This window comes from Marmota monax, unplaced genomic scaffold (genome assembly GCF_021218885.2).
Source record: "Marmota monax isolate L192 unplaced genomic scaffold, Marmota_monax_Labrador192_F-V1.1 WCK01_AAM20220418_F8-fsc00024, whole genome shotgun sequence".
NCBI classification, from domain to species: Eukaryota; Metazoa; Chordata; class Mammalia; order Rodentia; family Sciuridae; genus Marmota; species Marmota monax.
Genome location: NW_026695224.1, coordinates 22,532,144 through 22,676,322, shown reverse-complemented (window position 1 = coordinate 22,676,322; position 144,179 = coordinate 22,532,144). Strand labels below are relative to the sequence as shown.

Sequence of the window (144,179 nt, the reverse complement as noted above, 5' to 3'; positions counted from 1 at the left end):
TTTCCATGCGGGACAGCTGATCAATAAAGCCAAGTCCAGCCTGGCTTGCTACAGGTTTCACCAGTCAGTGCTTGCAAAACCTTTGTCATTTTCTAAAAATAAAAAAGCTAAAAGTTATTGTAGAAGAAGGGGATTTTTTTTTGTCCCCTGCACAATGTGTCTTTTGTGAGGTTAATGCCATTCTGGGCTCTCGATAGCCCTGGACAATGGGAACCCTCCAGGAGCTTGCAAAGACTCTGGCTTTTTTCTTTCTCGCCTTTTTTTTTTTTTTTAAGGGAAGGATGAAACATTCCTACAGTCCAAATACAGCCTCTACTTTGATTAAATAAATATTTATCTTTATTGTAGCCATTGTATATTTTTACCTACAGTTTGTCTGGTTTCTGATTATTATTTTATATTTTTCATTGGCAACAGTTAATCTTTTTTTTTTCCCTTTCAGTTCAAAGTACAGGTCAGTGTAAAATGTAGCTGACTGAAGAAAGACTGGTAAATTCTGAATTTTTCCATAATACATCAGGTAAGGAAAATTGTTCAGACCCTCAGGAGTGTATTTGTTCCTATTTATCTGTCTTCACAAATCTTCATAAATCTATTAGTTTATTTTTTAAAGATGCAGCAGAATTAAATTTCTCCTTGTAGATCTTAAAAAAATCACTTAAATATTATGTATTTATTCTCTTTTAAAATGCAAATAGTAGTAGAAGTGAACTTGTCGCTTATTTCTTCTATGAAACAGTGTGGAGGAAGTCAATATCTTCATGGTATAAGCTATTTGGGGGAAATTCTGGATATAAACGTATTTCATGTTGCAATATAAGAAAATGTCAGCTTAATCTGGTAAATACTTATGCTAATTTTACTGAGTGAATTTGTTGCAAGGAGGAGAGGTACCAAGCTTGTATGATTGAATAATGCTTAGACGATAATCCAGCATCTATATGGATTATTTTATGTACAAAATGAAAAAAAAAGAGCCAAGAAATTTAGAATCTAAATCCTTAACTTAGCTGGCAAGAGGGCAGAAATTTTAGACCAACCTGTTTTTAAGACATTTACAGTGGGGAGGGAAAATACAATGTAGGCTAAATACTGCATTGATGTATACATTTCTCTACCTCTCGCTCAAGTGAATGGATACATGCACACACACACACACACACACACACATATACATATATCCACACACAACGATTAATGCATAAAGGAGTTCATAAATATACATTTGAATGACTTTAGATGTCTTTGCATCTTGTGTGTGCGTGAAAATATATGTGCCCACAAATATACAAGGTGTACATAAATGCAGGTGCTGTATAGGGCTGTGTGTTTGCTCTCTCGCTGGAGGTTTGTGTTTTCAGATCTATTTGGGGCCACTTCTTTTGCAAACATAACATAGTGATATTGGTTTAATGATGAAGATGTAGATGATGAATTTGAGTAAAAATCTGCTCCCCTGCAATTTTCAGAATATGTGTTGTAATGTGAGTAGCTTTTTTTGGTCCAAGGACTAAAGATGCCATGGGCCAGTTTTAAGGGGGAAGGAAAGAGAAGGGGGTGTTAAGAGTTCACACTTTGGAAGAGTCTAGCTCTGGGCCCTAGGTTTTCTTCTACAGGGGGTTTGAGGACATAGAAACATAAAGGAGGGGGAAGAAAAAAGAAAATCCCGTGTGGAGGCAGGGGAGGTTGAAAGGACACCTCTGTACAACTCTAACGCTGGATCCAAGAGAGGGTTGGAGCGCGAAGAATGTGCGGGTCCTTTTTTTGAATGCGTATTGTTATTCTAAGTCTATTGTATGTACGTGTTGCTGTCCTTTCATTTGCCACGACAACATATGGATTCCATAAATGCAGACATGCCGAAGTGCATCTGTCTGGGTAGTTAACAGGATCCAAACATCCCTTCTCATTCCGCTAACTCGGGCTATTCTTGGGCTCCCCAGCATGCTCCGGCTGGCCGGCCCGTGCCCCCAGGCTCGCAGCACCCCACAGTCTCGCCCTTTTGTGGTCTCTGCATGGACTCCAAGGTGCTGCGCTGAGGAGGCTGGCTACTCGTATTGCCGCGGTCAGAGGCGCCGTTGCCGCTGGCCTCTGAGCGCGCGGGGAGGAAGGGGTTAAGCTGCCCGAGCCGGGCGAAGGGGCTGTGCTCATCCCAGAGCGAGGTGCAGCCACCGGCAGCTGTGATTTAGGGGTCAAGTCCGAGATCACCTTTCTCATGCCTCTGGAAATGGCAGAAGATGAGGTAGGGAGGGAGAAACAGGAGTGAGCAGCAGCCAGGCGCAGCACGTGGCGCTCCATCCATCCGACCCCCCCCTTGTCCCAGCCCACCCCTTGACCCCCAGACAAATCAGATAGTTCCCTTTGCTATTAGGGGTGTGGGGTGCGGTTCCTCTGAGTGTCGGCAATTACTCCATTTACGGCTCTGTTCTATGGTTAAACCGATGTGCCCCGACCCTCAACCATCAAATCAGAAAGTTTGCTCTCAGTGCGCTAGGGAGTGAGCAGCTGGGTGTGCATGAAAATTGTCCCCCATTTGCAAGAAACAGGAGTGCCTCTGTCAGGAGGAGGAAGTTTGGATGTTGGTGCTAGCCCCTCATCCTGGAGTCTTGCACCTCACAGTCCTGAGCGCGTGTACACAGTGGTGTTCATTACATGCAGCTTCTTGCTTTTTTTATGCTTATGTTCTCCTTCAAGAACTTTCTCTCCCCCAACTAAGGCAGTCTGGAAAATACTTTTGTCAAAATATTTTTCATGCCTGAAAGATAACCAAAAACCAAATTCAGATTTGTTTCTGAGTTGTTTCACTGAAAAAGAGCAAAGTGTCTGAAGTCCTTTTTTGTCTTGTGGCAGCATTGGGAGAGCTAGGTTTTGGGTCTCAGCACCCAGGTGATGTTCTGGGGGCCCTGGGGGCATGCAGATGTTCACAATAGGGGCTTTCAATGAGAATGAGCTTCCCAAATTCACCTCCAGGAGTCCCAGAGTTGAGGACAAGAGCAACTCTTTTGGAAAGTTACTCCAAAGGGGTGGGAGAGACATTTTTGGTGAAAAAAGAATTGGCTTGAAATGATAGAAAGGGGAAAATTAAATTCTTGGGGACAGGAGGCAGGTGTGGGGGGAATGCATAGAGAAGGCAAGGAGATGAGTGAAAAGGAAGTGTATGAGGCCGCCAGGGCAGCTCAGAGACCGGCACCCCTGATGCTCCCACCAGCTACTAGGGTGAGGGCAAATCATCCCATTTCAGCCTCTGCATCCAGAACCAAGAGTAGACCAGCTGGTCTAGAAGGCAGCTGAGGTCTGTCTTTCTATCCCAGCTGCCCCTAACCCTGCCAGAGCCTCCAACCTGCAGAAATCAAACCAAATTGGCCACTCCAATCCAGAGAGGTTTCATCCAGGGGGAAAGGGGGAGGGAACAATCCATTCTCTCTCCTTCTCCTCCTCCTCCTCTTCTTTTGAACTCCTGATTCAAAAGAGACCACAACCTATTCTTGAGTGTCATCCCCAGTACATGGATTGTGGGCATGTTTCATTCTTTCCTTTTTCCTATTTCTCAGAAGTAAACCCTTTAAAGAATTAGTCCCAAACTTGGAGCGACTGGTCCTTGAAAGAGTTCCAAATGATAAAGCCTGTCCTTCATTTCCAATACATAGCGCATTGTGAAAATGCAGGACAATTAGTTCCCAGGTTTGAGTTGGAGTCCCAGCTTCCTTGATTCCTTTGCAATGGAAATCTGAAATCCAACCTGGGGGCAGGAAGCACAGAGCCTATGACTCTCCCGGGTTCTGCACTGCCTGTGTCACACGCTAGCGCTGGCTTCCCTTTTGGTGACCCGGTACTAGAAGTTTGCACCACATCTCAAGCCTGGGGCGGGTGAAGAAGAGAAGTAACTAACCTTATCACAACGCAACAAAGTGAACAACTGGAGGGCAAGAGAGCCCCTCGGATGCTATATTCGCCTTAGGGATTTCCAAGAGCATAACTTGGGGGAAATGATCAAGGCTTCTTGCTTGCCAGCTGGAGGGAGGAAAAAAAGGGAGCCCCGTGAAGCCGTCTGGGGGAGCAGGGCTGTGAGCGGACAACAGAGAGACCTGGCTCCCATTTGCACATCGCCCACGAGCCTAGGGAGATGGAGCCCACCGGTGGCACGTGTATTGTTGACACGCAGACACGCAGGCGTGCGCTAATGGAGGGATGCGCGACTGAGCATACCGCCCCCCCCCATGCCTGCATTTCTTGCAGGCATGACTTGTTTAATGGCCAGAGAATTGAGTGCCTCATCCTCATCCCCCCTCTTTTTTTCCCTAAGAAATGTAAAAAAAAAAAAATAAAAAAAAAAAATAACATATACAGCCTACATATTCTGAAGAAACTTGAATTTTTTTTTCTTGAAAAATACCCAGTGCCATAATATTTCTGATTTAAGGGGCGAGAGAAATCTTTGAAGTGAAGGAAATCAGTGGGGGACGAACTAGCTTTTCCTGATTTTTTTGTGCTTCTCCTCAAAGCCAGTAATGGGATTTAAAATCAGAGATTCCCAGTCCTTGTACTCCCTCCCATTCTATTTGGCTCTCTTTGCCCCAGAAAATCTGGGAGGTAACTGACTGCACGTCTAACGGGACGGTTTAAACAGAATCAAGGTTTGGGGAGCGCATCAACTTTCTCTTTTACAAATAAAGTTGGAAAAAAAATTTTTCCGAGGACAATTTAAGCAACAAACGACATCGAACAGATATTTTTTCAAAGCAAAAAAATTCTGATTCGTTTGTTTCCCGTTCTTAGATATAGAGAAAAATGTGAATTCGATCTTCCCTCGCGCGGCTGGCCCGAAATTTGGGGCCGAGCTTGGTTGAAGCTGGTGGGTAAAGGGCAGGGCGCGACACGGCTATCCCGGAGGAGCCCAGGGCGTGACAGGCCCAGGGCACCCTGGCTGGGGCTCGGGTTAGTTGCACTTCCCGCCAAGAGGCCTTCTGGCCCAGCCAGGGTCAATGCAGCAGGCAGGGCACTGGCCCCCTGTGAGCTCGGGCGCGCCCTTGTAGCCACCACCCTGTTAAATTCCAGAGCTCAGCGGGGTAGGAGGGACATTTGACGCCAGTTTCCTGTGGCCTGGCATAGGACGCACCCTTTTCACGTCTTCTCTCCCACCGCCCTGAAGGCACCTTTCCACTTCTCCCCTCCTGGTCCCCAAGAACCACTGCCCGGAGAATCCCGGCAGTTTCCCAAGGTGCTGATCCAGTTCACAGAGCCAGCGCGCGCCTCCCGGATGTGTGGCGCACCCATCCCCATTTCGGGAACCTTTTTGTCCCCCAGCTTGGGCTCAGGGAACGAAGTCAGGGAGTTCTGGCCCCTGGAGACAGTGTCTGGGACGCTAAGACCATCACAGAGCCGCTACCCTGGGACCCTGGCGCCCCTTGCAGGTGCGCACAAGGCATGGCTCCGCAGCCCCTCGACTGGGCGGGGCAACACGCCCCAGCGGAACAATTCGGTCAACTCCATCACTCCGCAGCTGGGGGCCCCAGAAAAACCACTAGGCCAGGGACCAGGCCCCACCGGGAGACCTGGGAAGGAGAGGGCACAGCGGCGGACGCACCTCCTGCTCCAGCCTGCAGCGCCCAGGCGCAGCGCCTTACTCCGGTTCACCCCGACTCCCCACCCGGGGCCCTTCGGCATTCTACTGCTTTTCCAAGGCTCCGCTGCCGCCGCCCGGTTATTCCAGCCTCTTTCAGATCACAAGTGTCCATCCCTGCTCCATGGGGCGCTGATGTGGGGAAGCCAAGATGCGGGCCCAACCCCACTGCAGGAGGAACTGGGCAGGAGTCCCAGGCAGCCCCTCCCGGTTTGGGGAAAGAGGGAGATTCTGTACCCCTCCGTCCCAGGAGCAGAGCTGGGAGTGGAAAACCCCAGGGGCCCTGTACTCCACCGAGGCCGACCAGAAACCCGACTGGCCAAGGAGGTGGGAGTGGATGTTTAGGTTAGTGAAAGGCCAACTCGAGAGGTTCCCGTGTCTGCACATCTCCCTCCCTCTCATTTTGTCTGGTAAGAAAAGGAAAGCAGGCGGATTTTTGCCGACCCCTCTTTCCGCAGTCTGGGACCGCTGCTGCAGAAAGAATTGCTCCCAAGGACACTTAAGGCCCCCGACACTTGAATGCTAAAGGTTAAACTTACAGCCTTCAGGGAAGGGCTTCTTGCCAACTGGAACAGTGGGGTGAGCTGCCACAGGTCCTCTGCCACCTCACCCTGGCCCTCTGCAGGTACAGCCAATGTCAAGGCTTTTGGTGTTTGTGTACTTCAGAGACAAGAGCCCTGAGTCCTGTGGTGCTAGCTCTTCCCTGCCCCCCACCTCTGGGATTCTTTCTCGCCTGGTCTCCGTCATTATTTTGCCTTTGGCTGTTTGTACCTCGATTTACCCTTGGGATCCTTCCCTGCCTGGTGGGCTTCAACTTGTACCTGCTGAGGAGCTGGAGAGAATCCTTCTTTGCAACAGAGATGCAAGGTTCACACTGGGGCACATTCTAGGAAAAACCACATTCTTTTCCCTTTTGTTCTGGGGAATTAGTAGCCCCTGCAGCTAATGACAGGTAAGACCATAGCCATAACAATGAACTTACGGCTCAGTTTTGGAAGGGTCTGTAAAGAGATATTGGCTGAGAGGGGGGAGTAAGTGGGATAGTCTTTAGGGAAGCTTTTCCCAAATGAATAGCCATGGGGGTGTCTATCCCAGGTCCTGTGCTGGGACCTAGGACCAAGGGCACTTCTTTCTCTTCCCTCTGGATCCCCTATCCCCTATCCACCACACAATGATGGTGAGATTCAACTCAGCATCCTTAAAAAGGATATTCCCACAGGAGATTAGTAGAGCTGGGATTTTGTTCTCAGGAGCCAGGCAAGGTGCTCATAATCTCTTCCCCTCCCTGAAGACCCCACATTTGTTGAGCACCTACTATGTATTAACTCCCTGCTAGGCATCTTACATGAAATTATATTCAATTCTCCCAGTGGCAATGGGAAACTGATACTATTAGTCCCATCTCATAAAAGAGGAATATCATATCCAGAGAGGTTAAGTTGCTCACTTAAAGTCACACAGCTTTTCGGAGGCTCAGCTTGAATTGGAACCCAGATCTGTCAGGCTTTACAGCTACTTCTATTATACCCACTGACTGTTGTAAAGGTCAGAACCAGGGAACCAAAAGAAGAGAAGAGATAATGCAGATGGGCTGAGGGGAGGGAAAGAAAAAAAATTCTAGAGAGGGTTTTTGGAGTTTTATATGGTTTCAGGGCAACGTTCATGGCTAGGAGACAAGTCACTGACCATCATGAAGGATGGTCATTAAAAGAAAAAAGCAAGGGGTTGAGGTTGTGGCTCAGCGGTAGAGCGCTTGCCTAGCATGTGCGAGGCGCTGGGTTTGATCCTCAGCATTACATAAAAATAAATAAAATAAAGGTATTGTGTCCAACTACAACTAAATAAAGAAAAATAAATAAGGAAATATAACAACATGAACAAAACCCCAGGATGACAGCCACAGAGGTTAAGCCCTGAAACGATTGCCAGTGTCCCCTGGGTTTGGGATCAGGACTACTCAGAACCAGAGCCCTCTACTTGGCCTTCTTGTTTTCTTTGAAAATGTTCTTACTCTGTCTGAAGCTGAGACAAGTTCCTTACTTCTGTGAGTCAGCAGGGCTCACAGGAAGGAATGATCAGATGACCCACCAGTCATGAAAAAATATTAGGAAATTCAGTAAACTGGGAATTAGAGAGGGTAGTGACATCCAAATGGCAGGCCTCTTAGGCACACTAGTGCTTGATGGTGCAGGCCCTGAGATAGAGAAGGGCGAGTGTGGCAGCAGGCCCACAGCCCCGTGGAACAAAACACCTTCTTTGCCCAAATGGAGGTGTGCCCATCCGAGAGTCTTCTGCCAACTCGAGCCTCACATGTACCACCAGGCCTCACCAGCCCTCTGGGGGATTCTTCAGAATCCAGTGGTACAGGGTGGTCTCCCCTCACTGGGTTTAGCTGGTTTGACTCTGATTGATGTGTGTGTGTGTGTGTGTGTGTTACTGGGCAGGACTGGCCAGGCCCACATGGACGGGTTGCTGGAAGCCTTGTTAAGGAAGTACTTCTGACTAGGCAATCCAGTTACATAATGGTGCAAAAATAACTCTGGGCTGGGAGTTGTGTCAGAGTTATTGTTAACAGAGAGAAGTATCAAGTATCTATCGCTGAACCCAAGGGCTGAAAGTATACTTGTATACACTGATTAGACCCCAATCTTCTCCCCTTCCCCATAAAGGCAGTTAGTAGGGAGTGAGGTGGGGGCAGGACTAGTTGCAAGGATGTGCATCTTTCTCCTCCCCATTTTATTCCCCAGGGGCAACTAAAGCCAACTGTTCAATTTAGCTATATTCTGCCAGCTCCTAAGTCCATCTGTAGAGACGTGGATGCCAAAATTAGTCTTGCATTTTCCCCTGCTATCAACTGACCAGGGGAGGTTGAGGAAAAGAAATGAGGGGAGAGAATAAGACATGAGAGAAAAACAGAGTGAAAGGAGTTTTATGATTCGATTTTTGGTGAAAGGGAGGAGGGGGTGAATTAGCTCATTACATCTATCTAGCAAGGCTAGACCAGTTTACCTGGGACTGTCTCAGATTTGCAACTGCATCCAAGGAAACCTCACAGTTTTGTGGGGTTTGTTTTGTTTTTGTTTTTAACCAGGGATTGAACCCAAGAGTGCTTAACCACTAAGCCATGTCTTCAACTTGCTTTTATTTATTTGTTTTGAGACAAGGTCTGGCTAAGTTGTTTAGGGCCTCACTAAGTTGCTGAGGCTGGCTTTGAACTTGTGATCCTCCTGCCTTAGCCTCCTGAGCCACTGGGATTATAGGCATGTGCCACTGTACCTGGCATCTCTCACAAGTTTTTAGTTAAATTTCCACAGGGACAGAAAATTATGACCAAAACAGGATGTATCCTTTCAAGCCAAAATTATTCAAAGTGAGCTCTTTCATCATAGATGCAAAGGCCCTATTTCCTAGCAAGTTGAAGAAAGATCCATATATTCTTCCCCCACCCATCACCATTTTGAGCCCTAAAGTTTTCCAGGTGGAAAAATTACCTGCTCCAACAACTTTGCTTTTCAAATAAAGTTTCCAGATGTGCCTTTCCCATTTTAAAATGCCCCCAAACTCCTGCCATGTTTTGCTTGGGACACTTTCTGGTTTTTATTTATTTTTTAATTTGGGGTACTAAGGATTGAACCCAGGGGTACTCTACCACTGAGATACATCCCCAACCCATTTTTATTTTGAGACAGGGTCTCATCAGATAGCTGAGGCTGGCTTGGACCTTATGATCTTACTGCCTCAGCTTCCCCAGTAGCTGGGATTGCAGGTGTGCACCAACCACCATGCCCAACTGATCCTTTTCTATTTTTATAGAACTCTGCTTAAAAAACATTGAACTTGGGGTTGGAGTTATGGCTTAGTGTCAGAGCACTTGCCTCACACATGTGAGGCACTGGGTTAGATCCTCAGCACCACATAAAAATAAATAAAGAAATAATGATATTTTTTAAAAAGTCATTGTAATTTGTCTTTTTTCTTACTTCATGGGGCCTCCGTTCCTCCGTGAGACACCACACTGAACTATATCAAACTCCTTACTATGTTCTCCTAGAGGCAATGATCATTTTCTGTTTCCTGGTATTGATAATGACAGCATCTGATCCTTTCATTCTAAACTCGAGCCTTCCAGAACATGCTAAATCTAGATCCATCTGACCCCCTTACCAGGGAGGCTGTGGGATAAGTAATCCCAGGGCCAAGACCATGGCAGCCTCTGAACTTCTATCTCTATTCATTCTCCCCACCCCACCCCTTTCTTCCTCCTCTTCTTCTCCTCCTTCTTCCCTCCCCCCTTGGGTGCTGGGGATTGGATCCAGGGTCTTGCACATGCTGGGTGAGCCCTCTACCACTGAGCCTTATCTCCAGCCCCTCTATTCTTTTTTAAAGAAATCAAAATGTCTTTAAACTCCTTGAGCTAATTATAAAAGCAAACAGCTTTCCCTCACTGAGTTATATTCCTTGGCTTGTCAAAATGCAGTTCCACTCGGAGACCACCGTGTGCCAGGCGGGGGAAACCTGCTTGCTCAGGACACAGCAGAGAGGAAAGGGTGAAGCCATCGCCTCCTGCCTCCCCCCAGCAGGCAGGGCCTTTATGGAGTCTATTTCCAGTCTGTTTACCTGGCAAGGACCACGTGACAAACCCAGAAGGAAATGCTGACATCACTGTCTCTCACACACGTGTGCGGCCTCCTCCTGGCCAGCGGGGGCCTGCGACTGTCCGGGCCCCTCCCAGCCTGCCGCCCCTCCCCCCCACCCAGCAGCTTTCTGCAGCTTTCTGGGGCCGCACTTGCCTTTGTTTTCCTTTTGCCTCCCAGGCCGGCTGGAGAAACCATCCTGACACACACACACACACACACACACACACACACACACACACACGGGGGCGGGGGGGGGGGGGGGGAGTGGCTTTTTCCTTTCCTCTTTCCAACTCTCAGATCTGTGGCCATTGAGTGAGTCTTCCCTCTGTTTTTTTTTTAAAACGCACTTCCTCTTTCCTTTTTCTCTATAGATTTAAGATTTCTAAATTAAAAACAAAACAAAACAAAACAAAACACCTCTGGCTGGCCCAGTAAACATTTCAGACCTAGGGAAGGGGGCCAGGGCACAGCAAGGCTGCTGGGTCTGGCCACTCAATTTCCTGCTCCAGTGGCCTTGGAGATTTAGGGGTTGGGGGCTTGGTCATATGTGCCCTATTTATTTATTTATGTTCAGCCTTTCCTCTTCTAGACTGAGGACCCACATTTTCATCACCGCTGCTGACCAGGGGTGCCCTCCCTCCCCTGCAGCCAGACCATAGGTGCCAGACCCTCTTGGAGCACAGGTGATTGGTCCCTGGTCTTTTCTCTGCAGCTGTGGCTGCTAGTCCTTGTTCTTTGCGGGGCCAAGGAGGTTTCTCTGAGTCATCCCAGTGGGGCGGGGCCGAGGGAGGGGTGGGGGTTGGGGCCAGGGTACTGGGAACATCTTAGAGGCAGAGAGGAGCCGGTGGTCATGGTCAACACTGGTACCTTCTGCTTATTCAAAGGGGTGCTTCTAACAGGGCTCAGAAGTCCTGTTGCTCAAGAAATGAGAGCTTTCTAGGTACATGTGGGTACCAAACATCCCGTCTGAAGGAAATGTTTAATAAAGGCATGGGAGCCTCAGTCTGCTTATTTATTCTCACAGAGAGGTGCAGATGGGGGGTCCCTGGAAACTGCTTCGGAAGCAGACAGAAAGATGGTGGAACAATGGGTGATCACAGGGAACAGCTCTCCTAGATTAAGAGGCAGAATGCAGACAGTGACAAACCTTTTGGCTCCTTCTTCCTCCCCTATCATCTGGGTTCCTCCACCTTTTAGTTTGGGGAGGAGGAGGGAAGAAGTTGGAGGCATGGGGAGGTCACACAAGAGTGACACTATTAAGTAGTCATTACTTAGGTGTGAACTTATAATCTCTGCCTCCAAGATTTTCCTAGGACCTTGGGTCCCCAGGCTGGAAAGACTCGGTACCTGTAAAGATGGGACTGTACTAGGAGTGCATGCATACTTAAACAGGCATATTTATCACTGAGTTGTATAGAAAACTCTTAAATACAGCATCAGAAGATTCTTGTAAGATCTAGGGATGGGTCTCTTTGCTATGCTTTGCTTGGGTATATTTCTTCTTCTTCTTCTTCTTCTTTCTTCTTTCTTCTTCTTCTTTCTTCTTCTCTCTGCTGGAGTTCAAATCTAGGGCCACACACACACTAGGCAAGTGCTCTACCACTCAGCCCACATTTCTATTTCTTAAGAGAAACTTCCAGGACTGTGCCAGCTAAGTGGCCCTGGCAGTTAGTCAGGAGAGAATTCAAAAACTATGAGGTCACCCTGGGAGACCTGTGTACTTGGTAAGGCACAAAGCTGATGGGGGCGGGGAAGGGGGGGGTCTGGCCAAGGAGTCCAGTCATAAATATGTCTCCTCAAGCTTATTAGGATCTAAACCCTTTTTGGATATGCTAGGAATCTAGAAGTTTCTACAGGCTTTAAATGTTTTGTGTAAGTTCTAATTTTACCTTCCAAATGTTGTAGGCCAAGGACTTGCTCCCATGAGTCGTCCGTTAGACACGTAGCTGTGTTGGTCAATGAAATTTTTTTTTTTGTGTGTGTGTGTGTGATTTTGGGGCCCAAATAAAAGTAGCATTAAGAGTTTCAATGTCATTTTCATCATTGCCATCTCATCATTTCTGGATCCCCTGCTGGATTAGGATACAAATAAAAAGGTAGAATATAAGTTCCAAATCCCAGCTGTGTGTTCAAGTGGCCTCTGTCCGTGGCTCCCAAGCTGTCCTATCCCTGTCAGTTTTGGTCATAGAGGGTGGTGGGAATTGTTCAAAAAGAAGAAGGGGAAGGAAAAGAAAGGGAGGGAGGGAGGAGAAGGAGAAAGAGAAAGGGAAGGGAAGGGAAGAAGAAGGAGGGGGAGGAGGAGGAGGAAGGAGGGAGGGAGGGAGGAAGGTAAAGAAGAAGGGGGCAGGAGGAGGAAGAAGAGAAGAAGAAGGAGAAGGAAGAGAATCATTCTCATCTTTTACTGTAGTGCCTTTCAACTTTGGAGAGATCTGGGGAAGACGCTATAGGGAGTTATCTCCCCAGTCTGGAGTCTAACTCACTTCCTCTTGTGGGGACACTGTCCCCAGCCCAATGTTGGAGTTGACAGTACCCAATTTCTCCTATTTAGGTCTCCACAGTGCTTCCTGGATTCATTTAGAACTATATAGCACCAAAATAAGACCAACAATATTCATTCGTTTCACTACTCAGTAATGGTGGTGACATGGAAGGGCAGGTGCATTCATAAACAGATGTGTGTTCATGTTATGGGTCACACCACCTGCTTCCATGGGTGGGCCCATGTGGAGTGCCCACTGCACAATCTCCATGAACACCCTTAGTGCTCACTGGCACTCAACGATGTGCCCATGCTGAAGGAGAGGGTGATGATAATGACATGTGATCATGACAATGATGACAACCAATGAGATGATACCAAATTGCAAGTAATGATTCCAGGAGGAAGATGGTTCTGGGCATGAAGATACATTTAACAAAGTTGGAATGAATGAGTGAATGAATCCAGTTGAGGACCTCCCTTGAGATTATAATGAAATCTGGTTCTTCATTGTTTTTTTTTTAATTTTTATTGTTGGTTGTTCAAAACATTACATAGTTCTTGATATATCATATTTCACACTTTGATTCAAGTGGGTTATGAACTCCCATTTTTACCCCGTATACAGATTGCAGAATCACTTCGGTTACACATCCACTGATTTACATATTGCCATACTAGTGTCTGTTGTATTCTGCTGCCTTTCCTATCCTCTACTTCTTCATTGTTTTAAAAGCGTATTTTTATTAGTTATTGAAAAAATATAATCTCAACTGCTAAGGATCAGGCCTGAGCTAAAATGCACTAACGATGATACAAGGTGAATCAATAATCACTTTTCATCATCAGGTTTTTTTTTTTTTTAACAGTAGTAGGGATTAAACCCAGGGACCTAGGGCCTTAGAAATGTTAGGAAAGTACTAACACATTTTAAAATATATAGATTTCGGGCACAGTGGCACACACCTGTAATCCCAGTTGCTCAGGAGGCTGAGACAGGAGGATCACAGATTCAAAGCCAGCCTCAGCAAAAACATGAGGCGCTAAGCAACTTGGTGAGACCCTGTCTCTAAATAATTTACAAAATAGGGCTGGGGGTGTGGCTCAGTGTTCGAGTGCCCCTGAGTTCAATACCTCCATACCCCCCAAATAAATAAATAAAAATAAAAATGTATAGAAAAACAGATGAATAGAAAAATAAAGTAACTGGAATAATCAAGGTCTTTTCTTAGAAAAGTAAGATAAAATAAAACAAGACTTGGAGAGTGGGAAAATCATCAAAAACTTGAAGTCTCATCCCAACTCTGCCACTAAGAGCTGGATGGTCTCCAGCAAGTCACTCCATCCCTAGAGTGTGCTTCTCCTTGTAAAGTGGAGATAACAGTACAGAGCCACTGGGTTGTCTGAGGATTAAATAAGATAGCACATATACAGTGTCTAGCACAAAGCCTGGCATGCGGCAGGTGTTTGATGATGATTCGCAATACCATGATGGTCCTAATCTATTGGTGCTGCAGGGTTGGAATGTAAAGATCAAGTGATTTTGAAGGTGCTGTGAAATTAGAGGAGTCTAGACAAATATAAGATACTATTTTTTAGGTATCATTGGGCTCTGGGTTAAATCTGTTAGTATTTGGAAGTGGGGCAATGAGATACAGATATATTACGGAGGAAAAACTTTCTCCATATACAGGTACCTGATGTACCTAATTCCAGACATAAAGTTCCTGAAATATGAGGAATGCAAGTTGGTGTCCACCAGACGTCCTCAGGAGGGGCGTCGTGAAGATGAATAGTTTAAAATGACGAAATGGTTATGAAAGTGCTTGGGCTCTCTTGAGCAGAGGGGATATGTAAATCCAAGGCATAATCATAAAAGCAATATTATCTCCGTCACTAGCAACAGACTCCTTCTAAGCCAGAATAGAATTTCCAGAAATTATGGAGGATGACAGATTTATTTCCAGACATCTCACGCATCTCACTTGCTTTCAGACTTATTGTTTCCTCTTATTCCCCCCCCTCCCCCGTTTCTGTGGTGATAGAGAAGCCTGAGAACTGATCCTGTCAGGAAGTTCTTGGGGGAATTTCAGAAGGATGCACATGCAGGGTATGTGAATGACTGAGAGGCCAGAATATATATATATATACATACACATACACACACACACATATATACACACACATATACATATATATAATATTATATATATATTTATGCATAATGGATCTTCTGAGCATATCTGAATAATCAAAACCACAGATGACAGACATGTTGGATACATTCATCAGGACTCACAGGCTCCTCTAAGGGAACTTACTGGTATGTCTTCTTCTTAAATCAGGTCAGGTAACTTTCACCCTGCTGTTGAACCTCTCAAAAAAGTGTGCTATTAAATTCAGACCCCAGGATAGGAGCTCAGTTGCCCCCTGGACATCTCATATCGATCCCCAAATTTTCAGAATTTATCAATCAAAATGCTGGAGAAATAGCTTAAGCATCTTGCTAAATACATATAGATTCCATTTATCATTTCTCCTTAATCTACTAAAATCTTGTTCCTCTTTTACAGAAGTCTGACAGGACTTGTTTCGTCAAGTGATCTAAGTTCCCAATGCTATATTCACTAAAGATTATTCTAGAAATGATTTGGCTGTCTGTCATTTTTTTTTCCAGGTGAAGTTCCAGATTAGGACATTACCAACTTCCCTTTTTATTTTCAAAAATAGAGGCATGAATCCTGTTTTCCGGCACGCAGTCTTTCCAAGTTCTTAAAATTAAATGACTCTCCTATGATGTTAACCAATAAGAACAAATTCTCTTATAAGCAACCTTACCTCGCCAAAAAAAAAAAAAAAAAAAAAAGAAAGAAAGAAAATCTACTTCAAAAACGAAGGTGTTCCTACTGGTGTTTAAGGCATGTCTAAGACTCAGTCCTGCAAAAACAATGAGGAAACAAATGGCCAAGGCACACAACCTCTACTTTGACAAGCCTATTTCCAGATATCTGAAGAGGTTTAGGAATTGAAAGTGGTCAAGGCCAAAGACAGGTATGGTGGATTTTCAAACTGTGCCAATCTTGTACATCTCATGAGGGTCAACATCATTAATCTCCATAAACATCTTGAAACTCCTCCAGGAAGTAAAAATGAGAAAATTGATGAAAAAGCTCAGTTTATATTTCTTCCTATAAACTACAGTGGTACAGGGGCAACCCATTTTCTAAAATTACAGGGTTTTTATTATAAAAACCCAACATTTCTGGCTGAGGATATAGCTCAGTCAGTAGCGTACTTGTCTCACACGCACAAGGCCCTGGGTTCAATCCCCAGCAACACTTTTAAAAAAAAAAAACCCAACATTTCTAGAACATGCACTGCATGGAGACAACCTCAAAGTCATAAAAGCCCCAACTCTGTGAAAATCAAGATGACAGCACAAATTTTCCAGTGTCTTGGGTACCTCTGGGTACCAACCCTACTCTTTCTTCATGCTGAGCAGGAGATTTCAACCTCTTGTTTCTCTTTCTTTCATATATATATATTTATTTATTTTAGTTGTTGATGGACCTTTATTTTATTTGCTTACTTATATGTGGTGCTGGGAATCAAACCCAGTGCCTCACACATACGAGGCAAGCGCTCTACTGCTGAGCTCCAACTCCACTCCTCAACCCCTTGTTTCCTGAAAGCATAACTGGAATGAACTTCATCAACTTGCCTGGAGCACTGTATTAAAGGACCTTGTAATGGATCTTTCTGTCCTCGGTGAAATGTCTTCACATCCTTTCCCATTACCCCCTTTCTCCTTCTCTGCCCCCATTCCACTGCAAGTCTTTGCTGAGCTCTAGAATACAACCCCTCCAACCCCTGCTCCTCACTTCCCATCTCTCCCCATTCCGATTCCCTGGCACACCTGCCTGCAGCATCCTTACCTCACTCTCTACTTGGAAGCCTACACAGACTCTAGGCTCTGCTGCTAATCAGGAACAACAAGTCCCTTCATTCTGCCACCTCTTCAGTGTCCACCCTTTCATCCATTAGACAGCATATTGAAGAATCATTTCTTTGTATTTTCTTTTTGGTGCTGGGGACTGAATGAGGGCCTTGTGCAGGCTTTGGACACACTCTACCACTGAGCCACACCCCAGCCCGATGAAGACTCACTTAAACATGGTCTCCAGTCATGCTTGGACACCTCCATTGCTAGGGATGTCTCTGACTATTCAAGAAGGATGCTCAGTATTTTGAGCCCAAATTGAATCTTCTGGAGCTCCTGCCCACTGGTCCTAGTATCACCTTGGAGGCCACATAGAATAAGTTTAGCTCCCTGACAGAGATGACCTTTCTCCTTTCTTTCTTCTGTCATGTCTTCTTTCTGACCTTCCTTCCTTCCTTCCTTCCAAACCCAGGAGAGCTTAACCACTGAGCTATATCCCCTTATTTTGAGCCAGGGGTCTTACTAGTTGCTTAGGATTTTCTAAGTTGCTGAGACTGGCCTCAAATTTGTAATCCTCCTGCCTCAGTCTCCCAAGCCTTTGGGATTATAGGCATGCACCACTGCACCCGGCTCTTTCTGATATTTCTAAATGAGGAACTGCCATTTAATTCAACAGTTCTTCACATGACCTGGTTCTGAGTTCCTTTGCCTTCCTGTTTCCAGTTTGCCTGTCTTTTCAGAGTCATGCCCAGAATTAAATACAAATCATCCACATCTGCTCTATTTACCCCCATGGGCCAGGAGTCTCACATCTCTTGTTCTTCTCATCAAACTTTGCTTAATGCAATTCTGGAATCCTCTTATTAACTTAAACCTTTATGACAGCAGTTTATAAAGTGGGGCCCATGGAATTTATACTTCAGAATGACCCAGGAAGCTTCAGATTATGGACGGAATATTCATACTCCCCTAAAAATGGTCCCACCAGGAACCAACTCTGCAGACACTTTGACTTTGGACCTCCCAGACTCCAGAACTATGGAAAAGAGATGTCGTTTTGTTGTAGCAGCCCAAGCTAAGATACCTTAATATCTTAGACCCCACCTCAGACTTTGTGAATCTCACAACCAGGGTAGAACCTGGGAATTCTTTTTTGAAACAAGTATGCCAGGTGATTCTTTCTTGGATATCAGGGATTGAACTCAGGGGCACTTGACCACTGAGTCACATCTCCAGCCCTATTTTTTTTTTTTGTATTTTATTTAGAGATAGGGTCTCAGTTGTTTAATGCCTCACTTTTTGCTGAGGCTGGCTTTGAACTCGCGATCCTCCTGTCTCAGACTCCTGAGCCGTTGGGATTACAGGCATGCGCCACTGTACCCGGCTCCCAGGTGATTCTTAAATGCACATAAAAATCTGAAAATAGAAATGCTCTGAGACTTTCCCAATACCTGTTGCCAAGTCTGGCTCCCCCTGTCTGTGTTTATGCCTGTGTTTTTAGATCCAAGAGAGAAAGCTCCCTTGCTCTGGTACTAGGGATTGAACTCAGGGGTACACTACCCCTCAGCTACCTCCCCAGAACATTTTACTTTTAAATTTTTTTGTTGTTGTTGTAGATGGACACAATACCTTTATTATTTATTTATTTTTAATGTGGTGATGAGGTTCAAACCCAGTGCCTCACACATGCAAGGCAAGCGCTCTACCATGAGCTACAACTCCAGCCCCAATTTTACCTTTTATTTTGAGGCAGGGTCTTGCTAAGCTGCCCAGGCTGGTCTTGAACTTGTTATCCTCCTGCTTTAGACTTTCCAGTACCTGGGATTGCAAGTGTGTGCCACCATGCCTGCCTTCCATTTCGTGTGTGTATCCCATTTCATCTGGTTAAATATGGTATATAGCCTTGGTCTGTCAAAAATATTTTAATGGGCCAAGGGTGTAGCTCAGTGGTAAAGTGCTTGCTTAGCACATACAACACACTCAAACAAAAAAACATTTTGTGTTCTTTTCTCTGCAACATATGATTTTATAATACTACACATGGATTAAGACCAAAATCATAGTATCACAGCACTAGGAACCTCCTCCACATTGATACTAATTACAATCAACCAATTACTAACAAACCCACGCTTCGTCTTATGGACAAATTTTCATTTACCATATTTTCAAATGCCTTGCTAAAACCCTGCTATTCTTTGTCTTCTATATTTCTGTAATTCATTTTGTATGAAGCCTATCAAAGAAGGAAAAGAAGTGTTCTTGCAGGCCATTTACTTATGCATTCTAGAATTTGTGGTCAGGTAAGGGACTGTAGAATACAGAATCCACCTTTTTCAGTGACCATGTTCTGAATGCCCAAGACACATAGCTTATAAGACCCTCACTTGTTATTCTAGGTGTTCTTGTTCATATATTGACTGTACCTGTAGACAGAGAGTTCTTGAACTCCCAGGTTGTGCCTTAGATGCCTCTAAACATCTCACGGTAACTAGCACAATATCCTACCCAGCAACTTTTCTTTGAATGCATGAATGAATTTTGCCTTTTACTCCCACTAACTTACTTTTTTTTTTAATGAAAAAAGATTCTGAATTCCAGTGAGTTCTGGAAGGCTGTGCTTCTTAGGCATGAGGGAAGTGGTGGGCATGGACAGATCTCCACAGTTCCAGTAATTTATCTTAGTCACTGCTCATATAAATGAGCTTATTAAGATAAAGGCATTCTTTGCAATTCTGTGTGATGCAAACACTGAGAAACAATGACATAGTTCTTGAAACATGACAACTTTACCAGAATCTATGGTAATGGCCAAATTAGATGCAGGAAAAAAATTTCAAAACAAACACCAAAAACCTTGCCTTTAGTGGAGCCACTTAAGTTAGCATAATATATATGCAATAATGTTTTTTTTTTTTTGTGAGCTTAATACTAATGCCCACTGAGATGACATAGAGGAGTTGTATTCAAAGTATAAAAGAGAGCCAGACAAGGAAATCTGGCTTCTCTCTACATTATTGCTCCCTCCACAACACAAGCAGTCATATATCTGAAAATTCTCTAATATAAGATAGAAAAGGTGAGCAACTATAGAGAAATGGTGGAAAGGCCTGTGGTTGCCATGGGTCAAATGACTTTCTTGTTTTCCCTCTTTCTTACAGGAAGAGAAGATTCCACAAATACTCCAGAACATTCTACAACTAGAAAAACCATACCAACCCAGGTTTACAACTGGTATCTAATTGGTAGAAGCTGGGAATGCTTATCAATATCCTGTAATACACAATACATACTCCTTCTGCCAACAAAGAACCAGCTGACACAAAATGCCAATAGTGTTATCTCAGTCAAAAATTTCAGTTACAAAGTATCAGTAGTACTGCTATGGGGGCTGAGGTTGGAGCTCAGTGGTTGAGCATTTGCCTAGCATGTGTGAGGCACTGGGTTTGATCCTCAGGACCACACAAAAGAAAATAATAAAATAAAGGTATTGTATCCATCTACAACTAAAGAAATTATTATTATTATTTTTTAAAAAGAGTATTGCTATGGAAAATCCCAGATCAAGGGTTATGGTTCTAACCTCAATCTAGAAATTCTGCTTCATTATGAAACCACCTGCTGTGAATCTGGAATGTAACTCAAGGTGACGAGCACTACAAGATGCTTTTCAGTTCTATAGTGAGGTGAGAATACCAAGCCCAAAAGCCCAAACTAGAGAACTGTTTTGGATGGCAATGTGAATGCAGGTAGAAAGTTCTGGAATGCTCATGACAGTTCCTCAGAGGAGCTGACTAGAAGGGCACTTGGGGAATTCTAGTCAGAGGGTAGCTCCCTCCTGCACATATAGAGGAATCCAGAAGCATCAGTGAGCCATGCTCATGGTCATCAACGGGCCCTGAATGACAGCTTGTAAAGATGTAACTGCAGACTGAGGGTCCAGGAATGTGAGATGGATATGAAACAAATGTACTGACTGGAGAGGGTGCTGCTTTCCATGCTGACTCCAGCAGTCTTCGTCATATAGGAGTAAAGGGGGAGCTAACTTCACTTGGAGCCCTTCCATAGCGAACCTTTTCTCCCAATGCTTATCAGTTTTGATATGGCTAAGATTTTAATCATCACCAGTTTTATACACATGGAAAAGCTGGTAGATTTAATGAAGCTTCCAGATACCCCCTGAGAGATGATTATAACTCTAATTAAAAATGGGAGATGACAAAGGAGAATCCCGTGAGACTCTGTAAGCAAGTGGCATTCATAAGTTGTCTTTCATGGAGAAGATTACTTTGTTCATGTCACTTTGGGCTCTTTCCAGGAGTAAAGGATGGTGTCTCTAAATTTTATTACATTATGAAATTTAATGTAGTTTGAAGATAAGAAAATGTATTAAATTGTAAGGGGCAAAAGTGTTTCTAAGTCAAGCCAGATTCTCATTTCATTTCATATACCTATACTTTACCATCTCCGTGATTACATATAGCACAGGATATCAAAGGTATCATCTAAATAAATTCCTTCTTGGTGTCAACTCCAGGTATGAAGAAGAACAAGGGAGGAATGAGTGGGGCAGAATGAGCATTGGGAATCCATACTCAGACAAGACTTGGGGACCAGGTAGGTATGGCCAGTCAGAGTAGGTAATTGGGGCATGGATCCAGGTAACTAAATGATAATGATGGGCCCCAGACAATTATCAGGTAGGTCTTGAAGTTCAAGGCAGTCACCTGTACTGAGACACATGTATCAGAAGACAGAACCACTAATAGAAGCTCATTTTATCACAAGAAGGCCAGTTTTCAGACTTTAGGGAGTCATTGGAGAGGCTTGGCCGTACTTGGGTCCTGAAAGGGAAATCCCATTACTTAGTATCCATCATGGGGGTACGGGGGGGGCAGAGTGTAGCCAGAAAAAGCCAGAAGCAGAAGGGCACAGCTCATTGAGAGGTCTTAGGCTTAGATGGGTTGTGCATTTGGACAAAACACAGCCCTGGATAGAGATTTCAGTAGGCTACCCAGACATACATCCACTTCCCCCCCAAAAGATAATACTACATCTTTATACATCAGACTTACATTTTCTAATCCATACATATATTTTACCAAAGAGAAATAAAATGAGAGAGAGCTAGGCCAACATGAAGTCTGTTGTGGCATTAACAAAAGGTGTGTTATGGGCCACCTCTATATTAAGTCATGGATGTGGTGACTGTTCTATCCATTGAACTTCCACTGATTGGCATGATTTGGGACAGTTCTCTGAAAAAGAAGCCCCGGGATTCAAGATTCTTTCCTGGATAAGGTCACTGTATCCTTGCAGACTCACATCCTGAGACACCAAGTTGCTCTGGGAGACTGAGCTGCAGACAATGATCACTGAGAGTTTTCTTAATGATTGGCAAGATCTGGAGATGTCCCACCAGTGCCCAGGTCTGGGGAACTGTCTTCAGGATGAATAAATACACCTGAACCCAAGCTGCTTGCTTTGAGATTGGTGGTCCCCAAATTCATCTCCAGCCTTGATTCCTCCCCCAATCCTACATGTAATTCACAAAATATCTACCTGTGATTTCCAAATAGTGTGCATCTTCTCTGCTGGGAATGCCTTGCCTCTTCTCCATCGATGCCATCCTGAACCTTCTCCCTGGAAAACCTCCTAGGTCAGCTACTTTCTTCATATTTCATACTCTCCAAGTTCATTACAACAACTCTATTTAAATAATGTCTGTGATTGACTACTTGGTTATTTTTCTTATGAAGCAGAAAGGACTTTGAACTCAGGGACCATTGGTTTAAGTACACAAGAACTGTGTGCCTAGCTCAGTGCCTGCCACACAGTATAGGCTCAATAAATACTTGTGGAAGGAGCAACAGAGAGAGGAAGGTAGAAAGGAAGGTTAAAGAAGGAATAAATACCACTAACAAGGCAAATAGCCGATTCAGGCTCTTCAAAAAGGACCAGCCTGCTTGGGAGAGCCCATTTCATAGAGATCTACAAATGAATTGGCAAAGGCCTTCAGTGACTTCAGGACTGATTCTTACTGTACTTACTGGCAGAACCCCAGGGAATCCTTCTTCATGAACTGGTAGTGGCATACCTTCCTGGAAAGCCAGCACACAGAGCCATCCAGCACCAGTTACTGGAGGCCATGCCAGAGGGCTCCTGGCATCTCAGATGCTGGGCCTTGCTAAGTCCTGCCACTACCTACTAATTACCTTTGAGACCCTGAAATGTGATATTATGGCATTTGATAATTATCAGTAATGACCCAAACTACTCAACCTTAGTTTTGGTGAATTGCTTTAATCTATTTGATGATCCTCATCAGATGGAGCCTCATTCAGAAATTCTGATAGGTAGCTTTAGAAAGTGCTGCTTTTTTTTTCTTCCCCAAAATAGTATCCAATGGTGACAAAGATTACTGCAGCTAAAAACCCTGAGGAATATCTATGAGGATTTTTCGAGATGCTAGAACTTGACAATACAGAACGCTTCTACTTTCCACAGTCCTCAGCAAACCAATAAATTCATTATTCAAGATATTCAATAGAACATTCAGCACATATCCTTAGCTGCTCTCAGAAACCAGTGCCGTTGATATATAAGCTGCGCAAAGAAAGTGCTTTTAAGCTCATTGTTGAACATGGTAATGTACTATCTCCCAATCAAAGAATCAAAGAATGAGCCAGAAGGTATCTTATAGATAGACTCATCTGAAATAAGGACCCTAGGGCTCAGATGGGAAAGGTAAGTCACTTAGTAACCTGTCCAGGGACACACAGTCAGTGAGTGGCCCAACTTGGGTTAAAACCAAACATGATGACCTTCTAGTACCTTTCTGCTGCTCTGTACTGATGGCAAACTCCATCCTACACTCATAGGAAAAAGACCAGCATCACATAGGCCCAAGTTTCTGAAGAAACCATCGTCCCTACTAAAACAATAGCCCATTTAAATTTAGTGCAGGCTGGTCAGGCCCAGAGCTTTACCAACCCCCAGAAAACAGAGTATTGTTTCCATCCAAACCTTGTACTGAAAGGAAGCCTGCCATCTGGCAATGACCTCGTGAGACAACTTTGGGGAGAGCAAAGGGCTGAGAAGAGAAAGGCCTTATTCTCACTGCAAACAGGAAAAGGAAAGAGAAAAAGCCAGCTCTGTCTCCACACCAGGTTTGCTGGGCTGGCTATGAACTGTTCCAGGACGTTCCATCAAATAGACGCCTTCATAGAGTCAAGCCAAGCGCGAACACTGTGTCTGGGACTCCCACTCCTGGGACACACACGTGGGCCTGCTCACACTCACTCCTGCTCTTGCGCACCCTGGGAGAGCGCTTATATGGGCTTCATGAGGCTAAGTAATAAACACTTTGTCTTCACCCTGCTATTTATGGGTTGCTTGGGGCATCCTGTTCTCTCTGCTGCCCTTACCTGAACAGACGGCTCTTGCAGACCCGCAGTTTAATGGGGACGACAGTAAATCTGAAAGGCTCTGTGTGCCGGGCACGCTCCTGCTCTCCTGCCCACCCTGCTGTTTCCATAGACAGGCCATCCGTGCATCTATTCTGTATCCATGCATCTATTCTCGGGGCTCCCCATCTCCAGGAGGAAGCCCTCCTTTCTCCTTGGGCCTTGGTCTTTTTTCCTTCCTTTCAGCCACGGCTCTAAGAAATCCTTTTCTGTGTTACCTCTCCCAGGGATCTCCCTTCACCCGTCAGCCGTGGAGCAAACAGTTGTGCAAACAAGAGCAACTCCAAGAGCTGCAAAGCAACAGCAGTGGCCTCCAGAGGAGGTTCCTGGGCAAACTGGACGCACGCACATGCAGAGCGAAGGAGATGACCCGTCCTACCTGGCGCTGACTTCCAGGTTCACTTAGAGGCCGAGTGCTTCCTCTGGCCCATTGTGTTTGGATGGCCAAGGGGGAAAGATGCACATTGGGAAGCAGGAAGTGCGCCCCACCAGCAGGCGTCTGGTAGCTGCAGAGGAAATGCTGGGAAGGTCCAGTGGATGGGAAGCCCCAGCTGATCACCTTGGTGAGTTTAGGGGGGCTCTTTTTTACTCTCTTCTTTGGGGTTTCCAGGACTCTCGGGGCTGACAAGTCCTAGGAGAAGAGATGGAGTCACGGCCGCTCCCTGTCCACTCGCAGGCCATCATACCAGCCTGGAGCCCTGCCATCTCTCGGTCTCGTGTTCATCTCGGGCCCAGCGGTGGACTTCTGAAAACAGACAAGACAGAGAAGGATGCGTTAACTCGGCCTCTCCCCACAGAACGCAGCTCGCCATTGCAGCGCTGATTAAATACGGGACATTATCTCACCATAATGCCCTCCTGGCGGCGTTCCCAGGAAAATTCTAACTAATCATAAAAATAGAAAGAAAAACGCAACCTAAATTCCATTCCTCGTCTTAAATGAGTGATGTGTTCACTTTTATTTATTTTTCTGGAAGCGAGGCGGGAAAAGAAAATGAATTTTAGGGCTTAGAAAAACAAGCTACTAATAGTACTAAGTAGGGCTGGGCGGTGGTGCGGACAGCTCAGCTCTAGCAGATGGAGCCGGCATGGCATGGCCTGGCATGGGTGGGACCCGGTGCTTCCCCTGGCTGTAAACTTTGAGTTTAAAACTGGAGCACCTGGCAGGGCAATGCTAGGATTGGGGGAAGGACTGGGATGGTTGTGGGGTTGAGAGTGTATACATGCACACACGTGAGTTTAAACACACACACACACACATGCACACCCCACCCGAGCTCAGTGCTCAATAATTTCCTTATGTCCCTGGCAGGCAAGTCCTCATCCAATACTCTTTCAAGCAATGCCTGATCTTTCTCTAGCAACATTCTTTCTGTAGACACAGTCTGGTTTTGGAATTCTATCCCTGGAGGATCCTTTCCTTGAGATTCAGCGATTCACACTGTAGACACTGGAATAAATGGGAACCTGCTCCAAGAACCTTGACTCTGATCCAGGTGTTGGCATTCTAAATCCTCCCTTCATGGCAGTCATCTGACTGTAATGAATGCAATGATCCCATGGTTGGTTAACTTGGTTGTCATTCATTCTCTTGGATCAAAAAAAAAAAAGTGTATGTCTTGTTGCCTAGTGCTGGGTACATAGTAGCTGTTCAACAAATAGCTCTGTTGGAGGGGTGCTCATGGTCCATCCAAACCTGTCCATGATTACCTTAGGGCTTAGGCTTAGCAGCAACCAGCAGATGTGGTTGCTCCAGATGGGTCCACAACACTGAGTACCAAGCTCCCCCCCAAAAAAAAAACAGTTTTTGCTCTTTCCTTCTGGAAAGTGTTCACAGATAAACCCCAGGAACGTTCAGAATCCTGAAAAAAACAGCTTCTGAGATGCTTCTCATAATGTTATGCCAGATGAAAAGAAAGTAGAAGACACGCCCACATGCCTCCTACCTCTACCTGGACCCGCTCTGGCATTAGAACCCCAGTGATGCCATCCCCCATCGTAGCTACTGCTGAAGTAATGGGCACAGTTGCTTGATGGCAAAGTTCTAGCTGGGCTAATTAAGCATACTGAGCTAATAACCTTCCATTTTGGGACCGGTATTATTCATAATTTAATGTATTGCTGCTGAAACATTAACCTTTCGACAACTGGCACGTTGCCCGTGGCAGCACAAGTGCTGACCATCTTTCAGTAGAATGAGTATTATTGTTAAAACAGGTATAAATCATTCATGGCTGCAGCTTTTGTGTCAGAACCTACGTGAAAATAAGCAGTAAGCTGGGTAATTTATTTACCTTTTGGTGATTATTTTTTATGATTTTATGTTCATATTCAGTGATTCATAAACATTGGCTGGGTGCCATTTTGTAATCATTTTACCTTTTAAATATTAGTGCGGCGGTTCTGCTTTTCATCTTTGAAATTTTCAGGATTGATACCGGGCAACTTAATCCGGGCACAAATGCAAAAATTCATTTGAAAGAAGTGGGGGGAAAAAGAAAAGTGTCAGAAAAGTGTCCCGGCCTCTTCGTTTTAACAAACCATTTTCAACAGAACCATTTACAGCTTCCACTTGTTACAGCATTGCACTTATGGCAGCAAACTTTCTTTGAAGTTTAACACACAGAGGGTGCCTTGAAATCTGAATAAAAGCACAGGAAAACAGTTAACAAGCTTCTGGTTGGAAAGATGATGGGAAGGAGCTGAGGGGTGGAGGGAGGCCTGGAAACACTGGCTCCAGGCCAAGAAGGTTGGACGTGGCCAGCCCTAACCCAGCACCTGGTTAGGGAATGTGATTACAATCCCCTGGGGTCCTGGAAGTTCTACTGCCCGCCTGCCTGCTCCTGCTGCTTGTGCTAGCTTTGGGGCCCCCCACCCCAAACAGTTCCAGAAGGTAGCTCTATCTCCTATGACAACAAGCAGGAGCTGGAGAGGCTGAGAGGCAGTCGGGTTCTTCCCGGCCTGCAGGTTCAGGAGAGCTCCCAGCATCCTGCGGGCTGTCCTCCAGGACTCCTTCACATTTCTTAAAACAATGAAAACGTGGGATTCCTAATATGTAGTGACTGTCGCTAAAGTCCTGATGCTGGGAGGCAAGGAAGTCAGGAGAAAGCAGAAAATGTGACATCATGCTAAAACTCTTAAGGCAGAAGGAGGCTCGGGAACAAGAAGCTTCTGGAAGCTCATCTCACATCAAGTGTGTTGGCATGGAGGGGCACCTGGCCCAAGAAGACTGGTAACTTTGCCCCAGGCATAGATGAGGTCTTGAAACACAGCCATAAGCACAAACAAACTACCACATCCAGCAGGCTTCTCTGAGAGCACAGGAATGGGTATACTTCTTTCTGGGGTGGTTTCAACAGACTGGCTCTGGGACAGCTGCTGGCCATCTTATCCACCTTCCGTTTGTTTAGTTTCCCATTTGTAGCTTTCACGATTCTTTTCAATTGGATTATCTGATTTTAGGTTTTACACACATATTTTACATCCCTGATCATTCACGGTGGGAAAATATATACAACACACCATTAACCATTTTAACCATTTTTAAGTGTGCAATTCAGTGGCATTAATCACATCCAAGATGTTGTGCAAATATAACCACTATCTATCTCTGAAACTTTCTATCACCCTAAAGAGGAACTCTTTACCCATTAGGCAAAAAGATCCTCCACCCTCCTCCCCTGCTTCCCTGCCCCCGGCCCCTGGGAACCTCTAATCTACTTTCTGTCTCTATGGATTTGCTCTTCTGGACATTTCATGTAAATGGCATCATACAATATGTGTCCCTTTGTGTCTGACTTATTGCACTTAGCATAATGTTTCCAAGGTTCATCCATGCAGCAGCATGTGCAAGAACTTAATTTTTTAATGCTTAAAAATATTCCTTTGTATGCATATATCACATTTTGTTCGTCCATTCATTTACTGATGGGCATTTGGGTTGTTTCTCTGTTTTTGCTATTGAAATAATGCTGCTGTGCACATAGATGTATAGGTATCAGAGTCCCTATTATATTTTGACTATTATACTTTTTTTTTCAAAAAAAGTTCATTGCACATTATATTCTCTGATCTACCTTCATCTTGAATGCTCTGCTTGCTAGCTTGGCAGAGTTGGCCTGGACACAAGTGGTAAAGCCATTCCTGCCTGGGAACTCCTTTCCAGCCATCCTGTCCATACCATAGCTTCAGCGGGATTCTGGTAGTGGCCCTGTGGCATTGCCAAGCCTAGTGCTGGTTGTGAATTCTGCGCCAGTAACCCTCACTCCCTACGGTGGACTTGATAAAACAGGCTGCTTCTCAGGTATGCTAAAGAACAAATTAAGAAACAGAATAACCTGGGATGAGTGAAATTCCCTTTCAATCATGTCAGCCAGAGCAGATGTTGTCATGAAATTTGATGTTATGGATTTATTTCCTCATACAAAGTCTAAAAGGGAAAACAGCGTAAGAGCTGAAATGTGAATTGGACATGTCTATAGAGTGTGAATTGGATTCAAGACAAAATATTGTGAATGGTTAATAGGGTCAGTCTAAGTATACTTGCTGAAATAATCTCTTGGATATGCAAATATTCTGAGAACTACACTGTCAAATATCTATTGTATCCTCTTATCTATGTGTTCACAGAACTGCTACATGTTATAACAAATGAAAAATGTGAATTTAAAAAATAATGTCACCCTAAAATAATACTTTGCTTTGAATAGTAATTTTTGTTGTTGGAGTTTTTTTTTTCTTTTTCATTTTTGTCACATACCAGAAAGCCAGGTTCTTAACACAGCAGTTTTTAGAAATATTAAGACGTGAACTTTGTGCTCCCTGTTCTCAGTAGTAACAGACATGGAGTAGGAGTAGGGAGAGAGCAGGGACAGGTCACATGTCCAGCTTGATCTGGGTCAATAACATACCTAGCTATTACCCCAGTGGAGTTTCTGCTTCTCAGTGGCCTTCCCTTTCTTGGGGACTCTGAGTTGAGGACCTGAGATGTGTCTCAACATGGTAATCGCACACTACAGTGAGGACGAGGCCAGGGAAATTCAGACAAAGAGGCTTGGGGAGATGCTGTAGCCTTAACTATGGACAATTTCTAGGGCTCCACCACTGGCAAGTAGCCGAGTGGATCGAGTTGTTCAGTCTCTTTTCCTCTCCTTTGCCTCATTTTTGAGACTTGGGCTAGTTGAGCAGAGAAGGAAGGAAAGAGCAGAGAGTCGGGAACAATAATGCCTGGCCTGGCACACCCTTCACATCCTAGAACTGTCCCACGGTAGGTACTCAAAAAAATATGGAGTGAATCAACACCTGCACTAGATACCCGAGAGCTGGCGTGACCTGACCAATGGGTGTGCCTCTCTCTCTCTGGTCTGGCCTAAGTTTGCTGGGTTTGATCAACTTTGGCCGAATTTGGCTCTTAGAACTATCAGGAGGTGGGAGAATGAAAGACAGCCCTTTCATTCCATTTAAATGGGAATATCTCCAACGTTTCCAGTTTACAGGTTAAAATCCAAGTCTCAGGATTCTCTAAAGAAAGGATGCTGAAGGCCAAATATGGGGGGACAACTGGCCCCAGCACCTGCCTTCTGCTCTTCGCCCATTCCTAGGAGGCACCCCATCCTTCCTCTGGTTTTTGAGACCTTTCTTATCCCCACATTCCTTCCCTGATACCTGTTCTGAACCCCACCTGCTCCAAGCCCTGCCTGCTTTTTCCTGGCCAAGGTGACACAACCTCCTGGTTTCACCTCCCCTCCCTCCTCTACCCAGTGTGCACCATCAGAGAAAGTGTCCCTCAGTGTGTCCATGGCCCCCTCCCTTTACCCGCCAAATCAGAATTTCTGAAAGAATTTTTTAAAAGTACTAATGTATAGGACTCATCCAAGATCTACAGAATCAGAATTTCTCAGGTGGATTTTGGACTTTCCAGAATCACTCACAAAGTTGAGAACATCATCTTTTGGCAGGAATGATACAATTATCCCATTGGTAAGATACTGCTCTATTATGCAGCTATGCTGAGTGGAATTCTGTAGGACTTCTCCTTTCCTGCAGGTGTATGGCAGGAGGGTGTAGGAATGGAGGAATCTGAAGGTGACAACTCCATCCCCCATGTGTTGACAGGAGGAAGAAAGAATCCAGGCAGAGTGGTATTAGCTCTTTGGGGGCCTACAATGTAGTCATTGTAGGTGAGCATTCTGGAATCCTTTAACAGCTCTGTTACCTTTTCTAAGGATTTTTAAAAATCACTAGAAATGTGTCCTTTGAAAAGCAATACATTTGCTAATGGCCTCTGAATGGTCCTTGTTTCTCCACTTTCTTAAGGGATATTTAGATCATACTTTGGGACATGCTGTTGGCTGGGGTCCCTCCACCTTGGCTCTACTGACATGTTGGCCAGATATTCCTTTATTGTAGGGACTTTCCCAGGCACTGTAGGGCCATTACCCACTAGATACTAGTAGCCCTTTGTGGCAACCAAAAACAGTGTCCAGAAATTGCCCACGTGTCCCTTAAGGAGTAAAATCTTCCCTGACTGAAAACTACCCTTCCAAAAAAAAAAAAAAAAAAAAAATCCATCTCTGTGCTACATAGACGTCTAGCATCTCTTCTAAGTTCAATTTCAATTTCAGGTTGGTTTTTTTCTGAATTCCTTATTTTTGTTAATGACACTGCTGCTCTGTAGCCCCAAGACTTCAAACCTCAACCCTCCAGTCTCCTCACACCTCATGACATGCGCCTTGCAAGTTGGGGGCTGCCTCCCCAGTAATCCTCCTTCCATCCCTACTTGGCTTGGAATTCCTAGATTACAAACTTGAAGCTGTTCATATGATCTCACCACAGGATGCATCTTAAACTTGGCGTTTTCTGGCCTCTAACTCCAGCATTCATGCTGCCCCACTTCTCCAGAATTTATTTTCTGGACTAAATTAAGCATGATTATCTATTTCTTCCACTGCACTTGAACCTCCTGGAAGTTAATTTCTTTGTTTAAAGTCACCTTTGATTTTCTCTAGCATAGGACCTTGCATAATGTTCCTGCTTCAAAGAAATATTTATTGACTTGAACAGATAAATTTATGAATCACACGCTGACCCTGACACACGGCAATGTTTGTATACATTTTTCAGTCTTCCAAAGATTTTCACAATCATGAGGATAGCTAGGTTTTCTTTCTTTGGTATTTTTGCCTTTCAATTTGTCTGCATTTGTCAAGTCGGAAATAAATGAAACAAAAGAACCCCTCAAAACAAAACAAAACCAAACCCAACAACAAGAACCATAACAACACTGAGCTTTTGGGATTCTGAGGTCAGAACCCAAGCTCTACCACTTCTTGGGGGAAACTTGGGCAAGTTCCTGACCTGCCTAAGCCTCACATTCATCTTCTGTAAAAGGAGAGTAATAATAGGCTCTCTCTCTCTCTCATAGGTTGTTGTAAATAAAGGTCAAGAGCAAAAACACATGTTAAGTATTTAATATGGTACCTGGCACATGTTAGGTGCTCATGAGTGGTAGCCATTGGGCCTTGGTGTTCTCACATTTACATCTTTGTAAAGATCTCCACTGTCTCCCGGTTCTCCCAGGCCAAGAGTGTCTCAGATCCCCAGCACCATCCCCCTTCATTACCCACTTGAACACTGTAAACCAGACTCTCCCTCCTTCCTCTAGGCCTGTCCCTCAGTGGCTTCCTGCCCCTGGCTTGTCTCCTCCCCTGGCAGCCCATGAGAATTAATCACTTCCTCACCCATGTTTCCACGGCTCTTTGAACACTCTGTTATAGCACTTTTCATATTGTATTACAGTTAATTTGTTTTTGTATTTGAACTCCTCTGTGAGTCCATGATCTCCTTGGGGTGGGGATTATGCCTCATTCCTCTTTCTGTCCCAGTTACAATGCCTGGAAAATTCTAAGAGTTCAATGAATGTTTTCTGGGTTTTATAAAATAACAATAACTTTTGTGGGTAGACTTCTTTACAGAGATCATCTTTATGAATCTTCAGCTCAACCAGGGTTGTTCTGGCAGATACTACGAGAAAAACAGAAACCACGGCCAGGAGTTTAGTGATCTGGCCAAAGTCCCAAGCTAACTGAAATATCCTGACCCTTCTTGTCAATCTTCTTGTTTCGTGGCTCATGGCCCCCATGGAACACTGATGACAATGGCCTTACAGGAAGAGCTGGCTAAGACGCTTTGGGGCAAAGCAAATCCATATCTTAGGTTATGAAATGCCCCTGTCTCCACTTGGAGTGTTAGGAGGTCTCCAGAAGGACAGGCACAGAGGCCATTGCCACAATAATTGGGAAATGTGATATGTTTGATATCCACATTCAGAATTAGGTGCTGCATCCAAATTGCTCCAGGAGGGAGAACTTCTCTTTGAGAGAGCTAGAGGGACTCTAATGAAGGCTGGCTGTCTCCTAGTTCACAGGCTTGGCTATATAAAAGCAATGGGAATAATAAGGGTTTCCGGAGAAAAACACCTTCTGGGTCTCAGTTGACTTCAGGTGTGGACCCGACTCTGTATCCTCTTTACCTGGCTAACTTTCAATGTGCAGCTCAAATGTCACTCATGTCAGAAAGTCTTCCTTGACCACCCTTCAGCCTTTGCACGCACTCCCATGGCATTTTACATTTGCTTCCATCATCATATGGTTGAGTGATCAAATACAAGTCTGTCCCTCACTTGACCGTGAACTCCCTGAAGGCAGGGACCTGTCAAACTATATGTCACTGGACCATTCCGGGAGCACATGAGATAATGCAAATGTTCTTGGAAGGAACAGGGCTATGAAACATCTGGTCACTATTCCCAGCCATCCATTGTGCTCCATGACATAAACTCTCACTCAAATATATCCTTGGGCCCTTTATGAAAGAAAGCCATATTTTGTTAATTAAAAAAAAAATGATACTTTCATGGCTTTCCAGATTTAAAAAAAAGTGTTTTTTTTGGCCATTTCCTTGAAGATCTTTATGATAGAGGCTTCTTTGGATCCAGCCTTCTGCCTCCTCATCCCTCCCCTTTCCCAGCGTACACCCCAATTTTCTATCTACCACCTTTTGCATTTGTAATATCCTCTGCCTGGACCAGCAGCCTGAGAGCTAGGAAATTTCCATCATGTGAAACCCAGTTCTAGTGCTGTTCTGAAGCCTTCCTAAGACCTGTCATCTCCATGATGTGTTAAGGGCTTCACCTCCAAGCTCCTGAACTTTTCTGCTCCTGCCTGACCTTTTTCCTTAGTGTTCCAATGATTTCTGCCCATTTCCCTCAGTAAGAGTGCAAGCTCCTCAGGGGCAAGAATCTTGTCTTGCTCTGTTTTCCCACACCCTGGTACCAGGTGTGAGGTGACTGAATTGGCTATAAAAGGATTGGTGGAATTTAACATTTAAAAAAAATTAATAAACTTGAAACTCTTTACCAGCTCTTGAGAAGACTTAAAGTGCATACTAGTTTTTGTATGGTGTCACTTTTTGGTTTCCAGGACTTTTGTTCTAGAAGGATGAGAAACCAGGGTTAAGCAAGTTGGAAATGTCCAAATTCTTAAGGACAAATGCTCTTCAAAGGACATAAAAGGTTGAGCCGTGAGATGGCTGTCATGTTACCATCCAGTTTCACTATTTTTATTGTGCTCTTGGGTCTGGTCAAATCAGCCAACCCGGGTGACATGACATTTGCAGCTAGTTTTATGCAAGATGCAAAATCTTGCGTAAAAATAACAAGAGGAGATGTTGTAACTCTGTGCAAGTTGGAAAAAAGTGGGGGCAAATTTGGCTTGGGTAGATGTGACTTTGTCTCCTAGTCCCCATCATTCATCACAAGGGTCCTGCCTTAGAAAGTTTAAGTCATCAAAACATTTACCGACCATCCATCCACAGCCAAGATGTGCCTGTGTAGCGAGTGGGTCCAGGTCCAAGGGTACTTTCATGTAATAATTATGTAACCATGCACTGGTGGCCATGCTTATCTTATCGGGCATTATTAAGTTTTGCTAATGGATGGGACTAACTTTCTAACCAATTGGTTGGTAGGTGAGTGAGTCACTTGCAATTGCGAAATATTCTTTTAAAAATTTAGTTATTCAATTTGTATTTGTATACAGCCTTTTAAAAAAATATATTTTTTAAATATTATTTTTTAGCTGTAGTTGGGACACAATACCTTTATTTTTTTCATTTTTATGTGGTGCTAAGGATCAAACCCAGGACCTCACACGTGCTAGGAGAGCGTTCTACCACTGAGCGAGCCACAATCTTGGTCCTGTATACAGCCTTATTTAAAAAGGAAAAGGACATAAGGTAGCTTTAAAGGCAAAAGGAGATACATGTTAGAAAAAATGGGCATTTATGCCCCTGTCTGCATACTCCAGGTCACTACTCTTTTGGTGGGTTTCCCTTCCCAGATTCACCCAACAAGGTTGACCACACTATCCTCTGTGGGGCCCTGTGCCCTGAACAAACCTGTTCTGTAGCATAGTGCCTGTTGCATTGTGAGTCTACTCCCATGCCATAAGCACCTTGAGGGTAGGGCCATGGCTTATTTTTGAACCTTGTGTTCTAGCATGAGGAGGAGGAGGAGGAGGAGGAGGAGGAGGAACAGGAGGAGGAGGAGGAGGAGGCATATTATTGGGTAAACTGAATTTTGCCCCCACCCCCCTGCCACCCTACAGATTCCCCTCGCAGCCATTCCTTGAGCACACCCCCCCAAGTCCTCTCTGGCTGTCCCTGTCCCATCAGGCCTTGTGTATTGCAGGGCACAGGCTGCTGCAATCTGGCTTTCTCTGCTGCGGTTATAACAGGGTTAAAGTTGAGGTTTCTAATTGCTCCCAGGAGGTCTTATTACCTGTTGATTAGGTCCTTTTGGGATCAGCATCAAACCGACAACAATAATAAACACTCCCTTCATTGGAACTCACTAATGACCCTGCCTGCCCTGCAGACCTGGTGGCCATGGGGAGGGGCATCATGGGGCTGGAAACAGCCAGCTGTGGGAGGGGGGCATTTCTCAGAGATGTGGTGGTGCAAGCCCAGAAGTGCAGCTAACAAGCTGATGGGCACCGGTTTGGGACTTTTGGGTGGCCAGAGGCACTTCTGTTGTTACAGCACAAGGCGCCTCAGAGAGGACCCTCCGCAGCCAGCCTGAGGACTCGAGAGGTGGAGCTGGGTGGTCTTTCCATAGGATTCCAGGAATTTGGGGAGAACATTCTGCTGCTTTGTGTGTATTTTTCCAATCTTTTCCCTCTGCCACATACAAATGTGAGTGAACGAATGTGTGAACCTGTGTGTATGTCTGTGTGCGTGTGTGCAGTTTTAGTATTTTTATCACAAAAAATGCAATCTTACTACAGATGCTGATGCTCCTCAACTTACAGCGAGGCCACGGCCCATAAATCCATTGTAAAATGAAGATGCTGTAGGTAAAAAGTGCATTTAGTCCACCTGCACTGTAAACATCACAGCTTAGCCCAGCCTACCTGGAATGCGCTCAACACCCACATTGGCCTCCAGTTGGGCAAAATCATCTCACACAGCATGTTTTTTTCTTTTCATATTTATTTTTTAGTTGTAGTTGGATGCAGTATCTTTATTTATTTATTTATTTTTATGTGGTGCTGAGGATGGAACCCAGGGCCTCACCTGTGCTAGGCAAGCACTCCACCACTGAGCCACAACCCCAGACCCTAACACAAGCATATTTTATAATCAAGTGTTGAGTAAAAATCTCATGTAAATTACTGAACAGTGCACCAAACATGAAGGACACGATGGCCATTGGGGTACATTTTTACGCCACTGTGAAGTAAAAACATCTTTGCTGCACCACTGAAAATCAGGAAGTATCTGCAAACATTTTGTTTTTCAAACTGTTCTTTTTCTTTCTCCTGACAATCTCACCTGGATGTCTTTCTATGCCAGTGCGTATTTACCGCAATCCATGGAAGAGCTTTATGGTAACCCAGAAAAGGACAAAGCAAAAAGCATTTAACTGTTCTTTTGTTGTTGAACATTTTTGTTATCTCCAATTTCTTGGTATTACAAATAAAACTGCATTATATCTTTTCTCATTTACTTTTGGAAGTATTTCTGTAGGTAGGATATATTCAAAGAGGTTGTGCCTATTTGCACACTCAAGAGTAACATGTGAGGGTGCCCTTTCCTTGGTCCTTGGATAATATATTTTATTTTTATTTTTTGTGGTGCTGGGGATCAAACCTAGGGTCTAGTGCACACAAGACAAATGCTTTACTACTGAGCTATATCTCTACCCCATTATAATTTTATTTATTTCTGATAATTTAATTGTAAAGAAGGTATATCAATAATACTTTAATTTGAATTTCCCCATCACAATATTACATTTATTTTATAATTTAAATATATATGTGCATATATATATTTAATTCAAACTTAAAACTATAAGAATAACCCAAAGACTTTCCATATATATATATATATATATATATATATATATATATATATATATATATATTTTTTTTTTTTTTTTGGTTGTGGGGATCGAACCCAGCTGTGCTGTATATGAAGCTACCTTCCCAGCCCTTTTATTCTTTGGAATAGATTGCTTCATTGCTTAGGGTTCCACTAGGTTGCTGAGGCTGGCCTCAAACTTGCAATCCTCTTGCTTCTGCCTCCTGAATTCTTGGGATTACAGGCATGTACCACCATGCCAGGCGCGACAATTTCTATATATTCTTTATACAAGTTCATTAATTCTTTATGTTTTGTCCCATTTGTTAATTATTCTTTCCCTCTTTGTATGTTTATATCTGTGAGATTCAATGTGGTAGTCACTAGCCACATGTGGCTATTAAATTTTATCTATCGATCTATCTATCTATCTATCTATCTATCTATCTATCTATCTATCTTTTGGTCCTGGGGATTGAAGTCAGGGGTACTCAACCACTGAGCCACATCACAGCCGTTTTTATTTTTTAAAAAACATATTTTCCTTTTTAGTTGTAGATGGACAAATATCTTTATTTATTTTAATGTGGTGCTGAGGATTGAATCTAGTGCCTCACATGTGCGAGGCAAGTGCACTCTACCACTGACTACAGCCCCCTTTTTTATTTTTCACTTAGAGACAGGGTCTCACTCAGTTGCTCAGGGTCTCACTAAGTTGCTGAGTCTGGCTTTGAACTTGCCATCTTCCTGCCTCAGCCTCTTGAGCTGCTGGGACTGCAGGTGTGCACCACCATGCCTCACTGGCTGTTAAATTTAAATGGAATAAAATGAACAACTCAGCTCCTCAGTCACATCTGCCATATTTAAAGTTCTTGGAAGTCACATGTGGCAAATGGCCACTGTGTCACAGCGGGAACCGAACACTTCTGTCATTGCAGGGAGTTCCATTGGGCAGCTTTGAGTCATATGGATGTATGTTTTTTGAACCACTTTAAAAGTCAGAAGACTTTTAAAAGGGTCCTTTGGCCCCTAAACACTTCAGTGTGTACTTCCTATGAACAAGAATGTTACGGGCATGGTAGTGCATGCCTCTAATTCCAGCTAATCAGGAGGCTGGGGCAGGAGGATAGCAAATTCAAGGCTAGCTTGAGCAACTTAGTAAAATCATCTTAAAATAAAATAAAAAAAAAGGGCTGGGAGTGTAGCTTAGTAGTAAAGTGTCCTTGGGTTCAATCCCTAATCCCCAGTACTGAAAGGAAAAAAAAGACAAAAATATTCTCTTACATAAACATAGCACAATAATCTAAATCAGGGATCTAAATCAGGAAATTTAACATCAACATATTATCTAAGATGCTGACCACGTATCAACTCCATCAAATATCTCAAAATTTTTCTCCACAGCTATACTTTTTCCTAGTCCAGGATCAAATCCAGGATGATACCTTGCATTTAGTTGTCATGTCTCTTTATGATATTGCATTTTAAGAATTTAAGTATTAAGTCTAGACTATGAAATCCTCCAGGGTGTACCTCAGGTGTCATTGTCTTTATGTGCTTAGCATTTAGACCAAAGCCTAGGATGGAATCAGAGACTGAACAAAATGAATGAATGAATGAGCAAATTTCTGCACGTCCCCTTACTTGTAATTACCAGCTTTCCTTCTCTTTCCCTGAAATAAAAACAAAACAAAACAAAAAGGACTTCACATGATTATTTTGGAAACATATTGTCAAAAAGACATCTAAGGAAAGCTATTATTAATAAGATCATAGGCTGGCACCAAAGTCTTTGGAAGATATTTTGGTAATGTTGATGATTATTTAGGAAAAGAAGTCATCTTTGCTCTGTCAATTCCATTTTTCCGAACTTTCACTAGAGAAATACACTTATGTGTGCACAACCAGGGATGCTGACTAAAGGGTGATCTGTAGTGGGTGGAGGGGAAGAAATAACCTAACTCTCCATCAGTAGGGGAATAGTTAAAAATGCACACAGAATATTCATACTTAACATTTAAGGGGTATTTATAATTGTTAACTCAGTAATGAAACACCTACCACGTGATAGGTAGTATTTGACATTCAAGGGATAAATAAGTAAAAAAGACAAAACATTTCTTTATGGAGTTTACAGTTTGATGGGAGGATTATGGAATAAACTGCAGTAAATAGAAAAATGATATGGAGCTTGATAATAACAAGAAAAGACCATCAGAGCATTTTATACTACTAAGGAAACATGGCTGGGTGTCAACACAGCAACAGCAGAAGAGCCATCTATGTTTAAATTCACAAAAGTAATCTATCCATTCATATGCATGTGAATGAAAGTGTGAAGGGAACCCACCAAATTGGGGGTGGTCAAGGAGCATTTTTGTTTTATGGTATCTCGTTTGACTTCGCTTTATTCCCATGAGAACACTTTCATGCATTGCTAGTGAAATTAAAAATAAATAAATAAGCACACTAATGGGAGGTCTAACAATCATGCCAGCTAAGAGAAAGCAGGCACTATTTAAACATTAAAGAATCAAATGCAGTTTCTACAGCATAATCAGAATGAAAATTGACCTGGAGGCTCTTGCCAACCACAGCACCTACTCATATAGAAACCAATCCATGAAATATTGGGCTCTCATAAGTTTCACCTGCCAAGCTTGGTTATTTATCCTAAATCTTCACAGATTTTCTGGGAGGAAGAAAGGAAATTAATATTCACTGTGTGTCTAGCACATTCCAAACATTTGCCATATTTGCTATTTCACTGAGTTCCAAAGTCTCCAAGAAGTATCACTGTATTTTGTGTTCATACAACAAAATACCTAAAGCTGGGTAATTTATAAAGAAAAGAGGTTTTTAGCTCAGTTTTAAAATTTGTTTATTTTTATTTTTGCAGTGCTGTGGATTGAGCCCAGGGCCTTGCAAATGCTTTGCAGGTGTTCTACCACTGAGGTATACCCCCAGACCTTGCTCCTAGTTTTGAAGGTTCAAAAGCAAGATGCCAGCATCTGCTCAGCTGTGGTGAGGGCCTCATGGTGGATGGCATCGCAATGGCAGGAGTGCATGTGTAAGAGATGACATGATGAGACAGGAAGGCAAGAAAGTGAGCTGAGACAGCTGAATTTACTCTATAGCAACTCATTCTCAAGGGAATAAATCCACTTCTTGAGATCAGTGTTGATCACTTTTGAGGGGAGAGCACCCATGACCACCTTCTTCTAGGCCCCTCCTCTTAAAGGGTCCACCAATTCCATACTGCCACAATGGAGTCTGAGCCTCTAGGACATGAAACTTCAGGGTGTGAACTCAAACCATGTCCAAACTGTAGAAATCACCAACCCCCATTTTGCATGTGGGAAAACCAACGTTCAGAAGGTTTGGCACATTTGTGCAAGGTCTCAAGCTGCCTAGATTCAGACTTGGTCTTTCCTGACTCCAAAGCCCACTGACTCTCCTGTACCAAGGACTCACTTTAGAGGGGCTTAAGAACAGGTTTGCAGTTGCAGAAGCTAGAACTTGTGGATCTAGGGGTCTCGTTGTCCTTTCCCTCTATTCTTAGAGGCTTTCTAGAAAAAGCTGGGAAAATGCCCTGGGCATGTTTGACAGACTTCTCCCCAGTGTGCTCCATTTTTCTCTTCTGTCTGTTGCTGGCACCTTAGCTCAAGAGAGATAAGAGGGAGGGACACGAGGAACAGTGCCAGCAGAGAAGAGAGGTGAGGTGGCAAGAGAAAGAGAAGCAGGAGACTCCTGAGGATTCCATAAAATAGGGAGAGAGAGAGCTGTGGGCCGAAGGGCAGGGGAAGACCCGTGACACAGTGAGCTGTGGGAGCCCAGGTCTCAGGAATTGAAACAACGACAACAGAGCCATGCAGGAAGGATTGCCAACAAGTAGGCAAACAAACCAACCAATACAAATAAGTGAATAAAGCAAATAAATATGGTGGGAAAGGGGGAAGTTAGGTAATGGCAGAGAAGGAAGAAGCACCCAGACACCATCTTCTTTCCTTCTGCACTGGGCTGCTGGTGCAGGGATTCCACTGGCCAAGGGCCTGGCTGGGCAGGTGAGGGGTCTCAGCCCCTGTTGAGCTCATTCTGTATACTTGAGACCCAGGCATCCACAGTGATCCCACACCTTGACTCTCATATCCTTGGAGGTTTTCAAAGTGTCTTTTTGGGAAAAAAAAAAAAGACAACCTTGAAAAATCCCTTAAGACAGTGACGCCAAGGAAAGGGGACAGGAAAAAGATGAGAGAAGGAAAAAGCCAGGAGGCAGATGGGAAGAAGGGAGGAAGAAAGGCTGTTTATATTCCTAGGAAGGGAGAAGGTAAGATCTTTCACCATATCCTGAAGGTCAATAAACCGGGCTGGGAAATTAAGAACAAGTTCTAATTGAGGGTTAGCCAAAGGCCCGAGGAAGTACAAAATCTTGTGCCAGCTTCCACTGAGTTGCCTCCCAGAAATTAAAAATCACGGGCCCTGATATCCATGGTGCACATCTCTCCACACCCATGTCCACATTACAGCCTCGAGAATGAGGCATCATCATCTAAGGCATTGCTTTCATGTGAGTAATTATAATTAAGCAAGAACCTTCACAAGCTATAATCACGTACACCCACCAGGTGAACTACTGGGAAGAGGCAAGGAGGTGAGTGCTGCCACAAATACGCTGGAAGGAATGTTCTAGAAGAGGTGGCAGGAAGTGGAACAAATACAGATGGGAAGTCTTGGTTCCTCCCGGTGGGGTAGACTGTCTTCATTTCTGTGTTTCAAGAGTAGACGGGTTCGATCAAATCATCTCTGTGTCCAAGACTGTTTTAGGTACTTTTAGGGGAATGGGTTTTGCATGTATGTTACTCATTTTCTGAGGCTATTTGGGGGGTGGTTTCATATTGTGATTGAAGGAAAGTTGGAATTTTGTTAGCTGAAGTTGCATTTTTAATATTCTTCATTAATCATCCCTTAAGTTGGTATAAAAAGAATCAGGCAGATGCATTTGGTAATTTTCTTTAAGGATTTAAGCTTTGCCACCTCACATGGTGGATGGCTGGCCTGTCTGATGGGGCAGCTCACAGGTAAAGGGTGACCACAGTTCCTGCCCTGGGATCCTAGGCCCTGCTGTGACTACAATAGAAAAGTCCTAATTCACAGAAGGAGCTGCTTTTAGCAGTTCTAGATCTCTCTATGTTTTCTTGGCTCATGCTTTTCCTTGTAGGAGACAATACTGGAGAGGGTCAAGAGCAACTGCTGAAGAAACCAGACCCTAACCCTACCTGTCCCTCATCCCCAAGTTCCAGCAGACCCTTGAGTTTGTGCCTTGAGGGAGGCCATTGGATCTGACCCAGGAATTCAAGGTGCACCCCTGCCCCAAGGTTATGGAGTCCTGGAGCCCATTATCTATACTTAGCTTCCTTTAGAATTTCTGACTCTCTGGCATCTCTTTGCTTCTAGAATGGGATGCCTGAATTTGGGGGTTATCTACTCTGTGGTAGATATAGTGCTAGAGACTTACATCATTAATTTAGCCCTCACCATCATAGGAGGCATTTTTACTTAGAATTTTACAAATAAGGAGTCTTAGAGAAATAACTTACTTAAGTTCACATGGTTTGTAAAGAAGCCAGTACTCAAATCCAGGGGCACCAGGCTCCCAAAGACTTATTTTTGCCACCCCACCATCACCCTGCCTGATGCTCGTGGAGTCTTGGAGATTGATTTTGTTTTCAAGGTTCTCCCTGTGAATTCCAGGTTCTCTAGAGAGAGGAGAGGGGTCCCTTGAAAATGTTGACTAACCCATTAACAGGGATTTGCTGACAGTTACTCTCACTCAGGCATTTTCCTTGGGACAAAGAAAGCTCAGAGAAGTGAGGCTAATTTTCAGAATGAGGACTAAGAATTTGTACCAGAAAGTGTTTTAAGAAATACTCCCTTAAAAAAAATTAAAAAAAGAGAAAGCAATACTCCCTAAACTGTGGCATTGCAAGGAGGAGGCCGGACATGGCCAATGGAGCTGCCAGAACTGGGCTGGGAATGTGCTGGTCTTCATTATGAGCAGAGTGAGACTCATTTTTATGTACCTAGGGATGCACCTGCGTGCCCATCAAAGCTTAGTTTGGAAGAAAGAGTTCAGGATGTTGAAGGGGGTTGGCTGCTTCTGGCAGCCTTTAGTGAAGTACTATATGAGGCAGGCTGATGGTGGCCTGTTTTCCAGCAGGAAGGGAAAGAAGGGACCAGGGAGCAGTCCTAAGGGAGGTCCTTTTCCACCTGTGGTCTGCAACTCAGGACAACTGAAAGTCCTGCAGGCCTAGAAAAAACACATTTTCTTTTTCAAACCAGGGTTAATACACAGAGACACAGGGAGGTTCTCTGAAACACAGAAGAAACCAGATGCACTTCCTCCTGGGCTCTCCTGTTCTGTAAGAAGAAGTTATCAAGGAATCTCTACCCAGGGTTAGTGTCTTTATTTCCTTCCAAGCAGAGGCCAAAGCAAGGGAGAGGCCTGAATGAAGGAGAGTGCTTCCAAACTCTGGGTGTGACCCATTAGTGGGTTGCAGATCCACTGGAGGATTGTGACTAACTTTACTCTTTCTTTAGTTTTTTTTCTTTCATTCTTTTTTTTTTGGGGGGGGGGAGGGGCTTGTGAATGCAAGGCAAATACTCTACCAACTGAGCTGTATCCCCAGCCTCATTCTTCTTCTTCTCCTTTTAAAAAATATTCTTTTTAGTTGTAGATGTATTCAATACCTTTATTTCGTTTATTTATTTTATGTGGTGCTGAGGATTGAATCCAGTGCCTCAAATGCGCAAAGCTCACAGCGCTCTGCTGCTGAGCCACAATCCCAGCCCCTCTTTCATTCTTTTTTTTTTTAGAGAGAGAGAGAGAGAGAGAATTTTTTAATATCTATTTTTTAGTTATCGGTGGACACAACATCTTTGTTTGTATGTGGTGCTGAGGATCGAACCTGGGCCGCACGCATGCCAGGCGAGCGCGCTACCGCTTGAGCCACATCCCCAGCCCTCTTTCAGTCTTTTTAAAAGATAGAACAGAATACAAATATCAGCATACAACATATGCATTGAGGGTAAGTACTGTGGTGTGAAATTTGTGATATGATAATGCATATATACATATTAATATATACTCATGTATACTTATAGACTAGGTTGTAAGTCAAATTCATTTTTCATTATGGGTCATGGCCCCAAAGTTTGAGAACTAGTTAGGAGCTTGGGGCTAGAAAAATAGAAATTTCCAGTTTTAAAATGCATAACCAAGTAAAATATCTGGTTTGAATTAGTACTCAATAGAGTTGTCTAGAAATAAACAGATGAAAAACCTATTAATTTTTTTGTGAGATGTGCATTGCCAAAGAAATTCCAAGAGAGAGTGGGAATAGTTTGCAATTGCTCACATTTCAGAGTAAACTTGAAGACAGTCTCTAGCTCCTTGCTACAGACTGGATATGTCCCTCTAAAATTCATAGGTTGAGATCCTAACCTCTAAGGTGATGATATTAGAAGGTAGAGACTGTGGCAGGTGATTAGGTCATGACAGGAGAGCCTCTATGAGTGGCATTATGAAATAGTCTACAAGACTTCCTTTTCTCCCGTCCACATCCCGTGCAGGTGGTGGAAATGGGGTTTCCCTTGGTGGAATGGGCTGACTGCAAAATAAAAGCTAAGAAAAATAGGATGATGAAAAAAACCACAGGACAGAGAAAATATTTTCAAACAGTGAGGGTGGGAAGGGCTAGCCATATGGATCAAGCTTCTATACTAAAAAGGCAAAATGGAGCCCACACTTGCTTTATTTATATTGGGGATCATCAAAGGCCTTCCATAGACTGTTCTTCACCAAAAAAGGTAGAAGGTGGTCTGTCCAGTTCCCAATGGGTTATGCCCATCTCTGGAGCTCCTGTGAGGGACCTTCCTAGTAGATCGCAGATAAAGGTCACGTGCCTTGGGCAATCTATTGTGTGGGAGAGTTACGGATAGTTCCCAAGGTTAAACCTAAAATCTCTGTGGCTTCCCCCTTACAGAGAGAAGACCCTCAAGTAATTCACAGGTGGCTTCTGGCACTTTGCCTCTGAAAAGATTGTCATCTATGAACAAGGAAACAGTCCCCTGCCAGACACCAAATCTTCTGGCACCTTGGTCCTATACTTCCCAAACTCCAAAAGGATGAACTAGGTTTCTATTGCTGTAAGCTACCCAATCTATGGTAGTTTATTTATAGTAGCCTAAACAGACAAAGATATCCCAAACCTGCACCAAACATAGCTCTTGTGACATTGTTCCTAGAAAGCACAACCTCCCAATGCCTCTCTCAAATACTCCCATGGAGGACAAGTGGAGAAGGACGATCTTTCCTGGTCTATGTTGGATGCCAAGAATTCTTTCTACTGCCAGGATTCTTAATTATTCCCATTCCATTTTCCCCAACTTTTTTTTTTGTATGCATCTTGTTCTTTCTTTGTGGTATTGGGTGAAATGGGGATAGAGGACACCATCTAATTTCAAGGAGAGGGATTTCATAGGATGTGGTCATTGTGGAAACTTCAGGTTCTTTCCATTTGAGTTGCATGCATTTTTACGTGGTCTTGGGCCTTTGTGAAAGTGTTTCTATGGAAGATAGGAATGAGCAGATGTTGAGTAGCCACAGGGTGAACTGTAGTTGACATGAGTTGGTTGCTATTCAGTGCCAATATCTTAGCATGTCCAGATTTTCTGTCAAGCTCCCACGGTCTATCTATGCAACCCATGGGCTTTGTGGGCCACTGCAGTTGCGAACCCAGTATGACTTGAGCCAGGGTGCACATTTTATTTCCTTGGTGATAGTCACTCTTTCAGGGGTGGTCATTGTGTCCTGGGATGGTCCCATCAGGAAAATTTCAGGAATGTGACTCAGAATGATGGTACAGAAGCAGTCTCAACCACTTAACACAAACAAGGAAATACAGGGCTCTAGACTCAGCTGGCAGCTGTCTTATAATTCCAAGTGAAGCAAGCCTTTGGAAGAGGTCACCCTTGTGGATGCAAGGGCAGAGAGGAAGGAAGGAAAGCTCTGCGCCTTCGTTACACTCTTGAGCATCTGGATGGACCAGCCACATGGCCTGCCTCACTACTAGAATGTCCCCTATGAGTAGTCAGTGTCCTTACTAAATAAGACCTGTTAGAGTTGATCTCGTTACTAATATTCTGAGAACACACACTCTCCATCTACTCTATGCTCCTTTGCTTAAGGCCAAGTTTCCTCATCCTAGTTGAGGACTTGCTGAGCCTCTGTCCTAGGGTGGATTCATTCCCAGTAGGTTTCAATGGCTCCAGCAGAACCTACTCCACAGGGTTCCTTTGCTCTCAATTTCCCCCATATTAAGTGAACACTCATGAAATATAGGATTCTAGATTCTTTTGGAGAACTCCAGGGCCTTTATGACTATCCCACCTTGGGCTCACTTCCTGTCTTGCCCACTCTGTCACAGAAATATTAAACTGTTTAGAATTCTATACCCTATATTATTTTATATGCCTTTGTTCATACTGTTTTTTTTTTGTTGTTGTTTGTTTGCCCTGTCCTCTTGTTTTACTCAGCTTTTTTGCTATGCAACTAAAAGACCTGACCAGCACAACTATAGAGGAGGAAAGTTCAAGGGCTCACAGTTTCAGAAGCCTTAGTCCATAGAAGGCCGGCTCCATTCCTTGGGCCTTGAGGTAAGGCTGAACATCATGGTGGAGTGTGTGGCAGATGGAAACAGCTTACATGAGATCAGGAAGCAGAGAGAGACTCCACTTGCCAGATGCAAATATATAACCCAAAGCCACGCTCCAATTCCCACCTCTTCCAGCCACACTCTGCCCCTCCAGTTACCATTCATTTGATCCCTATTAGGGAATTAATTCACTGATTGGGTTAAGATTCTCACAACCCAATCATTTCTCCTCTGAACCTTCTTGCATCGTCTTACACGTGAGCTTTTGGGGGACACCTCACATACAAACCATAATGCCCCTCCTCTTTCTTTGCTTCCCATATATTTATCCTTTTAGACTTCTGCTCTTCAATATGGTAGCCAGTAGCCACACATGGATATTGAGCACTTGAAATGTGACTAGTGCCAGGGAAGAACTGAATTTCCTACTTTATTTCATTTCAATTACAATTTTTAAACTGAAGCAACATAAAATATGTTTCTGTTAAACATAACTTAATTGCTTTGAGAGGACTACATTTTACTTTAACTGTTGAAAATTTGGCATACAAATTGAGATGGGCTATAAGTATAAAATACGTACTGGGTTTCAAAGACTTAGTACAATAAAAAGAATGTAAAAGATCTCATTAATAATTTTTATATTGATTGCATAGTGAAGTGGTAATACCTTGGATATATTGGATTGAATGAAATATATTATCAAGATTATTATTACCTGTTTGTTTTTACTTTTTTAATGTGGCTACTAGAAGACTTAAAATTTCAGACATGGGTCACGATTGTATTTCTACTGGGCAGCTCCAGGCTTGATTATATCAGACAGTCTCTCCTTGAGAAAGTCTTTCTCCATCACCTAGGTGAAGTACAGTGCCTCCTAACATCTTTGCATGGTACTCCCTTCCATACTTTCTTAACAGACATACTTTACTTGACATTCTCTTCATGTGTCTCTCTCTCTCCCACAGGTTTCATAAAGTCAGGGACAGTGTTTTATAGTCCTCTGACCTGGCACGTAGTTAAGTACTCCGTAAATACTTGTGAAATGAATTAATGAATGTCTAGTCATGTCAAGTTCACATGTGTCTTTAAATATAATTTCACATACAACTACTTTTTAGATTAATTTTCTGTCCTGGGGATTCTTGGAGGTCCACTCTATTAGCTATGTCTCTGGGCCATGGTGTGTAGTCTCCAACCTGGGGTCTGTAATAAGGTGGCCCTAGAGGAAAGCTTTTCAGGTCTTCTGTTCCTGGGAGGGCATCAGAGGGGTACAGAGCATGAGCAAGAAGACAAGAGTGAGCTCCATGAGGGAAGAAGCGAGGAGAAGGAAAGCAAGACTCTCCCTCCTCTTTCTGTGGCAATGTGAGCCGAGCATGGCTGCCAAGCACACAGTGTGTGGAAGGGTAGGAAGGAGAAGCTGGCTGGCTGTGGTGTGCCACTGGGTGGAGTTAAAATTTATAACAAGGGAGAGGCAACTGAAGAAAAGAAAGATTCTTTTTAAAATTCTCCTGAAGGCTAATTAAAAAAAAATTCCACTCCCTCATGAAAAGTTTTAAGAGACTACCCTTTCAGGATTATTTTCAGTCTCGTGGTAACAGGCAGGAAGAGTGTCAGAGGTTCGGCAAACTAGAAAGAAGACACTCTCCACCTCCTAAAACACAGGGGTGGCCCACATTGCTTTTCTGACTTGGGTTATGAGGACATGGGATATGAAGTCATCAAGGCTTAGATCTTTCCAGAAAGGTGTGCACCTTGGGGTAGATTTAAATATATGTATATTTTCTAGTGAGTCTGAGGCCTTGGGTTCAATCCCTGGTTTGGGGGGATTTAAGGGTGATGGCTGCCATCTTTTGCAGCTCCTCCCACCAAGAAGTGGGTCAATTTGGGCAGCCTTGGAATTGGGTTGTACCTGTGGGACATTAGAAACCCTGATGCAACCAGAGGCTTGAAAGATACTTACACATTGGGTTTTGCTTTCATCATTTTGGGAATCCAATTACCATATGAAAATGTCTAAGCTAGCCTATGAGACACTGGAGACATATGAGTCAGTCACCCTTGTGGATCCCTTTCAGTTGCTAGACATATAAGGGACATCATCTGGGACCACCAGGATTTAGATAACCCTCTAGGTGGACTGCAGCTGTATAAGCAAGCTTAGGAGAACCCAACAGAAGAACTTCCCAGCTGAGCCCAGCCCATACCGCCAACCCCTAGAATGGTAAGCCAATGCATACTTACTGTATTAAGGCTCTAAGCTTTGGAATGTTTTCTTAATGTGGTGCTGTGATCTGGGAATGTTTGTGCCCCCCACAAAATTCACATGTCAAAAGCTAATCCCCAATGTGGTAGTATTAAGAGGTAGGGCCTTGAAGGGCAGTTTGATCATGAGAGCCTTATACTCATACATGGGATTAGTGCTTAGGTAAATGAGGCTTGCAGGAACTTGTTCACCCCTTGCCCATGTGAAGACATAGTCAGAAGATGCTGTGTGTGAGCAATGAACCCTCACCATACACTGAATTTGTCAGTGTCTTGATATTGAATTTCCTAGCCTTCAGAAAAGTGAGAAACACAATTCTGTTGCTTAGAAGGCACCAAGTTGGTGGTATTTTTGTTGTAGCAGCCCAAATGTACTAAGACAAGGCAAAACCTTCCAATTAATAAATTCTGATGTAGAAATAGCCACCTTACAACTTACTATAGGACAGCTACTGTGATCATTTTGGTCTGCTTGGACTCTGGCAAATTCCATGTCTGGTGAGGGTCTGCTTTCTCACCAGAAATGGATGGTGCCTCCATGCTTTGTCCTTATGTACCTCTGAAAGTCTTGACCTAATGTCATTCCATTGAGGATTAAGTTTCAACATTCAAACCCTAGCATACAGCCCTCCTCAGAATGGGCTGGGGAACAGGCAGAGGTGGGCTTACTACCTGCTTGCTGTGATCTTGGTGTCTTTGGTAACATGACACTACACACCCGGTAGGGCTATATGGAGAAGTGCATAGTCAGGGCAGCACACCTGAGTTAGCATACTCTAAGGAGAGTTAATCTAGGGACTATTATTGTATTTGCAAAGGTGTGGCTAGGGTTCAGGGAACCACAGTATGAGTATAGTGCCCTGGGGCCATGTTACCACCCAGAAGTGAAGAGGCTAGGAGAGGGCACAAAGCCAGAAGCTAAGGACAAAGAGAGTGCCATCAAAATGCTGTCCAACAAGAACCATGAATTTGCATTGGGAAATGAAAACATTCTGCAGAATATTCACAGAAAAGGTTTGCCTTGAATTGTGGCTTAGAGGAATGGGGAAAATAATAAGAGCAAACACTTAACACGAATTTACCACATGCAGGTGCCATTCTGAATACCACACATGTTAATTTAATTCTCTTATCTACCATATGGAGTAGGTACTATTATTATCCCCATTTCACAGATGAAGAATTGAAGCAGAGAGAAGTCAGATAACTCAAATGAAGTCAAGCAGCTAATTAGTATGGCCAGGATTTGGGCTAATTTTAAAAGGGGCCTGAGGGCCTGGCATTTGTTTCTTAGGTGCAGAGCTGGGACACATTCTATAGGCAGAGGAAGTACTAAATAATCTAGATGGACTAGGGTGAGGGATTTGTGCTGGAGAATGGTGGGAGACAGATTGGAGAGAGAGCTAAGGACAAAATCTTTGAAGGCCGGAATGACAGGCTGAGGAATTTGGTCTCCATTCTGACACACGATGGGGAGCCACTGAAGATTTCAAAGAAGAGAAAGGCCATCACAGCAGAGTGACAGGAAATTAATATGTGTGCAGGGTGAAACTAATAAAGCAAGCTGAGCATGGTGGCACACACTTGTAATCCCAGCGCTCAGGAGCCTGAGGCAGGAGGATCACATATTTGAAGCCAGCCTGGGAAACTCAGTGAGACCCTCAGCAACTTAGTGAGACCCTGTCTCAAAATAAAAAGTAAAAAGGACTAAGGATGTAGCTTAGTGGTAAAGAACCCTGGGTTCAATCTCCAGTGGCAATAAATAAATAAATAAAAATTAAAACTAACAAAGCAGAGAGAACTAACTACAGAGAGAACTAAGAGGCAAGCAGTCAGCCCGAGGGTACTGCTGTGGTCCAAGCACCAGGCACTAGGACTTGAATGAGGATGACAGCACCTGAGATGCAGGGAAGGGGCACTGGAATTGCACTGCAAGGGGACGCTCACCAGGACTTGGGGACTGATGAGGTGAGCATGTCAAGGGTGGCTGTAGAAAGATGAAACGGGACAGGTAGTTTGGGACCCAGGTGACAGGTGAATGATGGCATTAGATGTACCATTCAGCTACCCTTAGTGTGTGTGTTGGAAAAAAAGAAAGGTGTGTGTTTTTCAGTGACAATGGAAATGTTGTGAAGTCACATCACCTCCATGCACCACGATCGTTGCAAAATAGCAACCCATTTCACCATCTCTGCTCTGGGCAAATACACTGTGAGCCTGGAACATGATGGAGGTGGATTCGAGGACCTCCCGTGCCCACCCCACTGAGGTGGTGAGAGAACCAGGGTGGCAGGATAGTTCTGGGGAAACTGGACGGATGCTTGGATGCCCGGCGATAATGCTGCCTCTCCAGCAGTCCCCAGTTTCCTGCAATCCCGGATGCATCTCATTAAAAAGAAAGAGGGAGGGATGGCTGAGACATTTTCTGAAGTGGCATTTTCAATGTCCCAAATCCTGGTATCTTGTTTATAAGTGGCACTTACAAAATACAAGGGAAGGGGAGAAACAGCAGGGAGAGGAAGAAAGGTCTCCTAGGATCTTGAGCACGGGAGGAGTTGATCTTGACGCTGGGATTTCAGCTTGTCTAAGAGATGGGGTGCAGAGCCTCCTTGAAATCCACCTGAAATGAATTAGCCTGAAGTAAAAGTAGGTGTTTATCTCAAGTCATTGCCTCAAATAGCTGACTACCTGTTGGAAGAAGGGTCTGATCGATGCAAACCAGAGCAGCCGTGCGTGAGCTGTTACACAGCGGTTAGTATTGATCAGAGCCAAAGGCTGCCGATAGGAATGTGGCACGGACTGACAGGCAGAGCAGAGGGAAGAAGGAAACAGCCTTGGCTGGTGGCACCTGTACAGAGGCAAGCCGATAAAAAGTCAATTCCACTTAACTGAGTGGCTGCTAACTAAATATTTTTGGGGCCGGAGCCTTCCCAGGTAGCAACTGGTGCATCTCTGTTCTGGAACTGAGACATCCAGTGAATCCAGGGCGCGGACAGGTGAGATCGCAGGGACCTGGTGATGGATGTGGGAAGAGGAGAGCCCTGGCTGGAGGGAGGGGCAGCTCTGGTTTCAGCTGCACTAACTGAAGCAATGAAGGACCACCTTGGACCACGGAGTACTGCTGATGGGCAGGACAACAACGAGGTCCAGGCTGGGACATGCAACACAATTGATTAGTTTGTTCAAAACTCTGATGCTTTTCTTCCAATTTAACTAAGGACTGTTGACACTAACTGCTACCTGAGCAATGGAGGGTACTATAATTTGAATCTTTCTGCCTCTTTCTTTCTGTGGTAGTAGGCATTGAACTCAGGGTTGCTCTACCACTGATCCTTAACTTTTTTTTTTTTTGCTAAGTTGCCCAGGCTGACCTTGAACTTGCAACCTCTTGCCTCAGCCTCCTGAGTAGCGGGAATTACAGGTGTGTGAATGTCTCCCAAAGGCCCATGGTTGATGGTTTGGTTGCCAGCCTGTGGGTACTTTGGAGAAGTCGTAGAAGCTTTAGGATGTGGGGTCAGGTGGAAGGGATCTGGGTTGCTGGGATATTGTGACACTGGTCTTTCCTTCCTCCCTCTCTCTCTCTCTCTCTCTGCTTCTCAGCCATCACAAAGTGAGCAGCTTCCTCTGCCAGGGGTTCCCCTCCATGATGTTCTGACAGGCCCCAGAGCAAAGGGGCCAACCAACCAAGGACTGACTCTTTTAAAACTGTGAGCCAAAATAAGCCTATCTATCCCTTCTTTAGTTTCTTTATCTCAGGTATCTGTTACAGTAATGGAAATCTGACGAACACAATTGGTCCTGTCAGAGAGGTGCTGAATAGTACCAGGTCATTAAAAGACCGGCTTTGTGGTTATTGCACTCTCTGATAACTTGTTTTCCTGAACGTCTACGTACTTGGCAGGACTGTAATTCTCTTTCTTAAATTAGGTGTGACTATGTAACTTGTAACTTGTGCTGGCCAATAAAATGTAAGGATAAGTGACGTGAGTCCCCTTCCGGGTAGAGGCATTTAAATGCTAGTGTACAACTGTCCTGGTCTTGACTTGCCACTGCAGTCCCAGTGCTCACGCTGAGGCGGATGGTGAAATCATCTGGAATGTTCAGCAAACACATGAACAGATGTCCAGGACTGCAGTGGATTTTATGTGAGTGAAGAATAAACACCTATTGTGTTATATTGTGCTATATTGTGCATCTGGGGGCTTGTTACCCAGCATTAATGAATCTTTTCTAATACAGGGGGACTGTCTCTACCAGTTGCTAGCAGTTGGGTGATTTGGCCCACTGCTTTATCCATCCATATTTTGCTTTATCTATATAAAAACTGCAAAGACAATAAAAATTACCCTGTATGGAAAGCTTACAAGGCACAGGCATGGCAACGGCTCTGCACAGATTAATTTGTATAACTCTGAACGCAACCCTGTGAAGAATCTATCACCTCATTTTATAAATGTGGAAATTGAGGTGCAAAGGGGTTGAAAGAATTTTCCTTGGTCATAAGGCTTATAAATGACAGGCAGGAATGAAGACCCAGGTAGACCAAGTCCCGAGCACTTTTTCTTAGGCATTCTCCTATACTGGCTCTCAGTTTAGATGCTTCATAAATCACCGTTCTCCTAGTATAGGCTTGAGAATAAATTCTCTGACTTATATTCAAGCACTTTATGTGGGAGGGAAGGGAAAAATATAGCTAGAATTTATTTTGACCTTTACTATGTTACATATCCCCCAACAAGCCTCTGTCAAGTTTAAATGTATCTGGAATGTTCTTCTCCATTTTTTCCCTCCCAATTCTGATTATTTCTAAAGTTTCAAATCCATTTTCTACTCATTTGTGATACAGACAAGGAATTCCTTATCATTGGAAGAGAATGTCAGAGAAATTTTTCTGAGGAGTCTCTCAATTACACAACGGGTATAATAACACCAACCTGGCTGGTTTGTTATAGTAATAGTTTTCATTTTTTTAAAGTCTCTAGACACAGTGCTATGTGATTACAATGTAAACTTCATAGTGATCTCAGGCAGGAGATATTACATTGATGTCCATCATACAGATGAATAAACTGAGGGCCAGAGAATTTAAACTCTTTCCCAGAGGTCACCAAGCTAGAGTGAAGGATGGAGGCTAGTTCAAATTATGACTCCAAAGCCAATTTTCTTATCTGTTAAAATATAGTGCCTTTTTTCCCATTTGTGGAATTAAAATGGATAACAAAATTAAGATTTTTCTTGGGATACAACCTGGCTCATAACAGTTGCTCATTAAATGGTAGCACTTATTTTCATTCATTCATGACATGTTTGAACTTCTACAATGCACTTGGTAGTGTTCTCTAAGAAATTCCTAAAGGCATTCTTCAGGGAACCTTGGAAACAAATGTAAGGGAATCGCTTCTTGTTCGTGCTGCTTTTAAAGACACTTGTGGACTGCTGGCTGTGTCGAATCCTTAGAAAGCACTGAGCAGAGCGGATCCCAAGCCAAATGGAGGTGGGACATGCTGGTGGGATTCCCAGAGAGACTTGGTCCTCTTGATGGGCACCTTTGGTCTCACTTTAACCACTTGGGATCTGGGCAGCTGGAAAGTGTCCTTGGTGTGACAGGAGCCCCTGAAGAGTGGAGATGGTTCATGATCACATCATTCCTCCCAAGGACTCTCAGGTGGGTGACCCAATGAGTTGCCACATGTCCAAAACTGGTATAGGCACCAAGGGCTTTTAACACCTACACCATGCATCCCTTTCCTTGTGACCGCAGGTATGGGAGAGAAGCCAGATAACTAGTATTCCTTTACCATGGCTGGGATTTGCCTGAACTAATCTGCAGGTTCCATCTAGTCCTGAGGGGTGGAGAGAGAATGCTCATCTCACCGGAGCCACCTCCATGAGAGTTGTTAGGAACAGGGTCCTTTTTTTGACCAAGCATCTGTTTCTCTGCTAGGTTTCTCTTTCCTCCTTTCCCTCATCCTTCCAAAGTGGCTACCCCAACTGAGCCCCAGAGGGGTTAAATGACATCTAGTGTTGGTCCATGTTTCCTCTGAGCGCTTATGAGACCACTTCACAATTTTGCTGAGAAACAGCTTTCTAAGTGCCTTCATTAGGGGGTCATCTATGCTTTCTTCTTGTCAAATGCTAGTTACTTGAGAAATGTATTCAATTTATTGATATGTCAATGTATTGATGTGTGAGCTAGTGTGTGTGTGTGTGTGTTTGTGCACACACACTCGCCCATCTCTCTGCTCAGGCTCCTCTCAACCAATATTCTGGGTATGTGCCGAGGGAACTGTGCTCAGACTATTTTGAGTTTCCGAACTTAATGCTTAGCAACTTTAATAAACTTCATTCCTTTAGGTAGTAGGCTTAATATTTTAAGTATGGTTTTAATTACCATCCTCCTCATGTTTAAGGCAAAACCAGAAAAAGAGGGAAAACATCTAACCCATGAGCCCTTCCAGCTATTCCACTCTCTCTGAGGACCAAGGCCAGAATTCCAGCACGTAGAAGAAGAGAGGGCTCTCCCAATTCCTTTCTCAGGGCATGGACACAGGGCTTAAGTCACTCTGAATTTCACTGGGTTTTCTTATTCCGCACAGGCCATACACATTTATCTGTGGGCTTTCCCAGAAATGTCTTCTGGAAGGGATTAGCTGGGAGTGCATTGAAAGTTCCCAAGGTGAGCGCCTTGACCCAGCCCACATAATGGAAGTGGGAAATTCCTGGTGGAAGAGAAAAACACTACAGGGAAAACACCATGTTTGGGAGGAGAGGTGTGCTCCTGCAGCCTCCAGAGACAGCCCTGCCTTCTTGGCTACTTAATTATATCCCATGTTGCTGTGGCTCCGATTCTTTCATCTTTTCAAGCTTAAGACAATAAGCAAATTGAGAACAGGGGTCGTGACACCAGAGTAAAGCAAGTGGTTGGTTTCATAGTATCATTTTTTTAAAATGTATTTTTTAGTTGTAGATGGGCATAATACCTTTATTTATTTTTTAAAATAATTTTTATTTATTTTTATTGTTTAATTTTCGGTGGACACAACATCTTTGTGTGTATGTGGTGCTGAGGATCGAACCCGGGCCGCACACATGCCAGGCGAGCGCGCTACCGCTTGAGCCACATCCCTAGCCCCTTATTTATTTATTTTTATGTGGTGCTGAGGATCAAACCCAGTGCCCCACATGAGTGAGGCAAGTGCTCTACCACTGAGCTACAGCCCCAGCCCTGCAGTATCATTTTTAAAACATGATATTCATTGTTTTTTAAAAAATGCAAAGTAAGGAAGGAAGAAGAAGAATGAGTAAAATAAAATAAGAGTTGTTTCATTTATGTGGAATCCTGTTGGTATAAAACCAAACCAGTCTGTAATATCAGGATTTGTTGTTTTTTTTTTTTTTTTTTTGTGATACTGGGGTAGCATCCAGGGATACTTTACCACAGAGCCACATCCCCAGCTCTTTATTTATTTTGGTTATTTTTGAGACAGTGTCTTGCTAAGTTTCCAGGCTGGTCTGGAACTTGTGACCCTCCAGCTTCAGCCTCCCAAGTTGCTGGGATTACAGATGCATCCCCCTGTGCTCAGGTGAATAGCCGAGTTTCAAAAATGCATTGCAGAAGTTCCCTCTGATTCAGGTGGGAACATACATTCTAAGATCCCCATGGATGCCTAGAACTTGGATAGCACACTTATGTATATGCTATGGGCTTTTCTGTATGTGTATAACTTATGTTACTTATGATAAAGTTTAATTTATAAATGAAGGACAGTATGAGATTGATAACAGTAACTAATAAAAGAACAATTAAAACAATATGCTGTAACAAAAGTTACATATATGTGGTCTCTTACTGACTCTTGGAAGAGTTGAGACAAATTTGATATCTTCAATTTTATTCAAGGATATTCTAATTTAAAAATTCAAATGGCAAATCTCTCCTCTAACGGAAGCTCTATGCCAGAGCTAGAAGTCCTGGTTCTGGAGTTAGACCACGTAAGCTCCAAGCCGCATTGTATACTTTGCTGTCTCTAATTAACCACTCTGTCTTCGATTTCTCTATCTGTAAAGTGAGATAATAATAGTACTCACTTCTCAGGGTTGTCCTGAGAATTCAATGAAAGAATACATGACAAGTACTGAGAAGGCAACATGTGGCATTACATAGTGGGTCTTGAAGACGTGAGCTGTTACTCCTACCCTACATCATTAATAACTACACATAAATGGTTTTTAAAATAATGGCTTTTTTGAGGGCCTAATAAATGTTAGATATGGCCTGAGTGCTTCATGTACATGGCTCCTACAATATTCCATACAGCCCTAAGAAGCAGGTTTTAGTAAACAAACAAACAAACAAACAAACCATCCATTTTATGGAGGAGGAAACTCAAAAGCCTGTCACTAGTTCAAGGACAAGCAACTAGGTCTCATGACCTTGGGCTTTGAGGGAATGTGTGTATGGTATTTTTTGCCAGGGCCAGTTAAGACAGGGCAGTTTCAAGAGCAGAGCCACAGAGAGAGACTTCCGGACCCGCAGATGTGGACGGACAAGCTCAGCCAGCCCAGGGTGGGAGGAGAGCCTGGAGGACAGGGGAAGAGGAAAAGCATCACAGAGCTCTGCCATAATGCGATTTTGCCTCAGGCCAGCACAAGATCTGATTTCCTTTGTGGCTTCCCAGTTGCCTGGGGCAGGGAGTCGCTGGAAGCCACAAGATCTTAGTCTTAAAACCAGGTATTCCAGTTCTACCAGGAATTCCATGAGTTGGCAACGCATTACTTCCTCAGCAAGTTTCTCCTTCTGTAAAATGGGGGTCATAAACCCTGATTCCTGGCCTCATTGGGCAGTTGGGAGGCTCAAATGGGTCAGTGTGGGGCTGTTGACATGCTTGGTTTACTAGAAAGCATCACACTGAGATGCTGGATATTGCTATTGGCTTGGAATTCAGAAGGGGGCGTGCACTGTAAATTTAGGGACAACCCCAACAAGTGCCTCCCTGGGGAAGAATTTTTGCCAGGAATCTTGGAATTGTGTGTAATCAATTCAAGAACAGGTAAGGAGTCTGGGAGCCTTTGGGAGGAGCGGTATTATTATTACATAGGTTCATGATAGCAGGTTTGAGGAACACACAGTAATCAGCCCTCTCTTCTCTGTACTTGCATTCCTAGCAATTTGGGGCAAGTTGGGGGCTGGCTGATATCCTCTCTGATGTGTTGGTATTTGTCTTACTTTACAGTCCGGTCTGCTGTAGGACCACATATCATGCTGACACACAAAACAATCGACGGCATCCCGGCTATTTCTTATGGATCCAATATTCTGCATCTAGGTTGTATTTCAGGCCAACTTTTAGTGAAGTGGATCAATGCTTGAAGCACATAATGTAACATGATTCTTCAAGAGTTTGATTAATTGTGTCACAGTCACAGCCTCAGTTCAGGTTCAACCTTTTAAAAGTTTTATTATTGTATAAAGTGATCAATCAGGAGGAGAGGAAAGACAAATGTTGGACATTCCCAAATCTCCCCCTCTTCTTGGTCAGCCAGGGTGTCTTTTCTTGTCAGTGCAGCTGGACCACTATGGACAGACCAGGGTTCACTTGGGTCCATAGTAGAATAAAATTTGGACCGATAGAGAGACTCGACCGTACTTTGAGTGACAGGTAGGCGGTTCCAGGGTTGATCAACCTTGGTTGCACCTGGGAAGCCCCTGAGAGGCTTTAAGAAGTTCCTAGTCCTGGGTCCCACTCACAAAGACTTGGATGTCACAGATTATGGCAAGGTCTGGACATTTCCTGGATATTTTAGTGTGGAGCCAAATATTTGGGGCTGAATTGGGTCCATCCCAAATTTGCATGTTGAAGTCCTCATCCTCAGTACCTCAGAAGTGACTGATTTGGAGATAGGAAATTTGAAGAGGTATTTAAACTAAAGTGAGGTCATGTGGGTGGGCCCTAATCCAATATGACTGGGTTCCCTATGCAGAGAGGAAATCCTCACACCTAAAGACCATATGAACCGGGTCCAGTGGTACATGCCTGTAATCCAAGCTACTGCAGAGGTTGAGGCAGGAGAATCACCAAGTTTGATCAACTTTAGTTGGGCAACTTAGTGAGACCCTGTCCCAAAAAGTAAAAAAGGGCTGGGGATGTAGCTCAGGGGCAGACTTCCCCTGAGTCCAATGCCCAGTATCACAAAAGAAACAAACAAAACCATATTAAGACACTGGAGGAAGACAGCCATCCAGAAGCCCAGGAGAGAGGCCTTCCTTAGAAGAAACCAACCCTGCCAATGCCTTCATCTTGGACTTCCAGTCTCCAGAACTATAAAATAAATGTCTGTTGTTTGAGCTCCCCAGCCACCCAGCCTGTGGTGCTCTGCTGTGGCAGCCTGGGCCACTGAACACACTCATGAAGAAAGTCACAGGAGGTCATGGTAGCCACTGGCAAAATCTTTGGGTGTGAGAAGTTTATTTTGGGGGTTACTGTCCCCTAACTTCTGTTCCTCTCTTTTCACAACCCTCATCTGGATCCCTTTCTGCTGGGACTTGCTCTGAAAAGTAATCCCCAACTCATATTAGTTAAAAAGGACTTAAGGGTTTAGCCTCCCCAGAAATATCTGTGTTTTCATATGGGATTCTTACAGCTAGAAATTACTTCAGGTAATAACAGAGCTGTTTGGGCCCTCCTGAGAAGGTGGTCGAAGTGCATTTGGGCCAGTGGCTTTCCAATCATCATCACTATAGTAACTGTCCCTGTTTACTATGTGCCAAACACTGGTCTGTCTCTGTTCCTGTGTGTCTTCATTCACAGAATACTCCCACCATCCCTGTGAGGCAGGTATGCCTACATGAGGAAACTGAGGCTCAAGAGGGTTGAGTACCATCTCCAAAATCTGACAGCTAGTCAATGGCAGAGCCAGGATGTGAACCCATGAAGCCTGACTCCAGATACCACCCCTCAAATGACCTCAATGGTCCCTACCAACGATGGAACCGAGCCTGAGAGCGTCCTTTGTTTTACCGGCAGTAGCTGTGGGAGATCTTCCCTCTAACTTTTTCCTTTCAAAGTCCTTGAGGCAGTGCCCTCTGTGGAGATTTTATTGCTACTAAATATAGGCATCGCTTGGTATGCTGAAGTCTCATATAAAATAGTGTAGTATTTGCATATAACCTAGGCACATCTTCATACATACATATATATGTATATGTGTGTATATATGTATATATAAATGTATATGTGTGTATATATATACCCAATACTAAATACTAAATATATATAAATTGGGGATTGAACCCAGGGGCACTTAACTACTGAAACTCATCCCCAGCCCTTTTTAAATTATTTTTAAATTTTAAGACAGGGTCTCACTAAGTTGCTGAGGCTGGCCTCAAACTTGTGATCCTCCTGAGCCACTGGAATTACAGCTGTGTGCCACCATGCCTGGCCCCATGTATTTTAAATCATCTGTAGATTACTTAGGATATTGAATACAACATGAATGCTCAGTAAATAGTTGTTATACTGTGTTGTTTAGGGGACGATGACGAGGAAGAATTCTGTACATGTTTAGATGCAATTTTTTTCCCCAAATATTTTTTAATCTGCAGCTGGTTGACTGTGAAGATGTGGAGCCCATGAATGTGGAGGGCTGACTATTCTGCTGAGTATGAGAAGGTTATACTTCTGCCTCATCAACATCAGACTTGGCCATGCTACTAGTTCTGGTTGCCAATAAAATGTGAGAGGAAGTGATGTACGCTACTTCTAAACAAGAGCTTAAAAAGCCATTCTGTGGTTTCTCTTCTCCCTTGTAGCATGAAGATGTTTTGAAGCCAAGGGCTGCTCCCTCAGCCCAGTCTCAGAACATTATAAAGATAAAATGAAGGAGAGATGTAACCAACATGTGAGTGAAAAATTTATCTTTGTTGAAAGCCACTGAGATGAAAGGGTTGCTTGTTATTGCATCATTACTTAGTAAAAACTGACTGATACGCTCTCTGAATATCAATAGATTTAACATGAAATGCCAGGAATACTGTAAGGATAGTAGCCTTAAATAATTAATAAGCATGTCCTTAAGTAACCAATAAACTGTATTATAGTTTATCCAAGCAATCTTTCAAAACAGCTTTCCATCGTCCACAAATACTCTCTATGCATCTATCCATTCCATCTCAAAAGGCTGAGAAATCATAAGCCCTTGCCAACTCAGTACATCCAGAATTCATTCAGTCCGATACTTGCAAAGAGAATAAAAAAAAAAAAAAGGCTGGAGAAGTCTAAAAGCTATTCTAGGTTCCAGGCCATTGGATAGAATGGGAGAGAAAAAGCATGTATTATAGACAGGAATTAGAATGAAAGAACTCCCCCCTGTAGAATCTGTACTATGTTTTAGGTCCCAGCTGCCGGTTTTTCTCTCCTAGAGACTGTAAATTTATGGCCTGTGAGCTGAACATGGCCTGTAGAAGACTTTTATTTTATCCATGCCAAATAAAACACAATTCTCAGTACAGGTGTTTGGATCAAGTTGATTGTGAAAATGCAAGCATTTAAGATTTTACATTAAACAAAAAATCAGTATTTGCACCTTTTCTTGAAAAATTGAAAAGGTTACACTGGACTTGGGAATCAGCGAATTTCCTTTTCCCTCCCTCCCTCCTTTCCCTCTTCCTCATTTCAATAGTAAGAAAGGAGCTTTCTGGAACATCACTCTCAGCCTTATTTTCAGAATTTGGAGTGACCCAAACATGACTATCTAGTTCTTTGGGTCCCAAAGAGGGTTCCTCTGAGACTCTCAGCAATGAAGACAGTCCCCAGAGTGTGTGTGTGTGTGTGTGCTGGGGTGGGGGTAGTGATGCTTCCCTCTGGGAATCCTGCCTATGTTTGTCCAGTGGCTTCTACGGGACAGATTTGTATGCTTGTGTAGCTAGAAGGTCTTGGAACAGCATAAGCCTCCTTCCCACTAGATAATTCTGTGGCTTAACAAACCACAACATCTTTGATTACATGGAGAATACTAAGCAGTCAATGATTTGAAAATGATTTTACTGTTTTCTGTTATGGAAGCTCACATGGAGGGGACATTATGGAACTGTTTTGAAATGTCCTTAGCCTTCTAAATGTAAAAAATTACTAGATATTTCAGCAATTCTGCATTTTACAATAACGAGCTAATGAGACCCACCGATGCATTACTGACACCTACCCTGGAGAGAGCCACTCAAAGCCTTCTGGGTAGACAGGACAGTAGGCATGCCCTTTCAAGGCTCCAGCATGCCTCTGTCTTTTTCTCCACTGAATTCGTTGCCACACTGACCTATTTATTGACTAAAACTTCCTACCAAGGCTCATGGACTATGAACCCAGGAGGAGGGGTATGCAGATGGTAATACCGAGCCAGGACACGGAGACATACGCTGCAATTCCTGAACTGGGTAATGAAATCCTCCCCAAGGTTCTCATGCCAACATCCAGTCAACGGCAGCTTTCTCCTGCTTGCCTTCTAAGGAGATTAAGAACAGACATTTTATTTTGTTTCCGTTTTCGTTTATTTGAAGGTTTTATGATGTCTTGGTTGAGTGGCTCTTGGGACTTCCAAATAAACATGCTGCTTTTAAAAATGGCAAGTTGTTTTTATTTATTTCTTTTAGGTGCCCAAATGACCTCTGGGTATATTAGGCAGCTTTAAATTATAATTAAAATAATAACCATGGTCCTAAAACAATAATAGATGTTGAATTATATGAACACCAAATTAGGATATACAGAAAATCTGATTCGAGGAGGCCAGAGTAAGCATGGAATTTAAAAAGTTATCTTTGTGGCAGTGGGACCAAAGGAAACGTCTCTCAAACAAGGCTTGTTATTATTATTATTTTGTGTTGTTTTGCCTTCCTGTAAGGCTTTCAAATTTGTGGTGTGTGTATGTGTGTGTGTGTGTGTTTTCTGGGCTTGGGGTGTGTGGGAAGTATCCAGGCCTTTAGTTGACCTTGCTATGATTTTACAAACAGGAGAAAATAATGAGACCCCTTGGTGGCCTAAATATATCTTTATATTTCAATGATTTCTTGACAATGTCTCACGTCCATGGACACAAGCAGTGGAGCTCACATGGTGCTTTGCTGGATGCCAAATCCTCAGAGTGCTTCCACGTCCCTCTAAGACGTGCATCTGGATTCCTCCATCTGTCATCTTAGCTCATCTTCGTCTCCCAACTGTTCTTAAATTAAATGACTACATCTAATGGGAGATTTTCTCGTGAAAGCTTATGAGAATTTGCCCAAAGGCAAATTAAAACATTGCAATGTAATCACCAAACTCAACTCGCTGCTCAGGCTGCCCCAGTGCCTGCTTTCGCCCTGAAGGAGTTCATCAACCTGCGCCTGGATGGAGGAAAGCCGCCAGGAAGCACACCCATTGGAGACGAGACGGAGTCCACCTGCTGATGGTCGGAGGCGATGAAGTGTGCCTTCTTCAGGGGCAGGGAGGGATGTCTGTTGTGCAAGGGCTCCAAAGAGCAGGCAAAGGGAAGAGGAGGCGGGAAATGAAAGAACATAACCATCCAGCTCTGGGACATCATGGCAGGGGGCTGGGTCTCAGGCTGTGGCTCACTCTTCACTCCTCATGGAAGAATGGATATGGGCTTCTGCGATTGTCCCAGGTCACTGGGGTTGATGGCACTCTTCAGCTTGGCTGCTCATTGCCTCCCTCCTTTTTGAAAAATATATTTTTGGTTGTAGATGGACCCCATACCTTTAATTAATTGATTTGTTGGTTTATTTTATTTTTGTTTATTTGTTTTGTGTGGTGCTGAGGATCGAACCTAGTACCTCACATGTGCTAGGCAAGTGCTCTACCACTGAGCTACGACCCCAGTCCTGGTCATTGCCCTTTTGTTCCTTCTGTGCTCCACTGTTTGAAGCAATTTTTTAGCAATTCTAACATATAGGAGTTTATCCTAAGGAGGAACTGGATAGACTCCCTGAGCACAAGGATGTTCACTAAAGCATTGCTTACAATATTACTGTCCACCAACAGGAGGTTAAATAAACGATGGTACATCCGACACTGGAAGGGAAGGCCATTATTGAAAAGGAGCATGTAAGTCCACAATTCACTGATGATATAAATTGTTGTGGGTAGTGTGTATAATATACCAATGACATAAAAGAAGACCCTTAGACACATATGTATGTATCCAAGACATGTGATAGGTTGAAGTCCAGGTTAACAGTGTTGACTTGTGGGTGGTGGAATTTGGGATGATTATAATTTTCTTTATGCTTTCATAAACTGCTTGCATAAAGATATACACTTCTTTATAATTAGAAAAAGGAAAGCTGAAAGCTAGATCCTCATTTGAAAGAGACAGAGAACAGTTTTGGGTAATGGCGTTTGAGATGATGTGCTTTTCCCCCCACCATTTCCATCTCCCACCCTCTAAATGTCCCAAGGTACTGAGTTCTGGAAAGAAGTTTGGCTGGGTCACCATGGGAATAGGGAGTTAAATGCCTTGGTGACAGCTCTTTGTCCCCAGGCTAGGAAAGTCTCATTTGATCATCATTCCCATTGGAACACTCAAAGTGCTTCTTCAGTTCAATACGTTCAGTTCAGCCATGTATCACCTTCATGAGGCACAGGTGGGCAGGGAATACGAAGCAGTTTCCTAACCTTGGAACCTGAGACATCAGAGGCTACTGGACTTGAGGGAGACCATGGTACTGGTGGGACCAGCGTGCTGGTCTTCAATCCCTGTTGAATGCTTCTATAACTAACACACAGTGCTTCATTTTGAGAAACGAGATAGAAAAGGTTTAACATATTAACATAATCTTTTTAATCCCTGAAGAAATGGATATGAAACCTGTTGCACCTTTGTGCCTTGGGATGTTCAAGAGCTGGATTCTAATCTGGTTCTGATGAAAGTGTTTCTAAGAGGAAATTTTTTTTTTTAAACTTGTGTCCTACATCTCCATGTTCCTGCTTCCCTAGCAAGCCTGTGAAGAACCAAATCAAGAACAATTCTGATTCAGTACGATGCCATGTGCAGGACCTACTACAGTGGTTTTCAATAAATGTTTGTTGACTGGGTAAATGGTTCAAAAGTTTGAACCATAGCTGGGCTTGGTGATGCATGCCTATAATCTCAGTGACTCAGGAGGCCGAGGCAGGAGGATGGCAAGTTCAGAGTCAACTTGGGCAATTTAGCAAGACCCTGTCTCAAAGTAAAAGAAATAAAATGAAATACAACAAAAAGGGTCTAGGCATATGACCCAGTGGTGGAGCACCCCTGGGTTCAATCCTCAGGAACACCACACACACACACAAGTTTGAATCATTCCACCAATGGGAAACATTCAAGATTGGCACTGTGAAATCTCACACAAAGTGAACTGTGTTCTTAATCTACAATACACAATTTATTATCTATTTAAAAACCAATTCATGCTTTCTAGGATTATCACTGTGTGGAATAACAATAATAATTGCCGACACTTGTACAATCATTTTGTGCCAAGAACTGTGCTGACTCCTTTAAATAAAATTTCTCCTTTATCCTACAAACCTCTTTGGAGGTAAATATCGCAGTCATTCCAGTTCTCTGGATGATAACCCATGGCTCAGGAGGAAGTTACCCAAGCACAGGGAGCATCAGTCTGGAATCCACTTCCACGCCTGCGCTTTTGACCTCAGTCCTGGCTGAGAGTCTGGAGCAGATTTGAACTAAGAAGCAGGGTGGTTGGTTCTGGACCTGCTTATTTTCATTTTAACTTGAATTTATACTGAGTTAGCTTCTTGCAAGTGCTCTTTCTACCAGCCCCTGTCCAGCAGGTGAACTTAAATGAGTCCACAGTGAAGGTTCAGGCTGTGAAGTATTACCCCACTTTCTGACAGTACCAATTCACCATCCGAGTATTAGCTTCAACACAGTCCTTCCCTTTGTTTCTTAAATGTTCTTGTTTTTTTAAAAAAGACCTGCCTCTTCGTTTCCTCTTAACCAGCTGAGTGACAGAAACTCAATGCTGACCACTTCATTAGTCGATGACCTTGTCCCTCTGGCCTTCTGCCTGCTTGCTCTCCTGGGCAGGTTGCCTTACGTCATAAGTCTTGGTTAAAGGTCAGGACCTTTGAGCCATTGGCAGTGGGCATGTTGTTTTAATATATATCTAGAGAAATCAGGCCTGTCGGATCACATTAGGTCCTATTTATGGATCGCACGCCAATACTGCAGTGGAGACGAACTGCTACCTTTGAAATACAATCACGACTAGTTCCCAATGAGTACAGAGGGGATTGTATTCCATCAGTGAGCCCTTGTGATCTGTCTCTCCTCTCATTGGCAGGGCCAACCTTCTTCTTATACAAATAAAATCCTTATACATAATAGTCTCATAAAGGAGTAAAGCTGAGTTACAGTTGATTCCAAAACCAGATGGGTTAATGAGAACATAGGGGGGTCTGTATGTGGCACGTCACATATAGCACCTTTCTCCAACTAGTTGTTGCATGGTGATAAATGACAAAGTTAACAGCTCCTGTCTATTGAGAGATGATTCTGTGGCAGTCACAAGACTGAGCTTTTAGCATGCATTGTCCTATTTCTTATTCGCAATATCCCTGTAAGGGTAGATACTATTCTCATCACCATTTTATGGATGGAGAAACTGAGGTTGAGAAAGGCCCAACTGAGTAGGGTTGGAATAGATCCCAAAGTTGCTCCTGACTATTAGGTGGCCCTGATCCTGTCTCACGCTATCTGTTTTCTTCTTTGAGGTGGAGTTTTAGGAGGTGTTTAAGGAGAACCGTATTGTCATTCCCTTCGCAGGGAGAAGCCCCCAAATATCTCACTTGACCCAGTAGATGGTTTGTTTAAAAACGGAGTCTGGGAATAGGCCAACCCTCTGCCACCCCCTTTCTTTCCTTTCTTCTCCAGGATTGATTTTAAGTTCATTCCCACATCCCGTGGGAGTCTGGTTGGACAGATCCCTTGACGGAGATTAGAAATAGCTCTCAACAGCCTATTTTTAAGGAAAATGTGATGTCAGAAAATGAGGCAGGAATGGACACCAAGAAATGAGAACACACACCAGGAAGCGCTCGGAGATGGGAGTGGGAACAGTTGGCCAGGACGGTGGCCGGTGGGTGGGGCTGCCTTCTCACCTGGACAGAGTATTCCTCTCACATTCACCGTGTTTTGCCCATAGGAAGCTCAGCCACGGAAGGCAAATGGCACAGTCCTGCACCAAACTCGCTTTTCTAACTAGAGAAAGACGGCCTGATACCTGCCCAGAGATGGCTGCTGGGCTCTTCCCAGGAACCTCAGGAATAATGTGGAGGTGTTTGGTGACGCTGAAATTTCATTTGAAGGTTTTGATTTTGTTTGGTGTCCTTGTCTGCCAGGTTGGTCTCTTCGACTGCGTTAACTCACCTACTATAGCATTTTCTTTCACGAAAAACAAGAGATCTGAAACTCACCTCTCTGACTCCAGCCAAGCTGGACACCATCCAATCACTTGAGGCTAGACTCCAGGAGGCTGGAAATTATATCTTCCGAGCTAAGGAAGAGAAGAAAGGAAAAAAACTACTGTTTTCAACGTTCGGTGAACCTTTGTAGGCCGAGCAGCTAATGAGTGAGGTGACCCTCCCATCTCCTCCTTGCTTATTTTTCTTGGATGAGATTTGTATCTGGGGCAAGGGTTTATTAAAGCCATCCCCCAGGTTGGCCAGTGTCACAAGCTGAACGACAGCTACCTGAAATTCACTCTTGTGGCTAGTGCTGTAGAAGAACCCATTCTTTCACTGGAAATGGAGTCTTTAAGAATGCAGCTCAGGGCAACCAATCCCAAGATGGCATCTGATATTGATTATAAATTATAAAACCCTCTAAGTTGAGCTGAGGAAATATGGGTGGAGGAATCAGGACAACCAGGAGGAAAACTGAAAGCGAAATCTAGGCTGATTTAAAGTGACTGCAGCCTCCCACCTCTCCAGAGCCTGTCCATCCCAGGGAAGGGATTCAAGCGGTGTTAACTACTGAGCCCTCGCCTACACTCTCCAGTCCCCTTTCCCTGGGTAGCTGCGGTGAGTTGGCTGCCGAGATGTAGCCCTGAACCTATCCATCAAGTCGAAGGAAGAGAGAGTTAGAAAGGCAAACATTATCTGGAATCAATATCTTTACAAATCCAAAGGAAACCCCAGCTCCCGAAGGGTTAAGCCAGGGAAGGAAAAGCCATCAGGCTGTTTAGTGAGCTAATGTTTTTATTGATGGGGGAGGCCTTTAAGGCCCTAACAGGGAAAGTGGGGAATGGCAGATTGTTTGGCTGGGAAGAAAGAAGGGGAAAAACATTAGGCTCCGTGTTCTTTCCTGCTCCCTCCATTCAAACCTCTGCCCTCCACCTGATGCAGAAGACATCCGGTAACCTGAACGGTACGCAGCTCAAGGTGATTTTCCTCTCTCCTATCCCCTACTCCCAAAGTGGAACCCACATCTTCCCCTAACAACTTTGCTATAATGCATGTCCCGGGCCAACGCCTGCACTGCAGAGCACATCTTAATTTAACAACTGTGTTATAGAGCACATCTCAAGCTAACTTCCTAGGATGATCCATATTTCACCCTAACTACCCGGCATAACACTTCAATCTAATTCCCCCACTGTAAAGTACACTGCAATCTAACACCCTCATATAATGTACATCTCAGTCCATTATTTTGTATTTTGTAAGCCATATTTTGATATGTCTTTTCCATTAAGTCACAGAACTGTCTGGAGACAAGGGCTATCCCTGTGCTGAAAGCTTCCATGGTTTTTAACCTCGTCCTTGGGTGACAGGCTGCTGATGGATATGCGTCTGAACTTTCACCTTTGCCATCTTGGGTTCAACTCTGGCTTGTTTCTGTACTCTGAGCCTTTAGCATCCTGTTGGGAGCAGGGGTGACCAGAGAGCATGCACAGTCCTGACGGGGCCTTCTCTTGTGCTAACCAGCAGGGCGGGCCACCTCAAAAGATCAGAGTCTACCTCAGGAGAGGGCTGTGGCAGGTCAATGTCAGGGTCAGGGGTCAGGGTGTAGCTGCTGGCTAATAGAGTGTAAGCTAACACTGTTGTCAAATTGCTGGGCTAAAAGACAATGGCGGCCTCCCGCTGAGGACCTTACCCTGGGGGAGGGGGCTATTGGCTTTATTGGAAACCTGCCAGTCTCTGAGGTGATGGAAGTGGCTGATCATAGCTAAAGACTGTTTGATTGTTGATGGAGAGCCAATTCTGTGGTTGGTCCCCAACTGGAAGGCCTGCAGAGCGGCTTATTGATGGCTGAGTTTTCCCACATATGATGGATTTCTCCTCTGTTTCACACGCAGCTGGATTACCATTCTGTTGTGGAGGTGGACAGCTGTGGCTCTTGGACATAGATTTTTTTCTGGAACCAAGAGCCACTATAGGCCGTATTGTCACTGACTTTTGGACTGGCACCAACCTCCTGAGGCCAGTCCAATGGGGCTGATTGGTTCTTGAAAGGAAACGAATCCAGAGTGAATTCATAAGAGGTCCTTCAGGTCCAAGGGATTTGGGGGGAACCTCAAAGAAGGCAATGATTATATTCTGGAAGAGACTGAGTATTCCATCAATATCCCAGCCTCAAAATTTCAAAATATGCCAAGGTGGAGTAAAAAATTGGATTTCTAACCAGGCTAGTGGTGCCAATAAATATTAGAAGAAAAGAAGGTTACCCAAGACTTTGTATTCCAAAATTTCCCAGTATAGTATGAATTCAAGACTGATGAAAACAGGAGATAGAAAATGAAGTATGGAGATTGTTAATAGTTTGGATGTGAGGCGTCCCCCAAAAGCTCACGTGTGGGACAAAGCAAGAAGGTTCAGGGAAGAAATGATTGGGTTACAAGAGCCTCAACCCCATCAGTGAATTAATGCCTTATGGGATTAACTGAGTGGTAACTGAAGGCAGGTGGGGTGTGGATGGAGGAGGTGGGGCTTTAAGGCTGTGCTTTGGGGTACATATTTGTATCTGGCAAGTGGAGATCTCCCTCTGCTTCCTGATCATAATGTGAGTTGCTTCCCTCTGCCACATTCTTCTGCCGTGATAATCAGCCTCACCTCGAACCCAGACCAATGAAGCTGGCCTTCTCTGGACTAACACTCCTGAAACCATGAGCCCTCATATAAACTTCTCCTCCTATATAGTCGCTCTGGTTGGGTCTTTAAGTCACAGCAGAAAAATAGTGACTAAAACAGAGATGGAAACCAATTTTTATAAAAGACAGATGGATCATGAGGAGTATCAGCAAGTAACTGCAAACTCCCAATGCAGCCTGTTAAGACAGAGAGTAAATGCCCAGAAACCACAAATGAAAGAATAGTATAGAAATTGCAAGGTTGTTCCTGTCTTGTGAGGTGGCGTGGGAAATCTCAGATAAACCAGGAATACTGGTACTTCAATCTCTGTGAGAGAATTAGTGAAGCATCTTGGGTAACAAAGGGAGGCCCTGAAGTGAAGTTGGTTTCTCCTGGCAAAGGGTAGACTGAGGCTGGCATCCATGACCCTCCACTGCTTTAGGTGACAGGACAAGTGTGGCTTTGGCTGTGTTGGTATGGTGAGACGGCAGGTGGTGGGACATTGGCTTGACTCTGGATTCCATTTTCACACCTTCAATCCTCGGTTCTTTCTTTGTCTTGGGAGGTCATGACATCCACCCAGCGACAATGGAGATTAAGTTAGATGTAGAACTGTTGGTGGGGTGCCTGGCACCAAAGTCCACATTCAAAATACACATTTGTTCCTTTCCTTCTTAAACGGTGGCATCAGTTTTCTGATGATGGGCTTTAATCAATACAGGGTCTTGGATGATGTAGCTTCTCTCTTTGTGAGCAACAAAGATAATCATCTATTTAGGAGGTTTAGGCAAACTCCACTTAGACAAAGACATGACTGAGATCAGAGTTAGTGCACTATGGCCTGCAGATTGAGTCTGGCTTACTTTCTACTTTTGCAAATAAAGTTTTATTGGAACACAGACATGCTCATTCATTAACCTACGTCCATGGCTCCTTTTGTACCACAACAGCAAATTGAACTGTTGTAACGGAGATGGTATGGCCCACAAGGCTAAAATATTTACTTCCTGGCCCTGTATAGAATACAGGTGCCAGCTCCTGACTTACACCAATGGAACACTCTTTCTCTCTTTTGTTTAAAGGTAAAAATCTTGTGAGCAAATACAACATATGAAGCAGCTACGGGCAACAGAGATCTCCCAAACTTTTCCTTGTTTGACACAAACACTTATTGGTAGGACTTCTGAAGCAACTCTCATGATTCCACGGAGCTATTTGAAAACTATGAATTGGGTCATCTCTGGATACTTCCTTGAAGTCCTAGAAACTCAGTGATCCCTTAAGAGATTATATAAATGGCATAGCAAGTCTGCATATGCCTGACAAATCCCTTTCTAAAAAATTACTACTAAGTGTGGGATGTTGGGCAAGTGACTTAATTTCTATATGATTTCCTAAAAATGAGGGTAAGTTAGGTGTGATGGTACAAACCCATAATCCCAGCTACTCTGGAGGCTGAGACAGGAGGATCACAAGTTCAAGATCAGCCTGGACCACTTAGCAAGACCTTGTCTCAAAATAAAATAAAATATTTTAAAAAAGGGGTGGGAATGTAGTTTAGTAATAGAGCACCCCTGGGTTCAATCCTCACTTTTGCAAAAACCTCAAACCCCAAAATAAAGAGGGTCATTGTATTTGCTTCACATTTTGCTATAAGGATTATACAGTTTCTATTTACAGATATATACACATTTCACTTGATATAAGACCTGGCTCATAAATAGTGCTGAGGAAATGTTAATAATTATTGATATTTTATTAGTAGTATTTTATTTTAATTATGTATTTAATTTTAATGATATGAATCAGCACAGATATTAATGGTTATTATTAACTATGTGAACATTAATATTAACATTATTTCCTACCAATTACCTTAATATAACATTGATATTAATACAGATATTAATAATCTTATAATTATTTTTCTTAATATTTTGGGCCTTCATTTGTGCTCTAAAGATCATCTGCACATTGTTCTAAATGTCTCTGGACATTTCTGTTTCTGAGTTAAATAATTCTGTCGGTCCCTCGTTTGACATGTATGTTGTGTGCCAAGGTGATTGCTAAGGGAATGGAAGTCATTCAGTGCCAGCCGCGTGGCTGGCCTTCTCTTTTCTGGCCCTTTCGGGCAGTTTCTGTTGGTGTTTAGTTTCCTGCATCTTAGATGGAGTTCAGAGTGATACTCCTGTTCAAAACAATTTCCTACTCCTCCATCTCCATCAGCTCCACAATTAATTTTTCAACCAGCAGTTTGGTTTCAATGCCTACAAAGCAATTGGACCTTAAAGGCTCTTTACCAGGATTTTATCCCATCAACGAATGTGAAAGGAACAATAATTATTACTTAATATTAACTGAATGTCTTCCTTGTGATAGGTAGATTCACAGATGTAACCTGCTTTACTGTTGAAGATGACCGAGGATAAGGTCAAGTTTGTCTTTGGAAAGTGGTTGGACAGTTCTAGAGGCCCAAGTTTTCAATGGCTGCCATCAAACATATTACTGCCAAATGGCACAGGCTGGGTCAAGTGGTCCCTAAGTTGTTCTAAGTGCTTTTTCTATAGCTTGATTCTAAAATGGTTAGCTTCCAAAGATGACACTTTTACATGGTTTCTGGTTCCAAGCAGAGGGAACTCTTTGGGGAGTCACATTTTCTACCGCTGTCAATACAATATCAGAATGAACATAACTACAGATGCCACTGGATGAAGGCTTAGGGCCTCTTTGACTTTGTCTTTCCACCTCATTAACTGGTTCAAGTTTTCCAGACCGAGATGCAGAGCTTCTGGCTGGAGTGACAGGCAGAAAATATCATATCCCAGCAGTTTAGTTGGTCCTCCATATAGTTGGGGGCTACTTGGCTAGTGGCCAAGTATATGAGCTTTGAAGTAAGATAGCCCTGGGATCAATCCTGCCCCTGCCCCTCACCAGCAAGTCTCCTTATCACTCTGAGCCTCAGTTTCCTCATCAATGAATGAAAATAACAATACCTATGTAATATGCTGTTTTGCATATCAAGTAAAACAAATACAAGTAAATGGTAGTTGCTATAATTTTCAGTATGTTATTAAAATAGAAAACAGTCAAAACATACAGTTTCTGTTTTGGGGCAGCTTAAAGAATAGCATGATCTAAATATATATAAAAATGCATGAAGCAAACTTGAAAAACATGCATGTATCTACATCCAAATAATATGTTAAAAGATAATTAAAAGCTAAGCATATCATAGTAACACATGGATGATTTTCTCTCTTGAGTTCATGTAAATAGACCATAAACGCCTGGATGACAGAGGCCATTCACCTTTGTATCTCCAGCCCTTTCTAGCAAAGAACCTTGCACATTTCAATACTCAGTACGCATCTATTGAACTGAACTGAACTGGATTTCTTCATAGATTCAGTACATTTCTATGAAAAAATATCCCTGGCACAACTAAAGTATGCACAGATGGGAGATGTGAACACCACCCAAATCAGTAAAATATTGAAATAAACACACAGAAAACGAAGAGAAAACAGAAACTCTTACACAGAAAGAGCAACTGCAATGAAATATTATTTGGCAATAAAAAAGAATTTTAAAAAATGCTATAATGAGGATGCCCCTTGAAAACATCAGGTTAAGTCACAAAAGACCACATATCCAATTATTCCATTTTATATGAAATCCCCACAACGCAAAATTCATAGACAAAAAGATTAGTGGTTGGCTAGGGCTGAGAGGTTTTGGAGAGGGCAAGAGTAGGATTTCTCTTTGGGGTTATGAAAATGTTGGAAAATTAAATAGGGCAGTGGTTATATAACCCTGTGAACATAATAAAAACCATGGAATTGTACACTTTAAGTGGGTGAATTGGTTGGTATACAAATTATTTTTCAATAAATCTGTTAATATTTTAAAGAAGAACAGGTGAACATACTGAGATGCTTTGCAATACTGGAAATATAGAAATATATAATATCTATATTAGTTTATCTATATTATTTGGCATACATATATACATTTATATCAAGGTTTATGTATATCTAAGGTTGTCAACTAACTACATGCTTTAGTATCTAAGACTTTACTGATTACAAAGTTTACAGACTTTTAATAGAATGCATAAAATATAAAACTTATTTTTGTTTAAAAATGCATGTAAAATTGAGATGCACCCTCTGTATACTCTTTCCTGTGTGTAATCTATAAATGATCACTTTATTGAGGTGGTGTTGTTTACATACAAACTATGAAATTCACCCATTGTAAGGGTACTTCTATTTTTTTTATGATAAAAACCCAGAAATATCTCACAGAAGGAATTGGAAGTCTATACATCAATATGTATCTCCTAAGGGAATTAATAAGTGATTTAAATTTTCTACTTTTATGAATACATATATTTTATAAAATATATGTATGATATGTATTTTATAATACACACACACACACACACACACACTATGATGAGTTTGCATTCCTTTGGAGAGGGGTAAGTGGAATTAAAATGGATAACAGGGCTGGGGATGTGGCTCAAGCTGTAGCGCGCTTGCCTGGCATGCACCGGGCACTAGGTTCGATCCTCAACACCACATAAAAATAAAATAAAGATGTATGTCCGCCTGGGGCTAAAATAAATAAATAAATAAATATATATAAAATGGATAACAAACAGAAAGTGGTGGGCACACAGAGGGAAGTGAGAGCTGGTTAACTGGGACAGGTGTCTCAGAGGGGAAATGGAGGTGTTAATGACTGGAGGAGCCTCCCTGATGGCAAAGAAATCCCATGTGTAGAGAATGTCCAGGAGTCCAAGTAACAGTGAGAACATGTGGGGCCTTTGGACAGATGCAGGAGGTGAGCCAGTTAGGGGCAAGTTGGAGGAAGGCCTTGAGGAAAGGTGTGGCTGGTTGAGTCTGAGGTCAGCATCCAGAGGTACCTCCTGCTCAGTGGGGAAGAATGTTGAAGTCCATTAGTGATGTCTGCCATGGGTAGAAGAATGGAGAGTAATGTCATCTGCCACGCCTGGAGGGGCACTACTTCAATGTAATCTAGTTTTATTCTGAGTCCCTTAAAAATCAAAACACGGGCTGGGGCTCAACCATAGTGCTTGCCTGGCATGGGTGAGGCATTGGATTCGATTCTCCGCACTGCGTATAAATAAATAAAATAAAAGTCTATCAATAACTAAAAAAGTGTTTTAAAAAAATCAAAACACATGTAGGTCTCACAATGTAACTTGGAGGTATAATCGGAATTCCTGTAAATTCCCATGAACATATTTCAGTCTCATAGAATCAGTTCACTTGATAACACTGGCCTTGTGGGGGTGGGGGAGAGGCCTGCCCCAAGCAATGTGGACTTTCTATTCTAACATTATACCAGTTGAGAGACTGAAGAATGTAAAAAGGGGAGAGGGGTGGAGTGGAGAGATGGAAGGGGGTGGGAACCTCAGCCTCCTGCAGTCCTATTAGTTACTGGAAAGCCCTTCTGTGGGAAGGGTGCTGGCTCCCCTCTGCCTCCTCCCCCCCTCCCCGCCCCCAGACAGCCTTTCCTCATCCCAGTACAAGGTATTTTTAGTACATCATGGGCACCAAATAACTTTTCGGATGTCCTGAACGATGATGAATTTATTCAAACAACAAGTCAAGACTCTGGATATCACTCAACTCCAGCTGACAAATATGAAATATAACATATACCCCGCTAGTCTTTGCTTTTCATTTTCTTCAATATGCATATTCAAGAATCTCATTCCATTCCTAGCTGTCAGAGATGGTGACAGTCGTGGGGGGTTTGCTAGCTTTATCAAGGGAGATTATTTTTTCAACTCAAATTATTTTCCATTGTAAATGTTTAAATCCATATTAAGTCCAGATTAATGCAGGAAGCAGCTTCAAAGGATATCGACTGGGGAAGAGAAATAATAATAAATGAAATGGTTAAGGACGGGTCCCATCCCAAGGAATATTTTCAGACTAGAAAAGAAAGTTGTTTGGATTTAAAAGATATCGAAAGAAAATATGTTTCTCAGGAATTGCTGGATCTTTTCACAGACACCCAAACTTTGTACACAAACTAGGGCCTGTAGTACTTTTTTTTTGTTCCTTCCCGTGATCGGAATTAATAATGCAGATAAACCCTAAACAAATCAGGATTAGTGTTAACCGCATCTTGGGGTTTAGGATGCTATACGAAAATGAAAAGAGAGAAAAAAATGGGTTGCTTGGGGAAAAAAAAGAAAGAAATCTGCCTGGGCTGAGGTAGAGGAGGCACGTGAAGGGGCTGGGGGAGGGGAGAAGAGTAATAGAGAGAAGGGGGACCAGCTGAGCTGGGTAATCAAAGCCCTTCTAATGGCTGCAGCTCTGGAGATGGGTTCAAAGGCTCTTTCCTGACCACAGGCTGAGCAAGGTCGCAAGGGAAATGCAGTTGCCGGGAGGGGGGAGGGGTGTCTGGGATCTCTGGATGGCTTTGCTATCAGGCTTTGTTAGGGGAGGTCAGCTGGATGGTCAGGTTTTAGCATCTCCTCAGGAAGCAGGTTCAACTTTCTGGTTGTTAGGGAGCGAGTCCACCCCCTCCCCCACTTGCCAAACCAGCCATGGGAAGAAAATTCCAGGCCTGGATGTCTGTTCCCACCAGGAAAGTTTCTCCCAGAGCTTGGAACTCAGACGTCAGAATAATTTTTATTTTTTTTTAAACAAATTATTGCACCTTGGGGTGAATTTTAAAGATGCTGTTTAGATTCTTTGATGTATCTGCATTGGGGTCGTTGAAAAATGGCCCTAACCTATTGAACCCAGATTGGGCTCCCTTTCTAAAGGCTGCAGAGGAGGGAAACTGAGTCCTTTTCCTTTGGCCATCATTGTGGACTTAATTCTTAGTAAATAAAGACCTCTGAGGACCTTTTAATTCTTAGTGAAGCAAGAAGTGTTCTCCACCCAAACTCATATGACTAGTTATTTCGGCTGTCACTGGTGCTAGGGTTGAGACAACCACTGTTTGGATGTCACCACCACCACCACCGCTCCCTCCTCCCCCCATTTTGGCCCCAACTGACACAGTGATTGTCTTGATTTCTCACTTCCCTTCCCCGTGGCTGAGCTACAGCCCACACTGGGATTTGGAGCCCATGTGACATGTGACGGGGACCCCCTGCTGCGCCTACTCTGCTGTTCTCTCTTTGGTGAACACACAGATATGTTTTGTCCTAATCTTCCTGCAAACAGGCTGGTCTGAGGTTTTTCAGAATTTTTGGAGTTTTGAGAGATCATGTCTCCCATCTGTTTCCTGTTCCGTTTTTCAGCACTTCCTGTCCTGTGCCCTGCACCACTGACCAGGCACACAGGGCCACTGGAGAGTCACTCCCTGTCTGTGAAGTGACGGGAGTCTGTGCCTACAATTTTATTGTCCTTGTAGGTTTGCTCTTCAGTCTCTCCCAAGATGTACTAGAACAGAAAGAAATGAGTGGCTCTGGGCTGGGCGGCTCTCAGGATGTCATTCTTGCGTAACCTCTGTGGCCATTTGTGGTGACTGTGCAGTAGACTGTGGGCAGCAAAAGCAACCTACATTTTAGGAACTCTTGATAGTTGTCATGGTAATTCTAGATTTGGGTAAATAGAAGTCTTTTTCTGGGGGGAAAAAAGTATAAATTGGACACAAAATGTTCAGCCTTCAGAAAACCTCATAATACTAATGATGGGTGAAGAATGGGGGAGAGGGGTGTCATGGTAACTTAAAAAAAAAGAACAAAAGCTGAGATTGTGGATGTGAAGAAGCATGAATTGAATTCCAGCATAAAAACAAAGATGGATTTTTTTTTTCAGTTGGCACACAGACCTTAACAACAATCCCATGCCATCCACAAACCCAAAACAGCATGCTGCTAAAGGTAAACAATTTTTAGGGCTTTAGGTGTTAGTGGTCAACATAAAGAATGTTGTCCTACATGAAACTGGGGGTACCTCCCAGACACCGGTTTCATGTAGGACAACATTCTTTGTTGCCAAAGAGGAAGCTGGGTGGACATAGAACCCTCCCCAATATTCCCAGTGTGCACCTAAGCGCAGCTGCCTATGGTGAAGAGGTGGAGCTCATTCGAAATGATGCTAGGGATATAATGAGATATGCATCATTATTCACACTCATATTTTAGATGATGTCACTTTATAGAGTACATATACTATACACATGTGTGTAGATAATATACACAAAAATATATAGTTGGCTCTCTCTGTTTGTGGGTTCCTCATCTTTAGATTCAACCAAATGCAGATTAAAAATATTTTAAAACAAACTGCATCTATACTGAACAAATACAGTCACTTTCCTTGTCATTATTCCCTACCAATATAGCATAGCAACTATTTACATAGCATTTACATTATATTGGATAATATAAGTAAATTCAGATGATTTAAAGTAGACAGGTGGATGTATCTAGGTTATATGTAAATACTATGCTTGCTTATTTATTTATTTATTTATTTATTTATTTATTTATTTATTTATTACTAGGGAGTGAACCCAGGGGCCCTTAACCACTGAGCTACATCCCCAGCCCTTTATATTTTCTATTTTGAGACAGGTTTTCCCTAAGTTGCTTAGGGTCTTACTAGTTTGCTGAGATTGACCTCAACCTTGCTATCCCCCTGACTCAGCCTCCTAAGTCATGTGTCATAGTGCCCAGCTACGAAGACATTTTAAATGAGGGACTTGAGTATCCACAGCTTTTGGTATCTGAAGGGGGTTCCTGGAATCAATCCCTCTCTGATACCAAGGACTCTATGTGTGCACATAGATGTTGAATATTTCCAATCTCCAAATCTGAAATCCAAAGTGCTCCAAAGTTCAACTTTTTTGTGGGGAGGTGGGGTGGGGTGGGTACTCAGGATTGAACCCAGGGTCTCACCCATGCTAGGTGAACACCTACCACTGAACTATATCCCAGCCCCAAAGTGACCCCACTCAGGACTTCTCCTGCCCCGTATGGAAGGCTTTAGGGATGTTTGGTCACTTTTTTGAGCACTAACACGATGCCATGGGTGGAAAATTCCACATCCGCTCCTACATGACAAGTTGTAGTCAGAGTGCAGGTACACTAAAAATATTGTATAGAATTACCTTCAGGCTACGTGTATGAGATATGTATGAACTATAAATGAATTTCATGATTAGGCTTGGGTCCCATCCCTAAGATATGTCATTATGCAAATAATCCAAAATTGGAAAAATTCTGAAATCTGGAATACTTCTGGTGGTAAGCATTTTGGTTAAGGGATGCTCAACTTCACTTCACTTCTCTCTCTCTCTCTCTCTCTCTCTCTCTCTCTCTCTTTCTTTCTGTGGGGGTGGTGGTGGTGGAGGTGGTGACAAGCTCTCTTTCCTGCTAACACAAAAATCAGGCTTACTATAAGAACTACCTAAGATGTAGGTGGGTAGTTCCCGTTTAACACAATGATTTGGGGCACTAAAAGAAAACTACATTTGTTTTTGTTTTTAAAGATAATCATTAAAGACAATAGACCAGATGGCGAGGCACCTGAAATGGATTTTCAGAGAACCACTACCATGAACCCATTAAGGATTTCAGGAGACATCTCCCTAACAGGTAGGGCTCTTTTGAAGGAAGGTTTTGCTCCCAGCAGCCAGTTCCTGTCCCTGCAGGCTAGCCTTCCATACGGGGCAGGAGAAGTCCTGGGTGGTGTCACTTGAAAGTCCCAAAGGTGCTGGCCCTTGCAATTCCCTCTCCTCATTCAACAGATGGTGCAGATCAGCTCCAAGTTTGTTTGGGTGGATGGCGATTGTGAAGCCCTGGGTTTTCCATGACAGTGGCTCTCTCCAGTGCTCTCTGCCATGGTCACAGCTTGCATCTACCTAGTTATCAGGCCGGAACCACGTTCTGTGAGGCTCACTCAGATCTCAGGGCCAATCACAGGTTAGCTTCATTCTTAGTGATGATACACACGGAAAAAAAACTGTCCTGGGTGATTTAGGGTGATTTAGGGCTGTTTGGTCAAGACATGGCCAGTCCACAATAGAGATTTTTATCAGGAAGAGACAGTAATTATGCCACTTTCCTGCTCCCCCTTAAAAAAAAAAAGTCAACTCACCATCGCTGAGCAGCAGTTCATTGTTTCCCATTTTACATAATTGAAACGAGAAAGTTCTTAAAGTTTGAACAGTGGTAATTAAATTCTGAATTGGATGGGGTATTTGTAATTTTGAATGCTTGAATTCCGAAAGGAAAAAACTGTGTAATGTTGTTGGCCAAATGACCCTAGTCATTAAGATTCCTACAGCATTATTTAGTTAGTTGGCTTTTTATAACACCATGAGGTTGGCTGGGAAGAAGGAAGCGATTGGCCTCACAAGGAGAAGAAGCCACCGCTGAAGGGGTGCGGGGAGAAGCAGACGCAGTCTCTTAAATTTTCTACCAACAACCATCTGCATTAGTTTTCCTGGGCTCATTGAGATCCAGGAACGGAGACCAGTTGAGGAAAAATGAGCAGAAACGACTGTTTTTGTGAGGCCAGTGGAAACCACGTCCAGATCCAGGAAAAGAAAAGTGAGACAGGAAAGGGAGGGTCACATTTTTGAAGGAAATCATGCGGTATTTTGGTAATCCTTTGTTGATGAAAAAAAAATTAACAGCACATTAATTATGTCCTAAGCATGGGGCGTCGCTGGGTCGTCATCTTGCGTCTTTCCAAGGCTGGGCCAGCCGTCCAAGCATTGACTACTCTGTGGATTGGAAACTTGGGATCCCAGACATACACTGGGCACTTCTACTCTGTGGAAGTCTGTCCCGGGCCCCAGTCCAGGAGATAGGACACCATTTTACAAGATGACCAGATAGTTTAGGGGCTTTGTACAACTGGTAGTGATCGATCCCTGCAAAGTAATGACACTGGATATGCTCAGAAGATCTTCTTCCTCTCTCTTTCCCTTCTTTCTCTGCTTTATTCTGCCTCTTTCCTCCTTTTAAAAACTTGCTGTTAGTTATATACATTGGTGAGTTGTTTTCACAATAGCACAAATGTTCATAATCAGGCACAAACAGCATAAACCTAACGTTGACCCTTCTTTTAGATCCTTTAAGCAGAATTGATTAGATGGTTGCTATTCCCTCTGGAGGTACATGCTGGGTTAGACATGCATTGCTGTGGGAGGAAAAATGAGTTTTTCCTGTGGGCCATGTCTTCTCGTGGACTCTGGTGTGGCCAGGGGATTTTCTTTGGCCAACAGGACAACAGCAAATGCAACATAAGCCAAAACTGAGGAGGTGCTCAGTCACTGTGGTTTGTTCTCCTGCTGTGCTTTGGGACCCTGAGACCAAGTGAAGGATAGGAGAACCACCTCAGTGGACATTGAGCCGACTGCTAGCCATGACAGTGAGGCTGTTCTTGTTTAACTAGCTCAGTCAAGCTGATGGAACAGAACAACCCCACTTCCCCACAAAACTGTGAGAAGTGATGTAGTGTTTTAGGTGACCATGTTTCGGGGTGATTTGTAATGCAGCAAAAGTTGCCTAACAAACCTTAGTTAAAACCTTAGTTAAAACTTGTTCTTTTTCTAATTTAGATTTTGGGATAGTTTTCCCTAAATAGAAGGCGCTGTTCACGTATCTGACTGGTAACTGTTACATAATGACAATGGTCCCTTTCCAGTTGAGAATCTTAGCAAGTATTCCTGAGTAGCCAGGGCGGTCATTTGCTGAGGTTGCTCTTGATGGGCTTGTGGCCCTATTTCATGGAAAGGGGTGTATCTCATTCTAGCTGTGGTGAGCAAAGTCCTACGGATAAGACTCCAAACAGGGCTGGGTGTTGTGGTTCTCATCTCCTTACCTTCCCCACCCCATAGTCACTTTTTTCTTATCTCTGAGCCTGGGTAAAATCTTCTGTCTGTATGTCCCTGATTACTCCTATCACCATCTCCCTCCTTAGTGGCTTCTTTCAAGTTAGCATCTCTGATCATGAATGTAAAAAAGAAAGAATATTACTACTGTTGCGTCCTTTTAAGTAAAATAGAGGTTTTGTCATGGCCTGCTTATTCTTTGGGGGAAAGGCTGTTGTGGGGAAACTCTCCCAAACCCTTCTTATTTCTTCTTCTGTTGTGCTCTGTCTCCATTATATATTTTTTTTGCCATTCCATTCCAAAAATACTCACTGTGATTAATTATCAAAATAGTTCTTTAATAATTCTGACCGCAGCCTACTATGCTCCTATTTAACAGTTCCCAGTGGACCCCCCACACTCTATGAAGTCCCGTTCTCTTGGCCAGCCACTGGGGGCCTTCCACAATTTGGCCTGACTCTGCTTGACCAAACAGGCCTCTTTCATTTTATTTATTTTTTGATACCGGGAATTGAACTCAGGGGCACTCAACCACTGAGCCACATCCCCAGCCCTGCTTTGTATTTTATTTAGAGACAGGGTCTCATTGAGTTGCTTAGTGACTCACTGTTGCTGAGGCTGGCTTTGAACTCGCGATCCTCCTATCTCAGCCTCCCAAGCCACTGGGATGACAGGTGTGCGTCACTGCGCCCAGCCCAAACGGGCCTCTTTTTATTCCACCTGTAAACACACTGTGGCCAACTGCTCTGAGATAAGTCTCCTTTGCTCTCCGCTCCAGATTCTTCCATTTTTCTATTTACAATAACAGGTATCGTTTGAGGTTAGGCCTAAGTGACTCCACTCCCCCATAAAGTCGTCTACAATCACTTCTCATGTAGCTGTTTTGCTTTTCTGAACTTACAGCCCTTAGGGTCTTAGGATCTTGGGCACTAATTTTTATTGATTTTATTCTGCATGTATAGTCAGTTACCACTCTTATGTTTTTTAAGTCTTTCAGACTTAATTATGTGCTCCCTGGAGGAAGGGACTTACCACATCCCCTGAAGTGCCAGAGTATTGTGTATTGGGTTAGTGTTCAATAAATGTAGGGCACTGCATTGATCTCCAACCTTTGAGAGTGGTATTTCTCAAGGTGTGCTTCATGAATTCCTGTGTCAGTATGACTTGGGATGCATGTTAGACACCATCTCCTGGATTCTTCCTTGGACCTACTGAATTTGCCTTTCTGTTGGGAAGGCCTGGGACTGCATGGTAGACAAACTTCCTGGGTGACTCTTAGGTTCATAACAATTTGAGAATCCCTCTTTTACTGCAGGTTCCCAAGTGGCCAAGTCGACCTCTTACTTCTTTGTGCAAAACCCAGGGATTCCAGGAACTTCTAGAATCCAGAGTGATAATTTTCAACTGGGAATAAGGTGGTGTGTTCCTGGGGAGAAGGGTTTGAAAAGGCAGATTTAAAATAATAACATGATTTATATCTGGAAACAGTCCCATGTTGTTTTTATGGAACTGTTCCCCAATATAAACCAAACTACAATATACAAATTGACAATATGCAAACTAAAATATACAAACTACAGAAGAGGAGAGCATGACAAAATCTCAGATGATACCATGTCAAAGATCTGCTGAAAGATAGACTTCCCGACTGGAAGATCATCATCTTTCCTGGATACCTCATGTCCAAGGTAATGTGCAGCACACACTAGGTCCTCAATACATGTTTTTTAAACTTGGAGTAATTCTTACAATTAACTGGAGTTTATAAAAGAAGGCTATGTATGCATATTCCAATACATTTAAATATTATGCATTTATGAACTTAACTGATAATGAATCTGCTTTTAAAAGGCACATGTACATAGCATATTGTGTGTGTGTGTGTGTGTGTATGTGTAATTCTTAAACTATAACCTTCTAGCTCATATAAAGGATAAAATGCATAATATTATAGGTTAAGTTTTGATGGCGATGGCAGAGTTAATTTGCTTTTTTAAAAGGAAATGCCTGTTTTTTTAAATAGCAGCTTTATTACCATAAAATTTATCCTTTTAAAGTATACAATTCAGTGGATTTTAATATTTCATGGAGTTGTGCAACCATTATCTACTTTTAGAACATTTTCATCATTCCCAAAAGAAACTCTATACCTATTAACAGTAACTCCTTGTTCCTTCCTACCCTCTTTCAGCCTCTGGCAACCACTAATCTACTTTCTGACTCTATTTATTTGTCTATTCTGGACATTTCATATAAATGAACTCATGCAGCAAGGTCTTTGGTATGCTGACTTCTTTCACTTAGCACAATGAAATAAGGTTCATCCATGTTGTACATGTACCAATGCTTTGTTGCTTTTTGTGGCTGAATAATATTCCCTTATACATATTACAATATTTTGTTTATCCATTTGTCTTTTATTGGATATTTGGTTTGTTTCCACCTTGGGGATATTATGAATAACCAAAAAAATGCTATGAATATTTGTGTACAAATTTCTATGTGGACATTGGTTTTCATTTCTCTTTATACCCAGGAGTGGAATTCTGGGTCATATGGGAGCTCTATGATCAACTAAAGAAATACCTTTCACTTCTGTGATTTTGCTACTTCTGCTATTACCACAGGTTAATAATTATGGAGCATTTCGTCTAAGCCTATATTAAAGTTCTTCACATGTATGTTCTCTTTTTTTAAAAAAAAATTTTTGTAGTTGTAGATAGAATACTTTTATTTTATTTTTTTTTTGCTCTTTATATGGTGCTGAGGATTGAACCCAATGCCTCACACATGCTAGGCAAGTGCTCTGCCACTGAGCCCCAGCACCAGCCCCAGCCTGACAAGTCTGGTCTCTTTTAACCTTCACAAAATTTGCATTTCACAGATGGGAAGCTTGAGGCTGAGAGAGGTTAAATAACTTGCAAAAGGCTCACAGATTGGAATTTAGGTCTCACCCCAGTCTCTGCGGCTCATATTCTACCATTATTTCTGCTCCTAGAGCATCTCATTTCCACAAATAAACCTATTTATTTTTAGATGAACTTAACTGGGAAATAATAAATAAATTCTTTTAAACTCAGAAATGATGAAAGAGTTGCTTCTGGATGAGTGATGGTCATCTGTGAATTCAGTTATAACTGTGTCCTTAGGAAAGAGAGAGGCTACCCATGTTCCTGGTCTTAGATCTCACAACTCAAGCATGGAGCTCAGATTCCAGGAACATGTGGTCTTCAGGTGTTTTCCATAGCTTTTCCCTCGGGATTTGGCGGTGATTGGTGGGCAGTGTTCTCCTGCACTCATGTCTTTGACACATAGATGGCTGTCTCTCATTCAGTGGGGACAACACAATTCTTCTTCCTGATTTAACTCTTTGGGACACCCTGCCTGGCTTAATTGAGTTCAATTATTCACGATAAATATGCATTCTTCCCAGGAGACAGTTTAATCCTACAAGCATGAACTGATCCAGAGAAGGGATCCAGAGAAATGATGGCTAGGGCATTCTAGCACCTCACAATGGCCTTGTCCTTGAGATCCTGACAATCTAATTTGGTAGAGAAAAATTAAGAGAGAGAGAGAGAGAGAGAGAGAGAGAGAGAGAGAGAGAGAGAGAGAGAGAGAGAGAGAGAGAGACAGAGAGAGAGAGAGAGAGAGAGAGAGAGAGAGAGAAAGAGAGACAGAGACAGAGACAGAGACAGACAGACACACCAGTAAAGTGGCTCAATGACAAAACAAGACTATAAATTAGATGTAAACTATGGTCTAAGGCCAGATCCGGCCCTCTATCTGTTTTTGTAAATAAAGTTTTATTGGAACACAGCCTGTTCCTTGACATTGTTTATGGTGTTTCTGTGCTACAATAATGGAGCTGAGTTGTGACACAGACAATATGGTCTGGAGAGGCTTAAATATTTAGGACCTTTACAGAGAAAGTCTGCTGACTTCTGGAGAGAGATAATTAAGTGCCAAAGCAAATGGAAAGGACAGCAGGCACTGGACTAACAATTCAGAAGGGTTGACATTCACTATAGTGTTTGTGTTTGTAAAGTGCAGGGGTGGCTTGTTAGAGAGAGTGAGGCTTAATTATGGTACTAGAAAGGGGTACAACTTGGATATGGAGATGAGAGAGATGGAGGACTTCAAGGGTATTTAGCAATATCCTGTATCAATGTAAAGTATTATCATTCATTTCAAGACGGATTATGTAATAGAAGTTGTATGTTATAGTAACAATGATTATCTTTCCAAACACTTTTCTTTCTTGCCATAGTCTCGTGAGGTAGGCATGGTGGTGAATTACTCCAATCTGACAATGAAGGTCAGAGGGGTTGGTTGACGGTCTTGCTGGAGGTCGTTGAGCAGGAGAGCAACTCCAGCAAAGTCCTGGCTTTTAAAGGGAGCTCACGTGAGAACTCTGCAAATTTGTGTCTGTGCGCAGCAGAGGAAACAATGAAAAAAATTAAATCTAAATCCTTTTATTAATTTTTATCCCAATATTTCCATTTCCTGATTCTTCCTGTCCTTAAGCAATGCCAGGCTTGAGTTGACTGCTAGTTTTGCTGTAAGGTTTTGTTTAAATCCTGGCAAGTCAACTGCAACTTAAAGACATGGATGTGCTTCATAAGCACCCTTTAGAGCCTAGGCGAGATATATCTTTGAAGGACCAGCTTGTTTCAAACCAAAAACAATGTGGCGGATGCTCCTTAGAAAAGGTTAGAATCTAAACCCTCTAGTTGCTTATAGCCAACATTTATTGGAGCCTTGCCAGGGGCCAAGAATCTCATTAACCATTTACATGTTTAATCTGTACTATGACCCAGGAGGTAGGTACTATTGTATTTCTGTTATAGAGATAGAGCAAATGAGTCCTTGGGGGTGAAGACAACATGCTTGAAGTCAGATGGCTATTAGCTCCATGAGTCTGGATTTGAACAGTGGTGTGGGGCTTCAGAGCTTGCATTCCTAGCCACAACACCGTTGCATACCACCACTCGTCGACAAGCATGGGGTTATGCAATTTCGAACCACACTCCAAAAGACTGGAACCAAAGAATGCTATGTATAAACTGCAGAAAAAACAACCATCCTGTCAATAACCAGGCTACTGTCAGTTTTAGAAGGCGGTGAGCACAGCCCCCACCCCACCTCTGCCAAATCTTCACAGGTGCTCAGTCTTGCAGATATCTTGGAGGCAAGACAGGAAGTGCAGGAGGAATGCAAGGTCCAAGATGGAATTACACCAGCCTGGAGGCAAAACATGACAACATCAGAGCAGAAAAGTGGATCTAAGTTCACATTGGGGGACAAAGGTAGGAATGGCTCAATTGCAGAATGTTTCAACGATCCTCCAAGATGGGCTGCACACAGCTGCCCAAGCCGCTGGATTCTTAACTGACCTCACTTTTCCCCACATAGGCAACATGCAGCTGGGTCACACCTTGCTTGGCACCTAGCCTGGAGTGATGTGTGTCTTTACTTTAGCATCTGCTTCTTTTTAGAGTTGTTGTGGAGGGATTGGACATTGACAGAATAAAATGCAGATGTAGGTCTATGAAAAATGCAACCGGACACAACTGGATTGTGAAATGACTCCTACCTCTCTCACAGTGGCCTAGATTGGCTCTCTTATTTTTAAGTCACAGGACTAGACTCAGAGAATAGCAAACCACTTAATTCTTTCTCCCTAGCATCCGTGACCAAAGCAAGAACCCAGCTCTAGGGTAAGGATATACATTTCATTACTTTCTTTGGACAAATTTTATAAAGTGGCCCCTCTGAAGAATAAGTTTTGAGATGAAAAGAAAACAAACAGAAAAACCCCCAACTACCTGAGATATCAAAGAAAATGAACCTGTGGGTAAGTGAAAGCCATTCAAGGGAAGCAGACAATTCCCAACAATAACATGGATAGTAAATTGAAGGTAATTATATTTTGTACTAAATTGGGGAATAATATAGAAGAGTACAGGACAATTCAGAATGCCTGGAATACATTAAGGCTGTGTGCCCAATAACAGGCTTATGTAATTTAATGAACAAAAATGTAAGTTATAAAACCAGGAAGATAAACTAAGAAATAAGAGTATTCCTGGCGGCTTGGGATGGGCTTTTGTAAGCGGAGACTGATAATCCCTCCCCCCCAAATTATGGGGAACAGAGAGAATCACATTGAGCCTAATGCATTATTCTCACTCCTGTGTAGCAAATCTTAAGGTTTTATCTCAACCTTGCGCTCTGTTTGAGCCTCCTGTTATAAAATGAAAATGGACATGCTGCAATGGCCAGAAGCCCACATCTGGCGTCCCTGTGATCTGGACATGCATGGGGCTTCCTAGGCCCACGTTATGAACTGCCCCGTCTAGGGCACCCCCCAAGAGGAAAAGGTCCACAGTTAGTTCAGAGAAACAGAGACAAATCAGAAGCTGGTGCAGGAGAACTGTAAGGAGATTTTTTTCAGAATGAACTCAAGGGCCGGCAGGCATTCGGGTAACTTTTCTTAAGGATGGAAGGAAGTTATGGCAGAATAAAGCCACTGAGAGGGCAGTCGACCCAGTTAACCCAGTGAAGAGAAGCGCCCCAAAGAACTGGGACTGAACCAAAGCATTGGAACAAGCTCAACCGGGCCTGGGGGGCAGGGGGGGCAGGGAGGTGACATGTGGGGGGTGGGAGAGGCAGGGAGGTGACCTGCTGCCTAACTTCCTTTATAGGGTTAATTTCCTGAGCACTCCTCTGTCTGGGGGCAAAGTCAAGGAGGATGTTTTCTCTCTGAAACATTTGAAAAAGCTATTTTCAGCTGTTTTTAGGAAGGGAGGAGCAAGAGCATTCCTCTTTCAAACCACAAGAAACCTTCATGAATGTGCCCAGGAATTGAAAGGAAATTTGTTATTATGCTGCTTAAGGGACTCGGGCCTTTTCGGCATCACCTGAGGATCCTACGGACAGGGAAGGCTTGATGAGATCAAAGTGCCACACATCCGATCGCAGGGCACCAGAAGGCTGTGTATCGGAATGAAATTGACACAACAGCAGCACACACAGTTACCCTCATCACGGTTTCCACATTGAAAAAATTAGATCAGCTTAATAAATAAGCCCCAAACTGTAACCATGATCATCTGCCCATCAGAGGAACTTCAAATAGATGTTTTGTTCTCTGCCTTTTAAAAATCGTAATAGGAGGGTCCTGGGCCATTGTATGGTTAATGTTTTGTTGTTTTTCTTAATGCTAAATTGGAGGCAAGAATAGCTGGTTTTGTAACTATATTGGCCTTGAGACTCACCTGATAAACAACACTGAGTAATAAGATTGGAAATTCTCTTAAAATTTTTTTGCACATTATTTGGTTACAGTCTCCATATGGCAAGAAATCGAGGGCAGAAAAACCTTCCATTCTGCAACCCCCCCCCACCCCTCTCCCTCCCACCACATATTTAATCCATGCGCTTATGTCAAACTTAATTACGGGACTTTTGGCATAAAATAACAGTCCACATCCTCAGAGAGAAGAACTTAAGCAGTTAATATGTGCGATTGAGTGAAATTGCTTTGCCGAATGTTTATGAGTAACCCAAGACCAGTGAAATGTGCTGATATTTTAACCATTTCAGGGCTGAACTTGTGCCAAGAAGTGGCAAAATATGAGGAAGAAAGAAAGAAAGAAAAAAAAATTTTCCCCGATCTGCTGTGTATCATATTTCCTGAAACTGAGAGCGTTGAGTAAGACAATTTTATGGCACTTTCACAAATAGGTTTGTGGAGAAAAACAATAAAGCCAGAACAATTATGGAACTTGTCACCATCTCAGGGAACTATGGGGATGCAGCCAAGGAGTCGCGACGACATTGAACCCAGGTCTGTTTCTGTAGAATTCTCTTGGATATCAGTCCTTCCTACCAGGAGCAAGCATTTTAGCTTTTGGAATTTGTTCCTACTCCCTGAAACCTTTCCAGATGTATTCCTTTTCCATTCATCCTCAGTCCAAAGTGAAGGGTTTTAAAATGTAGAGATTTCCAACCCTTCACATGTGTCCTGCTTCCCGCAGCCATCTTTCATGAATCAACTCCCACCTGTGCCCAAACTTACTTTTCTCCAAATTGTTCACAGTAAGTCTTGCTTCGTTCAGACCAGAGGAACCTCTTAAAAGTCACCTTCTAGTTTTCTTCCTTATCTCATGTTCTTTCTGAAGCCAGTGAGCTCTAGACCTACTTTTGAATTCATACTTTTTTTTTTCATTACTTTTGTTTCAGAAAAACCTCCCTGTCGCCACCTGCCCCATAAATGCCAGTCCTTGAACATTGCCATTTCGGAAGCTGCTTCACACTTTAATGTCTCACTGAGCTCAATTTCTCTTCTCTCCACTTTTTTTTTTCAATCCCTCTAAGGCTTTAAGGGTGTATCCAGCACTTGCCCCGAGGATGACACAATCCTGTTGCATCGTCTCCATCCACAGAACGTTCTGTGGACCGTTTCAGGATCTCCAGTTGCTCCCTGGGCTTTGGTGATCTATCTCACTTCACCCCTCTTTTCCTTTAAAAGTCTCTTTCTTATGCTACTTCTTTTTTTTTCTAAACTTTTTTTAGTTATAGTTTGGCACAATACCTTTATTTTATTTGTTTATTTTCATGTGGTGCTGAGGAGTGAACCCAGCGCCTCGCATGTGCTAGGTGAGTGCTCTACCGCTGAGCCACAACCCCAGCCCCCCCCTTGTGCTACTTCTTGACCCTGTGGACTGCTTGTGCCCTCTTATTTTGCCAACTGCCTCTTCCCTTGCTATTTCAAAATGCTCCCGAAAATTCATTTCTCTCCCATGTCTGCTATCCGAAACTTCATTCATCATTATTTTCAAAACTAATGTTTAGTTCAGCACATTAGAGTCCCATCCTTGAGAAAGGTGCAATAATGTTATGTATGGTATTGACGATGAAGGATATTTGTGAACACACCTGGCATAGAAGACATCCTATAAAAGTACATTCATTTGTTCACAGTCGCTTCACTTATTCAATTTTTATGTATTCAGTACACACTGAATACATAAAACTCTGATGATAAAATACTTTGAATGATGTTAGGTGCTGGAGATTCAGATATAAGAGACCTACATTTGCTAAAGTAGTTCCAGAGAAGTGAATGGTGTACTCTGACCCTCCCCTTATCCAAGCATGGCATCCAGAGCGTCACACACAATGAATTCATGATCTAGAAGTGAGGTATCATTGCTCATTGGACTATTCTTGATGAAGATTACAAATATGTAGGTTTGAAAGTCATATCTTGCCCCTCCCAAATGCTTGTGGCCTTAAGATGAAATATTTCAGTAAAGTGTAAAGGTTATACTGAATACGGTGGAAACTCGGTGTACTCTCGACATCCATGTACAATAGATATTCTTTGCCTATCAATGTACAATAGATATTACTGCACTAGAAAAGGTCAAGTCTCAGGTTCTACTTCAGGTTGTAGATTAAAATGTTTCTTTTTTTTTTAGAGGGGGCTTTTGCTGACCCATCCCAATTTAAATGAGGTCCCCCTTGTACATTCTCTTATATTTTGTGCTTTTCCTTTATAGTGCTTATTAAAATTGACAGTTATGGATTTACTGTGAGATTATCCCTTAAATGTCTTTCTCCCTCCTGGGATACAGTAAACTCCATGAAGATAGGGACTGTGTCTATTTCATTCAATGCTTGCTCTATGTCCACACATTTAGCAAGCACAGTACTTGCTAAATAGTTGGTGCCCACTGACATCCTTACATGATTATTAATGTCGTGATATTTGCAAAAGTACAGACTGTTCACTAATTATTTATTTTTAATTTGGAATCAGCTGTACGACTTTTTAAAAAACAATTTCAAAATGCCTATATTTTTATTTACTTATTTACTTTTATTTTTTAGTTATAATTGGACACAATACCTCTATTTATTTATTTTTATGTGGTGCTGAGGATTGAACCCTGGGCCTCGCATGTGCTAGGCGAGCGCTCTACCACTGAGCCACAACCCCAGCCCCTGCTGTATGACTTTTTGAAGTCTCTTTTCCCTTATTAGTTACTTCCATATAGGTTATGACTGAAATATTTTGGGGGTTCCACTAGTCTGCTAGAGAGAAGGGGACAGAAATATCTGGTTGCTTTTGCCCCTAGGATGGCTTTCCTGGTGGGAATGGGGGAAGAAACATTGCACTAGAAAAGGTCAAGTCTCAGATGAATCTGGGAGGCTGGAAAAGCTGGACATGGGACGAGAACTGACCTCGGTGTCTTCCTGTCTTTACTTCCTGTCTCCCCAGGAAGTGTCAGTCAGAGATGTTCAGGAAAGGGTGTTGTCATAGTAACCTGAGTTGGCTCTTCCCCTCCAGGCTGTATTGGGACAAGTGCCCTCATGTGCCCTCGCTGGTGGGAGAGGGCAGTCAGTCTGAGGTTTCAGATGCATCATGGAAAATCCAGAACAGACGATCTGTGAGGACAGGAGTGCAACAAGGATTCGAGCCCAGAATGCAGTGAAGCCTGTTCCTGAGCTAATTGAAATTTAATCTGCTACAGCCATTTTCTTGATCATTTGGGAACCCTCTCGACTTCAGCAAGTTACAAAGAGCGTCTAAAATAGAGGATGCTATATTTTTGCACTTTTATCTCTGTGTATTAGATTTTATACCAAAAAAAGAGAACTTTTAAAAAAAGGGAGTCTAGATAGAGTAGCCATATAATTTATCATCCAAACTGGGACACTTTTGAGAGTGAAAAGAAAAGCTATTAATAATTACATGGGGACAACAGATGTAGATTGGGCTGTTCCCAGCGAACTGGGATGCATAGTTAGGGAAGCTGTAGGGTCAGGGACAGATCAAATGCACCCACTGGGCCACAAGTCCCTGAAGGCCAGAGCTGTATCTGTGTGACCCTTGTGGCTAGGACAGTGTTTAGTATGTAGTAGATGCTCAAATTTAATAACTGAGCAAATCCATGGTTGTCCCGGGGATCCTTTCTGAACAGGGAAGACAGGGAGGGCCCTGGCATCTTTTGTGACCTCCCAGTTGGCAGGGAAAATGTGAAGGGGAATCTGTGTTCATAAGTAGGCAGGTACCCAACGCCTAAGTGTGTGTGTAATCTGTGTTTACTCATCCTAACTGTTGGCAGTTAATTGCCATCTGTTGACAAACCCTGAGGGGAAATGTTAAGCAGTTCTTGACATTTGCATATGCATGTTCTGCTTACACATTTTACCAACTCCCATTTACGGGTCCCCATTTCCTGAAACCCATACTACAGTGCCCCGCATTTCACAACATATACGTACAGGGTGGCACTCTCTAGAATCGGATGGGCAAAAGTGGCCTGCTCAAGATTCCATTTGGGGTCAGTCAGACATGCTGGCTGCAGACAGGGGCCTGCCCAGACTCTCCAGGCCACTCTGTTTCCCACCCCTCCTCCTCTCGCCTAGCTGGGTCCTTCAGGAAGAGTGAAATGGTCCATTGACCCCTGAGGAGCAAAAGGGCATGTCCAGCTTTTTTTTTTTTTTTTTTTTTTTTTTTTAGAGGTTGTGGACTCTCTGAGTGACACTAGAGTCCAAGTCTCCAACAACAAGGCCAGCTGCCTGGGAGCAGAGGGGTGAGTCCTGGCCACACCTTCTTGCCCACCTTCCACCTAGCCCAGGAACTGACTGGACTCCCTGCTCTCCTTCCTCCTGCCCGCTGAGGGCTTAGTCCTCTTCCCATGTCTTGGGAGAGATCCGTCTCCTTTTGACAGACTCAAGATTCCAAGCCGAACTTTCCCATGCCACCGTCCCTCAAAATAGCCCGCGCCGAGCTGTATTTATAGCCGTGTGAGACTCTAATGGGCCAATTTGTTTGAATTTCCACTGCTTTTGTGTTGAACTTACCCCTCACCCGTGGGCAGTCTCTTCAGGCCCTTATTGATGGGGTGTGTTAGGGTGGCGGGGGCCATGTTCAAGATGGTAGCTGTATAGAGAACGGGGGCTGTTTTGCATATTTACTGTTCTTTAAAGCCTTTTTTTTTTTTTGAGAGAGAGAGAGAGAAAGAGACAGAGAAAGAGGTTTCTGTAAGTAGCCCGGACAATGAGAACAAGACCGGCTGTATGCCGAGCTCGGGATCCCGGCCAAAACACATATCATTAGCTTGGACCAGCTATAAGCAAGGAAATGAGAAACATATGTTGGAGAGCAAGGTTAGGAGTGAAGGACTATGGGTCAATGACAGTCGCCCTAAAACTTTTCCCTTGTTCTTCAGCTGTGGCCTGCTGGTGTCAAATGTCATTTCGACTGCCTTGATTTCTCATGGTGGGGCTGCCTGTGTCCCCCCCCCCCTTTTCTCCTCCTGCTGTTTTCTGATGGGACTTTTTATGGGGGGTGGGTAGGCCAAAAGACAACGGGCGGAGAAGGGTTTGCGTGATAGTTTTTCTCAGTTCTGGGAAGATGACAACCTTGTTTCCTGTGATGCTCTCTCCAGTTCCTCACTTTCTCTGAAATAACGGTGTATGTCTCTTGGTTTGGGATTTGGATTCCTTTTTTTTTTTTTTTTTGAGGGAAGAAAGAGGGGAAAGGCATTTAGAGTAGTTCTCGCTGTTTCTCTCTTAAATATAATTAGATGCGCCTCATTACCTCACACTGAAAGACTTTTGTACTTCTCGAGCCTGGTCTCCTGAGATCTTGGATGGGCCACGGCTTGTCGTATCCACTTGCATTTGATCATATTAGCAGTTGTTTTTCCCCCTCGACACGTTTGTCCTCTCTGCTTGCTCTCCCCCGAAATATCTGGAGTTGATTTTTGCAAGTCTGAAGGCCACACCCAGGAGTGTGTTTGGGCCTCGATGTGATAAAGGGCCTTTCCCAGTCTCCCTCTTTTCCACCGTGTTCGTTTTCTTTAAGGTTTTTCCTGGACAGTTTGCTAACAAGGCTCTGCTCTCTTTCACGGCAGGGTCAAGACCCCTGTTCTCTATAAAACCCAGATGAACAACTGTATCACATGAAACTCCAAGGCGGTCCCTGGAGAGCAAGCTGTGGCTACTGTTCTGAAACTAACCACAGTAGCCCAGAAAATCCACCAGACCCAGATGCCCAGGCTTGGCCAAAGTCATAAAATGGCACAGATATACCCACCCGTGCCCAGGAAGGAGATGGCTTGGAAGTGGGAGCATGGGACTGTGGTAAGCCTGGTAGCAGAAGGGGAAGGAAAACTCTCTCACATAAATCCTCCCTGACCTTCGTTCCTCTAAGATTTGGGAATGGTGTCAGGGTGGAAACCATTTCGAATTATTAAAACATTCGGGCCCTGTTTATTTTTTACTTCCTTCTTTGGGCCTTGTTTGGAAAATAAACATTGCTTTTAGTTTCCGGGATCCTAAAATTCTCAAGTGTGAGAGTCCTTCTGGAGGCCTTGGGTGGAGTTAATGATTGACTGGAGGTGAGGTGGCCCTGTCTCCCCTAGGTGAGCGGGCTTTACACATTTCTTTCTTCTAACTGCAGTCCCTGGGTAGCAGGTTTCTCTTCTCTGCACATAGACTAGCTTCACTTACTGATTCTGTCTAACTGCTTGGCAGATCAGAAGGTGTGTATGTGCCCATTTAGAAAAAAAAAATCAAAATGGGGGGAATAAGTGGAGCCAGGCTAGAACATAGAGGCACTGGGCCATTAAGTCTTACATTGTCAGTGAGGCGTGATCTTGGGTAGGTGCCTAAAGGTCTTCTGATTTTAAGGAGTCTATTTTCCAACCCTCTCCCCCACCCCTCTCTTGAAGGGTAGATGGGAGCTGGTGTTAGGTTGGAGTCAATGTGTTTTCTTTCTGCGTCCTCACTGTTTGGCTGCTTCTCAAATCTCAACACAGTCAAAACATGTCTCTAACCCACCATTTCCTGCCATCTCGGTTCCGGTAACCTTCCTGGCCTGGTCACAGTGACTTGCTGGGAACCTGCAATGCCTTCCAAATGGCCTCTCCACTTCTTCTCATGTCCCACTGCAGTCCGCTTGTCAGTGAGTGGCTACCAGAATCCTTCCAAATCCCAAATCAGATTAAGCCCATTTCCCTGCTGAAAACCCAGCCGGCCCCTGTCTGCTTCTCCCACTTGATCTTGAGCCATCTCTCTTTTGTCCTTTCCATTCCAGCCGTGCTAGCCTCCTGCTCCCCACCAGTAGAGTGGAAATAACAGAAATACCTTCTACGGGGTGGGAAAAGTCAATGCACACACACACACACACACACACACAAGCCCCCTGGACCAACATCTACCCCATGCGAAGTGCTCCAGTGGAAATGCCACCAATGGTTAACTACTTTGAATTTTCCAAGGACTTTCCTGCTTCACGGCCTTCATAAAGGCCTCTATCAGTTCTCTCTTCCTCTTTGTATGGATGACTCTTTATTACCCTTCAAGTTCAAGTTTAAATGTTAACCCTTTAGAGGTCTTCTTTCCTCAGTCTGTTCAAATAGATTCCCAGCCCTTTCACTCCCACTCCCATTATTTTCTCCTATTTTACCCTATTTGTTTCCTTCCTAGTACTTTTTCCAACTCGTGATTACATATTACTTGTTTACCTGGGAGCAGGGCTGTCTTTATCTACCACAAGAAATATCTGTGGAATGAATGCATAAATGAAAGAATTGAGCACCTTACCTTCCTCCTCTAATTTCAGAGCTGACCTCCACCCACCTTGTCTCCTACGTCATGCTCTTCTCTTTCAAATCCTGTATTTATTTATTCTCTCATCCTTTTGCCATTACTGACCCCGGTCTCTTGGCGGTGGTCCGTCTCTGAATCATCCAGGCACTGCACCCACCCGTCTCTCTCTGGCTACTTTCCTCTCTCTTCTTGCTCCTAGGCCAGCTTCTCCTTTGAGAGGCTCACACTTTCATTTATATGTAAATGATAAATAATAGAATATGCAATGCCCAGAGTGAGTTCAATGACTAATAACTCCTCATCTGCCAAGTTAGAAGAGTTTGGGAATGAATTAACTCATCATCTACCATTAAGAGATCAATGTCTGTGCAATTACTCCACGACTCTCCAAGAACAGGTGTCTTACTGTCCTACCTGAAAGACCGAAGTGATGTAGGAATTCAGGCAGAGGACAGATAAGTCATGGTCCCCAGTTTTGGTCCTTCCTGCCACACATTAGTGTGCACACTGCATTATATTGGACCTGAGTAACCCAAGTTAAGAAGGAATAACCTGACCTGTCCTCACGAGTCTCTCTCTCACTCCTGCGCTCTTCCTCATTCTCATAGCCAAGAACATAAGATGGAAAATGCCCTCGACTGAATTTTTTATTATTTATTGATTGATAGCCTGTTTGTTTTTTTTCCCTTAAGCCTCTATGCACTTTGCTAATTACTTCTCTGGAAATCATTCACTTTCCCATTCCCCCCCGAATGCTGCCACCTTTGGGGAAGAATGTGGCAGAGTGATGGAATGCCGAGCATCAAGAGAAGTCTTCTCACTGGAGAGCACTGATCCAGCCCTGCCCTGTGACCTAATGCATGGTGGAGGCGATGATGTAATAATGAGGAAGGACCCGAGGCTTGGATCAGAGAGATGTTTTGCATCTGCAGAGTAAGCGCAAAGATAATTGTCTTCTTCTTTTCATTTTTGGCCTCATCGATGTGACTGAGTCACTGGGACAAGTCCATCTCCTCGGCACATTTGAGGCCCCTGTCCCATAATGTGATCTGAGGGTGAAATCTAAGTTTCTGAGACTACAGTGTTCAATGATTTGGGTTTTTAGGAAGAGTCCAAATAGTTCTTACTTCCTCCAAGCAGAAGAAACTAAAGATCTCTTCCATTATACACAATAGAGTCTCCACTAGTTTGTAGATGGTTGAGTGGGTAACATTTCAATGGGTTTCAGTGAAATGAATTTTCTAGAATTTCATAGTGGGAACTTGAGTAACAAAAGAGAATGCTGATTTTAAAGGGGAAGGAGAAAAAAAATTAAATGTGATGTATGGCCTCAGAATGGCACCTTCAACTTAGAGCCGACCTTTATTTGAAAGCATGTAAAACCTTGTGTACTCAGTACTGTGAACCTCAAGAATACAGGTAACTTTTCTTTCACGATGGAAAGAATGGGTTCACAGATGTGATCTTCCCCTAAATACACTGAACGCTGGATTAGAGCCAATACTACTATATAACCATGCCAGAGTTCCTGTGTTTCCACAGATCTCAGACTAGACCAAACTAATTTTTTGGTGTTAGACTTGAATCAAAGAGGCAGCCAAGTTCTATTTAACTCAACAAGTAAAGCAAATGTTGATTGAGTGTCTACTATGTTTAAAGAATAGGAAAAGCATGGGCCTTGTTCTCAGGGAATTTACAACTTCGTGGAGGAGACAGACATATAAACTAACTTTAATGTAAATCACTATTAAATAAAGCATTAAGCAAGGAGTGTTGACAATGAGTTACAGAGACAGAATGGGAGAAGGGCTGCTGTGGGGGAGGGGGTTGCTGGAGTGTCAGTCTGCAGAAAGACCCATAGGTGGAATCAGGCTACTTCCCTGTAGACACTAGGACATTCTTCTGATGGGTGGTGATGTCTTGCTTACTCCAAGTGGAAATTTGCCTATCTGTAGCTCCTTCCATGTACTTCTAACTTGTATGCTCTGAAGCAATGTAAATTGGTTTAATCCCTCCCCAAACATACCAGCCTTAACAATTCCAAGTCTTGATAACATTTCTCTTCCCTTTCCCAGGGCCCTTTACTATTTCAGAGTAAAGGTAGTTTCTTTAACTCATTCACCTGTGGTGTGATTCCCCAATCCTCCACTCTCAGGGTATTCTTCTCTTGACACATTCTATTTTACTCATGATCATCCTTAAATGTGATGTTGAAGATTCAACACAATATTCTAGATGTCCGTTGAGCAGTGAGTCAGTTTTTTTCTCCTTGTTATCCATTCATCCACTTGATTTTTCTGTCTATCCATTCATTGAACCCATTGACACTTAAATTAAGTTTCTGTAATAGGAGGTGCTGTTGTACTTCCTACAGAGGATTTAACAATGAAAGGCAAATCTAGTGAGATAGTGGGTAGGGGAAACCATATTTATAACCATACAACCTGAGGGATGACTGGTATTTTTGGCAGCCGTGGGTCACACATCATTTGTGAAGTTTATGGACACCTACATGTCTAACACATTCTCTGAAAACGTAGGCTTATGCAGATTTGCCCTTGTTTGGTGGCTTGGTTTTTGGCTTTGGAACCATAATGTAAGCACTTTACATTGATTTCATCATTTTACACTGCAGTCTATCATTTCAGTTCATTGAGACTTGGGGGGTGAGATCTAGACCCTCCTCTCCAACTTCATGCCATTCCTTTTAGTTCTGGACCACTTACAAGTAAAACAAATAGTCTAGCCCAGAACTTGGGGGCACACCAAGCCCGAGTCGACTCCACCTCGCTCCATATGACTCACAGGTCCTCATTCCTTTATCCCAAGGTCATCAAGCCGATCATGAATATTCTTGGCTAAATATGATATTGAAACCAAGATACTGTAGCCCAAAGAATCTGACCAATTTATCAGTATCAATACTAAATGAGCACATTAATCAAAAGCAGAACTGAGTACCAGGGCTTATTTAAGCCATGTTTGCAGAAGGCTCAATCTGCTGGCAGGTCCAGAAGGTCTGGGGAGGAAGGTCTCCCTGCTCAACTCAGAGATGCTAAATCAGTGGATTAAGTCTCTAAACTGTCTCTGGGACTAGAGAGAATAACAGTGTCCTTTATAAGCAACTTGGATTTCTGCTTTTAAAATGAAATCCACTGGGTCCTATCCGTCTGTGGTTTGTCTGCTCTGGTTTTAGCAAACTCGAGATGGGGTAGTGTCGTGATTGGTGGGAGCCTTCTGCCCTTCGGATGGGGGGAACCCACTGACCCCTGACCACAGCCTTGTCATACAGACAGTGTCAGAGGCGGCCCCAATTACCTAAGAGGGCTGAGAAAAATCAAACAGAGGCTGGGCACAATGAGGGGGGGAAAAACACACACACAGCAGGCCCAGCATTAGTCCCACTGCTTGAATTACCACTATGTCAATAGAAGGTGATAAATCAAGGGAGATATTTACTGATTAAAATTACAGACTCCTACGGGAAACTGTATAAACAGATTGAAGAACAAAGCCTGGTGGGGACTGAGCCCAGCTGAAGCCATCCAGACTCGGGCCAGTTGTTTCTGTTTCCAGCCAACTCTTGGGCCCAGGGGTTATGGAGAGAGCAAGTGGCCTCACGGAACTCAGACTCACTAGACACAGATCCAAATATTCATAGGGAAAATTTAAAGGCATTTTGGGATGAGATTCAGGAGTTAGATCCATTCACAAAAGATCCTCTTATTTCATTCTCTTCCTCCTCCTCCTCCTCTTCTTTTTCTTTTGCTCTGAGTCTGGTCTCGACTCCCCAGAGGGATCCAGAATATCTCCTCTGTGTCCTCTGACTTCCAGCGGAGGTCCTGAGTTGCAGACCCTGAAGAGTGGCTATAGGAGTCATGGGTGGGCATGAAGCCCAACCCTATAGGAGAATGGGGTCTTGTCACAATTACCAATAGGCTTTCTCTGCCATCCCATCTTGTCCTCCCTTCTGGCAAGCCCATGTTGGTGCTCCCAGGGGAACTGGGGCTTTGCATCGCCATCTTGGTCTCTCTAGGTGGTCACTGTCATTTGGTTTCTTCGTATGGTCTTTTGAGTAAGAGTATTGCCTTTTGGAAATGCCCGGGAGGATTTTGCACATGGAGGGCTTTAGAAGCAGAGTTGCAGCTCATTTGCAGAGCCCTGTGCATTTTTTTGTCAGCTCTGCCTGGGGGAGTGGTACCATCATCCTGGACCACTCTGACCTGATAAGGGGCAGTTAAGTGTATGTTTGATGGACAGGGGAAGCAGGGGCTGTATGGTGTCATCACTGGCTCCATTATCTAAGAATGGTCTTGGGGTTAAATTTTGCCCTCATAACCTAAGTTCTATTCCTTTCCTCTGGTGCCTTTGATTGTGCAAGCATCACTGAAATGTAATGAGGCAAAAATGTTCCAGGACAAATAGGTTTTAATGCCCGGGAGGAGGGAGGCCAGCTCTGCTACATCAGTAAATAACAGAGGGGTGTTGGGGATGATTCCTGTTAGGGCCACTGTGCATGGTTGGGCGATTTGTGGACTACATAGAGGCATCTGGCTGAGGGGGCAATCGTGGGCAGAAACCTGCCAGTGTGTGCCCTACAAAGGTCGGCGTCCACCTGGAGGGACAGGTAACTTTTTTTCTTCATACTCAGGGTAAGTTGTTTGTGCAAGCATGCAGCCCAGGGGCTTTGTCCACCTGGGGTGAGGAAACCTCTTTCTAGTTCTTCCTGCAGGGGAGGCCATCTGCTCTTCCATGGCACCAGGTGACAGAATAAGCTGGACAAGGCTCTGAATCTCCTCCTCTTTTCCTTGGAGCTGGGAGCCAGGGGAGGTGGAGAAGAGCTGATGGGAGCTTTCAAAAGTTCTCACTTGGCCTTCTGCAGGGTGGCAGTGGACAAGCCTGTGGTCACTTGGGTTCCTCTCCTGTTTTTCTACAATTAGGTCACCGTAAGGTGAGGCATGTGCTGTGTCTTTTGTTTTTTTCCTCTCCAAAGGGATGTGTGGAGGCCTTGTCTGAGTGAATAGTGAGCTCCTTGTCCAGGGGTGTCATTGAATCCATCTCTTTCCATCAGCCTCCGGAGGTGGTGGAGTAACTGGGCAGACGTCATACAATGTCTGAAGTTCTGGAAAAGTCTGAGCTGTCCTTTTATCTATTTTTTTTTCCTCTTAAAGGAAGTTATGTTTATAGCTGCTGCGCTCAATGGCTCTGCCCGCTCCCAGCCTCTTCTGAACGTTGTCCAGGGTGCACGCTTATCTCCCAGTGGAAGCACATTTTGGAGATGAGACATTAATTACGACTTCATGAGCTGAGAAGGTGAAGTCGGCCCCTGCAAGCTACGGGGGCGCTGTGATCTCCTTCTGCTCTGCTTGCTGAAAAATCTCTGCCCTGCCCTGGAATAGTGTGGCCTGGAGCCCTTTAAATGAAAAACAGTTGTGAAACTGGCAACAATTTAGAACTTTTGCCAGCACATGAATCTGTAAGGAGCAGGGCCTCAGGGAGGGAGGCCACGAGTCTGCAAACAGGCCTGGTTTGTGTCCTGGGCTTTGACCACACCAGGCCTTCGGTCCAGGGCTTCTTGTCTCTCGAAGTGGGACGTGGGCTCTTCATGGGTGTGTCCTGACCTCCGGTCTGACTCAACTTCCTGCCCTGCCTGACTTCCTGGGGTCCCAGGGATTGTCCCATGCCCAGGGTCTGGTGTTTCTCAGTATTCTCTCAGCCACCAGTGGAAGCACCCAGGCCAAAACTTCTAATTCCCGAGTGACCAGGAGGGGAAGAGACAGAGATGCAGCCATGAAAGAGGTCTTTGCAGATAATGGGAATCCAAGGCTGGAAAACCAAACCCAAGTTTTATAGAAGACATTTTTTTGTCAGTTTCAAGAGAAGACAGTGGAATTGTCTGACAATAAAATATCAAGTTGAGAATCAACTAGTAAATTCCCTTTTCTGTGTTTATGGCCTGGTTACTTCTCAGCCCAGGAGCCACTCTGCTATTTCCCCAGGGGATTTAGCTCAATGGACTTCACCAGAAAGGGGGGTAGAGGGTGAGTGTGCCTTGCAGCGGGGCAGAGAGTCCAAACCAGAAAAGTTTCCCTGTACACATTCCCTTGCATTTCAGCCATGCTGGTTTGGGGTTCCTTCTTGTGTAGTCCTCGGATATCCTAAGCTAGCTAGGCATGATGGTGCACACCTGTAATCCCAGGGCTCGAGAGGCGGAGGCAGGAGGATGGCAAGTTCAAGGCCAGCCTCAGCAACTTAGCAAGGCCCTAAGCAACTGAGACACTGTCTCGAAATAAAAAATAAAAAGGGCTGGGGATGTGTGTGGCTCAGTGGTAAAGTACCCCTGGGTTCAATCCCTAGTACACACATACATACACACACACACACACACACACACACCTCCTAAAATATCTGGCATCTTTAATTAAAAAGCAAAATCCACCTTCAAGGATGAGGAATCAAGATCCATAAATCACTTTTGGGAGAAAAAGAACATAAACTTTAAAGTGTACTTGTTCCCTTAATCAAACTCAGTGATATTCAACAGGTGAACTCGACAAATGTTGACTGATTATCTCCTATGTGTGATGGCAGGAACAGCATTGGTGAGTGTGGAGGAGCCATTACACAGAGGACAGTGGTTACAAAATTAAGGAATTTGTGTGGTCTCTTACAGACAATGAATGTTGCTCAGCAAGGGAGTGGCCCAAGCACAGCTGTGCTTTAGACAGGCCATTTCCAAATGATGTTTCCAGATATTTCTTGATCATCTACTATGTTGTGGGTTGTTTTATTCCATTTGTTCACTTTTTAAATCCCCACAAAACTCTAAGGCTTCATGATTGCAATTGACCTGTCCCCATCTTATAGACAGGCAATCTGAGGCTCGGGGCGGTTAAAAAACTTGCCCAAGGTCACAAGGCTTGCAAGTGGTAGAGCAAGGATTCAAACCCAAGTCTAACTGGCTCAGCAGCCCCTGCTTTCTTTAACTAGTCTAGGGCAAAGTTAATGTAGACATTGTTCATCAAGAAGTAGAAAACATACAATGGAACAACATATATGAAAAAATGTTCAACATCTCTAACAATTAGAGAAATGCAAATCAAAACTACTCTAAGATTTTGTCTGACTCCAATCAGAATGGCAGCTATCAAGAATATAAACAACAATAGGTGTTGGTGAGGACGTGGGGAAAAGGGCACACTCTTACATTGCTGATGGGAATGAAAATTGGTGCAGACACTATGGAAGCAGTATGGAGATTCCTCAGAATATTGGGAATGGAACCGCCATTTGACCCAGCTATCCCACTCCTTGGTTTATACCCAAAGGACTTAAAATCAGCATATAATAGTGACACAGCCACATCAATGTTTATAGCAGCTCAATTCACAATAGCTACGCTGTGGAACCAACCCAGGTGTCCCTCAACAGATGAATGGGTAGAGAAAATATGGTATATATACTCAATGGAATATTATTCAGCTTTAAAGAAGAGTAAAATTATGGCATTTGCCAGTAAATGGTTGGAGAATATCATGCTAAGCAAAATTAGCCAATCCCACAAAACCAAAGGCCAAAAGTTTTCTCTAATATGTGGATGCTAATTCATAATAAGGGGGGCACTAGGGAAGAATAGCATTATCTTAGATTAGATAGAGGGAAGTGATGGGAGGGGAGGGGAGAAGAGGGTTTGTGGGGATAGGAAAGATAGTAGAATGAAACAGACATTATTTTATATATAGCTACATGACCAATATGATTCTGCAACATGTACACTCAGAAAAATGAGAAATTATATCCCATCTATGTATGATATATCAAAGTGCATAAATACATTCTACTGTCATGTCTAACTAATTAAAACAAAACAAATAAAAAAATAAATATATAGAGTGAACAAGTCAAAAAAAAAAAAGAAGTAAGCAAGTGTCCTAAAAAAGCCATCCCTTTTGCATGGAAGGGGAAGATGCTGGATTTGAGAATCATGAGACTCAGAGTTTGGGGTTGCCAGATTTAGCAAATAAAAATACAGGATGTCCAGTTAAGTTAGAAAAATCCTTCTAATGATTTTTTTTGGGTAACATTAAAAATAGCTGAACACAGGACTCTTAAGGCATTCTGACAAGATGAATAAGCCCCCAGGACAAAACCATCTGTGACAGGGCATGTGCCATATATTCAGGCTGCCCAGCTAGCCCATCTCCTATGAACCCCGAGTCTGCCAAATCCATGGCAATATGACCTTGGGCAGACCCCTCTTAGCCCAGCAAGATGTGGACATTAATATCTTCATCCTTTGGTTATTATAGGATTACCTGAGATGATATAAAAATGCCCAATAGGCCATGAAGCATACAGTAGGTGCTCAATAAATGCTTTGTAGGTGAACAAGGAAATTCCCTTTTTTTCTCAGAAAAAGCTTTTTTTTTTTTTTTAATTCAGAAGAACACTTAACTCCTATTGAGTATTTTATTCATCAAAGGACTTGGCCTTTTCTTCATGAAAAGGTATTTTTTAATGGGGGTCAGTGTTTGATGTTTCATGTAGCCTGTATTTAAAAACACCAGCCATTTCCTCTGATGCTAAAGTTGCTACATAAGTTGGGGGAAAAAAAAAAACAGAGCAAGAGAAACAATGCCCATTATATTATATTCAAGCCTTTATTATGTAGGTATTAAATGTGAACTCAGAGGTCGTCACACTTGGAAAATATTTCCATCTGCAGAGCTCCGTTCTCCATTCTGTCGGTTCAATTAAGCCTGAGAATTTAAATTATCTCTCTAGCTCTAAAAATACGTATGGAGACTTCTGAAAGTGGAAACTACTTCGGGGCTTAGAGGAAATTCTGTGGGAGTGAAGGCGCTCACAGCTCTCAGGCCAGTGAGGCTGACCCTTCCAGATCTTTGCACGGTGTGGAAAGACCATAGAAATCAAATCAAATCAAGTCAAAATAGACAGCCTTTCTCTCAAGAAGCGCATCTGGAAGAGACGTGGAGGGACTGGCGAGTCGTGTGTGAAAAACACACACTCAGTGGGAAACATATTTGTCTAAAAACATTAAATTAAAAACTTCTTAGAGTGACAGCATTTCTCCCTTCCTTCTCGTTTCTAGCTCATTCTTATCTGAATTCTGTCAGCTTTCAAACTGACATTTTCCTGTTCTGATCTTTTCTCAGATAGTAAAGTGGGATTTTTTTTTTTTTTTTTTTTTTTACTGGGCTGATGCAAACAGCAAATCAGCCTACAGAGAAACGTCAAGGACAGTGTGGAGTCCTAATCCCTGACCCCCTGCCCTCTCCTAACCAGCTATTGACATTGAACTTAAAAAAGCTGCAGTGCTGAGATGAGATAATGTTTTGGAGGAAGAGAGAAAAGGGCTGGGGTGAGAGGCAGGGGCTTCGGGGCTTCGAAAGTGAATGTGTCCCTAGGCTGCGAGTCAAACTTCAGGCTTTAAAAGTTCAGTGCTGCTTAAAGGATCCCATAAGGAAAGCAGTCCTCAACATTTATTGATTTATTTTATTAAAAGAAATTTATATGGGTGCCAGGTATTGAACCCAGGACCTCATACATACTAAGCAAGTGCTCTACCAATGAGCCACCTCCCTAGCCCTAGGCCTGATCTGTTAGACCAGAACCAGGGTGGGTGATTCTCTTTGGATGAGAGCTATTCCCACTCTTTGGATGATCCTGTGAATGTGCAGTTGTGATGTTTTCATTTTTTTTTTTTTTTGGTAGAAAATGGCTGTATGGTGTTTTCATGGGACGCACTGAGATGTTTTTTACCTCAGTCGTGATGGTGGGATAGAGTTAGATTTTACAGGGCTCAGACTTGGAATTTTTAACAGGAATATCTAAAGTGATTCTATCTTTTCAAAATGGGAGAGGCAAAAGAACATCACCTGCTCTGTTTGGATCACTTTCTTCTCTGTGTTTTTTTAGCTCTACCTTCTTTTTACCTCCACACAGGGACTCCCCCACCTGAGATTGTGCATTGGACTTGCTTCCTCCACGACTGGGAACAGGGGTAAAGAGAGAAATCGTTTTCTCGCAAGAAGGACACTGCACTATTGTGAAGCCATCTGTCCTTATTTTCGTATCAGTTGGTCCTGCGTGTCCTAGAATAAAGTCCTGGCATCTCTGAACATGTGTCCTCTATTTTGCTGCTGGTTGGAGATGTGGCTTAGTTGACTGTGACTGCCACAGCCCAGAAGGAAACCAGGGAGAGAATCTGTTGGGTCCCCTCGGGTAAGGCGTGTTTGGATTCACAATGAATCCCAAAACACCTGGCTTCTCTCTTCTTCTCTTATGGCCATTTAGAGACAGGACAGTGCCTGGATGATTCCAGAAGGCAGTGTGTTTACTCTGCTTAACAGAAAAGGGAAAAGATGTTTTCTAATGTCTCCACCTTCTAGAAGATTCTGGTTTCTTCAGGATCCAGCCCTGGGGAGTCCAAACCTTTCCGGGCATGCCAAAGGCCAGCGAGTGGCTCTGGGAATTCTAATCACATGATCATCATTTCACAGGGGTGGACAGATGCTTCAGTCTCTGCTTCTTGTATGTTCATTGCCTGAGACACTTGAAATGAGGCCTGACAGCACTAACAAATGTACTACAGGGAATGAGCCTGCACTGGGCCCGAGGGAATGATCTAGAAGACTTAATAGGTCTTTTCCATCTTTAATTTCTATGGTTCTAAATATGCCGGCTGCTTATAAAGCAGCAGATTGATTTTCAGGCAGATGGGTTGGTTTTGAAAGCACTCAGTGGAGAGGATTTGGCTTCACGTGGCCCTACCCCTTGACCCTCGCTCCAGTCGGTGCCTGATTTCTCAGAGCGACTCCGCTACCTCCCTGTGGCAGACAGCCGAGGAGCTGGGGGTTGTCCTGGGCCTCTTCCTTGGGCTTGCTAACCAAGTTCTGTTGCCTCCGTGCCCTGGGGACTCTTGCTGGCTCACGTGGGAAAGGGCACGGCCAAGCCAGGAAGGAGGTGCTGAGTGGGCTCTGAAATGAACCACACGGTCAGGGTCAGGGGCGAGGCTGCCAGGCTCAGTCCCTCTGGCTTCTTCAGAAGATGAGGTGAGAGTCATGACCGTGGCCAGCCAAGGGCCTGAGGTCGAGAGCTCACTTTCAAGAAGGCACCTATGAACTCCCTGGGAAGCTGCTGAGCTTGTGCCATGGGGCGATTCCATATTACCCAGCTGGTGAATTCATTTTGGAGATGGCTGTTTGCGGGGAGACTTGCTGTTTCCCTTTTGGTAATTGTTCCCATTGGCTTCCCCCCACCATGACGCAAGGAGACAATTACAGGCAATAAAAATAACACGGCTGCATTGGGAGAGAGGGGGTAGGCCCTAGGAGTCTCCAAGTGTTCTTTCAGCTCACACATAGATTGCCTTTTTCTGGACATGGGAAATAAGACCAATCTCAGTTTTTCCATCCATAAAACAGGGATCTTAATTATTGCTTGCATCACAGAAAATGTTATAAGAACAAACTAAGACTTTTACAGAGGTCTGGAGATGAACTGTTATAGAAGTGTGAAGGATCTTTCATAGAGTTAAAAGTACACCTGGGCTGGGGCTGTGGCTCAGGGGTAGGTGTGGCTCACGCATGCACTTGTCTGGCATGCGTGAGGCCCTGGGTTCAATCCTCAACACCATATTTAAAAAAATAAATAAAGAAAGAAATAATGGTCTTGTGTCCATCTACAACTAAAAAAAAAAAAAAAAAGTACACCTAAGAAGGGGACCCGGGCATCTGTCCACTTTGCGTTCTCCATTTCCAGGGTGAAACAGAAAAGCTATTTGCGGCTGATGCAATGCTGGGATTGACATCATGCTTTGAAGAGTTGCATCCAGATTTAAGCAGCCAGTTCCCAATTAATCAAACTCCAAGGCCACTCATCCAACCAGTGCTTCAGGTAGAGAAGGATTCTGTGTGAAAGAGAGCAGTGGGGATCCCAGGAAGCGGAGGGCCAAGGGAGAAAAGGCCATCACGAGAGGGGCTGGAGATTTTCTTCCCTTGTGCATCACTGGCCAGCAGAAGTGTACCAGCTTCCTGGAGCCCCCATTTTAGTTTGCCATCTGCTAAAAGAGAGCCAGACCCGTGGATGGGAGGCATCTTGCCTTCTGTATGGCTGTTTGGTGGCTCTGCCCAGCCTGAAATGTCATAGTCAGAGGTGTGGGGCTGGGCAGGACCCCTCCTGCCACAACAGTTTCATTAGGATTCTTCAAGCTTCATATGTAACCCCTCTTAAAAATCTGAAAATGAAACAAGACATATTTCCGAGGTTGTCAGCAGGTAGATCCACTGGTTTGTGGTAAGTAATCTCTCTGGGAGGAAGTTTTGGCTCTGATGTCTGTGTTGAACGTTCGGTGGCTCCCCCCGGCTGCCCGGGCGCAGGTCTGTTTGCTGGGCGAGGAGGCGGTGATGATATTGCTTCTAACAACCAGACTGAAGCGTAGCCTCAGGCTGTCTTGCAAAGCCCCCTCCAAACAGCCTCTAATTAATTTTTATCCTGCCATCCCAAAGAGTCCCGGGGGTACAGCAACCCAACAACAAAAACCCTCATCAAGTCATTTGGAGGAAGCTTTGACGTAACACTTGCAGATTTTAGATCTCCAAAAGAGAAATCTCTGCAGAAAAATACTCAAGAAACCTCCTCCCTTTTAGTCCTTCCCACCCCACTTGATTCCTGCCCACCCCACCAGCTTCTTGTCTTTTCTTTCACCGTGGCCATAAATCAGATCTTTCTCCCACTCTCTCCCACCCACGCCTCTTTCAGAGAGAACCCTGGAGCTATGGATTTTTTTTTTTTTTTTGGCACTGGAGGGAGACCCAAATTCTCTGGGGCCTGGGGTCAGGTCCCTGCGAGGGGCTGCCCTGGAAATGGAGGAAGGGGGGAAGCCTTGAGGCCTCTCTGGCTTGGAGCCTGGTGGGGCTGGGCCTCCTGTGCTGGGAGGACATTCTCCAGTAGACGTAACTTCCCTAGAAGCAGAGGGAAGTTTCCACGAAGAGGAATCTAACCCACCCAGCACATCAAAGGTGTGGCCTCCTTGGCTTCCCCTCTATGGAAGCAGTGGCAGCCCCAATGTCCTGGCTGGCTGTCAGTGACAGGGAGTCTGTCCCCAGAAGCCCCCGTTTTGGTTGTTCTCCTTATTCCCAGGGGATTTGGAGAGGGGGATGCACCTTCCCTGGCATTGGCACACCGGCCTGGCACACTCACATCCCTCCCTGCTCCGGGTGTCTTGCTCCCTGGGCTCATGTCTCCCCAAACGCCTCACCCCACTGTTCAGAGCCCTGGCAGCCCCTGTGTGTCAATTCAGGCTGCTCCTCTTAGAATCTCAGGACGAATTCCAACTTAGCAAGAACGGCTGTTTGAAACCATGCCTTCGGAGGTCTTGAAACCCGAGCCCCTGGGCGCCCAGGCTTCCTGGGATTTCAGGACAAAAAGATTGAGTGACTGCTCCCTTCCCCAGGACCCAACAACAGGAGACTGATCCATTGCCAGTGGCACGGGTGTTAAGTTCACGATCGTCGGGTGCCAAAGAAATTTCCTCGGGGACCCGCTTGACTCCACACCTCCTGAGAAATGGGGTCATTGTTTCTAATGAACTTGAGCAGTCTGGCTCCTTTAAAAGAGTTAATCACAGAATTGCAGGCCTAGAAAAGACTTCTTTGAGGGCTCTCTGAACCAGGTCCAAGGAGTGAGAGCTGATCTTATTTTTGAAGACGCCCATGGAGCCCCACTCGAGTGACTAATCGCTGGTAATTGTCCTCTTTAATTCTAACCTCATGTGTGAGTGCTTTAAACAGCAGACTTCCGTTTGCGCCAGCCTCAGAGAAGGTAGAAAGGGCTGCTCGTCCTACGAACGGAGCCACTCATTTCCTCCTCCTGGGCTTTTTCCTGTCTCCTGGACAGTCCTAGAGTCCAGTGGTGGAGAGTTACCAATGGGGAGTTGTACACATCCAGGGCTGAAGTCTGGATTTTGAAACTTAACTAACTGTGCTACCAAGCCTCGATTTCCCTGTGTGTGAAACTGGAAAAGTTAACAGCTGTCTTTTCAGGTTATTTTAAAGATTAAAGGAGATGATGGAAAGCAAGTGCTTTGCATCCACTCAGGGTGCTGCCTATGACAGGTCCACAGATTAAAAAAATGACCCCTGCAGAGGAGCTGGAGGTACAGGGAGGAATTCTTGCTCATCCTTCTTCGGGGCCAGGTGATACTGAAGGGTGAGGCAGCAAAGAGCAGTGAAGACAGAACGGGTCCAGGGGCCCCAAGACCCAGGTACTACACACAGATGCTCTAGCCCAACCCCATGACCCTCACTTGGTTATGAGTCAGCTTTTGCTACTGTTACAAAATACCAAACACGGGCTACTTATGAAGAAAAGGAGATTCAGTCAGCTCACAGTTTGAGAGATTCAAAGTCCAAAGCAGGTGGCCTCACTGGTTTGGCCTTGGATGTGGGCTGTAGGTGGTAGCACATCATGGTGGAATGCATACTGGGGACAAGCCAGAGCCAAGAGAGGATAGAAGGGGCCAGGCTGGCTACTTTTACAATAAGCATCTCACAAGAACTACTAAGGGCTGCAGGAGAACTACCTCACACCTCCAATGACCTAAGGATGTTCTATGAGACCCACCTCTTAAAAGTCCCACGACCTCCCAATAGCCCCACCCTGGAGCTCAAGCCTTCAGTCACAGCAGATCCTTGGGAGACACACAAACTCCACCAGACCACAGCATTTGGGAAAGCACAGCCTCTATGGTTTCAGTTTTCTAGTCCTCTCTTCCTGGTAGGGGAAGGGGGGGCATTGGATGACAGGAGAAATAAGGGTGTACATTGCCAACTGGGAAGTCGAGTCCTCTGTGAGGTGTGAAGAGCCCAGAGGTTGAAGACCAACCAGTGCTCTCTGACCCCAGACACTGTCTGCTGCCCCGGCTCCAAGGAGCACCTTGGTATTGTGCTGTTATGTCCTGGGAGTGAGGGCCAGGGTGAGTGCACGTTCAGGTTTATTCTCTTACTTATGTTTACTGTTAAAATTTCCTGAGACACTCTTTTCTTTTTTGTTTTGAAAGTGACGAGTCTTAATTGGGACTACCCTTCAGTCAAGAGGCAAGAGGACCATGGATGAAAGGCTGGTCAGACCCTTCATCTCTAGGGCCAGATCCCAGCCACATCCTAACTTGGCCACATTTCCAACTGTCTTTGGAAAGCTGCTTGCCTCTCTGTATCAGCATCCTCATCTGCACAATAGGGAGAATACAGTCCCCATCTGCAGAGGATTCAATGCACATACACTGTGGGCTTAGAATGGTGCCCAGGCCTATGGTAATCACTCAGTGAATAGAGTATTATTATTATTAATCAACTTATTCTGGTCTCTGCAGTGAGAAATCCTGACCAAAAGATTTCTGATTCAGTTCTGAAAGATATCATTAAATCAAGACCCTGTTATCTGGTGGGTTCTTGTGCTTCTAGAGACCATGGCTGGTTGGAAGAAATAACTGATGTTATGGATTCTGCAGGGAAGTTGACATGCTACAAATCTCACATCTGTTCTCAACCCATTTGTGAAATTATTGGGGTCTACAGACCCTTAATGAGAAACTTCCATCTTATTTATTGCTTTTTTAAAAATATTTTTAGTTGTAGAGGGACACTACACCTCCATTTTTTCGATTTATTTATTTTTTTTATGTGGTGCCGAAGATCAAACCCAGGGCCTCAAACATGCCCCGCAAACGCTCTACCACTGAGCCACAACCCCAGCCCCCTTATCGCTTTCTTAATGACTTGTTCACCAGGACCTCCAGGTTCAGATTTTGGTCCTCCAAGAACAGAGACTTTTACGGGGGTCACCATCAAATGGGAGTCCACAAAGGAAATAAAATGCATGATATCACCAAACCCAAACTAGATCTAAGACTCTCTTTCTTCAGTGGTGAGCCTTCGAAGCATGCATTGTGATTTTTGACCACACTCAGTGGACACTGGTCTGAGAGAACCTGGAGGAAACTTTCTCTCTGCCTTTCTCCCTAGGGCAGCTGCAAATAGACAAGGGTCACTTTGTTAAGAATTCCCATTTCTGGAGAAATACAAGGTCAAAGTTGTAAACCTCGGTTAACAGTGGAAGTTTCCTTATTTCAAGTCATACGAAGAACACTTATTCAGCATGGTGTTTACAGACTAGGGTTTGGAAGAACTTAAACTTAAGAACAAAAAATAGCAAATATACCCTTTGATATGATCATCCCCTGGATGACTTCATTGTAATTTGGTAGAAATTAAGGGTTGGGCTCATAAGAGTTTAATTTTCAGTTTAGACAGAAGCATATTTCAAGTCTCCCAATATACCTACTTAACAAATTCCATCTTTTGTGTATTCTTGATTTATTTCTCTACTTCTAAACCATTGGCTTTGCAAAATTAATTTGCTGCATAGAAATACCTTAAATCACTCTTCTACCAAACCATGGGTATGCGTGGGAGAAAAAGAGAGGAGTGACTCCCTAATTTTTCTATTAAGGACCAATAAGGAATAACCTAGTTGAGAATAAAAAAATCAAAGTAATATTGCCATTTTCTTTTCTTAGGGAAAGTTACACCTGTTTTAAACATTAACTATGCAGAAGATATCACAAAATATAGTTCATTTTCTTTGCTATTGCATCCAGTTAAAGGGGGTAGAAAGAGGATGAGAAAAGATACATAAAAAAGAGTTGGGGAATGGTTGGGGTTGCAGGAGAGAGTAACAGACCATCTCATTAGTTTGGGAGGAAAGTTGAGGATACAGAAGGGACACTTTTGGGTAAGGCAGTTGCACTAATGGTAAGGAGAGGGAAGAAGATGTGGTAGTCACTAGTTACTTTCTTTGTACATATATGTTTTTGTATCTCCCTCATGACCCAACATACATGCCTTGTACAGACTAGGTACTCAATAAATCAATGAAACAGAAACAAAGAGAATGTATAAAATACAAAAGCTTTGAAATTAATATTGACTGAGAAATGTATTTATCTAGGTTATGATCTCACCATTATTATCAATTGCCATCTGTTCCCCTTGAAATACTCTGCGTGTGTATGAGTGTTAGAAACCTTTACAGATCTTCATCTGCTTTAATCCCAGGCTCCAGAAGCTCTACCCCAAAATGAGATATCTTGAGCTTCCTGCTTGGGATGGTGGTTGGTGTGGGGCTGGGGAGGATTATTCTTAAGATTGCAATGGGAGTAAGCAGAATTCTATCTCTGTGGGGCTGTTGATCCCCTGTGGACCTGGGTCCATAGTTTCCCATCCTGACACTAGAGACCATGATAGAGGCTGCTCATAACATACTTATAGATTATTGACAACTACTTCAATTTCTTCTTTGGGAAATCATTTCTGAATTGGGAGTTGAAAGCATTAAGAGCTGAGAAAGAAGATTTTCTTTCTGTCTTTTTTTTTAATCAACACTCAACAGAAGTGTCAATCCTACAAGAAAAAGTGTTATCCTGGTCTGATAGAATCAGACATTAGCAGAACATCTGAACTGGAACACCATGTAGCTTTTGAATAAAAACATTCCATATTTGGATGACTGGCCTGTGCACCCTTATAATTATATCTAGCCCAAAGTAATGGATTGATATGTGTAGGTGGTCCTTAAAAAGTATCATTTACTGGAAAAAGGTTTAGAAAAGGACTCTACCCCGCTATTTCAGTGGCGTTTGAAATAACTGCAAGTGGTCACATGTCATGAACGATAGGCCCTGAGTGACATTCCTTGCATAAACAGGGAGTCAAGAACCCTGGGATGGTAGGTTTTTCTGGAGGGCAATGGAGGAAGACACTGGCATTAGTATGGTGCCCCCTAGTGTTTTGTGGTGGTAGCACGACTTGGAATCACACCAGTACCCTGGCCTAAGTAGGGCCTCCCCACAATCTTCAGATTGAAGGAGTTATGGCTCATCATAATTGTTTACGTCTTTAAAACCATCACGTTAAACGAAACCCTCTTCAACTTTAATGCATTTTCCTGCACAATATCCATTTCCAACCCCTGCCGAACAGAATTGAGTCTTGACATTGTTTTTTTTTTTTTCTTCTTATAATGTGTGGCCTCCTGTCTAAGCATTTCAAAGATCAAGATGTATCAATTCATTACTGTGGTTGCAATGTCATAAACAATGGATAATGGCATCAACGGATGAATTGTTGGAGGAGGTGGGGATGGCCGTGCTCGTGGTATGGGAGTCTGGCTGGCAGGGATTTGCTCCCAGCCCATCAAAGAGAGAAGAAGCAGGCAAATGGGATGTGATGAGTGGCACAAGCGCTGTGCCTGTCATCGGTTGGAGTTTTCATCTTGGAACTCAAGTCCACACTTTGCCACACACTATGAGAAAAAAGGAAGCCACCGGTTACCTATGTGAACCAAAGGAGAGGAGGAAAAGTCAAAGTGACCAGCTAATCCTAGTCTCCGAGACTGCCTTCCTATTACGGATCTAGATATTTCAGAGAAGAGTGTTTCTGGGGAATCTTGTTATATTTTATATAATTCAGGCAGACTCCGCCTGAGAGTTGAAAACAATCATTAAAACGCATCTGTTAATTATCAGGAAAACATTCTTGATGTAGAACAAATGGGCTGGCAGTTGATTCAAATTCCAGGGCTCTTCAGTTGATGGTTAGTGCCCCATCCTGTTAAGTACAAAAGATTCTGCCTGTCAGTGTTCCAGACGTACTTGGATGTCAGTAAAGGGGAAGAAGGTAAGTAGAGGCGCTCACTCAATGTTCTAAGACTCAAGTCACAATATTACAATGACTGTGAGTCTTTCAATCACCATATGGCAATGGTTATTTTCCTCCCTTCCATTTTTTTTCAAGTTTCAACCCCCCCATAGCTGGAGATACCAGCTAACCCAAAAGACAGCTTGGGAACATTCTCTGGTTTTCATTGGTCTACTGAGAAACATAGGAGCTACATTAAGAGAAACAGGTGGTGGGGAGAGAGAGAAAGAACACAAGTGCAAATATAATTCCATCATCTTGGGCTTTTAGGTGATATCTCTATGACTATCTTTTGATCCAGACCTTTATGTTTGGCTGGTGGCTCATCCCCTGCTACAGAATCATCTGTGATACTCCAGATGGGCATGTGAAGGGCGAAGGCCATCACTCATTATTGGAAAGGGCAGAGAGGAATTGAGACCTTCACTTAGAAGAAGGAGGGTGGCAGGTTGCCCAAATTTTTCAACGCCTCTCTGGATTCCTCCCCTCCATCTAATTCTTTGTTATATTCAAATACTCCACAATCTTCTTTTTATAAAAATCAGTTCTGCTATCTCCAAACAAACTAGGAACATCACAAGCATAGATAGGTTGTAACTTCAAAAAGAAAAAAAGATATCAGTAGATTTAAATATCAACTCTGAGACTCTCAACATTATGAATCTTCCATTTGGCTATTGGGCTTAGACAGAATGCTTCAACCTCTACCCTACACCTATCTAGAACCATCCATGAATAGAGGGGAGCCATTGGGAACTGATGAAGGTTCAGCCACACCAGTGCATTCTTGGGGAATGTTGCCAACCTTGATCAGAAGGATGAAGGTAGTCAATGTAGGCTATGTAGAGTTTTGAGGAAATGGGGTGTACTTGAGCATCCAAGTACAAGCACAGAAAACCAGCCAAGGGGCAGACTCCCATGGTGCTGAAAGACATGCCATACTTATTGCTGTCTTGGAATAATAATGCATAATTTAAATAAAGCTGTAGTGCCAAGAAATCCACAGTCCCCTGTGCTCCTGTGGCACACCAGAGAGACACTACCACTATTCATGCCCAAACCTTCTCATTTCCAAGGAAGCCCGTTTTATAGAAACACATCAGAACATCTTCTTTTACCTTTTGACAAAATGAAACTGCATCCTTGGGAGTTTCCCACCCATTGCTCTCTTGGCTACTTCGCTCCAGTACTATTTCATTACTTATTGATTTTTCAACGCCTCTCTGCATGGCTGTAATTTACACAGGTCCTTACAGCCCTTAGCAATTCTTAACACCTCCAGGTAAGATCACCGAGTCCACCAGAGAGAGAGCCGGCTTCTGGCTTTTCTGGAATGATGAAAAATGGGCGAATCTCATCGCTCAAGCAAGTACCTTTGGGAAGCCAGGGTGAATGCATCACAAGAGTTGGCACAACAGCAGGAGGATGGACCATGCTGACTGCAGAGCGGAAGCTGTCACGGTCCTGGTGCTGCACACCGCCAGGCAACCTTCACTTTGGCAATGGTGCCAACAGTGTTTTGTATGTTAATAGTACTTAAAACAAAAGCCTATGAAATCAGCCTGATGCTGGATTTATTATGATCTTACTGAAAACTAATCACCACGCTCCTCAATTTGTGAAATATGTTTGCCTTTGTTGTATACAGGTTCCATTCAGAAAAATATGGAAGCCAAGGAAAATGTAGGTGGAATGGAAAAAATAGAAAACAAAAAAAGAAAAAGATAAGTATCTTCAGGAGAGTTCTTGTTTGGGTAAATCATACCAGTGTTATAAGGAGGGACATATGAAATTTAAAATAATCATTTTTTTTCCTGAAAGATTGAATTTAGATTCATAGTAATAAATCATATTTCATTATTAGACTTCTGAAGTCTTACATACAGACTTTATTATTTTGCTATAAAAGTTTATAATTAAAACATAGATTCCTTTTTTTTAAGGAGCTGGGGAAAGCAGGGAGGGAGGGATGGGGCTGGGTGTACAAGTTGTGATCAGATGCAGGTGGGTAGTTCCAGGGGGCCCCTGCAACACAGGGTGACTGCAAGGAGCAAATGTGTATCTCAAAAGGCACAAAAGGATTCTGAATGGTTTTTCCATAAAGAAGTGATAAATGTTTGAGGAGATAGATACATGTAGCCTGATTACACAATGTATTGAGACATCACATGGTACTCCATGAATACAAATAACGTTCATGTTTTTAGGTATTAGTTTAAAAATAAATTTAATTAAAAAGTAAATATGTTATTCAGTTATTAAATATTTCTTAAAATTTTTTTTTAGTTGTAGATGGACACACATATCTTTATTTATTTTTATGTGGTCCTGAGGATCGAACCCAGTGCCTCACACATGTGAGGCAAGCACTTAACCACTGAGCTACAGCCCCAGCCCCAGCCCCAGCCCCAGCCCCCAGTTATTAAATATTTCTAGGGAATGTGTGTGTGTGTGTGTGTGTATTTGTTTTGCCTATAACAACCCTTTATGAATTTTTATTTTATATGGAGTTATGGTGAGAAGGTGATTGATAAATTTGGAGGAAAAATTTAATATTATTAAATAATCATAGGTAAAATAATGTGATGCATTTTCCTCCAAAGATAGGGTTGAATTCTCTCTTTGTTTCTACAAAATGACATTAAATGAAGGATCCCTTGAAGGAGTGTATTTTACATTGGCCTTGTGGGGAAGTCATGGTCTGGAGAAAAACAACCTGATAAATGTCAGGCTGTTTATGCAGTATCATGTAGCTTACCTAACTCTATGACCTGAAAACCATTTCTAGATGGTTCCAAAACAATCAACCTAACCAATCCACACAATTGCAGAAGTTTTTTTTTTGTTTGTTTGTTTTTAATATTGAAGTGTGTTTAGGTAGCATCTGGGCCAAGTATTTTTTAATTTGTTAAAATTAGTGAAAATAATCCAATCAAAAGAGTTATTTGGCATTGGAAGATTAAAAAACAAACCCCAAATTCTCGGTAACGTTTTGCCTTTTGACTATGACCGATGACATTTATTACAATTAATTGTCATCTTCCCTTCACTGATATGCTGCCTGGTTTTCCAAAAGTGAGGATTTGCTGTGGTAAGTGTGATGAATGGTGGTTGCCCCCGGTATGCTCCCATCCCCTACTTTGAGAAGTCTCACTGGAGATTTCTTGGTCAAGGAGGCACCTCTCAGATCATTTGGTTTGAGTGGGACAAATCCTACCCCTGGCTCTAGGTTGACCCAAGCCTGGCCACCTGGTGACTGCACCACTCTGTCCACAGTTAAAGACCCAAGCTGGGGACAGGAAAACCAATACCAGGACTCTTGCTGGAACTACCTTGGGGACCCTCTCTCCTCGAGGAGCTTGTGTGGGTGAGTATGAGCTTGGAGCTGCCGGGGGGATTATAGGCAACTGGTGCACCTGGAAATGAGGCAAACATGGAGGCCAATGGAGCCAAAGTGGGTGGCAAGAGTTGAGGAGTGAGCCAGATGTTATTGTTGGAGCTGTGGAATCCAGCTGAGCCAGAAGCTCCCTACCCCAGGTATTTTAGTATATGAATAAATACATTCTCACCTTTACTTCAGCTAATGTGAATTTGGTTCTAGTTTGTCTTAACCCAAAGTGCCCTGCCTCATGAGGGCCATTTTGTCTCTGAATGGTCTGAGTGTTTCAAATTGATTTCCTTTTGTTCTGAAATAAGTCTGGAATATTTGGGCAGGTTCACAGAATTAAAAGGAATTTAATGATTTTGTCCTTCATCTGAGAAGAAAATGCTGCTAAAACATCTTAGGCTTGACCCCGTAACTGCCTTGGTACGAGAAACCCACTATAAGAGATGTTGAAAAAAAATCCTTAAAAATGAGAATGGAGAGGAAATTTTACTACTTTTTTGTTTGTTTCGGGTCATACTGAATTATATGAAATCTCCTTAAGTATAGGGATTGTGTCTCATCAGCATCTTCAATATCAAACAAAGAGCTGGGTCCATAGCAGGCACTTTTTAGACTAAACTTATTAGAAAGAACTGCTGTCAGTTATTAATGCTTACTATATATTAAAAAATGAAAGGTACTTATGGCATGCCATATTTCTGTGGAATTCAATGCAATCTAAAAATGATCAGGCTGTTCTAAGATGGACAAAATTCCCAGAAAACACCAAGGTCATAAATCAACAGGAAGAGTCTTCTTTCTCTGTGACTCATAGGATCACGGTCTACAAAAAGGCATTTAAATGCAAAAGATCTAAGCTCACTTTATTCACTCCAAAGCTGCTGAGCCGACCATCATGTCTTACCTCAGACGATGTGAAAGAATACTACCCCTGTTAGAATTCATAGATGTGGCCAAAATCTGGGCTCGACCCAGGATTTCTTAGCCCTTGGAATTCTCTAGAATGAACATCATTAAAAGAATGCGTTCATTGGGAACCAACTATCTCTTAGGTATTTATTTCCTAACCATCTTTTTTCTGACATCCACTGTTGGCCCAAATATGAAGCCAATCAAAAGCCACATGGAAGAGAAATCTGAAGCCGAGAAGAAAATACGAACAGTACCCAGGGCAAATGGCTCAAAGGGTTTCTCTGCTAAGGCAGCCCAGCCATATGGCCAGTTTGGCCCGGAGTCAAAATTAAGGTCATAAAACCATCAGTATGGCAGAGAAAGATGTGTGGGCCGCTGGAGTAGAATGATTGTACTGTAACACTGAGAACCAGGCCAGCCAGATGGCGCAGAGGGACCCAGACAGGAATTCCACAGCAGGAGGATGGACCTCGGCCCCATTTTACCTTTCCAGTCTCCTCTCTCTGCTCCCCTCTGTTCCGGCCACACTGGACTGCTTGTTGGTCTTCTTTCATGTAATGTGCTTTTCACATCTCTGTGCCTTTGATGATGCAGATCCTTCTGTCTGGAATGGTCACCTTCTTCACTCTCCTTCACCCCCATCAAAGTCTTAACTATCCCGCCCACTCTTCTGTGCTTTCATCCCCAGCCCTCCTGCACACTCTGAACTACTTGGGGTGCCATCAGCCTCCACCACCCCCCCCCCCATTTTTTTTTTTTTTTGGCCTCCATGCCTTGACATAGCCTGTTTTTTTCTTCCTCTTCTCAACCTAGTTTTCTAATTGTCTCCTTCTGAAAGCCTTCCCTTACCTCTCATTCCTGTTAGAAGACCCTCCTCCATACTCCTTGAGCCTGCTGGGGCCCACTTCATCAGTGCCACTCCTCTGGCCAGCAGTCATTGATTGATGGGCCCATGCATCTCTTCCATATGCCTGGAGTGGCCTTGGGGCCCAAGACTAAGCACCCACTAACTTTGTATTCCTATCAGTGCCTGGTGCTCAGCAGGAAGGGTGCGTGGACAGATAGATGGCTGGCAGGAAGGAAGTGTGATCTAATCCTTCAAGGTCCGGCTCTCATCTACTTCCCCTGGAAAGTTCCAAGACCCATCCAGTCCCCTTGCAATTTACATAGATTAAAAAAAGAATCTCACAGTTCCATTTGCGTTATGGATAGGCCCTACCCTCTCTTTAGAAAGAGTGTACGCTCTTTAAGGTAAGGATTCGAGGTTTCTTTATTTTGAAAGATACCTCATCCAAGGTGGGTGCCTATCTGTTCCTGTTCTATAAACATCGAAGGAAACTTTTTACATGGCATTATGTCAAAGCTATTTAAACAAATCTCAAACCGAAGAGGAGAATCTTCTCAGCTTTGGATATGAAGTATGCTGATCTGCTGGGCATGGTGGTGAACACCTATAATTCCAGCAACTCAGGAAGCCAAGGTAGGAGGATTTCAAGTTAGAGGCAAGCCTCGGCAACTTAGCGAGGCCCTGTCTTAAAATAAAAAATTAATAGGACTGGGGATGTAGCTTAGTGCTGAAGTGCTCCTGGGTTTAATCCCCAGTATCAAAAAGAAAAAAAAAAGGTGCTGATCTGTGGAGCCTCACAGCACTTGCTGACACCTATGAACACTTATGGACTGTAGGAACACTGTGCAAGACTCTATGGGTATCAAACTACCACTCACTAGTGTTGGTTGGTACCCGAGTGTGATTTGCATTTGAGTCAGGGACAATATCTGTCACTCAGGAGGGAAAGTATGATCTGGTAGTTTTTGGCTTGCAGATGAAAGCTGAGACCCTGTGGATGTGTTCTGACTCAGCAGAGGCTCATCAATTTTTCTCTGTCTACACTTAAGTATTTTTAAGCTAAAATTATTTAAAATTCTATTATCATGTTTGTTATTTTCAACTTGAATTGAAAAGTTTTCAAAATGTTTCCAGTAACCAAACAGCAAGTTTTTAGATGAGAAAGAAGGACAACTTGAGTTTTTCCCCCTATTGTGTGGTATCCTAAGAACAAGGGTTTCTGTTGCCCAAACAATGGGTATGGATCCTGTGGTTATCTGGGGGTTGAATTCATTTTTCTTTTCTTTTTTTTTGCTACTGTGGATTGATCCCCGAGGCGCTTTACCACTGAGCTACATCCCCAGACCCTTACAGAATATTCCTTTTTGAGACAGGTCCTCTCCAAGTTGCTGAGGTTGGCCTTGAACTTGATCCTTCTGCCTCAGCCTCAGAAGTGGTTGGGATTGATTGATGTGCATCACCACACCCAGGCACTGCTTCCCTCATTTTAAAGAGGTCGACAGTGATGTAAAAGAAGGTAGGCAACTCCCGCAGTCAGACCGTTAGTACATGGAGGAGTCAGGATTCGAATCCAGGTTTGTGTGAATCTGTGTTAACCATTGACTTAAAGGAGAGCCTGGCCTTACTGCCATGCAAACGCTGTATGACTTCAGAAAAATGATTTCCTTTTCTGAGCTCCAGTGTTTATCATGGGGGAAGGATTAATACTGGCAATGATGAATCTGGGTCTGGCCGAGATTCTAAGGCTGGAGGTGACCCTGATCTATGGTCCAGACCCTTCTCTTGATTTGAGGGCTGAATCCCCAAATGTAGGCATACAATACCGTTTCAGAAGCTTCTCGAGAAAGGGTGCATATACGACCCACCTTGTGATCTCATGGGGTTGTTACCAGGAATAACTAATAAAAAAGCCTAGGACGTGTCCAAGTGCCACAGTGACAGATGTGACTACACATAAATTAGTCTTGCAGAAAGCTACTTGCCTGGGGTCATCATAAATTTCTGATGGCGCAACACAAGACTGATTGTATTTACTTTTGCTCTCTGTCGGGTGGAAGAGTATGATAGGCCAGTAAAACGATTTAGTTGGCTGGTAAATTATCTACAAGATTGATTAGAAATAGGAAGTGAGCAATTGGCAAATTGTCAATGCACAGAAAAGAATCCTCAATAACGAGACCCACAGATTAAATTAATTTAACACAGGGGTACCATTTGGGGAGGATGTTGTTTCATTGAACTCTTGTGATATCATTTGGACTGAATGACTCGTGTGTGTGTGTGTGTGTGTGTGTGTGTGTGTGTGTGATGCAGACAGGTAACATGGTGCTCATGTTTGCTCTCAATTCAAGATTAGGAAAGCAGTAAAGACAATACACAAGGGACAGCAGTTCTTACTGCTCATCATTCTAAAAGAGATCATTTTGTGGAAATTAGAAAGAAAACATCAGCCATGTAATAAATTACTCTGAGTATCCCAAGAATTGGAAGCCGGCTGCTATTGTTCCCTCTTCTCATAAATGATGTGCCTAGATTAGACCATCACTCTAACATGATTATGTATGCAAATGATGCAGACAGTTATACAATTTACAATTTGGCTGAAATTGTTAAAGTACTGGCAAATGGACTTTGACAAATTGCAATTTGAGGTTTTAAAAATGAACTTTTATCGCAGAGCAAGGAAACAACTGATGCTCAGCCGTGCTTATGTAAATTCCTCAAGCGACATACAATAGAGACGCGACGGTTGCATGCTCCGCGACATTTTTTAAAACAAGCATCAACTCTTCACCCTGGTTGGGAAATGGATTAAAATCAAATACTGCTCTGGTTGAATCAAATATTGGATTAATAGGGAATTACCATATATGCCACACATGGATTACCAATTTTAAAATAATTAGACCACAACAAAATACATTTAATTTAATATTTCTTTGATGAGTCAGAGGGCACTTCAAGATCTTGCTGTGCCCCAGGTCATCATTATGAACCACTATTGATACTGGAGAAGCTTGGGAGGTAGTTAATGAAGAGATCTGGTCAACAGAACACAGGAAAACAGGGAGTCTGCTGTTTTTAGACATTTATGTCAGGGTGTTTTCCTTTCAATTTTGATCTCTTCATATCCCTAGGGATGCTTAGAGTTCACTATCCTTTCCTATCCAGGCCAGAGCTTGGTTATGTCATAGGAGGATATCTTGAGGTTTTCCATTCAATGACTCTTACTGGCAGCTGTAGTCCTCTCCCTATTATCATATATTTAGTACTTTAAAAATTAAATGTATTTCCCATGATTCTTTTTACCTTTCTTTTTTCTGCCCTACATATGGCTGCTATCTCAAAGTACATATCACGAGATTTCTGTAACCATAGGCTCTGAATCTGTGAGCTCAAGCAACCACAGATTTTAAAAAAATGTGTGTGTTTATATATACAGTGCCTGTACTGAGCATGTATAGACTTTTTCCCTTGTTATTACTCCCTAAGCAATACAGTATAACAACTATTAGCATAGCATTTACATTCTGTTAGGTATCCTAAGTCATGTTTTCAAGTATGCAGGAAGATATTAAAATCATATGGGAAGATATACAGGAAAATAAGTTATACTCAAATCATACACTATTTTATGTAAGAGATTTAAGCATCCTCAGATTTTGGTATCTGCAGGGGTGGGGCCTGGAACCAATTCCAAATGGATACTGAGAGAGGATTATAAAAACACAATGTTAGATGTATCTATTTGCACAGAATTGTACAAAAAGAGAATTAGACATGGCCTTTCTCTTTTGGGGTGTACTATTTCAAATATGTTGATGTGTGTAGACAGAGAAAGGTTGCTGAGAATAAGAGAGCCAGCAAGGCTTACGGGTTCAGGGCTTAGCCACCATGATTGACAGGTTTAGGGCTTCCTAAGTAAGTAAATAGGACCAATTTCAAGTTTACTCTTCTGTTACTGCTCTTTTTTTTGAAGTATAAGTTATTCACTTTCCTCTTAAATTACAGGGCACAAAATTAGGCTGTAGTCGGGTATTTACCAGAGAAGGTTACTTGTGGTTTCAACATTTTGTATTTCTCGCCAGAAATATTTCTAACAGTGACTAGTTAGTCCGTTTGGTTAGCAAATAGGTAATAATGAAGCCAAAAGAGTGAGTTCAGTACCCTTGTGGTCCAGCTGGCTACACCAGTTTCATAACTACTGACTGGATATCAAAGTTTGACGCCAATGTGAATCAGCCATCTTGAAAAGAAAAGTGACTCACTACAGAGGCAAAGCCAGGGGTTGGTTGGCAAACGATAATTGGGAAAACAGTTTCAACATCAGTAAACATCAAAGTCACGCACATTGAAACAGGGGAACATTCTGTTTATGAAGTTATTGTGGAAAACAGGAGAGAAGAGGTTAAGGAAAGGAGACATTGAGTAAGAGACAAAGAGAGAGAGAGAGAGAGAGAGAGAGAGCCCAATACTGGCCCAGGGAGGTGAAATAGGCATTCAAGCATGCAGGTAGGAATGTCAGTTGGGACAACCTTTTTGAAAACAATTTGGCAATAAAAGAAGCAAAGGTAATGTCCATGCCCTTGGTCTCAGTAGTTCTACCTGGAGGAATATGCAGAATGGTGGGCACTGCCACTGTCCTCTATAGCACTCTCTCTGCTATGTGCTGTGTTTTATCACCATTAGTGGCACTGAGGTGATTCCAGTTTTGAGAAGAAGGGAGGGGAAGGGACATGGGGGTAGGCATGATAGTAGAATGAATTGGACATTAGGACCCTATGTGTATATATGATTACTCGATTGGTGTAATTCTACATCATGTTCAATCAGAAGAATGAGAAGTTATACTCTATTTATATATGATGTGTCAAAATGCATTCTACTGTCATGTATAACTATTTAGAACAACAACAAAAACAAAACAAAAAATCCAGTAGAAGAAAAAAAAGAGTTTTATTTATTTTATTTGCCCCAAGATGTTCATAACAATATACTAAGGCTATCAAACAATATGTCTACCAATAGAAAAATTTATACCCAAATCATAGGAACCATTATTCTAGGTGGTGCCGAATTAATTAATTAATTAATCACATTCATGTGATTTGGTTATTCACAGTTTTCTACATTTTTAAAGATATTTGAAAAATGTACATGTTGATTTTTATAATCAGGAAAAAAAGTTTAACAAGACAATTTAAATGAAATGAAAAATGTTTATAGAACAGTGGTGACAAAAGTAGAATTCAATATTAAAAATACAACATGCGTGTTTATAGGTAAAATATGCCTAGAAAACAGAGTGGAAGCACTGTATTACTAAAAATCCTACACAGATAGCTATGTCTGGATGGTGGGATTATGGGTGCCTAGAATTATACATTTTTTTTGTATTACTTTCATAATCAGAAATAATGGAAATAATTAAGAAAAATGTTATTTTACAAAAAGAAATCTGGATAAAAGAATGCAGATAAAACAGTAAAACGCTTCCACCAATATTTTCTCAACAAACTGTGAAATGTCAAAGTAACAGCAACCCATTTAGAAGGTTACTAACTTTTTTATTGGGTTTTACCAATGAAATTACCATTTTTTTGTAAGCAATTTGGTCAAATATTTGCCATTTTGTTCAATTGAGTATATGAGAAAACTGTTTAAACTATCTATCTATAAATTAATGACCACATCATATAATTTTATTTTTACTCTTGACTGTTAGTGTTGCTCAGAAAAAGCCAGGATTTTCTCAAGTACCAATTCTCAAAATTTTTTTTGGTCTTGGGGGCCTCCGTGTTTATACTCTGAAAAACTATGATGTAATGCCAAAGAGTTTTTGTTTATCTGGGTTATATCTATTACTATATTAGAGATTGAAATGGAGAAATTTTAAAAAAATTTTTTAGTTCAATTAAAAATAAAACAATCCATCATTATATAGCAATATAATAAACTTCAATGAAAATAATGGTATTTCTCAAACCAAAATAATTTAGTGAGAAGAGTGACATTACCTTAGTCTGTAGGTACTGATGTAACAGAATACCACAGACTAGGTCATTTATAAAAAATAGAAATTTATCTTGTATAGTTCCGAAGGCTGAGAGTTCTAATAGATCCAGACAGTGACTGGCTTGGTGTCTGGTGAGGGTCCAAGGTTGTGCCTTGAATGCTCCATCCTCCCAGTTGGCAGGAATGCTCTACCTTCATATGGCAGAAGAACAGAACAGAGCTGGGCCCCATTCCCATAAGCCTTTATTTGTGATGCTGGGGATTGGCCCAGGGCCTGGCACAGGCCAGGTAACTGCTCTACCATTGAGTTATGCCCCTGGCCCCCATAAGCCCTGTCAATAGGCACGGATCCATTCATTGAGGGTGGAGTCCTCATCACGTGATTCCCATTAGGCCCCAACTCCGAACACTGTGGATTAAATTTCCACCTGAGTTTTGGAAAGAACAAGTACTCGGGCCACATAAAGCATCAATTCACATTTTTGTAAGTCTCTATCTGATTTAGTAATAAAACAGGTTTCCTTCTGCATTCAATCTGTTGCACTATTAACTGTCATGTACTCTCTGGAAAACTCCACTGTATGTTGTGAAGGAATGAGGTGGAAAAGCTGATCAATCTCTTTCTATTAATATGTCAATTTTTTGGACCTCCAATACTATAGAAAACCCAGGGGTTCCCTAGAGCAGTTCTCTTATCTTGAGAACGCTGCTCTAGACCAATGGGTACATTTCCAGAGTCATGGTTCCCCCAAGAACTATGCATGTTCTCTCTTCTATAAGAAATGAGCATGCACACATGGTACACCCACCCAACAAGGCTATAAATAACTTGGGGGGTAGGTTCACTAACACCCTAAAGTCTGTGGATACCCAGATTAAGACTACTCAGCCTGGAAGGAAGGTAAGAAGTATTTTGACTATATTTGCTTTCTGAAGTACCCCGATTAAGACCTTGTTCAGTTAAGGTGCTTGATAAATTCTGTTGAAGGAAAAGAAATATCAATTGCAGCAAAAGTAGAGAAATACCGAAAATCACCAAAATACTAACTAAAATTAAGTGGTAAATGGCTGTTGGATCTGGTTAGCTCCACTCTAAGATTGACAGCATAGGAGGAAGGAATCAGCACGAATGCCAACTCTCACTTCTCTCCCCCTCAAACTTATCTTTTCCAAAGAACCTAACTGGCTGCAATTCAAAGACATGTTGAAAAAAATATAAATATATATTTTGGGGATAAAAAAATCCATTAAATTTTTTGATTGTATTGAGTTGCTTATCAAGGGTGTGTGAATAATGCCAGGAAAAGATACTTTTCTAAAAATCAATAAGTTGAAAGTGCTGTTTTAGGGTTGCTGTAGTTGTTGGTTGTGTTTCAGAGTTATTCCTATTGACCTGAATTCAAAAACAAGGTATTGATTTATAAAGTACCTTCAGTAAATAAATGCACATTCTTTCGGCTAACCCCTAATAACCTGTAGCATACGGAACAAGGTTTCAGCTCAGCTCAGTAGAGCCTAGCTTGGGGTGTCACAATTAATCCTTTCTAAGAGCCATGAGGCTACTCCTCTGTGGAGCAGAACTACAGAAAACCATGGAAATAGGAAAGAGGTAGGAACATCTTAGCTTCTTTTTCCAAAAGATTTTTTTTTTTCAAATATCATTTTGGTTTCCTGAGCAGTCAGGAGGCACAGATAACAAAACCACAGCTCTCCAATGAATGAATGATGGCTGCTAAATTCTTATGTGATGCCTGTACTTAGCTTTCGTCTTGAGATTGAATAATAAATATTAGCAGAAAGGTATCTCTTTGCTTGACTAGGACGGTTCATTCTAGAGAAATAGAGGATGAAGCCCATGGCCCTGGCTTTCTATTCAAAGTCCACATCAGGGCAGTGTTGTGAATTGGTTCTGGTCTGTCTTACCCTGCCATTATTTATCAGCCACAAATGTTGGTTGATGGGGACCAGATTTCATTGAAAGAATTTTTTTTTCTTTGAAATCATTTTCTACCAGTTTCAGCTTAGTTGCCTCTCAGAGGGAGAGGGGGGAAAAAAAAAACCTCATGAGAGCAAGCTGGAGCAAAGTGTGCAAAAGTAGGGTTTCTGGGCACTAGTTTTCTGGACTTTTCTTGAAGTCGATGCCCAGTGACACTGAAGAGTGGGTATTAAATGGTTATATACCCTAGTTATCAGCTAAGAGAAATTTATACTTTTTTATTTAAATGCAAAATGTAAGGACGACGTAAAAATGAGCAGAAATCAAAGAGGGACGTTTGCCTGTATGAGTGATGGAGGCGGCATGCTCCGCCCCAGGGAGCACCCCAAGAGCAGCACCTGGCAAGAGCCTATGAGCTCACATTTAAATCCCCAAGGAACCGTTTTCTTTTACAATTGAGTTTTCTAATATTTCTGTTATAATAATTTTATTTAAATACATTTAATCCCTCCAAGCATGCTTTTTTTGGGGGTGGTGTGATTCTCCTGTAGGTGCTACAGGGAAGTGTTCTGTGACCCAGGAGCCTTGGGGATGTATGGGAGGGGGACAGCAAGTGGATGGGGTGGGGGCGACACGTTCTATCAGGACAGTCTTCTTTGATCTGTTTCTACATATTGAGGCTACAGGTAAGATTTTATTATGGAAAGAAGTCTGCTGCTGAGAACAATGACAATGAAAGGTGTTAAATCACCAGTCTGGCAAAACTATGTTTAGACTAAAATGGACTCTGAACATTCATAATCCTCCTGTACGAATTTGGCAGGTGACTTCTCGCTCCCTTTCTCTCTCTTTCTAAAGTTTCAGGTTACCTTTATTATAGAAGTCATGCTCATTAGAGAAAAGTTATAGAGAAAACAGATAAACAAAAAGAAAAGCCAAGCACCAATAATTCCCTTATCCTGAGATTACTGCTGTAAACATTTGACGACCATTCCATAAGGCTGTTATTTCTATGCATACCGTATTTATTTTTTTCTCTTCTTTTTAAATGAAAATGAGATCAGAAAAATCTATGTGTTGTTTTGTCACTTGAATCTTCTTTATACATTATATTATGAGCACCTTTCCATGCCCATGAATATACCTTAACGTCATACTTTTTAAAGGCTGCCTAGGGAGCTAGTGTATAGACTTTATCCATTTCTATCATGTATATAGTTTATCCGGAGCCCCTTGTAAGACATTATTTTGCTATGATAAACAGGCCTACTGTGAACATCCTAGACAGGCACGGCAGAAAGGGTACACCCTGGCACCGTGGTAGAATGTGACCAAGTGACAGGTACGTGGCAAAATGGAGTTTCTCTTAGTAACTGCTGATCTGTCCCCCATTGGTATGCCTGTTGACGAAGCTATGAGCTGCTTCTGGTGTTTACCTTAATAATGCTGTAAAAATGGCTTTTTTTTTTTTGGTGACTCCCAACTGTAAAATCCTTGTAGAGTATTAATGTAGAGTAGGAGTTACAAATATCCCCTTGGCAGCCAGGTCGGCTGACTTTAAATCTCAAAGACCCCATCTACCAGCTGGAGATCTCGGGTCAATGACTTTGTTTTTATGCTCCTTAATTTCCTCATTTCTTAAGTGGAGGTAAAGATCATATCTACTTCATAGTTATTATGTTGTTTAAATAAGTTAATACATGCAAACACTTAGAACAATGTCAGGTACCCAGGAAGTAATAAAAATGTTAATTATTACTATCCGCTTACTTTTTTGACCATTTCAAAGCTGGGCTGGTTTCTGATCTGAGAAATGGAACATGATGAGTTCCCACAGCTCCCAGTCTCTCTGGGATGGGACATGGTTCCCCAAACTGTGTGCTGAGAGAGGGATTCTTCTGCCTTCAAGATGGGCCTGAGGGATCAGAGGCCCTGGGCTGAAAGCACACAGCCTTCCATTATTCCAGTGTGATGAACAAAGAGGGTCATTCTGTTGTGTGCCAGGATTTGAGAAAGGTTGGGAAGCACAATCCTGAGCTTTGTGCTTTTCTTGGATTTTTCTTTAAGACACCCGGCTACCACAAATTTTGCTTCCCCCCTCATTTTCCCCCCTGAAATCTAAGCATTAATTACTTAGCAAACAATCACACCTAACCAGACTCTGAGCTTGACCTACATGTGCAAGGAGAAAGAGATCAGTTTTCAATAGTAGTTTTCTGAGGTAACTTCAATAGCATATTGCAATATAATATGATAATCACCACTTTTTAGAGACAGAAAAACAAGTTAATAATCTGCACCTACATATCATGTGACTCTTTTGTTTTCTGATACTTGGCGAAATCTCTGTAGTTTGGGGACACTCAAGGGGTAAATGTGTGTGATATTGAGAACTACGTACTGCTAAAACCTGAAGGTGTATTTAAAACATTGACGTTTTTAAACCATTTTTCTGTCTTTCATTGGAGTTGCTATTTCTCCTCATCTTTAGGTTTTGAAGTTTATAGTCTCTCCTTGATGGGCCTGGGTCCTATTTTTGCTCTGGTTGAGTGCAGATACATGTATCAAATTCTGGAGGAAAATCCGCTGTCTTCTCAGCTTTCAGAAGATGGCTCTTCTATTCCTTCCATAAGCTCCTGTAGTCTTTGTTCTTTGGTCCAATCTGTAAGCCATCTGTACCCTTTATTATTAAGAACGTATTACCGAGATTTCACAACTGTTTAATAGATATGTATCTTATTACATGTTTGATACACCTCATTAAACATACGACTCAATTGGTATTTATTTAACATTCAGTAAACACAGACCCCTCAGCCTGGATGGGGGCACGGTTAGGGGCAGGACCCCGGCTCAGGATCAGTATCCCCTTTGTCCTGTAGGAACTGCTCCTGTGCTGCCTAAGGCTTCATCTTTAACCCTTCAACACTCCAGCTCAGATGGGCTCCTCCGGTGAAGGATCAAAGTTGGGATTGAAGTTGCAACTGTTGCAGCTCAGCTGCTGCTGGGCTACCAGGCTGGATGCAGTCCATCCTGACCTCATACCATCTCAGTGCTAGTGAGAGGTGCGAGGCATCCTACTTCCCAGACTTACCCAGGCAATTGCGATTTTTTCAGTGACTTATGGTGTGGCCCTCAATGCAAAGGAGGAAAAGTCCCCAAATCCTCCCAGATGTCCTCCCAGGCCAAACTGGATGCACCAGAGCCCTTTGTGAAATATCCTAGATGCCTATCAGGATGCTCTTGGAGTCTGCAACTCTGCTTTGCCCTTGGACTCATCCAACCTCCAAGACCCTTTGGCTCAGGCTCAGACCTATGTGCACGTATCCCAGCTCTTGGAGCTTGCTTCTTATGTGCTAAAGATCCCTTAGTTGTTTCCAGAAAATAATGATACACCCGAGTACCACAGACAGCACGCACAAAGCCGTTCTTTAAATGGAAATTTTCTGGCATGAATTTCTCATCCCTGCCGGCTTCACTTTCTCCTACAGCAGCTCATGGCTTCAGAGAAACATCACTCCATTCAAATGTTTCAGTCTTTTTAATTTTTTTTTCCCCTCCAGGATCCACAGAGGAGGAAATCCAAAGGACCCACAGCAACTCCTCTGTGAGAAAAGTTTTCCTTGAAGAAGGCCACAGGCTCAGCTAAGCAACTGATCACAGTCTATGGAAGTGAGGCGTTTTTTCTGTTGAGGGGGCAGGAGAGGCAATTTAGTTCTTAGTTCTTTGCCATAAATAACGGATTAAAAAGCTTAGCCGATGCTATAAATTAAAAATGTGAAACTAATTATGCCAGCCCCATAAAAGTGAAACAATCAATTCATAACCCAAGTATGTGATGTGACAGCATCTACTGGGTATGACAGCTCAAGAGTAGCAGAGGGGACCCAGGAATCCTACCCAAAGCTGTCCTCCAGCCCAGAACCACAGGCCCGCTCCTGTGTGGCAAGGCATAAAGGCAGTAGCTCTGTTTTGTTCTCTACCCATTTTTTTTTTTCATGACAACAGTTCCATCCTTTCTCCACCCCTTCCATGCAGGCCCGTTCCTCAAAGGCGAGGCTCACCCATACCAACAAGCACAGCTGCACTTTTGCCAATTCAAACCAGATGGGTCTGGAAGGCAGCTGCTGCCAAGGCTATAATTCAACCGGGAATTCCTAAATGTTTCAACCAGCCATTTAATAATGTTCTAGCTGCAGTTTTCTCCCTTCTAAATATGTGAGTGAGGCCAACTTGCCTGGACCCTGCAGTTTCAGAAGAGTTCTCGGGCTTGCTCAATGGATTGTTTCCTTCTGTTTTACACGGACGCAGACTCTACATATCATAAGCCGCCTGCGGTTTCTCCACCCCCAGCTTGTCCTCTCCCTGGTGTGGTGGAATGAATCACTGTTCGCAATTCTTCATGCCCGCTGTGTCTGAGAATTATACATCCACAGCTTTTGTCTTGTGATTTTGTGGTTCTTCCCATTAGAGGGACAGAGACTTTCCTCATTGCATTGGTGTGTGGCTCAGCTGTGTGACTTGGTGTGGTTAATGCAACGTGTGTGTGTGTGTGTGTGTGTGTGTGTGTCCGTGTGTTGGCTGGTTCTAGACTGAGACCTCAAGAGGCAAAGCATCTTTCTGTCTGTGCTTATACTTGTATAGTGACTGGTCTGAGAAGGATGAGCGTACAGTTGACTTGAATCCATCTTGCAATCTGGAGTCTAGCTCACCTGATCCCAGCTGAGTACAGTAGAGCCAAAGCAGGTCTAAAGACACACAGGGGAAAAGAAATGCTTGCTGTTTTAAGATACTCAGTTTGGGGAAAGTTTGTTATGCAGCATTATTGTGGCAACTGCTGACTGATGCACTTGCTACCTCAATTATCTTTCCTAAACTGCCATGGAATTGTTTGTCCCTTGCTGTATAGTTTCTGGCTACTTTTGGGACAAATCCTAACTCTTTACCATATAATTCAAGGTTCCTACCAACCCATCTCTAGCTTAAGGGTCAGTTTCTCTGCAAAAACTTCCTCAACTGAATCGATTTCCCTTCTGTGGGTTTCCAGAGCGTGCTGGTGATCTACCGCATCAGAACTTCTTATATTGGATATGTCTCTTGTGAGATCTGACTCCCTCAAAAGCCTATGGACTCCAGAGTCAAGAGTCAGCCTGTTCATCTTTGGAGCCTCAACACTAGACTACGGTAAACAGGTTGGACTTACGTAGTAATGATTATGGCCTGCCTGATTTTGATAGGAAACCCTTATAGACCATTTAACCACCACAGGTTCTAATATTATCTGAGTGCTTTCAAAAAAGTGCTCAAATTCCCCAGTTTCCTAGTTCGGGAGGCTTGGTTTACACAATGACCTGGGTTTCAGGAGGAGTCAGTGGTGCAAATATCATTGAAGGTCATAAAGATATGTTGGGAACCAAGGCCCTGGCCCACTTCAGTTCTCCCCTGGGATTTCCGCCTGATCCTTGCTCTAATGTTGACCCATGGCCATTGCCCAAATAGAGGGAGCAGAAAGCAGGCTGGAGTTTGATTTTCCCAGTTGATTCGGTCACAGTTTTGCCGGTAATAATGTTGCTGTTTTCCCTGGGCTGTGACTGTTGCAGGCGAGTCAGAAGGAGCAGGGCTCTCGCCCTCCCGTGGATCAATGGTATCGATCCTCAGGGCTCCGTGTCATTTCCAGGGGATTTGCTAAAGAAGCTACTTATGTTCCTTTTTCATTTTCACCAACTCATTACCAGCTGCTGCAGCCTTCGAGCGTCGCGGCAACACCTGGAGGAGTGGAACATGACCGTCGGATTTGAGTGCAGACACCTTCCTTCGAAATTAAACACAGGACAACGTGTGCGACTCACCCAAACCTGAGCCGAATGAGGAAGTCAGGTCACACTGGCCCACAGGGGTTTGGTATTTTTTTGTTTTGTTTTAAAAAGGGCAGCCTGGCCCTACACTAAGCAATTGATCCCCTGGCTTAACTTTTAAATTAAGACCATTGTAAATTTGGGAACTTGAGAAGACATAGAGAGGACACCCGTAATACTTTGCAAATGTCAAGTGCCTCTCGATGTTGGTTACTTTTCAAAGGTAGCTAGGTTACAATGTACCCTGGTAATGAAAAAACCCCGTCAGGCCCACTCCACGGGGTTTCAGTCAATATACATAATATTATTGGGCTTTGCAAGGATTAAAGGTTGTTTCTCTCACAGCCTCACAATAGGGCTATTTTTTCCCCTCTACTGAAGGCATAAAAGAAGTCTCCCTGTTTACAGAGGAGCCCAAGACATTTTGGGGCCCCAGTGATGGTCCAGACTTCCCACTGCATACTTCCCCCTGCTGGTGGCTTTATAGCCAACCTTAAAAAAAAAATCTAATTCTTTTAATATATACATGATAAGACTTAAAAAAGTTGATTAGTGTTTTATATTGTCCACAAGCTATTTCTGGAGTATAAAAGTTATGGTTTCTTCCAATTTTATTCTGAGAAAGAAAGCTTTCATATCATACTGTCCTTCCCAACCAGCCCGGATGGTATTTGGACTATTCCATATTTGGTGCAGTTTTGAAACTGCCCACCCTGTGGAATGGGATTCCCAGAATGCAGCAAGATACGTGGTGTGACCGCATTCAGGTTCATATACATTAGGAGGCTAGAGATAGCACAACAGAAATTCTGTAGTGTGTATGTCATATGTCATAGAACCATACCTAAACAGGAAAGAAAATACTCAGTATGCTTTGGCCTGCACAATTAAAAGGAATTTCCATCTTAAAACCAGAGATGTGGTTATTTGGCCCAAGAAACATGAAAGTATGGGGAATAATCTTGAGCTGCTGAAGAGATGACCCAATGAACTCTTTCCCACATCTCTACGACACACAGAGCTTTCTCAGAACTGGTTTGATTTTTTAAAAGAAAAAAAAATGGTAGGGAATCCCTGCAAAAGTTACCGTTTTAAAGTGTCTAATTCAGTGGAATTAAGAACATTCACAATGTTGCGCTACTATCGCTGTCCAAATCCAGAGTGTTTTTATGACCCCAAACAGAAACCTCATGCCAATTAGGAGTCACTGCCCCATTTCCTTCCCTCCCTCCTCTTCACCCCAGCTTCTCAAACCACATCTGCCATTTTGCATCTATGGATTTGCCTAGTCTGGATATTTCATATAAATGTGGCCCTTTGTGTCTGGCTTCTTTTACTTAACATGATGTCTTCAAGGTTCGTGCATGCTGTAGCATCTGTCAGAAGTTATTGCTTTTTATGGCTGCCCCTGCCATAGAATCTAAGTTAATGAGAGTTGAAGGCTGCTTCCTCCAGGCAGTGGGGTCCCAGAAAATAGGCAAGATTTCTTTTGGAAAATAGGTTTTGGGGAAAGCTAGGTGAAGTATAAGTCAATTAAAAAAACAAAAGATAGGTTTTTTTTTCCATTGATAAATGCTCTTGGTATACAGGCCTTCTCAGAGTGTGTAATATAACAGAGTATGCTCTAACCCTCCAAGAGGCCACGAATAGTATGGATGCAGTATTTTCTAAAATTCTTTGACTATGGAATCTTTTAGTGCTGCTGTGTTCATTTTGTAGACATCCAATCAAGAGGGCTAGTGGGAGCTCAAATGTATGTTTCTTGCCCTCTGCTTGCCAAGCCAAGAATCTGTGGGGTTATATTCACTGAGAAGGGTTATAATTATTTTTACTTACTTATTTATTTTTTATTTTTTTCTGGCAAGAATGGTTTCAATTTCTCAATCTTCACATGGATTCTCTGTAGGACTTTTTGGTGGAACACTGGGGGTGGATGTGTGTGTGTGTGTGTGTGTGTGTGTGTGTGTTGGGGAGAGGTGTGCTCAGGGGACAGCAGTGTTCTAGGTAACTGCAGGATTACCTTTCTGGAGCACTGTTATAGGATCAAGGGAACCCAGGGGCAGATCCCTGTGGACACAGCCTCATGGAATTCATTAGGGATGAATATTTTTGGAAAGCACAGCAGAGCCCTATTGTAATAGAGCTACCATATTTGAATTTCTGCATTTGACTTGTTTCCGACCTCCCTAGAATATCTAGCTTGAATATAAGCTTTCCTCCTTGGTCAGGAGTTGAGGGGAAGGCTTGGCAAGGTCAGGATACAGTTTTTGGAAAACAGAGACAGGGGATGGACCTGATGAATTTCAAAGGATGGAGTAATACTCTCTAAAGCCCCAAGAACTCAGACAGGGAGTCATCTGTAGGATGTGGGGTTAGGATCCCTCAGGGAAAAACTGAGCTAGATATTAAACTGGACACACCTATGAACTCTCATCTTGGTGCTTTCTCTGCTCAGAGGTCAGTGATATTCAAAATGAAAAGAATATCAGAGCACTAAGGGATTATGAGATTTCTTCTGAATCAACTCAGGATGATTAAATTATTTTTATATTGTCTTAGTTTTGTTTTTATATTCAGGTTCTCTGAAAACTCTTACTCCATTTGAGATACTCCTTAGAGGAAAATTTGGCTAATCATAACATCCCAATCTATGGCCATGATCATAATGGCAAACAGGGTTTACTACATAAATATCCTTCTAGAATTACAAAATTGGTAGCCTATTATGATTGCACTAAATAAAAGCAATTCTATACACTGGGCTTCTGTATCATGCTTTGTAAATGTATATATATGTATATGTATGTGTGTGTGTGAGACACACACAGACACACACACATATACTCTGGATTTAGACAGTGATAGTAGCACAACACTGTGAATGTTCTTAATGCCACTGAATTAGACACTTTAAAATGGTAACTTTTACAGGTATTTTCTACCATTTTTTTCTTTTAAAATCAAATCAATATATATATATATATGTATATATACATATATATTTATACTTATAAAAATATATATTTATATATTTATATGCATTTTTTCTGCTTACAAAGAAATGTGTTCCCAATTGTAGAAAATTTGGAAAAGGCAAAAAATAAAAAAGAGAAATTAAAAAAATATTGTAAGATCTCTCTTCATAGTTACAATTTTGGTATATATATTTTAAACACCTTTATGCATAAGCATATCTTTTATTTTCATAGATTATTTACATATGAGTATACTATATATTATTTATTTGTTATAAATACACACACACACACATACACACACACACACAATAGGGACAGAATTCAAAGGCACTGAGCCACATCCCCAGCCTTTTATATTTTGCATTTTGAAATATGGTCTCACTAAGTTGCTTAGGGTCTCATTAAGTTGCTGAGGCTGCCTTCTAACTTGTGGTCCTCCTGCCTTAGCCTCCCAAATCACTAGGATTACAGGCACGCACCACTGTGCCCAGTCATTTTATTTTTAAAAGATGCAAATATTTAGATTTAAAAATAAAATTGAGATTTCCTATATATACTATTTAGCTTGTTTTCAAAATTTGTTAATCAATGTATTATATATACTTTACATGTTTTTAGGTATCACTTCACAGCATAAAGATTGCACAGTAAATTGTTACATGAATATGCCACATTTTATTTAGTATATTTCCTGTTATTGGATATTTATGTTATTTAAAAAATTTCCCCATTTTCAATAACCCAGTGATAAAGTTTATTTTTTACATATCTCTTAATTGTTTTTCAGAAGACTCTTACCTCTTTTTCTCATATTTTTGTAACACTATTAACCTTGAAGTAATCACTATTGTTTATAATTATTTCCCAAAGATGAATAAGAGGCTTATTAGGTGTGAATAATCTCTCCTCACATCTATGTCATATGCCAAGATCAATAAGGCAAAATTACATATGTAAAGTGCTTGGATTTAGTGTATTACTGCTTTTTCTTATATCAAAAGATTTGTTGTTCACAGATGACATAATTATCTACGTAAACAGTACAAAAGAACCAGCAAAAAACTAACTAGAACTAATAAGTGATCACAGCAAGGCTGCAGGATACAAGGGTACTATACAAGAGTCAATCACTTTCCAATATACCAGCAATGAATAACTTGAATTTGAAATTAAAAACACAATACTATTTACATTAGCACCACAAAAAATGAAATGCATAGGTAGAAATCTAACAAAATATGTACAGGAGCTATATGAGAAAACTTTGATGAAAGAAATCAAAGAAGATCTAAATAAATGGAGATATATTCCATGTTCATGGATAGGAAAGCTCGGTATCGTTAAGACAACAGTTCTTTCCATCTTGATTTATAGATTCAGTGAAATCTCAAACAAAATTCCAGCAATATATTTTGCGGTTATTGGAAAACTTACTGCAAGATTTATATGGAGTTACAAAGGACTCTGAATAGTAAATATAATATTGAAATAGAAGAACAAAGTTGGAGGATGGACACTACCTGACTTCAAGACTTACTATAAAGCTAGATTAATCAAGACAGTATAGTACTAATGAAAAGGTTGACAAATGGATAGGTTGAACAGAACAGATAGCACAGCAATATATACACATAAAGAAGCAAAGACACCATGGTGGAAAAAATGTAGTCTCTTCAAAAAATAGTGGTAGAACAACTGGACATTTAATGAAAATATGAATCTACACATGGACCTTATATTCTTCACAACAATTAACTCAAAATGTATCACAGTCCTAACTGTAAAACACAAGTTATAAAGTTCTAAGAAGATAATAGGAGAAAACCTAGATAACCTTGGGGTTGGTGGTGACATTTTAGATATAACCTGAAAGTCATGTTCCATAAGCAAAAGAATTGATAAGCTGAACTTGGTTAAAATAAAAAAAAATCTTATCTGTGAAAGACATTGTCAAGAGGATGAAAAGACAAGCCACAAACTGGGAGAAGATATTTGCAAAAGATGTAACTGATAAAGACTTGTTATACAAAATATATAAAGGGTTCTTAAAACTTGGGGGAAAAAAGCAAACAATCTAAATATGAAATGTACCAAAGATCTTAACAGACACCTAACCAAAGAAGATATGCAGATGGAAAATATGTATATGAGAAGATGCTTCACTTCATATGTTATTATGGAAACACAAATTAAAACATCAGTGGGTTTCCACTATATACCCATAAGAGTGGCCAAAATCCAGACTGCTATCTAAAATCAAATGAAATGTTGTTGAGGATGTGGGCAACAGGAGTGCTCATTCACTTCAGGTAGGAAACACAAAGTGGTGAGCCATTTTGGAAAACAGTTGGACAGTTTCTTAAAAAAATCTAACTTTATTTTTCCACACAACCCAGAAGTCATACTCCTTGGTGTTTGCTCAAATGAGTAGAAAACATGTCCACATGAAAACCCGCACACCTGTCCACATGAAAACCCGCACAAAACTACAGTCTTTGGGTGATATTGATATGTCAATATTGGCTCATCAATCATAAGAAATGTACATACTCTGGCATGGGATGGTGACAATGGGGGAATCTATGGACATGTGGGGACAGAGGATATATAGGAATTCTCTGTATCATCTGCTCGATTTTGCTGTGAACCTAAAGCTGGTCTAAAAAAAAAATAAAATAAAGTCTTCTTAAAAAGGTGGATTTAGCCACCACAGTGTATTAAAAAGATTTGAATACATGTCTAGAGGTTGGAATCGCAATAAGCTGGGATCAGTGGTGTTCAAGGTATTTACTAGATCCCCGATATCAGGACCCACTCTGTTCTGCATGGTAGGATCGGAGCACAAGCTGAATACTGGCCCCTGTGGGTTCTTATTCTGACTCAACATGGCATTTTTTTTGTTTCTGGATCCTTAACACAACATCCAGTTCAACTATCTGTACTTATAGTCACTCTCCATTCCCTTCGGAAGTCCTGAGAGAAGCTGACTGCACTCAACCCAGATAATCACCTCCGACCTAAAGCCCATGAACAGTTCACTATCTGAGCTGGATCCTTCTTAGGAACAAGGTGTGTTCATCCCCAAACCTCTTTATGGAAGTGATTCTTGTTAGTGAAATTCATGGCTTAATGAAATAAAATATGACCAGGGGATACCTGAGTGTAAACACAGGCATTTCTGTGACAGCTACATCAACTCTGTGGACTCAAGTGAGTCACTAAATGTTTCCGTGTAAGTAGGACAACTGCAACTGAAGGATTCTGTTCTCTGCTGGCTTCTGGAGTACACTTTGCCTCAAAGAAACAGAGTCTGGAAACTGTGGGCAAGCCACTTGGTGGCTGTAAGATGGCATGGAACCCTAAGCAGATCACTCAAAAGAACTCACTTTGTCCTTCCACAGAGGATCAGTGAGTAAATGTATGTATGCTGTTTTAAGTTAAAATGCTTAAAAAAATTAAAAAAATAAATGCCCCAACTTTAATGAACTTATAAAGTTAAGTGGCCAACTAATGACCTATTACAGGCTTTTTATAGGCACATGTAATATGCTGTTTTCACTGCTGGGCCTGAAATAGCATTAGCTGGACGTGTCTTGGACTTGGCCTGTCTCATGAGATGTGAGCTCCCCAAGGACAGAGCCACCTTTGCTGGGGACACAGAGAACAAGGCCTTGCAGCCACTAATCAGTGTTCTTAGAATTGAACCACAGTGTCTTAGTTTTGCATTTACTTGAATTCCTTCAGGTTGACTGCACTTCCTACCTTGATCCTCAGTCATTTTTCTTGATTGCCGAGTAACTCAGAGTGTTTGGGATGAAGAAATGCCTTTCATTAGTGATTCATTCTGCTGTGATTGGCCGGTTGGATTGAGGCAGAGGAGGGGACTTCTGGCGGTCTGGGCATGACTGAGGTATGGCTCAGCCAATTAAGTACTTCACACCAGAATGTTCCACAAATGCTATAGGATAGTGAAGTAATTCATCACCTATATTTAAAGTTGGATTTACTGATATTTTATGGTATTAGATATTATTTCTATTAACATTTTATGCTGAAATTACAGAATGATTCGTGAGTACTGAATTTTTGATTGCTTTTACACTTGCTGGGACACTATTAAACTTGATTTACGTTAATAGCACTGTAAGAAGATATTAACAATGAAATTTCCAAAAGCACTTAGCATCTCATAATTGGAGTTAAATGACAAAAAAAATGAGGAGATAATAAAGTAAAGAGAGAAAAGGAGAGAGAAAGTTTTGACAATATCCTTTTTAACCTGTGGTTCTTAATAAGATTTTTGCAAGGATTGTTTTAGGTTAGGAAAGAATCAAATCTCCGATCAGGAGAGATGATGCTGATTTATTAAAGGGGTTTTATAATATGGAATAAAGACTGAGCTCCAGGTGGAAAGTACAAAATCTACTGCTTCTAGGAGAGAAAATTTTCTGACTTCCAGACTAAGGAGGAAACTTTAATTGCTGCCCTTCCTTCCATGGTGGCTAGAAGATATTCTAACATTTTTCTTTTAAATGAAAATAATCAATTTAGGCATGATACTGGGTTACAGAGAGGTAGGCATCACAAGACACCAAAGCTAAAACCGTAACAATTAATAAAACAAAATTTTATCAAGCACTCTTTATGTGTAGGCTCTGTGTTGAGAAATTTATTCATATAATTTCATAACATCTATGTGCATTAGTCACTGTTATCATCTACAGTTTACAGCTAAAGAAAGTGAGAATCAGAGAAGTTTGGTGACAGGCAAGTAGTAGCATTAGGGATTTGAACCCAGGCAGTCTAGCTCCTGAAAAGATCCCTAACCACCAGAGTCTTTTGAGCCTAACCATTAAGTTATAGGTAGTCTGGTTAATGACAAGAGTCACATTATAAATGCCTTTCATGGGCCCTCTGTGCTTTTTCCCAAAAGGACCTCTTCCTTCCTAAGAAAATGATTGAGTCATATTTTATAACAATTAGTATAAAGGTGAATGTGAATGCTATTTAATAGCAGTGTTACTCTTCTAGGTTTAAATATTTTCTTTGACCTTAAAAATTTGTTTTTAAAAAATGAGTTTAAAAGAAATTTAAGAACTTTCCTGGGCCACTAACAGTGGTGGGGCCCTAGGTATCAAGTCTACTGTCCCTTCTGGAGAATTCAGCCCTGGTTAGCATGATGAGCAAAGTCAGAGCTAGGGTCTAATTTTCTATTACAACAGAATCCAGAAAACCATGAATGGAAATAACACAAGAAAAGGAACCAGGGGATTTCTGTCGCCTTTATATTTCTGGAGGACAACATGGACTGGGTCCCTTCATGCTCCCCTGGGATGACAACTCCAGATATGAAATGGTCTTCAATACACAGTCTTCCCTGGGTATCCACAGGGTCTTTGTTCTGGGACCTCCCTGGATACCAAAATCTGAGGATGCTCAAGTTGCTTATGTATGATGGTGTAGTTCTTTGCATATAACTTACATGAATACTCCTGTAGACTTTAAATCATCTCTAGGTTATTTAAAATACCTAATTCAATGTGAAAGCTGTATAAATACTAATGACACTGTATTGTTTAGAGAATAACGACCAGCAGTCTGTCCCCATTCAGTATAGATGAAATTTTTTGTGAAGGGGATATTTTTAATCTGTCGTTGGTTGAATCCATGGATAAATCTTTTTTGTTAACAAACTTGGATCCTCAGCTGATAATACCACCTACAAACTAACAGAATATTAGAGATGGTGAGTGTTGTCAGATACAAGATCTGTTGCTCAATTAGGATTCCGACTTGGTTGCTGTTTGGGAAATGATTCCCTGCACATGCAGGAGAAGCCCAACCATACAACCTCATCCTCCTCCCTCACAGTGAGCAGCCGGGGTTTCTGATTAAACAGAAGTGAGATTCATTCATTCAACTCTTCATCAAGCCAGTGATGCTTTCCTTGACCTATTTTCTTGGGAGCTAAAAAGAAAACTAGAGATCACTCTCAGAAGGTACTGAATCTCAAGCTTTGGCCCAGACTTGAATATATTTTGAGTAAAAATAATGGGGAAAAATCCATTTTTAGTTCTCAAATTGCTCCTCGATTCCTTTCCTGGATATAGGGGAAATCCAAATGTGTATAACCACAATCCCATTTTTGGGTTGATATCTGTTTTGCTTTATGATAAAAGTAATCTCAAATTAGTACTGGTTGAACTAAGTCATTTGCATGAAGTCTTTTCAGTGGTAGATATAACAGACTGAATGAGATTCATGTGTAGACATTATCTAAATTTCCCCCTGTCTAAAGGCATGGTTTAAAGAGGAACAGCAATGTATGCTTTTATTAAGCAAGGAAAGAGCTCCAGGAATTGAGGATAAAATATTTTCCTTGTAATTTTTTAACTCATTTAAAATCGTATGCTGTTACTGACCTCACTCTTTAGTCTTTTAAACCAGAGAACAAATAGCCAAGTATTTCGCATTTACAGAGTTCATTTGGAAATTGGGCATTATTTATCTTAAAAAATGGATTGAGAATGTGAATCTGGAGTTCTGTTGAGATCATCGTTCACCAAAGGCACAAAATAAAAAGGGATTGGTAACTGGTAAGCAAATGACAGATGATTGAATGGATAGATACATGAATAGATTAATGAATAGACAGAAAAACAGATGGATAATACAGATGAATGAATTAATAGAGACACAAATGGATAGACAAGTAGATGACAGATAATAGAAAGATATTCATAGATCAATATATGGTTTGAAAATGGATAGTGAGATGCACATGGATGAATAGATGACTGGAAGCAGAATAAATAGTTGATATATAAATGAATATAGCTCGATGAATGGATGGATAGATGCTGGAGATTGATGAATGTGAGGGTAAATTTGGAATGAAATTGTAGATAGATGAAAGGGTACAACAATATCATGATTGTACCCAACTGCAGTGGAATACCAATGAGGATAATGGCATTTCTCTTCATGGAGATCTTAAAACCGTTTAACTATTTTGGGGGCACATGGACTGGAGGCAGGAAATTAGTTGGTCTTGAGGGCCCTGAAGTTTCAAGTTAAATGCTTCAAAGATGTGAAAATATACATGGGTGTGCCATGACTAGACCACTTCTGAATTCTCCATAATACTTAATTCTGGCCCATCTGGCCTCTGACACCTCAGAGAACAATAGGCGGATGCAGAGATGGAGGACGAAAGTGACTTCCCTGGGCAGCCTTTCTTCATCCTTGATAATACACAAGAAAACATCCCTTTTAGCCTCTTTATTTCTGATATTCATATATACCTTTGCTGGTAGACCTACT

The 144,179-nt window shown here is 42.7% G+C and overlaps 2 long non-coding RNA genes across 4 annotated transcripts; one reads left to right on the top strand and one right to left on the bottom strand.

Moving 5' to 3' along the window:
- Window positions 1-23,522: 23,522 nt before the first annotated feature.
- LOC131423834 (uncharacterized) lies at window positions 23,523-120,229 on the bottom strand. The gene is made up of 3 exons (XR_009225909.1): window positions 120,075-120,229; window positions 67,014-67,093; window positions 23,523-24,887 (listed from the first exon to the last, which is right to left on the bottom strand). It is a non-coding gene; the product is annotated as an uncharacterized LOC131423834 (long non-coding RNA).
- A 167-nt stretch (window positions 120,230-120,396) lies between these two features.
- LOC124086690 (uncharacterized) lies at window positions 120,397-137,823 on the top strand. 3 transcript variants are annotated; one of them, XR_006849875.2, is made up of 4 exons: window positions 120,397-120,705; window positions 131,587-131,695; window positions 133,071-133,215; window positions 133,759-137,823. It is a non-coding gene; the product is annotated as an uncharacterized LOC124086690 (long non-coding RNA). The 3 variants fall into 3 exon arrangements; XR_006849879.2 differs by lacking the exon at window positions 131,587-131,695 and adding an exon at window positions 121,446-121,588; XR_006849877.2 differs by lacking the exon at window positions 131,587-131,695.
- Window positions 137,824-144,179: the final 6,356 nt, after the last annotated feature.